Source organism: Tenrec ecaudatus, chromosome 10, assembly GCF_050624435.1.
Source record: "Tenrec ecaudatus isolate mTenEca1 chromosome 10, mTenEca1.hap1, whole genome shotgun sequence".
Taxonomy (NCBI): Eukaryota; Metazoa; Chordata; class Mammalia; order Afrosoricida; family Tenrecidae; genus Tenrec; species Tenrec ecaudatus.
In genome coordinates this window covers 106,666,932-106,807,778 of record NC_134539.1, presented here as the reverse complement: position 1 = coordinate 106,807,778, position 140,847 = coordinate 106,666,932, and the positions used below count along the sequence as shown (strand labels likewise).

Below are 140,847 nucleotides of genomic sequence, written 5' to 3'. Positions count from 1 at the left end.
CCGTCAGTCCCTCCCCGGCGGCGCGGGTGGGGGGGGGGGCGCGCGGACGCCGCTCGGCGCCTTTAAGGGAGCGGGAGGCAGCGGCAGCGGCGGCTGCGGCGGCCGAGGCGCGCGGGGCGGGGGCGCGGGCGCGGCGCGGAGTCCGCTCGGGGCCGGAGGCGGCGCGGCGGCCGGGCCGGGCCCGGAGCCGGAGCAGCGCGGGCAGCGCCGCCGGACCCGCCGCCCGGACATGGCCAAGGCGGGCCGTGCAGGTGAGGGCGGGCGCCGGGAGGGCAGGGCCGGCGGCCGGGGGAGGGACCCGCGCTTCGCCCGCGGGGCCACCGGCCCAGGTGAGCCCCTCGCGCAGGTGGGCGGAGGTTCCAGGGGGGCGGCCGGGGGACCGCGGCGCGGCCAGATCCCTGAGGGCGAAGAGAGGGCTCTGCGCGCCCCGCGTCCTTTCCGCACCCCCGTCACCTCGTGGGACGCTGCGTCCCCCTCGCCATTGCCCCGCGGGGAAAGGCCAGGTCTGCGGCTCCCTGGTCCACTCCCCTGGTTGGGGAGCTCTCCTCGCCCTCGGAGGCCCTGGGCAGACCCGGGCGCGGGGACCGAACGGGATGTCCCGCGGCCGCTGCTCCACCCCCACGCCCCCAACAGAAGCCAGGACGCGCCCCCTTATCCTGGGCTCGCTCTATTCAGGACGCGACCTCCCTCCCCCAGCCCCCACGCCCAGCTCAGTCAGGAGACCCAGATTTCTTCTTGGGAAGGAGGGGTGCCTGGCGCCGCGCCGCACGCACGGGTTAGTGGACCGTCCCCTCCCTCCCCCACCGAGACCCGGGAGGCAGAGCCTCAGGTGGGGCCGGATCCCAAGGTGGGGCCTCTTCTGGGCTCCTGGGCGCTCCCAGGGGGTGGAGCCCGCGGTTTGAGGGAGTGGGTGTTTAGTCATTCCTTCGTTCATTCATCCAGCCGGTGGTTTCATTCAACAATACCTGCTCAGTGTCAGGCCCTGAGCTAGGCGCGGGGGAGGGGGGGGGAACCTAGAGGTGGGTCAGCCCTAGCCCTAGGGGGCCCTGTCAGGCTAGCAAGGGTGCCATGGTGCCTGGAAAGGATGGGTGGAGGGAAGCAGTGTCCCCAGGGCCGTGGGTACAGCGGAGGCAGCAAGGGCTCTCAGCAGTGCTGGCGCGTGCGGATCTACCACACACGGATACCCAACTTGTGATGCTGGCAGGTTTGATTATATCTCCTGCAGGCGTCAACTCCATCCCTCCACACCCTGTGCACACACTCAGCATGAAGACCACTAGGCTGCTTGCAAAGCCACGCTCTGTGACCCTGGGCTGGGACCCTCTGTCTGTCCCCACACTGGGGTGTAGGATTTAGGAGCCTGAGAACACACTCCCACTCCATCCCAAGCTCTGTGTGTGTGTGTGTGTGAGAAAGAGAGAGAGAGAGAGAAATCTAAACACCTCGTTCTCACTTCCCTCCCTTTCTACCTCCTGAGATGACACCGCTGTGGCTGTGAAAGGCTCTTTGCTGTCCACTCCTGTGTCCTCAGTGGTGCTGGGTCCCTGCCGCCCCTACAGCTCCTGAAGGGCACAGGGCGGGGTGTGTGTCCCTGCCCACTGCCTTGATGTGTGTGTGTGTGTGTGTGTGTGTGCGCACGCACGTGAATGTGCATTCCGCCTGCATGCACATCTCTCCTTCTAAGACACCAACATCATAATAGTGTCGAACAATTGCCGTTTCTACTACGTACCTGGAAATGTGACTGCAGAAGCCTCCTGAGGAGGCGCACACGTTACCTTCCCCATATGTAAGCTTGTTGGAAGATGCCGGTACATCGAGAGTGCTCACTCCAGAGTGGGCAGAGCCTGGATGCAGGGCGAGGTTCAACTTGGGCCCTACAGCTATTTTCTCACTCATGTTTGGAGTCCCCAGGTGGGCGTTTCTCCCAAAAGTTGAGGATTCGCTCCTACCCAGAGGCGCCCAGGCAAACAGGCTTGGTGATGTCCATGACAGCCTGTGGAGGGCATCTCCTCCGCACGCCAGGGGTTGGCATCAGCTCCCGGGCAAGCAACAACCTTGATGACAGCGAGCCCTGATGAGTCACCCCTTCCTGAGTGGGGTTGTCCGTCCCAGCATCTCTGTCTTAGCCTGGGGTCCTTCTAGCTGCAGGCTGAACGTCCGTGGGAATGTGTAGACCAGACGACGCGTGGAAACAAGCAGCTCTGCTCCAAAGGCCAGTGCCTCCCTCTGGCTGCGCTGACATTTTGGCCTGTCTGCTGCAATTCCACCCTTGGCATTGCCCCTCAGGGCAATACACAGCCCCTTCCTCCAAGGAGCCAACTGCCCACCCTCAGCAGCCATCGAAAGGGGCTTTGGGGGACTTACCCGTGGGCTAGATTTGGGCTGCTTTGCATGTTGCAAATGCCCCATTCCTTCCTTTCGACTCCTCAGCGTAGGAGATTGAAACAGGGCACAGGAACGTGTGTCTGGGGGATCACTCAGCCCATGCTGGCAAAGTCTGCTGAGAAGAGGCTGGTGATCTTCAGATGGAAGAGAACCTGTGGGAATCAGACCCCAGGGGACAGAGAAACTGAAACCCCAGGAGGGGAGTGGGTACAGAGAGGATGGGCACACTGGTGGGCAGAAATGGTCAGGCCTCGGCTTTGGGGGTGACCCAAGAGTAAGAAGAAGTTGACAGTCAGCAGTGGAGGATGTGGGGACCCAATGTGAATTAGGACTCTGCTCTGTGGGGCACCCCTTCTGAGAACTGGTCAAGAGACTAACCGGTCAGGGGACCAGACAGCAATATGGGTTCCAAGTACAGACAGGACTTCTGAGCTGGCATATTGGGGTCTAGTCGGTGGAGCTCCCTAGAATTGTGCTGCATACCGGCTGAACAAACCAGCCATAGCAGTCGCTGAGGCAGACAGGAGGAGGCCGTCAGCGAACTTGCACGTTGCCCAGAGAATCCAGGTCCAAGAGCAAATGTAATGTCATTGGGTTCCAGAAAAGCATAAATAGCTGCAAGTGGATCCCCAGTGGGCTCTGACCAGCCCTCAGTCCCTGGGGAGATTTCAGTCCCGAAGACCGGAATGACTTGGGGGAGGGGCCAAAGGAGGGGTGCCCATGGTTTTGTTCTGTGGGGAGTTCTTAGTCTGGGGGACCAAAGAAGAAGGAATCAGGCCTTGGGGGTGAAATGAAAGATGAAGGAGGGGTTCAGAAACTTGATTTAACCCTGGTGGCGTAGTGGTTACACATTGGTCTTAGATCTGCAAGGTCAGCAGTTTGAAACCACCAGGTGCTCTTTCGAAAACAAGGATGGGGCTTTCTACTCTCGTAAAGAGTTATAGTCTCAGGAACCCACAGGGACGGTTTACCCTGTCCGAGAGGGCGAAGAGGAGTCGGCATCCACTCGGTGGTACCGAGGGGTTTTATTGTTGCGAAGAATTTAAGCAGAGGTTCTCAGGGGCACCCTAACTTGCACTTGATTGGTCTGCTAAGCTAAAGGCTGACCGCTCCACCCTCTCCAGTGGCGCACTTCCAAAGGAAGGCCTAGCAACCTGCTCCGATAAAGAGGACGCCAAACCGAACCAGAATGAAACCCAAATGGAAACCCAATGGAGCCAGTGTGACTCAGCGTGGACTTGACCTCATGGCAGTGGGTGTGTTTGGGGGCAGCTTGTATTTCTTTAGATCTACAGTAGAGAACTGGCTATGGCCCCACGTGCTGTGTGGCTTGACCAGTGAACAGGGAAGGCTAGCCTTCTCTAGGAGATGGTCCTAGAAAACTAACAGGGTTTGGAGAGAACCTGGGCCAGGGACAGGCTCATGGGGCCAGGGACAGACTCATGGGGCCAGGGACAGGCTCATGGGGCCAGGGACAGGCTCATGGGGCCAGGGACAGGCTCATGGGGCCAGGGACAGGCTCATGGGTGGGTAGCAATGGCTTGAACAAAGGCTGGGAGATGGCCGTGGGACAGGTGTGTAGGAGGGTGGGGAGGGTGGGGAGGGTGGAGAGTAGATTGATCTCTCTCCTGGGGGAGAGAACTAGCAAGAACTCCCAAGACTGGAAGGCTCTGATCCAATCTGGGTGTTTTGACCCATTCCTCTGGCTACTTGCTAGGTCCTGCAATGGTGGCAAGAGGCCAGCCTGGCTGAGCTGCCTCAGGAAGGGTTTGTTCTGGTTCCTGCCAGCCACACTCCCTGCCTCTCCCTTCCTCCTTGCCTCCCTGGGGCCCGCCCTCTGCAGCCCCAGCAGGTTGGCAGGGTGTCTGCCAGCCCCAGGGAAGTGCCAGGAGGAGGCCCCAGGTCCCCAGGCTTGGGGCAAGAAGAGCATGCCACTAGCCAAGAGGGTTTGGAACTGCTCAGGCTGGGGCAAGAAGGTGTCCATAGAGACTGGATGGGGGCCACAGGGTTGGGCTCCGCCTTTGAGGCAAGAGGAACCAATTTCTTCTGCTCGCAGCTGTGGCCTCTGCTCCTAGGGGAGGAGCTGATGGCTGGAGTGCATTACACCCAGACAGACACCATAGGCAGTCAAATTCTGTGTCAGAGCTGGAGGGATGCTTTGGGATGCGTCCATTCAAGTCCCTGGCTAACGGGACAGAGCAAACACATTTTGTTTGCTCAAGGTCACACATTCTGTTTGCTCAAGGTGCGAGCCCCGGGGCCCTAGTGGCAGAGTGGGTTATGCATGGGGCTATTAACCAAGAGGTTGGCAGTTCAAAGCCATCAGGCACACCGGGAGAGAAAGATGAGGCTTTCTACTCCAGTCAATAGTTACAGTCTTGGAACCCCCTGGGGTCACTTCTACCCTGTCACGCTTCTCAACAATGATGAGTCGGAATGGATTCGCTGGTGATGGGTTTGGTTTTTGAGGAAGTCCAGGCTCTGTGAGATGAGACCTCCCGGCACAAAATGGTCAGGGGACCAGCCAGTTCAGGGGAGAGAGAGAGAGGTTTAGGCCCCATTACATTGTCCAGTGAAAGGTGTCCCTTGGAGTTGGGCAGTATACAGTGTGGGCAACCCCCGTCAGGCCCTGTGTCATCTGTGACAGACAGGACCTGGGCCATCAGTGTCAACATCTGGACGCTGCTTTGCTGAGGGGCCCCTGGAGGTGGTGGTCTGTCTCCTCATCCCAAAGTTAGACTTTCTGGTCTTCCACCTATGACCCCCTTGGGTCTCTCTCTCTGAGGAGTGAGCATTTGGAAGCTTGGGAAAGGGGCTGAAAAAAAAACTCCCAAAGACCCCAAATTCACTGCCATTGAGTCCATTCAGACTCAGAGCGATCCTATGGGACAGGGTGAAGCTGCTGCTGTGGGTTCCGAGACTGTAACGCTTCACAGGAGTAGAAAGCCTCATCTTTTCCCCTGGGAGCAGCTGGTGGTTTAAGACTGCCGATCTTGCAGTTAGCAGCTCCACTCGTAACCACTCTGCCACCAGGGCTCCTTGGGAGGGACCAGCTCCGGGGTTCTCAGCACGTTGCCCAGGAGCCTGGGGCTTTTAGATACAGCTTAGACCTCCCAGACCTCGGGTAGCAGGATCACTGAGCTAGGTGTGTCTTGGGAAGGACATTCAGGTTCTACAAGGAGAATGCCTAATCACCTACTTAGGTTCCCAAAGGGAAGGCTAGAGCCCCGTCACACTAGTGTCCAGCCACAAGACTATCCTAAATCTGTGCTTCCAGGAAGCTCCCTGGAGGTCTCTGCCATTAGGGGAAGGCTGGAGTGTAGGCCAGTCTGACATACCTAGTGGAGGTACCTGTGGTTACCTGCCCACAGCAGAAGCCTGGCAGGTCCCAGCAAACCACATATTGGGAGCCTTTGTTGTCTCCCAGCTTGGCCTGTGGTGTCCTGGCATGAGCTGGGGACAGTGCAGCTCAAGCAGAGTTGCCCATCTGAAGCATGTGACCAGAGCCCCCGCTTGCCCACCACAGGATCGGTCACTTGGCCTCAGTTTAGGACACATAACAGGAGGACATGGCTAGAACCCACTTGCCAGGACCACCGCATCTGGGTCAGATTGGCTGGATCTGAAGATGTGGCTGGAGGAGGCTTGAAGATCTTCTATTCCAGCCTGTTAATTATGCAGGTTGGGAAATTGAGGCTAGAAAGGCAAAGGGACATTCCTGGGTCCTTCTCTACCGTCCCTTGTCATTTCCTATTTCCAGAAGCCCATGAAGTGATTGGGAGTGGACACTTCCTGGTAGGGCCCAACTGCCTCCCAGGAATTCTCTGGGTTTCCAGGCTTGGGAGACAGAAGGACAGGGTCAGAGTTTAGCATCCTGGGAGTTTTGGCTTATTATGAACCATCTGGCTCTTTAACACACACACACACACATACACACACACAGAATTTATACAGTAGTGTTCAAAATTCTTTCCTACTTGATCGTTCGATAGTATCTCTTTGAGGTACTGTTATTTTCATTTTATGGCTGAGAGGTGAGGCCCATAAAGTTATCGTATGCCTGGCTTTCTCTCCTTAAAGTTAGGGTACAGAAAGTTCAAGGCAGAGCTGAAATGGGAGATTGGAGTCCTCCTACTCTTGGTTTCAGCATTCCTATGATCTCCGGGCCTCTCAGCAGACTTGTCTTGGAAAGCAGAGTTCCACACTAGGCTCTGTTCTATGCGGTTACCCTGGGCAACCTACCCACCGTCTCTGGGCCTCAGTGTCCTCATGTGTGAAAGGGGAGGGGGAGAGTGGAGAGGTCAGACTCACTGCCATCAAATCAATCCTGGCTCATTGCAGCCCTAAGGACAGGGGGCGAACTGTCCCCGTGGGTTTCGGAAACCAACAAACTCTTTATGGGAGTAGAAAGCCTCATCTTTCTCCCAATGAGTGGCTGGTGAATTGGAACTGTTGAACTTGAGATTAGTAGTCCCAGGGCTACCCAACCCAACCCAACCTAACCCAACCCAAACCCACTGCCATGGAGTTGAAGCTGACTCATGGCGACCCTATAGGACTAGAAAGATTTGCCTCTGTGAGTTTGAGACTGTACCTCTTTGCGGGAGTTAAGAGAAGTGGTTGACAGTTTTTGAACTGGTGACCTTGTGATTCGCAGCCCAATGCATAACCACCATGCCACCAGCGCTCCATGTAGGGCTTCCAAGTAGCACTAAGTTCCCCTCCAGTAGGGACTGTGTTCTTGGCTCTTTTTCAGCTTTACTGCAATGGGGAGGAGGGGTGGTCTCACCTCCTCACACCAGCCTTTACATACTCATCTTCCCAGAAGGATGGGGATGGTGGGGAGCTGAGGACCCAGATCTGGAGAGGACTCCTGGGGGTCCTGAGCCCCTGCCTGTCACTCGTTCTGCACCAGGCGTCCCAAGGAAAAGTGTTGTTGAGAGGACCTGGGCACCCTGGCTCCCAGCCTGGCCCCCAGGGGAAAGGGCTGGTGGTGGGGTGGGGGAGGAGAGAACAAATAACAAACGAGTTTGGAAATCAAATGAGATCTGAACTGCCCACCCACTCCCTCAAATCTCTCTGTACACCCTCTTTTTAAATCTTTGTTTTCTAAAGAGAAAGAAAATGCTAATCTGCACCCCCTTTCTGCAAACGCATGGGAGCCTCTGTGAGTCACTCCGGAGGTAAATGCCACCTCCAGGGCCCCGTGTCTGCCTGCGGAGGCCTGCGCAGCTGTGTGGCCACCGCCTTCCCCTTCTGGGGGTACGTGTATGTGTTTGTGTATGAAGGGTGGGCCAGCCCGAGGGTCCATGTCCAGACACGGCCCAGGCTGTCCTGAAGGCTGCCACGGGGGCTGCCCCTGGTTGAAGCCAGCCCCCTAGTGGCTGTGGTTAGGGGGCAGTGTGTAACATGCTGGGGCTTGGCCAGCGTGGGCACAGTGCATGCGGGGTGAATTCGGGGCTCAGCATGTGGCTGGAACTCTGGGCAAGTCTTGGTAGGGGTGCCAAGAAGCCAGTGTGCAGGGCCGTGCAGGCTGGGGCTTCATCCCTGTTCTCAGTAGACCCTGAGTTCTTGGCTTACCAACTATGATCTCCAGGCATTTCCACAAAGCTCTCCTTTAGGGCCAGGGGCTGGTGACCTGGGAGCAGAAGGCACCTGTGGGCCCCCACTGGCCTTGGCTTTCTTCTTGGAGGGTTAGGCAAGTGTGGACAAAGCCGGGCAGGCGAGGCCAGCGAAGAGGTGCCCCCCTCCAGGCGCTGGCCTCTGCCGGCGGGGAAGTAGCAGTCTGCTAGCTCGGGGATGCCAAGCAAGGTTGAAGGCAAAAATAGCACCGCTCTGGGCTCTGGCTGGGAGGGGCTGGATTCTGGTGGATCCGTGAGGCCTCTGCTCTCCGTAGGCCGCCTCTGCCGACACTGTTTGCTCGGCTGGGGTGTTTGCTGAGCGCGTCATGTCCTATACTCCTGAGCACCCAGGGAAGTGCCTAGATGTGTGCCACTTGGGCCCGCGAGCTTCAGGGCTGGCAGGGTGGACGGTCGGCTCTTGGGCCAGGGGTCTGTTTCCCTGAGCATCTGCCAGCGCATGGCCCCTCATCACATATGCACCTTTGGCCTTCGCTGGAGGCTGCCTGCTGGCCTGCTCAGTGCCTTCCTCGGTCAGCCCTCCACCCCCCTCTATTCCCTACCCCCCCCCCACGAGGCCAGTCCCAGCTGAGCTGTCTGGAGTCATCCCTGGTGGTAAAAAGAGCTATTTCCAGCCTTCGAATTACTGCCCAATGGGGAGGGGGGGTGTTTATCCCCCGCCGCCCTGTTGTTTTTCTCTTGTTCCATGTAATCCAGAACAGCCAGGGGGGCATGATCCAGGCCTGTCTCTGGTATCCTGGCTGGCCATTCCTGGCTCCTGCACTAAGCCAGCGCCTGGGGCAGAGGCAGCCTTGGGCTCCGCCCTGGCTCTGTTGCCATCCTGGAGTGGCAGGTGGTAGCGTTCAGACCCCTGCCTCCTGTCCCCGCCACTGCTGGCTGTGACCTCCAGTGCCTTCCATCGCCCTCATGGGTGGACATGCTGGTCTCCCAAGGAGGGGCCCCAGCATCATCCTAGGCGTGTGGGGGGGAGGGAGGGTGGAATCTGTAGTGTCAGTCTGAGCTCCCCACACCCCAGTCTGGTGTTTGACTTCCAGAGTCTCTCTTCTCTGATTCCTGCAGTGGGGGTCCTGGGATGACCAGAGGTGGCCTTGACATCCTGTGGGTACGACCCCACTGCCCTCCCCCAGCCCCTGCTGTCCTCCTGGATGCCTGCAGGGTTGTGTGAACTTCCTTGTAGGGAGGGAAAAAAACCCTGCATCCTCCCGTATGGAGTGGGAGTCTGGTGGGACAGAGGGGGCACATCTGGCCCTTGGGAGAATTATTCCAAATAACGCAGAACTGTGGGGCGGCTAATTGGCAGAGCACATGAAAGTACAATAGATAGCCACGGCTTTTCATCACAAATTACCTCCTCAATCAGGTAATTAACGGGTATTGAAATGGCGTATTTATGAGCGAGCAGCAGGTCTTTAAAAAGCACATCTACTCCCAAAGCAACCGGCTTGACCAACTGTGTCCTACTTGGGGACCCAGACTCTAGTCTCAGTCCCCTGGAAGCCAGGCAGGGTGGCGATAGGCCTGTTGGTTTTCTCATCTGGGAACAGGACCCATCAGCCCTCTTGGCTCACCTAACGGGGCTGTGGTGAAGATGGACAGTGTGAAGGCCGAGCCAGTCCCTGCAATGGTGTGGCATCCTGGTTACAGTCTGAGGTGTTTGCATTGTTCACTACGACCCCTTGATTTCCTGAGTACCCTCGTGGTCAAGGTCAAGGTCAGGCCATTGCTTGGTCTGTTGCAGAAGGTGGGGTGTGGCCCAGGGCTGGGCCAAGGCTTACTTTGGGCTCGGTTTGAGGCCTGAATGGCTTGGCTTCGGGTCTGGGTTGTGGATGAGGTCCAGGTGTGGACCGTGGCTGGTCTTGGACCGGAGATGTCCTCAGGATCATTTGGAGCTTGATGCTTCCGTTTCCATCTTTGAGTGCCGCTCCATGGTCTAATGGACCTACCTGGCTGCCTCTAGAAGCTCAACTCCACCCCAGATCCACAGATGGGTCCCCCAACAGACAGGCCATTCCAGGCTCCCAGCAAGTCCCCTGAAACAGCCCAGCACACTACCTCATCCGTGGCGCAAACAGCAGTTTGGGAGATAGTTAGGACAGGTTTCCATAGCAACCAACCCCCAACCAGCACCGGTTTCCTTCAGTGATGTCTTTTGCTAGAAGCAGCTTCTCCTGGCCTCTCAGCCCGCCCTGAATCACCCTACAGACCCCCCAAGGCTGAGTGTGTGCCGGGTAGGGTGCATTTGTTGGGTGTTCAGAGGGGCCCTCCGAGGTCTACTGAGCTGTGTCACACCAAGCACAAGAGCTTGTGCAGTGCCCAGGCTTGAGCTGGGCGAAGGAGTCCTGAGAGGAATCTGACTGGGTCTGGCCAGGCCATCTGCTGTCCAGCTGCGGAGGCAGGCCTGGCCCCAGTCCACGAAGAGAAGGCCTGATGGATGCAGAGCCGGGCTTTGTGGAGTTTCAGGAGAGATGGGGCCGGCCCAGACCAGCGGCAGGGGCCAAGGAAGGCTTCCAGCTGGTTCAGAAAGCATGACTGGGGATTGTGGGAGGGCTGGGTATGGAGGACTTGCAGGAGCAAGGGACTGTGGGACCTGTCTCCCAGAGTGGTGGTGGTAGTGGTGGTGGGGCAGCTGGTCAGGCCACCAGTAGCTCAGAGTTTGGTGGGAACAAGACAGCTCTGGAGAGAGGACCACCACTCCGGTCTTGCAGGGGGAGGAGCGGGTCTCTGTTCTGTCCTCTGGTCGCCCATTCTGGGGCCTGAGGAGGAAAATGAAGAGCAGGGTCCTCTCTGTCACCGACACAAAGCCCCCAGGAAGGATGACTGATTTATTTCTGTGAACAGCCCCGAGTGCTGAGTGCCAGGCACGCGACGCTGGGGCCTTCTCAGATGTTCATTCACAGGGATGAATTCGCATCACGGGCGGTTGTCTGGGAACTCAGTGGGCCCCCGCCTTCACAGAGCAGGAGACGGAGGCTCACAGTGCCTTAGAGACCTTTCTGGAGATGGCTGATTAGCAAGTGGCCACCCAGGTTTCTTTAAACCCAACTTCTGTGAGGGAGGAGGGAGGCTTCACTGGGGAGGGAGCCAGACCTGTCGAGTTACCCTGCCCGGCTGGGGCACCCAGGATCTCCTTACTGCACACCCTCTGCCGGACCCTCTTCCTGGGAGCCCAGGCCTGAGCGGAGGGGCGGTGAAGTGGGACCTGCAACCTGGGTGTGAGCGAGGCTATGTCTGCATGGGGGGTCCTGTCCCAGCGTTCATGGGGCCTCCCCACCCTTGGGAAGATCAGTGGCCTGATGATTTCACATGAAGGGTCAGAAGTGATGCTGGACTGTGTGTGTGTGTGTGTGTGTGTGTGTGAGAGAGAGAGAGAGAGAGAGAGAGAGAGAGAGAGACAGAGAGACAGAGAGACAGAGAGACAGAGAAATGGATAAAGGGATGATGTAGTTGATTTCTTTTCTCTCTTGCTGTTTCCATCCCCTCCTGCTCTCCCTCTCCGCTTCTCTCCCCTTCCCTCCCCCCACTCCGCTGTCACATCTCTTGCATTACCAAGCCCTGGTTACAGATAGCGCCCTAAGGCAGGGCTGGACCCAGAAGCTGTGGCCACACTTAGAGGGACTTGTTACCTTCTGGTGTCTGGGAGTTACATGTGACCGATGAACCCCCACGGGGCCATGCCAGCCCATCACCCCCATGCCCCCCCACTCCCCAGGAGAAGGAGGGACGTGCTGGAAGTCCTTTGCCGGCATTAGCCCTTGTCCCCCTTGCTTCCCCTTCTGCCCCTCTCCCAGCCTCAGCCCCTTGCTCAGCTTTCCTCCCCAAGGAAAGCCCTTTAGCTGGAAGGTGGCTGTGCTCTGGGAGGCACAGGACACACCTGGGTGGATCACACCTGCCAGGCCAGGTTAGAACCCAGATTCCTAGTGGGCTTGAGCTTGGGCTGCCTGTAGCTGCTCCTCTGTCACTGCCGTGCTCAGGGCTCTGTGGGCATTGCCAGGCTGTGCCCAGGGCAGGGACAGTTCCAGTTCAGCCCTGTCCCCACACCTTCTTCCCAGGCACCATCTGGCCCAAGGTCTGGCCCAGGAGAGCGGCCAGTCGCTGTGCTCCTGTTTTGATGGGGCCAGGGCTTCCCTCCTGCGGCTCTCACTCAGCCTCAGGGGCTTCCCGAATTTAGGGCAGGAAGGGGGGTCCTTCACAGTGGGGATTTTCACTCTCTGAAGACAGGGTCTGCCCTGAGGTCCTGTCTGTCTGTCTGTACCCGTGACCCTGGGAGTCAGGGCTGAGGTGGGGGAGGTAGGCAGGTGGAACCCCTGACCCCAGCCAGGACTCCTTGGCTGCACCCATCTGGGGAGACCACAGTGGGTCTCTGACCACCGGTCTACAGGGGGCATCATGGCCAGTAGAGAGTAGACTTGGAAGCTGGCAGCCTCCCCGGGAGATGGGCATCCCTGTGGGAAGCTCAGTTCTCTCTGATTGCAGAAGGAGGCCTGGCAATCCTGTTTTTCCTTTAGTCCAGACAGTGGGTTTTTCAGAATGGAAGCATGAGGTGGGGATAGAAGGAAGGAGGCCAGGCCCTGGGGCCAGAGGGACTATGAGACTTAGGGAGGGGGACTGGACAGCTGCTTTGAAGCCCCTAGGTGAGCAAGAGGTGACCAGAGCTCAGCCTCAGGTCCTGACCCTGCAGGGGACACAGGGCCACCATTTCCTGAGGGCAAGCGCTAGGCCAGATGCTTGGCCAGTAATCTTACTTCAGTGGGCTGGTGGTGAGCCTAGGCTCAATGGTGCCCATTTGTGTCGGGCGGGGGCAGAGCAAGGCTCAGCTCATAGACGAGGGTGGGGCAGCCTTGAGTGCCCAAACCTCTGGGCTGAAATGTCACCCAAGGCTGGGAGCTGGTTTATGGGTGGGTGGGGGGAGTCTCTGAGCTCTGCACACAGGCGATGGTGCTGGGCTGCTAGCCAAAGGGTGGGCATCCATCCAGGGGCCTAGGAGGAAAGGCCTGGCGACCTATATTCACAAATCAGCCATGGACAGTCTGTGTAGCAGAGCTCTATGGTGACACACACACATCCCTACATGCCCCCCCACCCCAAACCAGAGAAACCTACTGACACACACACATACACAGCACATACCTAACACCCCACATGGACACACACCACACAGCTCACTCTTCCCGTGGGCACATACAACCTGCAACCACACATGCACCTACAGCACACATGCACCATAACCCCCCGCCCCCCACGGCACTCACCACACACCATACACTCTTCATCCTCTTATGCCCATCTGCACATTCACACACACACCTCTCCCAACCCACCCTTCTCATGGGCACATGCACCTCATAACTCCACATTTGATGCAGACACACACCATGGACTCACACCAGCAAACCACCCCCCACACACTATTCACTACACCCACATCCACACCCCACACCTCCTACATTTACCCACAGCACACCCAGCTCTCCCCTCCCATGGTCACTCTCCCCACAGGCCCCCACCCCCAACACATGTGCACACACACCATACCAATCAAGCACTCAACAGACACATACACACACTCACAGTCCCATCTACATGCACACCCACTTAAGAGGTTCTCTTCTCTCCATCTTTACAGAAAGGGCCTTCCCTCAAAGGCTGACCTCTCCGGACACTCTCTGCCCCTGGACCCTTTCTCTGTTTCAAGTGTAACCTTTGACTTAAGAGGGCATATGGTAGGGGAGGGGCCTGGGGTGGGAAGAGAGATGAGGGAGCATCCCCCACCATGGTGACTGCTGCCCCACCCTTCTTGCCCTCCCCCCACCCCCCTTCTGTCTGCACCACTCTGAGCCCTGCTGCCATATATGGATATATGCCCCGCCTCTTCTCCCCATTCCCCCCGCCCCCCGCCCCGGCCTACCCCCGCGCCCCCCCCCCCCCATGCATCTTCCCAGAAGTTGTCCTGGGCAGCTCTGGTCTGAGGAGACAGAAGGCTTTGCCAGGCATTTAAACAAATGTCTAGTGTACCTTTAGGAAGCAGCGCAGCATCCATCTGAAAGCACGTGTGTGTGTGTGTGTGTGTGTGTGTGTGTAAGCAGTCAACAAGTCCAATATGCATTTGAAAAGAAATCCACGTCTCTGCTTTGACAATAGGCAGAAAGCCACAACATGAGGTGAAGGAGCCTTCTGAAAGGAGAGCCAGTCTCGCTTTCCAAGCCCTTTGATGACAGGCAGCTGATAGCCCTGGACCTTCTCCCTGTCTCTGTGCTGCCCACGTGGCCAGACCTGTCTACTCGGTGCACTTGTACCACAAGACACTCTTCAGGAAGGCGGACCTGGCGGGGGTGATGGGGAGAGGCTTCCTTCTCTTTGTAGCCGTGTTGAAGTTTTTCTTGCTAAATCCTTTTGGTGTCTGGTGGTCTCTGAATTCTCTGCCCCATGGCCTCAGGCTGGGAGAACATTCTACCCCTAAACAGAGCTAAAACTCCACAGTCTGACTCTGGTTATGCCCCGCCCCTCCCACCCCCAATAATGATCACCTGTCACAGACGTTAGCAGAGTGTGGCAGGAACCTGGGACTACGGTAGCCTGAATCTTGTAGACATGGTGGGGGGATGGTGAGTGAGGGACAAATTCTAGCTGAATCTTAGAACTTATTTATTTATTTATTTACTTACTTTGGATTGCTGGGTGGTGCAAATGTTGAAACAATCGGGGACTACCCTAGGGTGCCTTGGAAGAAAGGCCTGGCGATCCACTTCCCAACTATCAGCCACTGAAGACCCTGTGGAGTGCAGTTCTGGGGTGCAGCACATAGGGGCGCCAGGAGTCCGAACTGGTGTGCTCTGGCATCACTTGTCCAGCACACACCATTTGCAAGTGGAAGCGGACAGAGCTGCCCATGCCTTTGCTCGTAGGTACAGTGTGCACTGTGAACGCATGATCCCCAAACACCAGCTCACTGCCCTCGACTCCATTCTGACTTTGAGCAAGCCTATAGGACAGGGTAGAACTGCTCCACACAGCTTTCTGAAAGGAACTCTTTATGAGAGTAGAACACCTGATCTTTCTCCCAGGGAGCATTGGGCGGGTTTGAACTGCTGACCAACACGTCGCCTACTACATCACCAGAAGAAACCTCCATGGAACCCTCACTGTGCAAACTCAGGAGCCAGATGGACTCAGATCCATCTTCAGACGAAACGCCCGCTCCCCCAAACCCAGGCCCCCAAAGGATGAGACTGTCTGGGCTTTTCTTGCTTCTTCCTTCCCCAAATCTTGCTCCACTTCTGGTGCCACTAACATCTAGTGGGTGACGGTTTAATGTCTTTAGTATCTGTTGATCGAGGAAACACAAAGCTAATGTAAATTCAGGAAGCATTGTGTATATGTATATACATATATTTCTCTATATCTATCTATCTATCTATCTATCTATCTATCTTTCTATCGATCTATCTTATTCCTATACAAGCAGATCATACTTTTAATCAAGGGAGTCGCTGCATGCATTTTATTTATACCTAAGTACTTATTTCCTTTGGGGGCAAAGTGTAAACCAAAACAAAGCAAGAATTCACTGCCATGGAGTTGCTTCCAGTCCATGGAGACCCTACAGGACAGGGTAGAACTGCCCCTGTGGGCTTCCGAGGCTGTAACTCTTTTTTTTTTTTTTTAACAGCCTTACATCATTTATTGTTAAACTTGAGTAGGAAGCAAAAAACCAAGGAATAAACCAGATTATTTGCCAATAGAAGTTCAAGTCATCAGATGGGGACAAAATTTGAGCCTGGGAAAATGTGGCCATGCGTGCCACCCTTCAGGGGGCTCCTTACAGCCCCAGATTGGTTCTTCTCCAATGTCTTCTCTTCCAGTTGTACCTGATCTTATTACCAGTTTTCATTCGAATCCATTGGGGAATGGGCCGATTCTGCTTCTGTTTCTTGGCCAGCAATCTCTTGATCCTAAAAGTCTTATGAGACGACACGGTGAAGTCGGAGCACCACCACACTCAGGGTGGCAGAGAAACAGAGAGAGGGAGGAGAGGACCGAGGCTGTAACTCTTTACAGGAGCACAAAGCCTCATCTTTCTCCCTCAGAGAGGCTAGTGGTTTAGAACTGCTGCACTTGTGGATCACAGCCCAACGTGTAACTATTACACCAGCAGGGCTCCCTCGTGGAGCAGCGGGGGTGTTGCTATAAATGGTAGTTGTCTCTGGGTGGCCTCTAGCCTTTGGTTCATTTAAGGCAGTGGTTCTCAGCCTGTGGGTCACGATCCCTTTGGGGATTGAACGACCCTTTCACAGGGATTGCCCGATTCATCACAGTAGCAAAATGACAGTGATGAAATAGCAACAAAAATCATTTTATGTTTGGGGGGGGGGTGTCACCACCACCTGCGGAACTGTGTATGAAAGGGTCACGGCATTAGACAGGTTGAGAACCACTGGTTTAAATACAGGTAGATACACTTTGGAAAAAGAGACCTGGCAGTGTGCATCTGAAAACTCACTCATAAAAAACCCAACTCCCTGTCATGGAGTTGTAGCCGACTCAGAGGGACCCTATACAGCACAGTTCTGACACACATACGGTCACCATGAGGCAGGATCTACTTGACAGGAACATTGTTTTTTTAAATACTTGTATTGGCATATAATTCACGTATCGTATAATTTAGCCATTTAACCACAGGGAGAAGAGTGGTGTCAACATCACCGCTGTCGATTCCAGGATCTTTCTCTTCTCATCCTCATTGTTGCTAGCTCCCCACTGCACCCCAACCTCCCCTGCCATGCCCCCAGGGAAGCATTGATCCAGTAGCTGTCTGTCTAGATCCCTTCTTTTGGGTGTCTTATGCAGAAATGTAACCAAAACACAGCCAGACAAAACCCCGACCACACTTGATTCTGTTGGCCATTGCCCAGGGGGGCATTTCCTCGGATCCAATTCTGTGCCCATGGTCTTGGGGAATGGCAAGACCCTTTGCCCCTTGACCTCACATCCCATTTCCTTGCTATACTTGCTCGTTAGAGTTTTGTTCTGTGTCTGGGTGGACGTGGTAGAGTTTCTGCTTTGTACGAAGACAGCCTCGCCGCCTGAAAATAAAGACACCCCGTAGGCCTTCTCTTTTTCTTGCCTTATTGCACTAGCACATTGGAAAGACGGGGGCATATCAATGTCAGAAATAGTTGGGAACCGTCTGCATTCTCAGGACCCTTGGCAGTAAACCCCGGGGTCCATCGGCTGGAAGTGACTGAATCAGCTTGACCAGGCTGCCCACACTGGGGGCGGGGGGTGCAGATCGGAGCCTCAGGGGTTCCCATGGGAGGTGGGGGGCAGGCCCCAGACTTGCACCTAGGGGTGAGCTCTCCTGTGACTGCCCATCCTGGAGCAGGAGCTGGGCTTGTGTTTGGGGGCTGTTGGGCAGGGCAGGAGCACAGAGAACAAGGCTGGGCTGGGCCGACTTCTTTCTTCCTTCAGGTGGTGTTTCTGCGCTGGGAACTTGGCTCCAGAGGGGAGGAAGGTCCACATGCCATGGGGTGTGGCCGTGGTGAGCCATTGTTGCAGCAGGTTCCCCCAGGGGTGCAGCCTAGGCTTGTACTGGGTGTGGCTGGGAGAGTGTCCGCCCTTCGCTTGTTTATTGAGACCTACTTTTATTATTTTTAAAAGATCACTTTATTGGGGGCTCTTACAACTCTTATAACAATCCATACATCAATTGTATCAAACATATTTGTATAGCTACTGCCATCATTCTTTTCTAGACATTTACTTTCTATTAAGCCCTTGGTATCAGCTCCTTTTTTTCCCCTCCCCACTTCTGGTGACCCCTTGATAAATGATAAATTATTGTTTTCATATCTCACACTGACCATTATCTCCCTCCCCCCATAGTTTCTGTTGCTCTTCCCCCTGGAGGGGGTGTGTCTGGCTATGTGTCGATCATTGCAATCGGTAGCCCCCTTTATCTCCTCCTCTCCCCACCTTCCCCCTACCCTTCTGGTATCACCAGAACAGGAGCCCTGGTGGTGTAGTGGGCCATGAGCTAGGCTGCTGCCCTGTGAGAGAAAGATGAGGCTTTTCACCACCATAAAGATTCACAGCCTCAGACCCCCAAAGGGGTCAATCTGTTGCAATGTACTCGGTGATGGGGAGGGATTGTTAAGATTTATATGATTTTAATGTGTTGGGGAAGGAGCCCTGGCGGCGCTGTTGGCTGAATGTTGGGCTGTGAACCACAAAGTTAGTGGTTCAAATCCCTCAGATGTCCTGTAGGAGAAAGGTGAGGCTGCCTGATCCGGTAAAGATTGGCAAAGTGTCTGAAAGCCTATTTGAGTTGTCACAAGTTGAACTCTGTCTTTTGGTTATTTTATTATGAATGTGCTAGGGGACTGGTAGTTCAGTCAGTGGACTCCTCACTGTCCACACAGGACACTTGGTGGCATAGTGGGTAGGCATTGGGCTGCTAACCACAGGCCCAAAGTTCAAACCCACCAGCTGCTCCTCAGGAGAAAGATGGAGCTTTCTCAGAAGCCCCCCAGGGCTTCCAACTTGTGGGTGGCTAGGAGTCAGCTCAAGGGCAGTGTTTGGTTTAGGACACACCACACGCACAGGCAAAAGCCGCCTGTCCCTGGAGGCTTGTGTGATGCAATGACATGTGCAGACAAAGACCTGGTGGGGGTCCACGTCTGGAAAATCCCAGAATCCCCTGTGGATCACCATTGCTCGATTCCATTCCCGTTGGGCACAGGGTCCTCATGAGTGGGGGCTGGCTTGGCAGCAGGTAACCACCGTAACTGTGGGCTAGACGAGAATCCCAGGGGGTCCCCAGCAGTCAGGTGCTTGCCTCCAAACTGAGGAAAGTTTGGCACCTCTGAAGAAACGCCTGGCAACCTGCTACTGAAAAATCCCCCCGCCCCAGTTCTACTCTGACGCATGGGGGTCACTGCGGGGTGCAGCTAATTCAGTGGCAACTGCTTTTCTGTTCCCGACCAGCTGTGACAGCACCACTGAGCCTTGGTGGGCCCTAGGGGAAGTCTCATTGAACAGATGGGGAAAGCGAGGCAGGGCCTTGCTGGCACAATAGCCCAGGTTTCCTGGTGTCCAGCCCAGGCCTCTCGGGGGACAGGCCATGCACGTCTTGTAGCCAAGTCAACACTTTTGGCCTGGTGACTTGTGTCTCAGAAAGTGAGCCTTTTGGGCTGGGGACAGGGGACCCCAGGAATGTCATGCTCTGCTCCCTGGGGGAGTTCCTGAATTTTATAGAAACTGTCTTAGATATCGGTCAGTGTCAGACATGGAAAAATAATTATAAGTTATCAAGGGTTCATGCGGGAGGGAGGAAAATAAAGTTAGGAGCTGATACCAAGGGCTCAAGTAGAAAGAAAATGTCTTGAAAATGATGATGGCAACAAATGTACAAATGTGCTTGACACAATGGATACTATGGATTATGGTAAGTGCTGCATGAGCGGTCAATAAAATGATTTTTAAAATGTCAGAAGGGAGACCAAATGATAAAACACTTTTTTTCAAACTTTTCTCTGTTTATTATAATATTGTCTAGTTGTGATGATTTTTGTTTTCTTTTTTAAAAATCATTTTATTGGGGGAATAAAACATTTTAATCTAAAAAAAGAAAAGAAAACTGTCTTTGAATCGAGGGAGACCTGGAGGCGCAGTGGTTATGTGTTGGGCTGAGATCCACAAGGTCAGCAGTTCGAAACTACCAGCTGCTCCCTGGAAGAAAGATGAGGCTTTCTATTTCCATAAAGAGTTATAGCCTTGGAAACCCACAGGGGTGGTTCTAGCCCATCCTATGGCGTTGCCATGAGTTGGAATGACCTGGGAGTTTTATAAACTAGGATGTAATCGGTTGTAATAGCTACATTATTTTAGAGACAACTACCCACCCCCCCCCGAAGAAGATTAGGCCATGCCGCCTAAACCCAGCTTTGTCATCATGTAAGATGCACCCCAAGTTTCCGGACGTGGAAGTGTGATGGAAAGAATCGCTGCCCACACGTGTGAGGGAGGAAGAACCTGCTGTTCCCGGCACCTGAGAGAACCTGTAACCTGGTTCTCTCAGTCCTGAAACAGCAGGACTCACCTGTGGTGGCGGAAGCTCAGTGTCACCTTGGCAAACTCCCTTCACTTCTACCTCCAGCCCCGGCTTTAGTACACACACGATGGGCACGCCAGCTCCTACCCCCAAAACCGTGGAGCTGGATGGGGGGGGGGAGCGAGGGTGACAGACTAGGAAGAAAGGCCTGGTGATCTCTTTCCTAAAACGATCCAGTGAAAAACTAAGGACCCTGAAAGAAGATGGTTCGATATAGAACTAGAAGGTGAGCCCCCACACGGGCAGGACACGGACTGACCCTTAGTCCAAGGTGGCCTGGGCTCACCCTCCTAAGGGTGGGACCTGGTCTCAGGCTTGGCTGACAGGTGTGTTTCCTCTGGCAGGTGTTCCTTCTCCGGGTGGCGGTGCCCCCTGGCACCTGCGCAATGTGCTCAGTGACTCCGTGGACAGCTCGGATGATGAATTCTTTGATGCTCGAGGTGAGTGAAGCCCGTTTTGACACGACTTCCCCAGAAACCCCAAAGGGCTCATATTGCTCCCTTCCTAAGGGGCCGTCTTTGCAGCCTCACACTGCACACGTGCCCGCCAGGGTAAGGACTCAGCACGTGTGCATGCCTTCACTCTCAGAGTATTTTCTGAACCGCCATGGGGGCCGGGCCTGGGCCAGCTGCTGGAGATACTCCTGTGACCCAGGCAGGCGGGCTCACGGCCCTCATCCAGCTGACTGACTCTGTCCCTCGGGGGCACTGGAGCAATCCTGGCGGGGGAGGCCACAAAAGCAGATACCTACACTTTATCAGGGGTCACAGGCTGTTTTACAAAAGGCTTTCACTGCCAGGGGGGCACCGAGTAATTTTTTTATTTTTGAAAAGGAGGCAGCAGGCCCAAATCAGTTAGGGACCCTCGTGGGAGAAGCCAGGATTCAACTGTCACCCAGAGGCAGTGCCATCACCGAGCGGCCTTGTATGTGCCAGAGCAGAGCGTTGCTGATGTTCCGAGAGGATGATTGTGGGCACCTCGTTTAGTTTGGGAGCCCCCGTGGCGGAGAGGCGTATGCCTTGGGCTGCTTCCCGAAAGGTCAGTGGTTCAGACTCACCAGCGGCTCCGCAGGGCGAAAGAGGAGGCATTTTGCTCCTGGAAAGACGGAAACCGACAGCCTTGGGAACCCACAGGGGTAGCTCTACTCCATCCTGCCAGGTCGCTGTGAGATGGAATCGGCTAGATGGCAGTGAGAATTGAATGGATTCAGTTGGGGGATGGAGTCTGTTCACACCTCCGGAGAACTGAGGTAGAGGTGTTGGCTAGGTGAAGTGCAGAAGAGAGAACCTTCTAGACAGGGGAACCACCACCTGTCTGTCAGTTTCCCCGACTGTGGTGTGTGTGTGTGTTGCTACGATGCTAGAGACTATGATATTTTTAATATCAGTGGGGCATCAGTGATGGTCAAGTCTCAGTGAGGTTTCTAGATTAAGACAGACTAGGAAGAAAGGTTTGGTGATCTCCTTCGAAAAGTGAGCCAGGGGGAACCCTAAGGATCTGGAAGGTGAACCCCACCCCCACTCCCACCCTGTATTGGAAAACACTCCACATTGGCAGTGGCCACTGCAGTGGCCGTTGGGATGATGCAGGACAGGGCAGTGCTTAACGCAGCATGGAGCTGCCATGAACGACGGAAGCCTCTGACATCACCACGCTGGAGGCAGAAGGACCGGGGGACGGTGCGGGCATGGCAGGGAGGCCCAGGGGTCAGAAAGGAGGAAGCTAAGAGGCAACAGAGCTGGTGGCATTGTGGGTTAGGAGGTGGGCCTTTCACCTCAAGGCCCACCTGTTTGAAACCACCCGCTGCCCCTCGGGAGGCAGGCGGGGCTTTCTACTCCCGTGGAAAGGTACAGCCGCAGAAGCTCACAAGGGCTTCCCTGTCCTGCGGGGGTCACATGGAGTCAGAGCAGACTCAAGGGCAGTGACGGTCTTGTAAGAGACAGGAGGTGTGAGATGAGGCTGCTTGGCGGGTTGGTGAACCAATCGTTTGTCTCCAGAGATTGGTGGGGAGTTCAGCCCGAGCACAGGCTCAGGATGCGATCATGTGGGGCCTCACCGGCTAGGTGTCCAGCCCTGGGCTCAGCTGGGCTGTGTGGGAGTGGGTGAGAGGCACTAATAATGGCCGTCCCTATCTGCACCCCAAACCCCACTGCCCAGTCTACTTGGCCCCACTCTGGGAATCCATGATGCACATTGTGAGGGTGTAGGTTCGCTCCTGAGATGGGGCCAGCTTTGAAACGCCTGCCCAACTGGGTCTGGAAAGAGAACCAGGCTGCGTGTTGCAGGGGGGTGGGGGCGGGGGGGGGGGCAATCTCAGCCAGGCACAATGCCGGGGAGATGACTTTCGCTAGCAGCAACGCAACGTGCTGTGTGACCTGAGGCAGAACTTTCCCCTTCTCTGGGCCTCACTTCCCCAGTCAGCTCTGTACCTTCCAAAGTGTCACTGTCCGTGGGGACGGTTTCCAGGGATGTCTGGCTGGCAGGTGGGAAGCTGCCCGATGAAGCCTCCTTGCCTTTCTTGGCTCTGGGCAGAGGGCAGCCACCACCACCACCCATGCCAGCCCTGAACCAGCCCCATCAGGCCCAGCTCTCTCCTCCCATTGGCATTGGATGCTGTGCTTCTCCATAGCAACGAGCCCACAGTGTGACAGGAAGACCTTCAATATTTTGATGCTCCGGAGATTTTTTATTTAAAGTATGTTTGCATTTCACTGGGTGACGTGTTGTGGGAGGCCTGTAGGGGGCAGGCAGGTCAGCTGGGCCCCTCTAGTTCTGCTTGCCCCGCCTCCCAGCACTCTGACACTCCCCGCTCCCCCTTCAGGAGACCCCGTCACTCTTCTCCGTGACTAGTGGTCCCATCTTCTTTTCTCTCCTCCCCCTTCTCATCGCCTCCTTCTTGCTTTCCCTCCTCCACCCCAAGGTCTCGGGCTCCCCCTTTTCCTGCCTTTCACCTCTCTGCACTCCATGCAGAGCCTTCTGTACCTCTATTCTCCTCCCCCATCTCTGCTCTCTCACGTCTGCCCCCCACCATATCTGTTCTCCTCCCCTCCATCCTGCTCCCCATCTCTGTTCCCCCATCTCTGCTCCCAGGTATCTACTGCCCTCCATCTCTGCTCCCCAATCTCTGCTCTCCCCCTCCATCTCTGCTCCCCAGTATCTACTCTCCTCCACCTTTGTTCCCCCATCTCTGTTCTCCCCCCTCCATCTCTGCTCCCCAGTCTGTGTTTCCCCATCTCTGCTCCCCTCTCTTCTCTCCCCATATCTGTACTCCTCCCCTCCATCTCTGCTCCCCAATCTCTGTTCTCCCATCTCTGCTCTCCCATCTTTGCTCTCCTCCATATCTGCTTCTCCATATCGTCTCTCCTCCCCCTCCATCTCTGCTCCCCAGTATCTGCTCTCCTCCATCTCTGTTCTCCCCATTCATCTCTGCTCCCCTGTTTCCCCATCTCTGCTCCCCAATCTCTGCTCTCCCCCTCCATCTTTGCTCCCAAATCTCTGCTCTCCCCCTTCATCTCTGCTCCCCCATATCTTCTCTCCTCTCCTCCATCTCTGCTCCCCTCCACCTCTGCTGTCTCCCTGCTCTTCTCCTCCAACCCTCCATCTTTGCTCTCTCTTCTGCATCTCTGCTCTCTCTTTCCCTACTTCTCTTCTCCAGAACACACTCATTTCCAGGACCCCTCCTCTACCAGGCTGCTGGAGACCCTCTCTAGTTCTGATTGGCCAGCTCCCAGCCCACCTGAACCAAGAGCTCTGTGTGTTTCCTTGAAGTAAGGCTGTAAGAGATGATGCACTTCACTACTTACTCCTAGAAACCTGGTTTAGGTCAAATCTAGCCAGCTCTGTCTATGCACAGGCCAGTCTGTCTCGACCCAGGGCATGTCTGGGATGGGGGCCTCTCTGTAGGCTGCTCTCTGGACCAGCCTGAGTCCTGGCCCTGGTTCTGAGTGGGAGCATCTTGTAGCCCCTCACAGTGCCAGCTCCCGCTGTCCTGAAGCCAGTTCTACTGACCTTGCAGCCAGTGCAGAACCCACCGTGCCAGCAGGGCGCGAGTGTCTACTCCCCGGTACCCTTGTGTCAAGCTGATCATGGCTGACGGTGCCTCCATGTGTGTTGGAGTGACTGTGCTTCATAGGATTTCAGTGGCTGGTTTTCCCTGGAGTAGACTACCAGGCCTTTCTTCCCAAGTGCCTTTGAGTGGCTGTGAGCCTCCAGTCTCTCGATAAGCCGATGAACGTGCTAGCCGTCCAAATCATCCAGGAACTTTGAATGCCAGCAGTGCCTTGGTCGTGCTGTTAAAAACAGTGCAGTCCACCAACCACGCAGCCCACAAAATGCAACAGACGGGAATGTGAGAAATGACCGGGGGCGGGGGGGGGGGAACTACCCCTCCCCTGGAGGTGACCTTTTTGCGGAGAACTGGGTAACAAAGAATGAGCGACCTGCACGTCTGGGGGAAGCGTGCTCCAGGCAGAGGGAACAGCAGGTGCCAAGTCCTTCCAGCGGGGAAGTTTGGTAAGCAAGGGGATGCGGAGAGGCTGCGGTGTGGCATGCCTGGGGACCTTGCCCACCAGCAGGGAAAGGGATGGCAGACATGACCAGAAGACAGCCCATGTCTTTCTGATGTGACTTCCGCCAGGCTCTGGGATGATCCTGGTAGCCCTCACCCACGGGAGACCGGAGGCTCAGAGCACAGAAGGTCACGCGCAGTTCTGGGCATACAGAATGGAGACTTGCCTGGGCGCTGAGTGGAAGAGCTTCTCTGATAGCAGTGGATGATGGGTAAAGATCACTGGGTGGCAGGGGATCTGGCCAGCACCCCTGGGTGAGCCCAAGGAGAAGTGTGACCTGCTAGGGCACCCATATCCCATAGGGGTCCTGGTAATGCGGTGCTAAATTCTGGAGAAAGCATGGGGCCCTAGTGTTTGTTACACGTTGGGTCTTAATTGGCATGGTTGGCAGTTTGAAACCAGGCACCTTGAGGCCCACTGTGTAACCACTGAGCCACAGGGCCCCATGCTTTCACTGCCAGGACTCGGCAGTTAGCACATTCGGCGACCAATCGAGAGACTGGATGCTTAAGATCACCCAATGGCACTTTGGGAGAAAGGCCTGGCCATCTACCCCAGGGATAACTTTTGAATCTCCATTCCTAAAAGGGACAAGGAGGCCTACTTCCATCAAGCTAACGCCGACCCATAGTGACCCTACTGGACAAAGGAGAACAGCCCCGGGTTTCCAGGGCTGTAAATCGCTCTCTCTTTTTAAAATCATTTTATCAGGGGCTCTTACAGCTCTTATCACAATCCATCCATCCATCCATCCATCCATCCATCCATCCATTGAGTCAAACACATTTGTACATATGTTGCCATCATCATTTCCAAAACATTTTCTTTCTACTTGAGCCCTTGATATAAGCTCCTCTTTTCCCCCTTTCTCTCCCACTTCCTACCCTCATTAACCCTTGATAAATTATAAATGATTTTTGTTTTCATATTTTACACCGTCTGCTGTCTCTCTTCCCCCATGTTTCTGTTGTTCGTCCCCCTTGGGGAAGGTTATATATATATATATATATATATATATATATATATATATATATATATATATATATATATCCATCCTTGCGATCGGTTTCCCCTTTCTCCCCGTTCTAGCCCCACCTTCCCCCTACCTTCAAGGTATCCTTACTCCCATTACTGTTCCTGAGGGATTTATCTGTTCTATAATTCCCTGTGTTGAGAGAGCTCTTATGGGTACCAGTGTACATGCTCTGATCTGGCCAGATTTGTAAGGTAGGATTGGGGTCATGATAGTGGGGGGAGGAAGCATTAAAAGACTAGAGGGGCGTTGTGTGTTTCATTGATGCTATGCTGCACCCAGGCGGGTTCGTCCCTTCCTTTTGACCCCTCTTGTGAGGGGATGTCCATTTGTCTACAGATGGACTTTGGGTCTCCACTACAACTCACCCCCCCTATTGTTTGTATCAATATGATTGTTTTGGGTCTTCTGATGCTGGATACCTGCTCCCTTTGACACCTCGTGATCACACAGGCTGGTGCCAAGGCTGCCAATCCTGATGGGGGCAGAGTCTCATCTTTCTCCCATGGACTTGGGGCTGGTGGTTTCAAACTGCAGCCCAATGTGTAAGCCACTAAGCCACCAAGGCACCTTTTCGGAAGTCCCAGGGTGGTTAACTACACTTTATCCTAGATTATAGTTTATAGCGCCAACATTTTAAAAATTATTTTTGGTCAGTTTTCCAGCTTTATTTTTAAAATCATTTTATTGGGGACTCGTACAACTCTTAACACAATCCGTACATCCATCCATTGTATCAAGCACATTTGTACGTTTATTGCCCTCATCATTCTCAAAACAATTTCTTTCTACTTGAGCCCTTGGTATCAGCTCCTCATTTTCCCCTCCTTCCCCGCTGCCCCCTCCCTCATGAACCCTTGATAATTTATAAATTATTATTATTTTGTCATATCTTACACTGTCCGATGTCTCTCTTTACCCACTTTTCTGTTGTCTGGCCCCCAGGGAGGGATTATAGGTAGATCATTGTGATCGGTTCCCCCTTTCTACCCCACCTTCCCTCCACCCTCCCGGTAACACCATCATCACCACTGGTCCTGAAAAGATCATCTGTTCTGGATTCCCTGTGTTTCCAGTTCCTCTCTGTACCAGTGTACATCCTCTGGTCTAGCCAGATTTGTAAGGTAGAATTGGGATCATGATAGTGGGGAGGTGGGGAGGGAGGAAGCATTTAGGAACTAGAGGAAAGTTGTATGTTTCATTGTTGGTACTCTGCACCCTGGCTGGCTCGTTTCCTCCCCAGGACCCTTCTGTAAGGGGATGTCCAGTTGCCTACAGATGGGCTTTTGGTCTCTACTCCGCACTCCCCCTCATTCACAATGATGTGATATTTTTGTTCTTTGGTGCCTGAGTAGAAATATTTTTAATGGCAAGGGGGTTGCTGAGTAATTTTTTTTTTTTCTGAAAAGGGAGCAGTAGGCCAAATACATTTGGGAACCTATGTTAGGTCAGGTTGTCTAGAGAAACAAATTCAGTGACACACATAAATGTATAAGAAAGAGCTTTATATCAAGGATTGATATATCAAGAAGGCATCCCAGCCCAGGCCGACTCACATTCCTAAGTCCGATACTAGTCCGTAAGTCCCTCCTCAGACTCACCTGCCTGTGATGCAGGATGATCAGCTGGGAGACAGGAAGATCACAGGCCAGGGGTGCAGAGTTGTGTGGACCCAGTTGGTGGAAACAAGGGAGGGTGCCAGCGGCTATCAGTGTCAGTGGCAGAGTCTCAGCAGGCAGGAAGGCAATGTAGCCGAGCGAGGAGGAGCTTCCCCATGTCCTTGGTTCTAAGAGGGCCCCCGATCGACAAGGTTAGATTCCGTTCCTACACTTCACTTTCATACATGTTCACGTTGACATGAGATCATCTAACCACAGAGCCTACGGGCTAGAGTAGCTCAGGTGAGTTTACTGGAGTCTGCTTGGGTATTTCCAGCACGGGTCAGTCAATGATGTGTTTCTATAGCAAAACTCTTTTTTTTTTTTCATTTAGAAAATATCACCTACCTCCTTAAGCTTAGTCTTCTAGTCAGATGCCACAACGACTGAAATTAGAGGAGTCCTGAAGGCCACAAACATCTAGGCACAAATTAAAGACCCTTTCTGTAGACTTGACGTAGTGCCCTGAGCTGCCTAACCACGAGGTTTGAACCCGCCAGTCCCGCCGAATGAGAAAGATGAGGTTGTCTGCTCCTCACACTATTCTAAGCCTTGGGAACCTAGTGGCACAGTTCTCTGTCCTGTATGGTCGCTGTGCACTGGAACCGACCTGAGGGCAGTGAGTTTGGCACCTGACTTGGGCAGAATTCTGCTTGGTAGAATTCTTGCCTTCTGAGCTGGACGCCGAGTATGCCTTCCATGCACAGCCACCATCCATCTGTTGCTCTCATGACAGACAGGTTTCAAAGGAGCTTTCAGACTGAGATAGATTAGGAAGAAAGGCCTGGCTACCTCCTCCCAGTGGTCAAGCCAGTGGAAATCTCATGGCTCACAGTGGTCTCATCTGCAGCCAGCCAAGCAAGGGGAAGACCCAAGACCAGGCAGTGTTTTGTTCTGTTGTGCATGAGTCTGTGGAATAGCCACCCCCATGAACTTACCTGCTAGACCCTGGTCTTCGTGGGGGCCTGCTGGAACTAGTAGGCAGGAGATCTGTATCCGGGCCCCAGCTTCTCCCATGGGCTGTGTGACACTGGGCCAGCCAGGCAATTACAAAACAAGGGTGTTGGGTTTTACCTCTACCGTTCTTCTCAGCTCCGCTGGTTCCACGAGGTCCCCCAAAATGGCCTTGTGAAAGCCCCATTGGTTCCAGAGCCCAGTCCCAGCCCCTCACTTTAGGAGGGAATACTTGTTTGCTTTGGACTCCCTCTACACTCTTCCCCTCCTCCCCCGCCCACTCCCCCCCAGTCCAGCATCTTAACAGAAACACCCTACGGATGTGCACAAGAAAGCCAGGCCCTGAGAGTTGTAAGAAGAATCCCTTGGTGCCGGGGTCCTGGGGGTGGGGGTGGGTGGGAGCAGGGTTTGTTCTCAGGGCTAATCAGACCCCTGGTGGTTTGCCTGGGAGCCCAGCAGGGCCCCCGCTTGGCCAGGGGCAGAGATTCTGGCGGCCTCCCACAGAAAGCCTCTGTCTTGCTGCCTTTTGCCTTGTTTTCTGTGCCCCCTGTTCCCTGGCTCACTTGGTGCCCAGCCTTGGTGGTGTAGTGGTGGCATGTTGGGCTGCTAACTGCAAGGTCAGCAGTTCACAATCACCAGCCACTTTCAGGGAGAGAAATGACGCTTTCTGCTCCCATAAAGAGTTTCAGTTTTGGAAACCCCCAGGGGCAGTTCTACCCTACCCTATAGGGTCTCTGTGAGTCGAGATTGACTGGATGACAGGGAGCTGAGAGCACGGACTGATGCCTCCTCCGCTCACTATCTTCCCCCTCTTCCACCCGCCCCCCCACTCCTTCCCTGCCATCCTGAGGTACCCAGTAGGAGGCCAGGGCCTTAGGAGCTGGACTTCCCTGCAGAGACTCAGCTTGTTGCTCTGAGCTACTGGTTTCCCATAGCAACCAGGAGAGGGAAACAGGGCAGGGACAAGTAATCCCATTTAGGGACAAGAGCGCCAGGACACAGAGGGTCATCTCCCAGGTTGTCTCCTTCCGGATCCAGGCTTTGCTGTAATCCTCCAGCCTCCTGGGTGGGTTCAAACCCCAAGGGGAATGTGAGGAGCAGATGGTCCAGAGAGCCAGGGCCCCGATGGGCTGTTACCTGCTCTCCTGCATCCACCAGACCAGAACACCAAACTAGCTGCCATTGAGTCAATTGACTGCTAATGATTCAATAAGACAGGGTAGAGCTGCCCCTGTGTGTCCCCGAGACTAAAACTCTTTATGGGAGTAGAAAGCTTTCTCTTTCTCCTAAGGAACGGCTGATGGGTTAGAACTGCTGACCTTGCAGTTAGTAGCCCAACTCATAAGCACTATGCCAACAGCAGGGATGGGCTGGAAGGATACAGGGGTGGGAAGATGGCGTGTTTCGGCAAAGGAGCCCTCTGGCAACCAATCACTGCCCCGTGGGGGGAGGGGAAACAGAGAGGACAAGGCGAGGGCGCTAGCCCCAAAGGCTTCCTCCGGACAGGAGGTTGAGTGAGGACGATGTGAGGAAGAGGTGGTGAAAATAGCAGTCCTGGATCCCAGAGACCCCAAGGCCATGTAGGTTTCTAGAAAGATCTACCTTGGTCTCTGGAAAGATCTACATGTAGGTATCTGGAAAGATCTACCTTGTTCTCTAGAAAGATTTATCTTGTAGGCCTGCTGCAAGCATGATAGATGGTTCCAGGCAGGCCACCTGGACAAGGGGACCAAGCCCTGGGCTTCCTGTCAGTTCAGGACAGAGAGGCTTTGTACCTCAGGATCCTGTAGGTCCTGCTGAGACAAGGGATCCAGGGAAGGGAGCAACGTTGTCCCTGATGAGCCCTGGAGGGGGTTGGCAGAGAAAGCTAGACCTTGGTGGTGGTCAGGGCTGTGTCTGTGGTCAGAGCCACAGTGATCCTGACTCTGGGTGACTGCGGCTGAGGATGGGGGTGCTCAGGGGGCAGGGGGGTGATGCCAAAAGGATGTCCTCACTGGTCATTGCTGGGGGGATGAGAATCAGCATGCAGGGAAGAGTCCCCGAGAGAAGCGGGGAAAAATTAATAACCAGGACATTCATCCTTTGAGACCTCCCGGGCTCCTGGTGCGCCTCACGTGCCCCAACCGGGGGAAGCAGAGCAGAGAAGCAGAGACTCTCTGAGAGAGGAGCTGTTCCCCCACTCCTGTGTGCGTGTGTGAGTGCCTGTGTGTGTGTGTGTGTGTGTGTTCCCACTGCACTCAGGGGACAAGCTCATTGTTGCCCGAGTGGGAGAGCTGAAGGCTGTCTTTGGAGAGCAGGGAGAGGGAGAGGGAGAGGGCGAGGAGCCATTCATGGAGAGACAAGGCACCCATACAAAGTATGAGATGCAGAGAAGGTGAAAAGGAGCAGGGGTGCTCAGTCAGGATGGGGGAGAAAGACACACACATACACACACACACATACACACACACACACACACAGAACCGGAGACACAGAGACCAAGAGGGAAGCTCAGAGAGAGCAAAGTAAAACAGATCCATGGGCTGGACGAGAGAGACCCTCCTAAGGGGCCAGAACCTAGAGAGAGAGAGAGAGACCTGGGGAGCGAGCAGAGATGGAGAAAGGGAGTGGTTAGAGAGGAGAGAGCAGGTACTGGGGGAGAGAGCAGGGGAACAGGAAGGAGACCTGTCCTGGGAGACACACAGACTGATGGATGGACAGAGGGATGGGGCAGGGAGCCATTGAGAGAGAGAAGGCCCTAGGGAGATCAGATCTGTGAAGAGGACAGGGCAGAGGGAGCCGGAACACCACGGACTGCCTTGCTTTTCCGGGGCTGGCTGGTTTTCCACCATCGACAGAGCGTGGTCCAGTTTTCTCTCCACCTGACACAGGTTCTGGCTTCTGCCGGTGTCACCACGTATGTAAGAGGAAGACAGACAAACGACCAAGAGAGGAGGACGGGGGAAGGGTGACCACATCATCAGGCAGAGAGAGAAAGAGATTAGGGCCCCCTAGAAGTATGGTGCTCAGAGCTGCCCAGCCCTGGGGGTCAGCTTTTCAAGGTCCTGATGACCTCTTGTACCTCTCTGGGATGGGACAGATTATACTGTCAACAAAACAGAAGGCCACCTGCTGCTGCCCCTGGGCATTCTTCTGCTGTGTTGGAGGGCTTTGCTGTTACTGCCTGTTTCAAGGTTATCTTAGACCAGTCCTGTGGGTGTGCCTCTAGTGTCAATTGGTCCAGTACTCCTGGCTGGCTTTTGTTTTGTCTTTTAGGAATTTGAGTTTTGTTCTGTATTTTTCTCGTATTTCGTCCGGGGGCTTCAGTTGTGCTGCTGGTCAGAATGGTTGATGGTGGTAGCCGGGCACCCTGTTGGTCTTCTGGTTCATGGACTATGAGTTGTACGGACCAGTTTGCTGCTCTGAGCTTTTGATGCCCCTCATTCTCTTTTGCTATGAACGAGTCAAGAGCAGTGTTTGTACCTTAGAGGGCTGTTCGCTAGAACTTAAGGCGCGACTCCTTAAACCAGGATGTCGAACATTATCTTTGAGAGCTAGCTTATGCTCACGGCCTCAGTTGTCTCCAAGACGATGGGCCCCAGTCTTTTACCTCCATAAGCCAATCCTGTGAGTCGGTCGGAAGCCTCCATAACCCTGTCTTCTGTGTTTTTTTTAATATACATGGATCTGTATGTAGAACACGCCAATGTGTATACCATATATGCACGTGCCAACAGAGAACACCTATTGAGCAATTGTCTTTTTGTGACTGGCTTATGTCACTCAGCACGATGTCTTCCAGATGCGTTTGTTCATGTTATAAGATGGTTCACAGGCTCCTCCCTATGCTTGATAGGTCTGCAGTAGTCCATTGTATGTAGGTATGTGCCCCAATTTATTTATCCATTCCTCCGCTGATGGGGCTTAAGTTGCTATTGTGAGTAGTGCTGCAAGGAACGTGGGTGTGCGTATGGGTGGGGTACCAGCCCCACAATCGAATGGGTCCAAGGGGCGGTTGTGTAATCGAGGGGTAAGTTTAAAGAGACATCAGACAAGATCAAGCTGACGAGTGCTCACCTTCGCAGTCATGACCTCAGGGCCAGGTCCTTGCAGAGAGAGAGAATATATTTCCGACCAAGGCCTATATCCACTTGGGGGAGTGTGTGCAAGCCCCCCTAAGTACAGGTTACCACATAGGTAACAAAGTGGGCTGTCCTTTAACCCTAAAGGTCCCTGATACATTGGAAGAGTAACCTCCCACCAGTGCCATGGGCAGGTAAGCGGAGTGGCTGTCCACAGAGCCTAGAGAGCGATAGCAGGTTACCTTAGATAAAGCTTCCGGCTCCATAGCAGTCGGCCGTGTCCTTGTGAGAGGTAACTCTAAGGTAGCACCATGATGGGAGGATGTAGTGGGGAGCAATATTAATTCTGAGAATGTGATTGGGACTCACCTCCACCTCACAAGGGTGAAGGCCTGCCTCCACCGCAGAAACCCAGCCTGCCAGGCTTCTTACTGTAGGAGACTAAAGGGTGCATCCGTGTCCACTCTTCCCGTTCTCTGCCCCCCACACATACACATCCCTGTGTTCTCAGTGATCATAGGTCTTGTAGATTTGTAAGGTTTCTCTAGCGGGTCACACCTCGGTTCTTGGCTTCACGGGAGAAAGAATTCACGCTGAAGCCCGTTCTGTAACCCCAGTGGGTTGCTGTGAAGGACGGGAGGCGTTCCAGGTTTTACAGTCTCAAAGGGGTATACACGATTTCAGGGCAGTGTGCCGAGCCGCGGGTTCACAACTGGACAAGAGAAACCTCGTGGAGCAGCGCACCCACACGTGCGGGACCGCGGGGAGGGAGAAGCTGTGGCACAGCGGGGACCAGAGAGCAAGAGGGGCGAGAGAGTGGGGCATGAGAGAGAGCGAAGGGGTGAGAGAGGCTGTGGTCCCAATAGGCTCACACAGGGGAGGGACACCTCACCCTCAGACCTGCCACTGACCAGGAACAGGGGGAAAGAGAGCAGGCTTCCTACAGCCAGGCTATTTCAGATCTCTGGCTGGGGAGGCGTGTTTGCTGGTATTGGTTGACCCCATTGGCTGGCTTGAGCCCACCTGGGTGATATCATGAGCCTGGGCCTAGTTTGGACCATCCGGGTGTACCTGGCTGGGGGTCTCTTCCTAGGTGTCTGATTCCTTCTCAACCTCCTTTATGGGCTCCGGGACAATCCCCTGTCCCTATTCTGGCGGCAGCTTCTCTTTGATTTCATCAGGGCACACACTCTTCCCTAAGAGGCTCTAGGATGGGAGAAGGAGAGAGAAAGCCAGGGGGTCCCTGAGGTCCAGCCCCCTTTTAGGACCAGAGACAGCGCCAACTGTTGGTGGATGGTGGGTGTGTGGGACCCAGAGCCCTGTGTCCAGTGTGGTTCGGAAAGATGACTCCCACGGATTCCCCCCCGGAGTCATCACTGAGCGCAGACAGGAGAGGACCAGGGTGGGCATGGGTGGAGGGGAGGAGCCTTTCAGAGAGCTCCAGCCTCTCTGGTTCCTCCTGAGCAGTGCCTGCTCACCTGAGCCCTCATCCGCCCGAATCCCGATGGAACCTCGACTTTTCCTGTGAACAAGAAGCCCTCAGCTGTGCCCGCTGTCTGTGGGCACGTCCTCTGCACGGCAGTCTGGGCCCCGTGACCCGATGCCATCCTCAACAGCTCCAGGAGCTGGACCTTGGGAGTCCCATTTTGCTGGTAAAAACCCAAGCCTCAGAATACTCAAATCGTGTCCTCAGAGGAACAGGATTGCTAACGGGCAACATGCGGCTCTTTCTTCCCAAACACACTGTCTTTCAAAGAAGCACTGCTCCCCAGGCCAGGAATGGAGGCTCCCGTGGCTTCTCAGCCCCTCTGGGAACTGCTCCTTTGTTGGTTTCTTTTGTTGAAACCCCTTGGCACCCAACAGCAGCACCTTGAAGGTCTCCGAATGTCTCCGTCCTGTCTGCAGCCACAGGCTCGGCAGGCAAGTCTTTGTCTTGGTTTGGACCCTTCGAGTAGGGGTCTCATATGACGTTTGTCCTTTTGGAAAGGGCACATATCACTCGGCATAGTGTTCTCCAGGTCCATCCATGTCATGAGGCGCTTCGTGGTTTTATCGTTTTTTTTTAACGATGCACTAAATTCCAGTGTGTGTGTGTGTGTGTGTGTGTGTGTGTGTCTGTGTGTGTGTGTGTGTGTGTGTGTGTGTGTAAAAGCTTCTTTACCCATTCTTTTACTGTTGGGCATTTGGGCTGTTTCCAACCTCTTGCTATTGGGAATCGTGCAGTGATGAACACGGGAGTTGGGTTAGTCTGAGTAGACTAGACAAACACATTTGTTGATATTCTTATAAGCGTAAGAGAGAACTTTATATCAAAGAGCAATTGCCTATTAAGAAAACACCCCAGGCCAGTCCAGATCAAGTCCATAAGTCTGATATTAACCCATATGTCCGATACCAGTCTATAAACTCCTCTTTAGACTCACCCAACACATGCAATAATGAATGCAGGAAGATCACAGGCCACTGGGTAGAAAGTCTTGTGGATCCAGTGGCGGTAGAAGCATCTCAGCACTGGCATAGGTCTCCACGTGGCTACTCCAGCTCCAAAACTCTGGCTGCCATGTGGCTTGTCAGCAGGAAGATATAACAGAGAGAATGTGTGTCTTGCCTTCAGGGAGGAAGACAGGAATTCCCAGAATCCTCAGGAGAAGGCCATGCCCACACAGAGGGATGATTGTCTATGACGTGATTGACAGGCTAGATTCTACCCCTTTGCTCAAGTTGACAGGTGATTATGTAACTGCCACAGGAGTGCATATGCCTGTTTGTGTCATAGCTCTAATGTCTTTAGGGCATTGTGTCAGTCTGGTTACATTAGAGAAACAAATCCATAGAAACTCATGTATAAGAGAGAGTCTTATATAAAGGGTAAGTGCACATCAAGAAAACATCCCAACCCAGTGCTGCCCAAACCCACAAGTCCAACATTAACCCATATGTCCAACACCAATTCACAAAGTCCTCCTCCATCTCACAAAACAGACACAATGATGCTGACTACAGGAGGAAAGCTGAGTCAGTGAATGTGTAAACATCTGAGCACTGGCAGGGATTTCCACACGGATGCTCCAGCACCCAGGGCTACATCGGGGTAGGTCCATGTGACTTCTCCTCAGGGATGTCTTGCAGGAAGTGAGCCTTGCCAGCTAAAGCAGAGAACTGGCTAAGGCAGCTGCACCCTGGTCCGACCATCACAAAGCAAGATACCTGAGAACTCAAGACGCAAGGCTCACTGAGCCATTTATCCCTCCACCCTTCAAATAACCCCACCTGTGTTTATTGGCCAGGTTGGCCCAATGCACTAACTCCCCAGGCATGTACCAGCGGAAGGATTGCTGGATGGTGGGGAACATCTATTCTCAGGTGTTTGAGGTAGCGCCATATTGCTTTCCACAGTGATTGTACAGCTACAGCTGCAGACACTTTAATCGTTGAAATTGGCTCAACTCAAGAGGGGTCGATAAACACTCGCTCTGACACATTTCTTTTTTTTGTTTGTTTCATTATTTTCAATTTCATTTTTTTCAGTTTCATTAATTTTTCCTCTTATTTTTCTTAATCCCTTTCCATTTCTTTTTTAAAAACGTTTTATTAGGGGCTCCTACAACTCTTATCACAGTCCATACATATACATACATCAATTGTATAAAGCACATCCATACATTCCCCGCCCCAATCATTCTCAAAGCATTTGCTCTCCACTTAAGCCCTTTGCATCAGGTCCTCTTTTTTCCCCCCCTCCCTCCCCGCTCCCCCCTCCCTCATGTGCCCTTTGTGATTTATACATCGTTATTTTGTCATATCTTGCTCTATCCGGAGTCTCCCTTCCCCCCCTTCTCTGCTGTCCCTCTCCCAGGGAGGAGGTCACATGTGGATCCCTGTAATCAGTTCCCCCTTTCCAACCCACTCACCCTCCACTCTCCCAGCATCGCCCCTCACACCCTTGGTCCTGAAGGTATCATTCACCCTGGATTCCCTGTGCCTCCAGCCCTCATATGTACCAGTGTACAACCTCTGCCCTATCCAGCCCTGCAAGGTAGAATTCGGATCATGGTAGTTGGGGGGAGGAAGCATCCGGGATCTGGGGGAAAGCTGTGCTCTTCGTTGGTACTACCTTGCACCCTGACTGACCCATCTCCTCTCCTAAATCCCTCTATGAGGGGATCTCCAGTGGCCGACACTTGGGCCTTGGGTCTCCACTCTGCACTTCCCCCTTCATTCAATGTGGTATATATATATATATATATATATATATATATATATATATATATATATATATATATACATACACACACATATTCTTTTTTTTTTTTGCATGATGCCTTATACCTGGTCCCTTTGGCACCTCGTGATCACACTGGCTGGTGTGCTTCTTCCATGTGGGCTTTTTTACTTCTGAGCTAGATGGCCGCTTGTTTATCTTCAAGCCTTTAAGACCCCAGACACTATCTCTTTTGATAGCCGGGCACATCAGCTTTCTTCGCCACATTTACTTATGCACCCATTTGTCTTCAGCGATCCTATCATGGAGGTGTGTAGCCAATGATATGATGATTTTTTTGTTCTTTGATGCCTGATAACTGATCCCTTTGGGATCACTCGCTCACTCAGGCTGGTGTGTTCTTCCATGTGGGCTTTGTTGCTTCTGAGCTAGATGGCCGCTTGTTTATCTTCAAGCCTTTAAGACCCCAGTCACTATCTCTTTTGATAGCCGGGCACCATCAGCTTTCTTCACCACATTTACTTGTTCACCCACTTTGGCTTCAGCAGTTGTGTCGGGAGAGTGAGCATCATAGAGTACCAATTTAATAAACAAAAGTATTCATGCATTGAGGGAGTGCTTGAGTAGAGGCCCAAGGTCCTTCCGCCACCTTAATATTAAACCTATAAATGTAGACAATTAGATCTATTTCCCCATCCTCATATATATGTTTGCATGTACACGTCTTTGTCTAGACCTCCATAAATGCCCCTTGACTCCCAGCTCCTTCCTCCCTCTCCCTTGACTTTCCTCCTGCCCCACCACCATGCTCCATCCCCACCTGGGCTACAGCTATACCTCTTCTCTACGCAACCTTACCCTTGATCGTTCCCCATCAGGCCTGTCACTCCCCCCTCACTACCATTTTGGGTCCCATGTTGTTCCCTTGTCCCTGTGTTTATTAACACCACTTCATTACCCTCCTTCCCCTTCCCCCTCCCGGATCTGTCTGTCCCCCTGGAACTGTCTGTCCTATTGTTTTTCCTCCAGATAGTTCATCCAGCCTGTCCTATTCAGACAGACCTGTGGAGACACTAACATGCACGAAAGCAAGACAGAGGAAAACAAAGCAACAGTATACAACCTGACAACAAAACAACAACAACAAACCACTGACAAAGAACAAAACAAAACACTTCACAAAAGAAAAGCTTGTAATTAGTTCAGGGATCGTTTGCTGGCCCTTAGGAGCGTTTTCCAGTCCAGTCTGTTGAGGCACCACGCCCTGGCCCCAAAGTCCACTTTCAGCATTCCCTGGGGACCTTGCCACTCCATTCCCTTGCTGTTCCACTGCACTCCCCCAGTGCTTTGCCTCGGTGTGGTGGGATCAGGTCAGGTGCAATTCCCACACTATCTGACACATTTCCGATTTTCCCACAGAGGACATGGCGGAAGGCAAGAATGCCCTCCTCATTGGGATGAGCCAGTGGAATTCCAATGACCTAGTGGAGCAGATTGAGACCATGGGCAAGCTGGAGGAGCATCAAGGTGAGTGTCTTCCCTTGGTTGAGCTTGGTGTGGACATGCATGCGTCTGAGGGTACAATGAAATGCTGGCCTTTTGAGCCTGGGACTTGCCTGTCAATGAGGAGTCACTGGTCTGGGAGCATCCCCTCTTAGTATCTATGAGTTCTGTGACTTGAGGGAAGGTTTATCGGGACTCCTGTGGGGTCATCCATAGGAAAAGAATCTCACGATGTTTTAAAAAAGAGCAAAGAGCTTCCCTTGTGCATACAAGAAGGTCCGCAGTCGCAGGGGCATTCAAGGAGCAGTGGTGGTCCAGCTGTACCATTTTTTGCCTTCCATGTGGGAAGCCTGCATTCAATTCTTGACCAGTGGCACCTCATGCGGAGCCACTGCTTACCTGGCTGGAGGCTTGAGTGCTGTTACAATGCCGAAGAGGCTGTCATGGAGCTCCTGAACGAAGATGGGCTAGGAAGAAAGGCCGAAAACCAATGACTGAAAAATCCTATGCATCACAGTGGTCTGATTCCTAACCCACCGAGGGAAGGACGAAACAGCAGACAGCGCTTTGTGCCTTTGTGCATGGGGTCCCTGAGTCAGGGGCTACTTGACAGCAGCTAACAGCAGCAGCAGCAGCAGTGCAGGGAGTTGGGGAAATGCGGCCTGGATACAAGCTTGTGGGACTGGATAAGGTGGAGTGGCAACTGGAGGAGCCTTTGAGAAGGGGCAGGAGCTGAGGTCTGGGGGAAAGGGGCAGCCGAGCGGATGTCTACATCCACTGGCTGTTGAGGAAGGAATATGTGGCTGGGCATTAATCCAGCTTTCTTTCTTTCTTCAGGCTATTTTTTATAGTGGTGTCAAAAGTATACACAACCAAGCATTCTCCAAGGCCACAACTTCTATACGTATAATTGGGTGCCGTTGATTAGATTCTATGGTGCACGACCATTATTGATATCCTTTTCCAAATGATTTCTGCCACTAGTAGTATAAACTCAGTGTCCCCTAAGCATTGGTCAAGTTTGGTTTCTTCTTTCTCATCTTAGTAGTTTTCTTGATATAATATTCTCATACACTTCCATAGCTAAATCGCCTTTAAAAAGAGTTGCATATACATCATCACCTGCATTTGTTCCCCCACCTGCATTTGTTGTGTGCTCCCCAAATCTTCTCACCCTCCTCCCCACACACCTCACCAATAAACCAGCCCATCAGTTATTGTCTCTATGCATGCACCCCTCCTGTGCTTCACAGACTGGGAAACCCAACAGAAAACTTACCCAAACCAAAACTGCACGAAGATAATACTAACAATATAAACATAAAAATAAAGAGTAAGAAAGAAGAGACCATCAACAATATTTAAAAGGCCAGAGAAGAAATTTCTCTCATGGAACAAGTGAGAAATACCTGAGCCTAGAGCAAATTCAGGTTGGGTCAAGAGGGAGGTCAACTGACCAAGTAGCATATTCTACCATGGTCCGATCCACCATAATCAAGATGACAATGGTCTCTGTCTGATCGTAGGGCTGTTTGAGTCCCTTGCCTGTGGCCAGAGGGGACCTGCCAGCGGCTTCATCTGGCTAGATGCTCTGCAGATGGGTTTAAGGTTCCCACTGTCCTCCGTAGTCCTCTACAGGGTGGGTGTTCACGCTTTAAGCTCTGACACTTCTCTTTCATCATTTTGTAATACAGCTTTCTTACGGAGGGGAGTTTTTGAGCCGGATCTTGGTCAGTAGATAAAGCAGGTTCTTCTTGATGAATGTATGCATCTGTCCATCTGACCATCACAGGAGGCACCCATGGTGATTCCCTGAACCCCAGCCTTGTAATGTGGGACATGGTGTCCTTCAGCATCTCAGGGACATGAGGCTTAAGCTCAGTGCTGTTAGGGCGGACGCAGAGGCAGGGCTTTTAGAAGGAGGTGGGAGGAGGGACAACATGGTCCTGGGGCCAGTCTCTGAAAGGCAGGCATAGGATGTGTCTTAGATGATGTGCAGGGAAACTGAGGCTTAGAGAGGGGCTGTACTGGATTACATTCACTTTTGAGCGAGGAGCAGAGCCAGGGTTGGGCCCCACTGTGCCTGGTCTCCTGAGGCCAGTATTTGTGTACTATCCCTCCCTCTTCCTGATTCCTTCATCTCTTTGGCTCCTTCCTCTCCTGGCCTCAGTCATGTCTGAAGCAGAGTGGGTAATCCGGAAAGTGTGTGTGTGTGTGTGTGTGTGTGTGTGTGTGTGTGTGTGTGTGTGTGTGTGTGCGCGCGCGCTTAAATTGGCCTGGCCCAACTCAAGAGAATGACCATACGGGTGGTCTTGATGGCAGGAGACCCTGAGGGGTGCCAATGATTACGTGCTTGACTATCAGCCGAAAGGTTGGTAGTTCTAACCCACCCTTGGCAGGAAGGCCTGGGGATTGGCTTGTGAGAGTGAAAAACCCATCAGTGCTGTGGGGTAGTAGCCGCCCTTAGAGGGCAGAGCAGCAGAGCGCCCCGGGGTTCCGAGGCTGGGTCTCTTCACAGAGACTGGTTGTCTCAGCTTTCTCCCATAGAATGGCTGGTGGGTTTGAGCTAGGGAACAATAGCCTCCACTGGCCCGCCACCCCCCCCCCCTCCCCTGGGAGCAGCTGTGTGGGAATCATCATGAAAGCAGCTGTTTCTGGGGTTCGTTTTGGTCTTGGTCATGGCTGCCCCTCCTCTACTCTCCAGGCTCTGCCCTCCTCCCAGTGCCCAGACGCCCATCTGGGGAATGTGGGCAGGTCTGCAGTAATGTTGGGGTTGACATCAGGCTATGATTTCTCGCCTCCCGAATCCCAAATGCAGAGTGCTGTCTCCTGCCCTCTCTCTTCGTCAAGCCAGTGGAGTGAGGCCAAGCTAGGACACTTAGTCTTTAAGGACAGGCCTCTGGCCACCCCAGCATCCACCGGGAGGGCCGGGCTCTGAGTCCAGGGACTGTCTCCCAGTCCGCAGTCACACGTGGAAAGACAGACCTTTGCTGCTCTTTCTTCCTCGTGAGTCACCTCAGAAGGGCCCAGGATGGGTCATGGCATTGTGGGCTTGTCCCAGAACTATGCTTGGCATATAGAGACAACACCAAACCAGTAATCAACACCCATCTGGCCACCCCCCCACTCCTCCCCCACTTGTCTGCCCAAGAACGCATGAGTCAGCCCCTGCATGAGCTAAGTGCAGGGAGAGTCGGAGTGAGCTGGGACGGGTGGGAGCTGGCACAGGAGGGCGGGAACGAAGGAAGCAGGGTGAGGCCAGTCGTAGAACGAGCATCTGTGGTCCTGGAGCCAGAGACAGAGAGGTCGGGGTCTGAACCTTGTCGCTGTCCCTGTGGGCGTGTTGTGGCTCAGGACCCACATGCTGTCTCTCTGAGCCTCAGTTTCTTCATCTGAAGACCGGAGCTGGTAAAAGGCTGTCAGGATTACAGGAGGTCATGTTTGCAAATTGCCTACACGACAGGTAGCTCCCACAACAGGTATTAGAGTGACGGTGGGGGTGGGGGCAGGGCAGCCGTGGTTCAGCAGCAGAATTCCTGGCATCCCTCTAGGAGACGTGGGTTCAGTTCCTGGCCAGCACGCCCTGTGTGCAACCATGCCCGTGTGTCAGTGGAGGCTTGGGTGTTGCTAAGATGCAGATGGAACTTCCAGACTGATGGGTTAGGAAGAAAGACCTCGTCATCCGTGTCGGAAAACCAGGCAAGGAAAAGCCCTTGAGGAAAGAGCGGGCGTCCGTGGTTGTCAACTGCCATCCAGTTGGTTCCGACTCATAGCACCCACGTGTGCAGCGGTCCTGCACCCTCCTGCACTGGTGCTCATGCGCCAGCCCGTTGCGGCAGCCACGGTGCCAGTCCATCTCGTGAGGGTCGTCTCCTCTTCTGCTGCCCCTCTACTTTGTCAAGCACGATGTTCTTCTCCAGGGATTGGCCTCTCCTGACCCCATGTCCCAAGAAGGTGAGACAAAGCTCACCATCTTGCTTCTCTGGAGCATTCTGGCTGTACTTCTTCCAAGACAGATTTGTTTCTTATTCCGTCAGTCCCATAGTGTATCCAAGACCCCAATTCCAGTGCATCCATCTTCCTCTGTGTTCCTTATTCACTGCCCAACTTTCACATGCAGATGAAGCCATCGCCCATGGACAGTGGTTGGGGATGGGAAATTTGGCAGTGATCACGTGGCTCTGTTCATGTAAAGAAGGCCGCTGACCGATGCGCCTGAGAAATGTTGAATTGGAAGGTGGGGTGCTGTGCATATATCTATCTGCAGCCGCTCGCAGCACTGGTGCCGGCTGGTTCGGGCAGCACTTGGCCCCATGGCTCATGGGGCTGACTCAGTGGCGGCCCACGCCAACATCCTCACCATCTTCGGCTTGAATGGGGAGGGTGAGACTGAGAAACCGCACAGGGGGGAGAGAGGAGAGGGCAGGGCCAGTGGGGAGCAGGGGACGAGGAAACCAGTTTCATGTCTAGCTCCTTCTGAGCTCCCCAACCACCCCACCCCCCGCCCCCGGCTGTGGGTTACTAAGGTGAATCGCTACGACACAGCAGAACACGCAAGCTCCCTTCACTCATTTCAACGACCCGCCAGGGAGCCATCACTGGGGACAAGCCCCGTGCTGGCTATGGGAAGATAAAGACGAGAAGGAGGAATTTGTCACGCTAGGAAGTGACAGCAGCAGAGCCAAGGTGACAGATCATAGCCACGGGCTACTACGCTGCGAGACAGGAGACAGGCTGTGAACGGGGCCTGAGGACTGAGGCTCCGGGGAACAGAATGCTTTCTGGAAAAGGCTGCCATCCTTTGGGAGGAGACAGAGCTTACCCTCCTGTCACCTTCCCAGGACCTGTCCTTCAATGGAGGGCTTGCCCCAGAGACCCTCCCCCCTTTCATGGTCCACACCCTAGTCAATCACTTCCTCTGTGGGGGCTTCAGCTGAAACGCACGCAAATCTGTCTCCATGAAACTTCTCTCCTGCCAGCACATCATTCCTGGGTTCCTAGCGTGTGTTTGGATAGCTTCCTACTCCTTGTTACCCGACATCCCAAAGACTCCGCAGATGCCCCAGTGTTCCAGTGGAGCTGACCTGGCCCTAAGCCTTATTGTGCTTTATTTCCCACTTTTCTTTCTTTCTTTCTAAAATCTCTTTAACCATTTATAGCATGTGTCGCAGCGGCTCATTCAGACTGCTCCACCAGCTCCAGTTCTTCGGGTGGGAACGTTGGGCATGCGTGTGTGTCTGATACCCTGTAGTTCCCTGACTTTGAGTCTGTCCTTTATTGTGAGCTCGTCTTGGCTTCCTCTCCTCCTTGGGGTTCTGGGGGAGTCCTGTGTGCCCCGTTGTTGTTCTTCGGTGCTGGCGAGTTGGTTCTGACTAATAGTTACCCAATGCACACCAGAATAAAACATGACCCAGTCCTCGGCCAGCCTGGCAATCGGCGCCCATTCTTGCCGCCACGGTGTCAATCCGTCTTATTAAGAATCTTCCTATTTTTTCCCCTTTTGGGTTTGTTTTTGCTGACTTTCTACTTTAGCATGCATGGTGTCCTGTCGCACAGACTGGCCCCTCCTGAGGACATGTCAGAGTCCATGAGAGGGCAGCCTCACCACCCTTGCTTCCACGGAGCCGGCTGGTCGTCCATGGCATAGTCAGTGTTCTCTGCCAACCCGGTCGCTGAAAGGCATCCATTCTTTGGTCTTTCTCATTCCCGATCCAGCTTTCAACGCATAGGAGGTGGTGGAAAATACCATGACTTGGGTCAGGGGCACTGTGGTCCTCGAAGCAGCCTCTTTGCTTTTTAACCCTTCAAAGAGGTCTCTTGGAGTAGACGTGTCCGATGCAATGTGCGCCCCCGCCCTGGGTCGTGAAGACGTCCTCATACACGGTGCTCTGGCGCCTGTTTCTGCTGAGCCCGAGTGTTTCACGGACTCAGAAAAACGTGCATGCTAAACGAGCAGCTTAAAACTGGCGATCCCACGCGGGTCCTGCACATCTGCACCCCGTACCCGTATGCCACGCCTTGCCTGCCAGTTTGCTGAGCCACGATGGCTTGTGTGTTGCCGTGATGCTGGAAGTGGGGTCACTCGTGCTGCACAGGCTTTAGAGGAGCTTCCGTACTAAGACTAGGAAGAAGGGCCTGGTGTCTACTTAAAAAAAAATTGACCAGTGAGGACCTTGTGGACAGCACTGGGGTGTTCTCTGGTATCTTGCCTGGACACGAGTCCCTCTGAAGGAGGGCACCCTACATGCAGCTGGGGAAGAGCTGCGTCCTCACAGCAGGGTCGGTCTGAGTGAGTGGCGTCGAGCGGGAGGGACCTCCGCTTGCCGATGGGGCAGCACTCAAAAGGAGACGGAACACTGCAGACATGCATCAATAATCCGGTTTGGGAATGCATGAAGCCCGAATCCAGGATAATTGGCTGTTGTGACAAATGAAATGGAGCATGGAGATTCATATCTGGGTATGAGTGAGCCGAGCCGGACTGGTAGTAAGCGGTTTGTGTCAGACCATCTGATCGTCTAGTATGGCAAAAACGACCTTTCCTGCATTCTTTTGTTCATCTGTGTTGGGGTTATCTCAGATGTGTTATGTCATTGGGGGTCCCTCTCCTCAATTTTTGTTATATGCTTCTCAGGATATGAAACCCAGGATGGATGAACCTGTAGGGACAGCAAGTGGAATAAGTGTGTCTGGGGGGCTCGGGGTGGGGGACAGAGTAAAAGGGAGTTGATGTCAAGGAGTTCACGAAGGAAACGGGTGTTTTGAAACTGTGCTAGCAGTTGTACAAGACTGCTCGATGTGACTGAACTATGCAATGATATGCCATCCGTATCAGCTCACAATAGAATGATGTTGAAGGAAAAATAAAAAGACATTTCAAGATGTATCCTGAAAACAGTGTTGTCAGTGATCGGATAATATCCATGCACTTACAGGGAAGACCAGTGAACCCAACTATGATTCAAGTTCATGCTCCAGCCATTCATGCCAAAGATGAAGAAGCTGGAGATATTTACCCACCTCTGCAGTCTGAAATGGATCGAACATGCAGTCAAGATGTACTGATAATTATTGGTGATTGGAATGTGAAAATTGGAAACAAAGAAGAACCGGTAGTTAGAAAATATGGCCCTGGTGATAGAAATGACACGGAAGAACAATGACATATTCATTAGAAATACCGTATATACTCGAGTATAAGCCGACCTGACTATCAGCCGAGGCACCTAATTTTACCACAAAAACGGTGTTAAAAATGGGCTGAAAAACTCTGCTTATACACGAGTGCATATGGTACCATTTTCAGCAACATAAATGGTGATTGTGCACACACAGACCTCGCCAGACAGGCTATCCAATAGTCAAATAGACTAACTACATCTCTGAAAAGGGATGATGGAGAAGTTAGATATGATTAATCAGCACATTTGATCAAGAACCAGGGATACTGAAGGGAGAAGTCCAAGCTTCACGGAGGCCTCTGGGAAATGAGGGAATGCCAACTGAGATCTTTCAATGCATGGATGCAATCCTGGACGTGCTCATTCATCTCTGCCAAAGAATTGGAAGACAGCTACCTGCCTGCCTGATTGGAAGAAGATCCATATTTGTGCCTAGTCTAAAGGAAGTTAACCCTACAGAATGTGGAGCAGTATTATTAATATCACACAAAAGTATAAATTTGCTGGAGTTAAAACAAGGACAACATCAAAATGCTTGCGGCGGTGCACTGAAAGGGAACTGCCAGACTCCAGCTGGAGACGAAGAGGATGTGGAAGGAGGGATGGCGGTCTTGCTGATGTCAGATGGATCGGGCTGAAAGCAGAGAGCGCCCGACAGGTGTGCTTGCATTCCGTCGACGATGCCCAGGCTCTCCGTCGTGTGGCTCATCACGATGGCCGTTCGTATTGTGAAGAAGGAGCATTCCCAGGGTTTCATGTGCTTATCAGGTTCAGAGAGCAGGGTTGTCTCACCTGGACATCACAGGTTGTATCTGAGTATGCTTTTTAAAGTTATGCCTGCTTTCTTACTCCCCTCTTTCCTGTTCTTATTTTGCCTCCTCCTCCTCTTCCTCCACCTCCTACCCTCTTCCTTTCTCTATCCGGCTCTTAATAGATTCTGCCAAAGTTGGCTATTTTAGGCTTTGCAAAGAACCAGCCCTTCGTTTTCCTGATCAGCTCTAAGGTTAACACTTTCATTTGCATACATTATGTTCCTTTGATTTTGGTCTCGTTTTTCCTTATTCCTTTATGAGTTTCTTTAGTCTTCTCCTGATTCTAGAGAGACATCTTTGGAATCTTTCACGAGACGTTCGATACGCGTTTTGAAATACGTGTTAAGTCTGTGTATGCTGTGAGCATACGGCATTCCAGCCTATCTACCGATCATCTTCTATCTACCTTCCTGCCTCTGGTGGTGAGGTGCCATCAAATCGATCCTGAACCACGGCGACCCTGTGCACAATAGAAGGAAACCCTGCCCAGTCCTGTGCCATCCTCACAATGGTCTCCGTGCTCACAGCCCATCATTGCAGCCACGGTGCCAGTCCATTTCCTCGAGGGCCTTCCTCTTGCTCACTGCCCCTCTATTTTCCAGGGACTGGCCTGTCCGACAGCATGTCCAAAGTACTTAAGAGGAAGTCTGGCGTCCGTGCCTCTCAGGAGCACTCTGACCATACTTCTTCCAAGACAGACTTGTTTTGTGTGTGGGTGGCAGTCCGTGGTCCTTTCAATATTCTTGGCCAGCACCACAATGCAAATGCACGGATTCTTCCTCGGTCTTCCTTATGCCATGTCCAAGTTTCACGGGCATATGAGACGACCCAAAAATACATATCAAAAAGAGTTCCCCTCCGGAGGGAGAAGAGAGGAGCTGATTCCAAGAACTCAAGTAGAAGGAAATCATTTAGAAAATGATGATGGCAACATATGTACAAATATCCTTGACACAATTGATGTATGGATTGTGATTAGAGCTGTAAGAGCCCCCAATAAAATGACTTATTTTTTTAAGTCCCTTTCCTCTTTTTTTTCTGCTGCTTGTTGACATAAAACTTCTCATACACCCTTTTTATACATTTCTAAAAACTTACCCTTTGCTCATATCTTCAGATGGCATTTCCTCTCAGGATCCAGTTATATCATTATCTGCCTTCTATTGCTGGATAAGGGAGCCCTGGTGGTAGAGTGGTTTTGGTGTTGGGCTGCTAACTGCAAGGTCAGCAGTTCGAAACCACCAGCCTCTCAGGAGAAAGATTGGGGCTTCCTTCTTACAGTCTCCGCAACTCACAGGGGCAGTTCCGCCCTGTCCACGGGCTCCCTGTGAGTCGCATCCACTTGATGGTGGTGCGTTTTGGAGTGACGTTGGCTGTGCTCGGTTCCCCTTGTGTTTGGAGTCACAGTGTGTCTGGCCGAGGCTGTCCACGGTGCTGGTAAGTTTGCCTCTCCTATGTCTTCACGTGTTTCCTTCTCACTGCTCCCTCTTCCCAAACCTTCTAGTCGACAGTTGCTGGGACTTTTATGCCTGTTTCAATGTATCCTTCCTTCCTATTCAGAGTATCTAAGAGTATCTCCCTTGCCTCTGACCCACGCTTACTCAGTTCCTTTGCTACAGTTGTCTCTATTCTGCCTGTCAGCCCTCCTAGGGAGGCTTTAGCTTTTTACAATTTATTTTTATTATAGCAACAACTGCTTTATTGTCATGTTCTCAAATTGGCTCTTTTTCATAACAACCTGTTATTGATTCATGAGTATCTTGGGATCTGTGTCTCATAAACCTGTTTTTTGCTGTTCGGTCAAGGCCGGGGTTTTCCAGTGAGCTAGAGATTGGCAACAAAGGGACTACATGGACGCACTTCTGGATGGATTAATTAGTCAAGCATCCGTAGTGAGGTGATTACATTGGGCAGGAGTGATCTTGATTCCAATTACTTAAGGAAGCATGTAGCTGCCATCAACACTGCCCAAATATAGGCACTGTTCTCAAATCCTTTTTTTTAAGTTGAGATATATTTCATCGGTCATAAAATTCACCCTTTAAAAGCGTACAACTGGGTGGTTCTCAGTATATTCACAACATTGCTACCATCACCACACTCTAATGGCAGAACATTTTTATCACCCCCAAAAGTAGTCTTCTATCTATGAATAGCTGCTCCCCATTACCCCCTCTCCTAATCAAATGGCAACCATTAATCTGCTTTCTGAGTGTGGACTTACCCATTCTGGAAAGTTCATAGACATTTACCTATTCTATAAATTTTCACCATCACCACCATCTAATAGCAGGGCATTTTTTTCACCCCCACCCAAAAAAATAATCCTGTCCCTGTTAATAGCTTCTCCCTACTACCCACTTTTGCAATCCTTTGAAAACCAGTCATCTGTTTCCTGACTGTCTGGATCTGTACTTACTCTGGAAATTTCATATAAATGTAACCATACAATATTTGTCCTTTGTGTCTGGCTCCTTTCATGTGGCATGATGTGTTCAAAGCTCATCCATGTTGAAACATGCATTAGAGCTGTACATGCCTTTGTGTCACCGAACACTATGCCATGTGTGGAGAGCTGATGTGTGTATCCGTTCATCAGTTGATAGCCATTTGGGCTATTTCCATTCTGAATAATGTTGCTTTCAGTTACTATCGCAAAGAGAATTCTTTTCTTTTTAAGAAATCATTTTAATGGGGCCTTGTACAGCTCTTATCACAATCCATCCATCCATCCATTGTGCCGAGCACATTTGTACATTTGTTGCCATCATCATTCTCAAAACATTTGCTTTCTACTTGAGCCCTTGGTATCAGCTCCTCATTTTTCCCTCCCTCCCCATTCCCCTCTCCCTCATGAACCCTTGGTAATTTATAAGTTATTATTATTTTGTCATATCTTACACTGTCCGATGTCTCCCTTCACCTACTTTTCTGTTGTCCATCCCCCAGAGAGGAGAATTATTTTCTTAATGTCATCTTTGGACTGCCAATTGTTAGTGTGTGAGAGTACAGTTGATCTGTGTCGCTTGGTCTTGTATCCTGCAGCCTTGTTGAGCTTGTTTCTCAGCGCAGCATCACGTGGAGGACTTAGTAAAAGGCCCGTGTTCAGGGTTCTCCTTACACACGAGCATGTCATCTGTACAGAGAGAGTTTGACCGCCTTCTCTCCCCTCTTTTCTTCCTTTTTTCTTGCCTATTTGCTGTAGCTAAGACAGCTAGTGTGCATGGAACACAGATGGCGAGAGGGGACATCCTCGCCTTGTCCCTGGGCTTCAGGGGAAATGTCCCCACCTTTTCTCTTTACCTTGGATGCGATTAGACTGGGCTGACACTTACCAGCCCAGCGCACTACAACCGAAACACCCCCAGTTCTGTGCCATCCTCACAAAGTTTCCTTGTTTAAATTAATCCCCCCCCCAAACTATTTTATTAGGAGCTAATTCAGACATCATACTCTTGCGTAGTTCTGTCACATCCAGCGTGGTTGGACCATTGCTACCACAATCCGTTTCAAAACGGCTTCTTCCTTCTTGAACACCTTGATATCAGCTCCCCTCTCTCCCTCCTTCCACCTCTCCCACTGGACCCCCCATGGACCCTTATTCCAGCTGTGGTCTCTCTGGGTTCATCCATCCTGGGTTTCATACACTGGGAAACAGACAAGCGCATAAAGAAGATGCAAGAGGGCTACCCACCATGACGCAATACATCAGAGATAAAGCCCAGTGTGAAGGAAAGCATGGGAACGACGGAAAGCCAGATCAGGCCCCAGGTGAATCAGAGGGGAGATCAAGCGACAAGGTTTGAACTGGACAAGCCAGGTTGATCCTTTTCATCTGCTGGAGTCGTCTCTGCAACACGCCCTGCCTTGGAACCAGCGGATTCCCAGCACTCACTGATGGGTAAAGGGAACTCACCAGAGGCTCACTCCCTGAGTAGATCCCACAAATGTATTGGGGGCACAAGCTTTCCTTTTGGGGCCCGTTGTTGCTGTCTGTGTCAGTCCATCTGATTGAGGGTCTTTCGGCTGACCTACTTGGCCAAGCTTGATGTCCTTCTCCAGAGGCCTTGGCTGTCCTAACGCCACAGCACTTGAGACAAAGTCCCATCTTCACTTCTCAGGATTATTCTGAGCATCCTTCCAAGACAGATTTGTTCATTCTGTCCATCCAATGGTTTATTCAAGACCGCAATTCAAATGCATCCTTTCTGCTTCGGGCTTCCTTATTTACAGTGGAGCTTTTGCATGCATGGGAGATGATTGAAAATTCCATCGGGTGGTAGTTACAGAATTTCATGTCAGCTTGTTAAATAGACTATAGGGGTGGAGTCTAGCCTGATTGATGCCTCCTTTTGGGCGTGGCCTTCTCATGAGGATTCAGGGAGTTTTTCTTTCTTCCTCCCTGGAGGCGGGACACCCACTCTCTCTGCTACACATTCCTGTTGACAAGCCACATGGAGCCATGCTGATGCAGCCAGAGACCTGGTGTTGCTTCTACCACCACTGGATCCACAAGACTTTCCACCCACCGGCCTGTGGTCTTCCTGCACCTGGTATCATTGCATGTGTTGCGGGGTCTGAAGAGGGAATTGTAGACTGTTATCGGACATATGGGCTAATATGGGACTTGATCTGGACTAGGCTGAGATGTCTTATTGATGTATAATTACTTCTTGATATAAAGTCCTCTCTCACACATATATGAATGTCAATGAATTTGTTTCTCTAGTCAACCCGGACTAACACACATGGCTTGAGTCAGCCGGCACACCTTAGTCTTCAAAGTCGCATTTTCATGTTTGGACACGTTAAAGAGGTCTTCTGTAGCACATTTTCTCCCTGCAGAACATCACTGGATTTCTTGCTTGCTGCTCCCCTGGGTGTGGACTGTGGATCCAAGCAAAAGGACATCCTTGCCAACACCAATCTTTCTTTCATTTGCCGTGATGTTGCTGATGGGTCCAGTTGTGAGGGGCATTCATACTGCAGGCTGTGTTCGATTTTCATCAACAACGACGGTCCTCGTGGCTTTGGTTACGGGTTATTATTAGGCAGAGTTTGGATTCTTCTCTTTCTAACTTGTTGAGGGTTTTTATGGCAAAAGGGTGTGGGATTTTGTCAAAGGTTTTTCCGCATCTATTGAGACAGTTGGGTCACTTTCCCTTATTATTTTCTGAATCTAGGGCATTCCATTCACTGGTTTCACGTGTTTCTGCACTAAATCTCACGTGGCCCTGGAGTAATCTTGTCCTCTGGGAAATCTGTCAGTTGCAGAATTGCCATACTATTGGCGGGCCTGTTTATAATCAGGCCTCCTAGTTTGGGAACATACTTGGTGCCACCAAGGCCACGTCCTCATTCAGAAGAAGGTACCAGCCACCAATGACACGCCCTTGCTCTGTCCCTTACTTGCCCGAGAGTCTGTCCCCCCCCCTCCTTTGTGCGGGTGTATATCGATCTGTGGTTCTCAGTGTCCCCTGCACCCTCAGCATTGGCATCACCTGGGACCATCTTCCTCCTGGCGCAGCTCCACTGCAGAGCTCTGGACTCAGGAAGGCGGGGGCAGGTGTTTTGTTTTTTTAAGACCAAACCCTTCAGTGATGTGCTGCAGGATGGATGTTGAGAACCATTCAGGATGCTGACACGGGTTGATCCAGAAAGTCACAGACACCCCACCCCACCCCCGCCTTCTCTTTTTTTTTTTTTGACTTTTTTATTTTTTATTAAAAAACATTTTATTAGGGGCTCATACAACTCTTATCACAATCCATACATATACATACATCATAAAACACATCTGTACATTCTTTGCCCTAATCATTTTCTTTTCTTTTTTTTTAATTTTAACAATTTATTAGGGGCTCATACAATTCTTATCACAGTTCATACATATACATACATCAATTGTATAAAGCACATCCATACATTCCCTGCCCCAATCATTCTCAAAGCATTTGCTCTCCACTTAAGCCCCTTGCATCAGGTCCTCTTTTTTATTTCCCCTCCCTCCCCTTTCCCCCCTCCCTCATGTGCCCTTGGTAATTTATACCTCGTTATTTTGTCATATCTTGCCCTATCCGGAGTCTCCCTTCCCCCCTTCTCTGCTGTCCCTCTCCCAGGGAAGAGGTCACATGTGGATCCTTGTAATCAGTTCCCCCCTTCCAACCCACTCACCCTCCACTCTCCCAGCATCGCCCCTCACACCCTTGGTCCTGAAGGTATCATCTACCCTGGATTCCCTGTACCTCCAGCCCTCATATGTACCAGTGTACAGCCTCTGCCCTATCCAGTCCTGCAAGGTAGAATTCGGATCATGGTAGTTGAGGGGAGGAAGCATCCAGGATCTGGGGGAAAGCTGTGTTCTTCATCTGTACTACCTCGCACCCTAATTAACCCATCTCCTCTCCTAAACGCCTCTATGAGGGGATCTCCATTGGCCGACACTTGGGCCTTGGGTCTCCACTCTGCACTTCCCCCTTCATTTAATATGGTATATATATACATATACACATATATACACACACTTATATCGTTGTTTTTTTTGCATGATGCCTTATACCTGGTCCCTTGGCACCTCGTGATCGCACTGGCCGGTGTGCTTCTTCCATGTGGGCTTTTTTGCTTCTGAGCTAGATGGCCGCTTGTTCACCTTCAAGCCTTTAAGACCGCAGACACTATCTCTTTTGATAGCCGGGCACCATCAGCTTTCTTCACCACATTTGCTTATGCACCCATTTGTCTTCAGCGATCCTATCATGGAGGTGTGCAGTCAATGATATGATTTTTTGTTCTTTGATGCCTGGTAACTGATCCCTTTGGGACCACTCGATCACACAGGCTGGTGTGTTCTTCCATGTGGACTTTGTTGCTTCTGAGCTAGATGGCCGCTTGTTTATCTTCAAGCCTTTAAGACCCCAGTCACTATCTCTTTTGATAGCCGGGCACCATCAGCTTTCTTCACCACATTTACTTGTTCACCCACTTTGGCTCCAGCCGTTGTGTCGGGAGAGTGAGCATCATAGAGTTCCAATTTAATAAAAGAAGGTATTCATGCATTGAGGGAGTGTTTGAGTAGAGGCCCAAGGTCCTTCCGCCACCTTAATACTTGACCTATAAATATAGACACATAGATCTATTTCCCCATCTTCCTATATATATTTGCATGTACATGTCTTTGTCTAGACCTCCATGAATGCCCTTTGACTCCTAGCTCTTTCCTCCATCTCCCTTGACTTTCCTCCTGCCCTACTACCATGCTTCATTGCCACCTGGGCTAGAGTATACCTCTTCTCTAAGCAACCTTACCCTTGATGAGTTTGAGTCTTTGTCTCACATGGTCGGGTTCCTCGCTAATGTTTTAACCACACAGGGGGCTTCAAAAAGTGTGTGTAAAAAACAGGATGAAAAGACAGCGGCATTCCCCCACGAACTTACAGAATGCCCCTCTTACGGGGCTATGTCCCTGCCTCTGCTCTGTGTTTGCTGGCTTGTCTCTAGGGGATGTGACTCGCCTGTTCACTGCTCCACCCACCCTACTCCTGCCCTTGTCAGTAGCTCTGTTTATTGCGCTTGAGTATTTCAAGTTTCCAGAATTTTCCAACTATCATTCTCCCCCTCCCTCTCATCTGGAGGCAGATACCCCATTGGGGGGGAGGAAAGCCAAAGCACTTGACTTCTCTTCTATGGAAACCCAGACGGTGGCCAAAGCTGCCTCCCGTTCCCGTGTATCCCATCCAGGAGCCTCCCGCTCCTTCCAAGCTGCCCTGCCTTCTGCCACGGAGCTCTCTGTGCAGGTGTGACGTCTTGATCTCTTCCTCCCAGGGCTGATTTCATGGCTCCACTTTTAGAAGGATCTTGGATTTGGATCAATGCTTCGCTGCCTTTATCTTGAAGAAGAAAAAATTGAAGGGGGAAAAAGAAAGCATTTCATCTCAAAATGATCCTTTTGGAGCACATCAGTCAGCTTGTGCCCCCATCACCCTTTTTCCAACATCGTTCACAGAGACTCAATGCTTTCCACCCAGTGGCTCCTCCCCATCTAGAGTGCTTGACTGCAGAAGGGATCTTGTAGTTTCAGCATCCCTGGGCCCGGTCCTTTGTGTAGCCCATGACAGCTCTGCCTCCCGCCCTTTGTGGATGCCTCCTGAGTGCTGGTCTGCTAAGGATACCCCAAAACCCCAAAGCCAACTCACTGCCCTCGGGTCCATGGTGACTCTATTAGGGCAGAGCAGAACTGCCCCTTGAGGTCAGCAGCCCAACACGTAGCCAGGACGCCACCTCGGGCTCCTCCTTTAAAAAAAAAAAACATTTTATTGGGGGCTCTTATACGCTTATTGCAATCCACACATCCATCCATTGTGTCAAGCACATTTGTACATTTGTTGCCATCATCATTCTCAAAACATTTGTTTTCTACTTGAGCCCTTGGTATCAGCTCCTCATTTATTCTCCCTCACTCCCTGTTCTCCCCTCCCTCATGAACCCTTGATGATTTATTAGTTATTATTATTTCATCATGTCTTACACTGTCGGATGTCTCCCTTCACCCACTTTTCTACTGTCCATGCCCCAGGGAGGAGGTTATGTGTAGATCTTTGTAATCGGTTCCCCCTTTCCACCTCACCCTCTCTCCACCCTCCCGGTATTGCCACTCTCACCACTGGTCCTGAAGGGAGATCATCTGTCCTGGATTCCCTGTGTTTCCAGTTCCTATCTGTACCAGTGTACATCTTCTAGTCTAGCCAGATTTGTAAGGTAGAATTGGGATCATGATAGTCGGGGATGAGGGGTGGTTGGCGAGGAAGCATTTAGAAACTAGAGGAACTGTTGTATGTTTCATCATCATTGCTACATTTTACCCTGACTGGCTCGTCTCCTCCCCAAGACCCTTCTATAAGAGGATGTCCAGTTGCCCATAGATGGGTCTTGGGTCCCAAATCTGCTCTCCCCTCATTCACAATGATTTGATTTTTTGTTCTTTGATGCCTGATACCTGAACCCTTCGACACCTTGTGATCACAAGGCTCCTTCTTTCACTGTGCCATCAAGATGCATTTCTGGAAGACAAGTGACACGCCATTGTATCAGGACATGGGGCAGGCGGCAAAGGCTAGTCTGTGCAGTTACTTTGCCATCTGTCTGCCCGCCTGGAGTGGCTGTGGCACACGCACCGCAAGGACACATCTTTAAGGAACAGGGATTCGTTGGACACCATTAAGACCTGTGCTCATGGTCTCACTTCTATGGATAACGTGTCTTTGTCTTGTCTGTGTCCCATTTAAGACTTAATAAATGTTCTCTAAAAACAAAGATAAAAGCTGGCAAAGACCGAGGGAGCTGGTGAAGAACTGGGGTGGCAGGGGATGAGCCCAGCTCGCCGGCATTTACCCTAAAGCCAAGATGAGAGGGTAAGGGGCGAGGCAGGGGAGCTGGGCTACTGGGGATGGGACAGCCAGCATGAGTGTAAAAAAGCATTGCCCCATTGTGAAGAATGTAACCAGTGTCACTGGCGTTTGGCATAGACCGAACAGGGACCCACCGCCCTCGAGTCTGTAAAGGAACGGTTCAGGAGCAAACACTCTCATCTTTCCCCCCTGGAGCAGTGGGGCAGGCAGTGCAGCCCCCAGGGATCCCAGACATTATATGTAGAAATTGTTAAATTTGAGTCTAAAAGTTTTAACATTCACCCCTAACACAATAAAATATTATTTTAAATGGTGGGGTTTTTTTGGAGGGGAGCCCTGAAAAATAGAAGTCTCCATTTTCTCCTGCTCTGTTTATACTTCAGAAATGATTAGGTTGAGGACGCACCTGTTCTGATAGGGCCTCCTTATCATAGCAGAGAAGGCCCGTCTTCTAAGCAGGATTATCTCCTTAGGGAGAGGGGTTAGCACTCCAACACGTATTTTTTGGGGGTAGGGGTGCATAACTGCTACTCCACCAGGGCTTCGGTGGCCTACAGAAGAAAGTCGACGTCCCCACTGCCCATAGTTTGGTTCCAAGCTTCCCATCACAGTTGTAAGGGTCCAGGGTCGGGGGTTCTCCATGATCACAGAGCTCACACAGCCCTGGAATTGTCACTACATGAGAAGACACAAGAGGACAGCCAGAGCGTCACCAGATCGGTGTTCCCAAGGTTATCTCTCAGTCTGCTCCCGAAGACCCTCTCCCTGTCTCCACTCTCCTGTTGTGGTCCAGGGGCTGGGCCGCGTGGAGGCTGCATGGCTTCTTCCTGCCCTGGCCCCTGGTCTCATCCATAACCCCCAAACCAAACTCACTGCCATCAAGTTGACTCTGGATCCTGGCCCCATGGGACAGGGTAGAACTGGTCCTGAGGGGTTCTGAGACCATCAGTCTTGATGGGAGCAGACAGCTTCATCTTTCTCCCAAAGATCCACTTGGTAAGTTTGAACCGCTGACCTTGTCTACATCACCACCAGTGCATGCGGTGCCCTTCCTCCAGGAAGCTCCTCTGATGCCCACCTCTGACAAAGCCCCCAACGCTCTGCCCCCACCTGCAGCCCTGATCATCCTGCGTTGGGGGTGGAGATGCTTCTTTTCCATTCTAAGCACCAGGCCCAGAGGGGCCCTTCAGGCTTGGAAGTCCTCTCTCACCCTCTTAGGCCTTCAGCACACAGCCTCTGATACTTGCTGGGACACTGGTCAAGGCTGGGACAGGCTATGACTCAGAGCCGGATGCAGAAACGACCAGCGCCCAGACGGGCCATGGGGTGGCGCTTTGCCCTAGTTCAGTGAGCTGATTGCTTTGAGCAGAGGGGGAATGGAATACAGAAGGGTCCGAGAGGAAGTGTGGAGTGACCTGAGGCATCAGGGGAGGGCACTTGACTTTTCTGGACAGACCACAGTGGAGGGTACAGTCAGCAGGGAATGCCAGGTGCAAGTACATGGAAAGAGGTGTGAATAAGAAGGGAGATTTGGGCATTGGGCATGGGGCTGGGGTGTGAGATGTTAAGTTGGAGTGTGAAGTGTTGGGTTGGGGTGTGAGGTGTTGGGTTGGGCATGAGTTATTGGGTTGGGGTGTGAGGTATTGGGGTATGAGGTATTGAGTTGGGAGTGAATTATTGGGTTGGGGTATGAGGTATTGGGTTGGGTGTGAGGTGTTGGGGTGTGAGGTGTTGGGCTGGGGTGTGAGTTTTTGGGTTTGAGTGTGAGGTGTTGGGTGGGGTATGAAGTATTGGGTTGGGTGTGAGGTGTTGGGTTGGGGTGTGAGGTGTTGGGTGGGGTATGAGGTATTTGGTTGGGTGTGAGGTGTGGGGGTGTGAGGTGTTGGGTTGGGGTGTGAGGTGTTGGGTTGGGTGTGAGGTGTTGGGTTGGGTGTGAGGTGTTGGGGTATGAGGGGTTGGGCTGGGGGGTGAGGTGTTGGGTTGGGGTGTGAGGTGTTAGAGTGTGAGGTGTTGAGCTGGGGTGTGAGTTGTTGGGTTTGATTGTGAGGTGTTGGGTGGGGTGTGAGGTGTTGGGTTGGGGTGTGAAGTGTTGGGGTGTGAGGTAATGGGTTGGGGTATGAGGTGTTGGGGCATGAGGTGTTGAGTATTGGGTATTGAGCTGGGTGTGAGATGTTGGGCTGGGGTGTGAGGTGTTGGGTTAGAGTGTGAGGTGTTGGATGTGGTGTGAGGTGTTGGGTTGGGATGTGAAGTGTTGGGGTGTGAGGTGTTGGGTTGGGTTGGGTGTGAAATTGGAGTGGGGTGTGAGGTGTTAGCCCTGAAGTGTTGGGATGTGTTGGCAACAAGGAGTTTGCATGGGGGGGGGTGGGGGCAGGGGGTATTGGAGAAGAGGCAGGGGAAGAAGACAGGTCGAGGTAAATACCAGGTTGAGGAGTCGGGGCCTCTGGGAAGCATCTATGGGGACATAGACAGAGGCGTGAACACAGGGGGCTGTGTGTTAGTCTGGGTAGACTAGAGAAACAAATTCATAGACACACATGTGTATTACCAAGAGTACATTAAGAACACACCCCAGCCCATCCTGAAAAAGTCCATAAGTCCTATATTAGCCATCATGTCTGATACCAATCTTTAAAGTCCTCTTCAGACTCATGAAACACATGCAATGATGCTGAATGCAGGAAGATCACAGGCCAGTGGGTGGGAAGTCTTGAGGATCCAGTGGCGGTGGAAGCCTCTCAGCGCTGGCAGGAATCTCCACATAGTTCCTCCAGCTCAGACCACTGGCTGCCATCAGCCTCTTCATGTGGCTTGTCAACTAGGATGACTCACAGGGACTGAGCAGAGCGAGAGTGTCTCCTGCCTCCAAGGAGGAAGACAGGAGTTCCCAGAATCCTCAGGAGAAGGCCATGCCCACACAGAGGCCTCATTGGTTATGACCTGATTGACAGACTAGACACCACCTTCACTCTGAATCATCTTAAATTGACAAACAATGCTGTTACGACCACAGGTTGCCCTGGGTGTGGTGCGAGGTAATGAGGATGAGGTCGTCCTGTGCTCAGCGCTGGCTCAGGAGGGTTTGGACATATCAGTGCTTGTGGGTGGGCAGAAGCGCTAGAACTGTCCTCTTAGCCATGAGTCACAAGTGAGTTGCAGGATGGGCCAGAGCCTGGCTTGGGCTCCTGAGGCCAGCCAGAAGAGGGCCCAGGGGCTACCGGGGTGTCCAGTTGCTCCCAGTCCTCTTCGCCAGGGGGTCTGCCAAGACACTTCCTGGCCTATCAGGAAGGGGGCTCTTTGGTCCTTCTTCACCAAGGCCCCAACCTGAACCTAACCAAACCAAACCGAACCAAACCGAACTGAACCAAACTCGCTGCCATTACTTTTATGCTAAGTGATAGCGACCCTATAGGGCAGGGTAGAACTGCTGTTGTTGCTGTGAGTTTCTGAAAACTGTGAGCGTTTAGTGGGGAAGAAAGCCCCATCTTTCTCTCGTGGAGCGGCTGGTGGTTTCAAACTGCTGACCTTGCGGATCACAGTCCAACGTGTAATTACTACACCACCAGAGTTCCTCCACCAAGGCCCAGTGGAGCCGATTTTCCTCCTCAGCGGTCTCAGCTGCCCCCTTAGAGACGAGCGTGAGGGCTAAGCGCTGACCCCGAGACTAAAAGGGAGCAGGTTGAGCACGCAGTGCCATGGAAGAAAGCCCGCATGACCTGCTTCCATCAGACATAGGCGTGTGCGGTGATGTTCTGTGACACATGGGGCCACACGGAGTCGACATGGACAGATGGGCTACAGGTTCTGTAGAGGACCGACCAGAAACACCACTGCTCTGGGGGCTGGGAACTCCCAGTGTGGGGGACAAGTTTACACGAAGAAGACCAAGCTCACTGCCATTGAGTGGATTCTGACTCACAGCGACCCTATGGGACAGGGTAGAATGGCACCTGTGGTTTCTGAGACAGTTACCTCTTTGTGGAAGCAGAAAGCCTCATCTTTCTTCCTCAGAGTGGCTGGTGGCTTCGAACTGCTGACCTTGTGATGAGCAGCCCAAATGTACCCACTACAGCACCAGGGCTTCAGACAGGGGATTGGGAAGAAGAGACACTCTGTAAGACCACTCAGGTGACTTGGGGTGGGGGTGTCCTTGGAGGAATGAGGTGGTGGTGCAGACCCCCAGCGCTGGGTGCCTGTGGGAGCAGCTGGATTCATGGGGAGAGGCTTCCTGGGGGGCCATGACGGCATGCCTTCCAGGTTCCCTGTCCAAAACGGAGTCGCCCGACCTGTTTGCAGGAAGCTTCCACCAGCTTCTGTACTAGAGAAAGTTCCAGATGAGAAGAGGCTATCAGAGGGCCTGGGGGGCCTGGGAAGCTCCAGGCCAAGTGGGGTCTCATTTAGGCATTGATGGAGGCAGCTGCCCCTTTAGTTAATGGCCCTCATCGGGGGAGCCTGCTAATCAGAAAGCTGGTGCTCACAGCAGACGCTGCTGTGCAGGAAGACGGGGCCGCAGGCTGCCGGCTGTCTTGGGCCCACACTTACCTTGTTACACACACAGTGGTCCCTCCCGTGTGTGCCCCGGGGGGTGGGGGATTGGGTGCCTGCAGGAAACAGTCCAGGGCTCATTCGGGGTGCTTCCCCCCAACCTCTTCTCCACTTCCCCTGCTTCCCAATCTCAGCCTGAGCTAGGTTTTGATCTCCCAGCCCCCAGCTTGTCGGCACTCCCCCCTTGACCTCAGTGGCTCTCCGTTTAGGAAGGACCCTCACTTCTTGTCAAGGCAACGGATGGCACAGAAGCAGTGGCTCTTACCTCAGAGCCTCAGTTTCCCCAGCTGCTAAGAGGCCCAGGGGTGTAAGGGCTCAGGGGTCTCACCAGTGGACGAGGCCCAGCAGCAGCCTCCCCACAGACACAGCCATGCCCGTGCTCACAGGCAGCTCTGCAGAGACCCCAGGACCTGGCTCCCACCTGCAGCCCTGGCAGGCGCCCTAGGATACACCCGGTGTTTCGGATTACATCCTGCCCCCCTCCAAAATATACCTTGGACTCTCAACCTCCACATCTATGGAAGGAGCTCTGGGGTGCAGCCTGTTAAGAAGCATTGCTCATATGAAGGTGGGAAGTTCGAATCCTGCAGGTGCGCCTGGGAGAAAGAGGAGGCTGTCTTTCCCATGAGAGAGTCACAGCCACAGGAACCCCAAGGAGCCATTTAACTGCCTTGTTGGGTGGCTCTGAGTGGGCCCCGGCTCCACGGTAGTGGTTTGGCATGTTCCTTACCCCTGGCAGCCGTCTCATTTGGAAATCAGGGTTTCCCTGTGTGTAGAAGAGGCCAGACCGGTGTAGGGAGTCCCTCTTGAGATATACAAAGAGCAGGTTAGGCACAGAGATGTGGGTACAAAGGGGGGCGGCTACCATGTGGTGATTGCCAGGAAACCACTCCCCACCCCCCAGCTGCAGCAAAGGCAGCTTTGTCCTCCTTATCCCCTGCCCCTGCAGGCAGACAAGGCCCCACCCCTGCAACAGGCCCCCTGAATTCGGACTCCTGGCCTCCTGGCCTGGAAAATCCACGGTCTGCGCTTTCATACCACCCACATGGGCATTCCTGTTACCATCTGGAAAAGATGACGCCCCCTGAACCTCAGTCCTGCAATGCCCTTCGGTTCCTGGGGTCTTCCCTGCTCTCCTTCCTGGTCACCCAGAGCTACCCAGGAGCTTGTTGGTCTCACTTCCCACACTATGCGCCCTGAGGTCCTGCCCAGGTTCAAAGCCCACATGCTTCCTAGGAGGGAGGCCCTGCAGGCCCGAGCATCTCCTAGTTATGAATGGCAAGTCCCTCAGATCCCCTGTAGAGGGGGAGCTGGCACCTGGCAGGAGAATATAGGGACGGTGAGTCAGGCCTGGCCCCTCCGTCTCTGGACTCATCTCCTTCCCCAAGGAAGCTCCGGCCAGGACAGTGGTGGAGAAGCCTCTCTGAGAAATGCCAGAGGCGCTTGTGGTGTGGGAGGGTCATGTGACCAGAGCAGCTTTCTTGTGGATTCCTGTGCTCCAAAGGGCCCCCGCTCAGGGTTTAGTGCTTGAGTTTGGAATAATCCTCTCTTTGGATCTGCATTTTGTAAGTGCAGTCCAAGATGATGTAGCACACTCCCAGGGGCTTGGAGCTTCAGCTCACAGCCGTCCTGATGTCCCCACCTTCCTGCTTCCCAGGACTAGTTTCTGGCACCTGCTCCCACCCTCCCACTTGTCCTCTGTGTCCCCAGATCCTGCCCACCTTCCTCCTGCCCTTCCACACTGTTGGCTTCTACCCCAGATGGGGGAGATCTGGGTCTGGCAGGGAACCCCCACCGTGGGCCATTCTGCCCTGGGCTAGTGGATGAGAGACTCTTTGGGAAGAAGCATCTCAGCTTCCCCCATCTGGGCATCCGCTGCTTTCAGAGATGGGGGTGTTGCAATGACTCAGGGGCCGCCTGTCTACCCTGGTAGCTTAGTGCTTATGCGTTGGGCTGCTCACGGCAAGGTTCCCAGTTTGAAACCACCAACCACTCCTTGGGAGAAAACCAGGCTTTCTATTCCTGTGAAGAGTTACAGGAGAGACCAGTCCCTGGAGAAAGACATCGCGTTTGGTAGAGCGGAGGGGCAGCGAGGAGAGGAAGATCCTCAAGGAGATGGATTGACATGATGGCTGCAGCAATGGGTCTAGGCATAGGGTGGTGCAGAACCGGGCAGTTTTTTCTTCTCTTGTGCACGGGGTCGCTATGGGTGGGAACCAACTCAGTGGCACCTCATCGCAGCAACAGAGTTACTGTCCTGGAAACCCACTGGGGCAGCTCTACCCTGTCCTAAGAGTTGCCATGCACCAGCATTGGGTTTTTGAGTTTGTCTCCCCTGGTGGGGGCATGAAAAGGGAATAAACTTTCTCTGAGGCTGGCCCTGTGCTGGCCCTTTGGGACCCAGAGCTGACCCTTGAAGCTCTTGAAGCGGGGTCCTCATGGAAGAGATGGCCGGTGCTCCGTAGGGAAAGACACATGTGTGGAAAAAGCACCAGAGAGACACATATGACAGGTAAATCAGGTGTTCTCTTAATGACAGGTCACGAGGAATCTCCTTTCTTACCTGAGACTCCGGGTGTTTCCACGTGTTCAATGAAGAGCTGCTGTTATTGTAGTAATTACAGAGGGAACGTGGTTTTCAAGCAATGAAAGAAACCATTTCAATAGCCCCACAATGCATAGGATGGAGCCCTATATTTGGGTAGCAGTGGGGGAGGACTCGAGGATTCAATTATTCATTCAACAGATACAGACTGAGAAGTGCTGTTGATTAAGGCCTGGGGTGCACACCAAGGGACAATGAGGAAATCCCTGCCTTTGTGATGGAGGGGGCAAATGCTAATGAAGCAGGCCCCTGGACCGTTGTGATGGATGGACTCTAGGGGACCAGGGAAGGCAATCGCAGGCATGGACTCTCAGGTTGGGAAGAAGGAGGCGCCTTCCATGGAGGAAGCAGAGCGGGCCCAGATGTTCACCTAGGACAGGGTGCATGTGGGGCACCTAGGAAGCATCTGGAGATGTCTGGGGGGGGCAGGGGGTTCAGGGTTTCAGAGCTGTGGGAACAGGGCTGAACTGGAGACAGGCTACAATCTCCACCGTTAGCCATTTGAAGCCGTTTGGGAGAGACGGAGCTTTATCCTCCCATAAGCAGGGACAGGTTCTAAAAACCACAGGGGGCAGTGGTACCCTGTCCTGGGGGGTCCCTGCGAGTTGGCATTGACTCGGTGGCCGTGAGCACACGGGCACACTGACCCTCAGAGGAGGGAGTAAGGGCCACAGCTGGGGAGCGGTTGTTCTGAGGGTGGAAGAAGCAGCCTCGGAGAAGGCAGAGGTGAGAAGGCCAGAGATGGTCCCATCTGTTACCCCATAAAGGGCAGCAGAAGCATGGCAGGGCAGCAAGCGGGCAAAATACCCATCCTGTCTCCAGCCCAGAGACGCAGGGTCTGGTCCACAGTCAGTGAAGCAGGAACTCTGGCCCTCCATAGTCACCCTAAAGGCAGGCTGTCTGAAAGCCGAGGAGCTCGGGACTGCTCTGGAACATGGGGGTGTTGGCCTGGGCAGAAGGAACCTGGGTCTGGGTTTGGCCACAGCGACACGGACGCCTGTGCTCACAGTCCTCTTCTTCCCTGCAGGTGAAGGAGCGGCGCCCTGCACCTCCAGCCTCCTCCAGGAGAAGCAGCGTGAGTTAAGCCTGACCCACTGGGCGCCTGTCTTCCCGTCCCTTCTGGGGGGATCCCAGCCCCTCGAACTTGGAACCCCTCTTTCGCCCCTTGGGAACCCAGAAGGATTGCAGCTCCTCAGGCAGGATCAGAGAGTCTGGGGGCCACTCACCTGGTCTCAGCCCACTTTCTGCCCCATGATCGAAATAACCACCTGGGGATCGTAGCTGTGGTGTCAGCGCCAGAGTGCGGGGGTGGGTGGGAGGGTGGGATAGGACCTGGGACAGGTGAAGCGGGAAGGCGAGCCCAGCATGGAGGGGAGGGGTGAGTGCCCAGGAAGAGTTCCATTTGCATGTCATTTGCATACGGACCAGGAGAAGGATGGGATGGACAAGCCCTCAGTAACTTCTAGACACTGTCTTTTGGGTGACACACATCTAGGAACCCTGGCGGTGGTGACCACCATGGTCAGAAGCTTCTCATTCCTGCCAGGCTGTGCGTGATGGGATGAGGAACCCAGGGCATGGCTGCTGAGTCCGGGGGCTGCCCAAGTCCTTACCATCCTGTAGGCTTTTCCAGGTCCCCCTCTGCCTAGGTCTTCTCAGAAGATGAGTACAGACCTAGGTGCAAGGACTTGGCCAGGACCCATCCACTGACTGACATAGGGACCTCAGGCTGTCCTCTCGGAGGTTCTGGGTGGCCTTGGGGAGACTGTGATGGGGTCAAATGCCTTTTTGGCTGGTGGTATGGAGCGTCATGTCAGGTGGAGCTTAGAGGGGGAGTCCCTGTGTATGTTTGGGGGTGTGGTGCCTGGAACTCCCCTGACTGTGCCTTGTCTACTTGCCATCTTCCCAGACTCAAGCCTGAGGCCTTGCCCCAAGCTCTTCCATCCCTCAGCTTCTGTCTCATGGGGCTGTACCATTTGCCTTGCCTAACTTCCCATGGCCCAAGAGCCATCCCTGGGGGGGAGCACCTGCCTCTTAAGGAGCCTTCTCGAGATTTCCAACACTCCCCTAAGTGCTGGTAGGCATGACTGTCCCTGTCACCTCTCCCACCACCAAGGCTCGCCTGGATGTGTACCAGGTAAGGACAGAGCAGGATTGGAGCTGGGCTGGAGGACAGAACTACTGTCCTCAGGAAGGTGTGCCCTCCCTACCATCGAGATGATCCCTATAGGACAGTGGTTTTCCCCTGTGGGTTTCCAAGACAGTGTAGTTCTTTATGGGAGTAGAAAGCCGAGTCTTTCTCTCTTGGAGGAGATGGTGCTTTTGAACTGCCGACCTTGTGGATTGAGGCCCAACTTGGAGCCACGGCACCACTAGAAAACCCCAAGCAGGCTGCTGTGCTCAGTCACATGGCCTTGCTATGTGCCGGAGTCACTGGATGGCAACTGACAATAGTAGATGCCCAGGGGTGTCCTGGAGCTATAACGAGATAGTGCAGATGCCAGAGCCCACATTTCCCAAGTGGCAGTGGTGGTGGTATCGGGCACTGCTGAGTAGACTCCATCTCAAAGGAACCCTACCCCGTGCGACTGAGCATTCTGGGCTGTGACCTTGAAGGGTGAGGATGGATTGTCAGGTCTTTCTCAGTGGGTGGACTTGAACTATGAAACTGTCGGTGAGCCGTTCTGGCTGAAGGGCTCCGTCCTGAGTGTCAGTCCAACCTTGTTCACAACGGCATCACTGTGATGTGTCATTTTTGCACCAAGGTGAGTGTACTCAGTGGAAAAGATGGCGTTTTATTCCACACTGACGCCCTGGTGGCGTAGCAGTTATGTGTTGGGCTGCTAACAGCAAGGTCAGCAGTTCGAAGCCACCAGTCACTCCATGGGGGGAAAATGAGGCTTTCTACTCCCATAAAGAGTTTCAATCTCAGAAACTGATAGGGCAGTTTTACCCTGACCTATAGGGTCACCGTGAATTGGAACCGACTCAATGGCAGTGAGCTTGGTGTGGGTTTTGGATGTCCCGTCTACCATTTTGGGGGCACTAAAATACGTTTTGTTTTATGACAATGATAGCCAATGAGGGTTGGTGTGCTTGCTTTGAACCCACATGAACCAATGTAGTTGATGTCCTTACTGCCAGAAGCATGAATGACAGTGCCTGACGGTGATGGTGCAGACAGTTCACATGCTCAGCGGCTGACCCAAAGGTTGGTGGTTTGAGCCCCTTCCCCGCTAGAGGTGCCTCAGCAGAAGGGCCTGATGACTTACTTCTGAAAAAACAGGCACTGAAAATCCCACAGAGCTCAGTTCTACCTGGACCTACACAACGTCACCATGAGTCCGAGCCACTGACTTAATGGCACCTGGCTGGCCCAGTGAGCACCCATGTGGATTCACCTCTGACCTCCGCCTGGCTTTTGCAAGCGAGTCGTGAGGCGCTATTTGAGTCAGGACATCCAGAGACCACGCTGGGACAGCTGGGTGCTGGCAGTACACAGGCCTGGCTTCGACCCTGTTGACTTGCTGGGACACTTAAGTAGACAAACGACCTCATGCCTCTCTGAATTCGCTTTGCTCTGCTGTGTCAACTTCCTGGGGGGTCCGAGGGTCACAGCGGTAACACACGTAGTGCCCAGATCTGCACCTGGCCCGGAAGCAGTGGCTGATGGTTTTCCTTTGTTGTTGGCAGTCTGGGTGAGTGTTGGCAGCATGCAGCACCTGGTGGTAGGTGTGAGCGTTGAATCTTGTCATCTCGGGGAGCTTGGCCTTTGGGTGCACTGCTGGTTCCATGGTGGCCTTGGTTACCATGGTCACAGAATTTATCCCCCCCACCAAAGTTCCCAGGGTGGGGCTGAGCTGGCCTGGGAGCACAGGGAGGGGGCCAGTGTAGGCAGGTGTGAGGTGGCAGGCCTTTCTGCATGGAGATCCTCCCTCCTGGGTTATTGCCGGTCCATCCGTCCTACAGCCTCATCTCGTGCTCGCACAGACAAAAAACACTTTCTGGGCAGACAACTGGGTAGCCTGCCACCTCCTGCTTGTGCTTGTGACTTGGATGCAGCTGGGAGGGCACCTGCTCCCTCTCCTGCACCTTGCAGAGCAAACTCAGACCCTGAATAGCATCAGCTCTGCCTCCAGCAGAGCCCCCACAGTTACCCACTTCCCTGTAAATACCTGTCCCCAGCTAGCTGAAGCCAGGATCTCACTCCGCTGGCCCCTTGCAGTCACCCCCACCCCACCCAGTCCCTCCCCCTTCCACGCTTTCTCCAGGAGGCACATCCTGTGCAGAGAGCCCCTCGCTCACCCTGTGTGACTGTGGAGCCCCATGAGGACACCTCTTCCCAGACACCTGCGGCTGCCCCACCCTCTTTATCCTCTTCCCCATCGCACTGCAGCAGCTCCCAGAACAGGAGGCTTTCCAGGCTGGGCTCTCCCCTGACCGTCAGAGCCCCCTGGAAGGAGGAAGGGCTGTAGGCATCCTACCCAGTTCACAGCGAGAAAGTGACGGCTCAGGAGGAGGAAATGACCTTTCCAAGGAAGGCCTCAAGCCCAGCTTTCCGAGCTCCTCCAGCACCAGACCTCGGTGTTCCTGGGGTTCCTTCTGTCCTGAAGTCTCTCCCCCTGAAAAACTGCCCCCCCCAGTACCTGGGGAGGTGTTGTTCTCCCTTGCATCACACAGACCCCTCTTCAAGACACACACACACACACACACACACACACACACACACACACACGGTCATTGAATTGATGACAACCCACAGCGACATTATAGGACATGGTAGAATTGCCCCTGTGGGTTTTCGAGACTGTAACTTTATGGGAGTAGAAAACCCCATATTTTAAATTACACTCCACCCCCAAAACCTTGGGGTCCAAGATCAGCGCAGGACAGAAAGTGTTTGTAAATTGGAGGGGATTTTCCTCCTCCCTACCCCATCGAAGGGGAAGATTATGTGAGCGGGGATACCACTTGTGACCCACCGAGAGCTGACCCAGCCTATGGAGAATACCAGAGGGACCTGACATGTGGGACCCAAACTCATGCTGGCTGTCAGTGTCTCAACCAGGCCAGGGTCATGTTTTAGAGTGGGGGGGGGGTGGTAGCAGGCAGCTGCCCCGCATGTGTGTGTGTGGAGGAGTCTGCCTATGACCCTGCCTGCTCACTAGGGTGGGGCCTCAGGGAGACCCTGAAATAGCACAATGGCTTGCTTGCACATGGAGAAAACTATCCTCTTGTCCTCCAACCAAGACCTGATACTGCTCCCAGACACTCTTCATCTTCCAGGTAGACTGAACACCCACACCCTGCCCCCCATCACCAGCCACCAGCTGCACCCCGAGTTATCCCCGCTGAGTCCTGACTCCCACCTAGGACAGCCTCTCGACCCTGCTCTGGGCTGAGAGCTCAGGTTGGGGGCTCAGAAGGAATCCTGATCTCATCAGCCGTCCATCAAAGGAGTCCACGCGATTCTCCCAAAGGGACAGCGTGAAACGATATGGGGGGCTTGGTAGGTCCCTTTTCCAACATGGGGCTGTTGACCTTCGGTCCTGCTGCCCAGGGCCCCTGACCAGAAGTGGAAGCTCCAAAAGCCCAGGACAGCCATCCAGGGGGCTCCCCTCCTGGGTACCCATAGCCTCCCGCTCTCCCTGGAGAAGCCCACCCCAAGGATGCCCAGGGCTGGCCTCCCGGCTCCTCTGCCTGGTAACTGGCGTCTTTTCCTGGGCTGTGTGGGCAGCTTGCTGAGCACAGCTGCAGACAGGCTATATTTAGCCTCTTTAATGAGCTCAGGGTGGCAGACGCCTGCCTGGGGAGCACTTTCTGTGTGTGTGCGCGCGCGCACTTGCTGATGCTTGGCATGGCCCTTTCTTGGGTTGCCCGTGCGGATGCATGGTGCGTGTGCCTGCGCCTTCGGTGCGTGTGTCTGCGTTAGTGTGCCCACCGTGCACGGCTGCATCTCATTAAGCTCTGCATACCAGCGTGGCCAATGGACGTATGCAAATCTCTCCGTGCCGTGTCGGCGCGGGCGCGGCTGAGGCTACGTACAGCATCTGCCAGCGCAAACCAAGAACAAACCATTCATTCATCTGCTTGTTCCACACTCGGTTCGTGAGCACCTTTTACATGACAGCGCCCTGAGAGACTCAGGGTTTACAAATGGAGCCCAAGCAGACCCCGCCCAGATGGAGGAGGGAAGGGGGTCATCAGATGGGTCCTGACCAGCCCAGGAAACAGAGCTCACGGGGCTTTAGGACAGGGCTTTGGGGCAGAGAGGAAAGAGCAGAGAGCAGCAGAAGGAAGCAGCAGTGGCGCTTCTGTAGGAACTATCTGGGCCCAGAGGAAGAATGGCCCAGGTGGAGGGGAAAGGTGTGTGCCAGGGCCCTGGGGTGGAAGGGAGAGAGGGGCTATTTGAGAACAATAGCAGAGGTCCAGGGGCTGAACGCAGGGAGGGAGGGACAGTAGGAGGAGATGAGGCTGGAGAGGTGGGGGAAAGGGAGGGGCGGGGCCACGTGGTCGCTGTGGGAAGCCAGCGAAGTGGGTGGCGTGGACAGCTATGATGAGATGTCACAGACAGCTTGGGGTTCAGCAGGAAAAGGAAGTGAGTCATGGGGCTTTCACTGCAGGCGTTTTGGGGTCCAAGGAGAGCTGGTGGCAAAAGCCAAATTAAACCAAACTCACTGCTATGCAGTGGATGAGAACTCACAGTGACCCCTGGATCGGGTAGAACTCCCGCAGTAGGTTTCCAAGACTGTAACTTCTTTTTTAAAAAAAATTTTAATCATATGATGGGAGGTCTTACAGATATCATAACATTCCAGAGTTTAATCACTTCAAGCGGTATTGTACAATTGCGACCACAGTTTCAAATCACCTTCTTTCTTTTTCAGCTCCTTGATATGAACTCCCTTTATCCTCTCCCTCCCCACCCTACCCCCAGGAACCCTGATTTTTAATTTTTATTTTCCCTATAATAGTTTTTTTTCCCTTTGTCATATCTTACACAATCCAATATATTCATTCACATAAAATTCTGTTGTTCGATCCCATCGAGTGGGGTTAGAGAGTCATCTATGCTATCAACTCCCCTCCCCCTCCTCCCCCCCCAACTGCTCCTCGGGAGAGAGATGGGCTTTTTACCAACTTACAGTCTCTGAAACTCACAGGGGCTGATCTACCCTGCCCTATAGGGTCTCCATGAGTCAGAATCGACTCAATGGCAGCAAGTTTGAGGCTTTAAAATATCTATTTATATTAGGGTCACTATGAGTTGGAAACAAATAGTTGCAAGGACAGTGAGTTTTGAGGGTTTAAGGAAACCATACCCAGAGGTAGAGTGGGCTTCTCACCATTGAAGATAGCTGTGTGGGCAGGCTGTGGGCCCCACCTATGGTGACCTGGCAGGGAAGGGGTGTCCCTTTTCTGGACTCTCCTGTTGATGCTTTCACTGGCCACACCCAACCAGAAGTGAGGGTCAAGGGATCCCCTGTCTTCAGGGCCCAGAGAGAGTCTGGAGGAGCAGATGGAGAAAATGAGCACAGCCCACTGCCTCCTGGGTGGTGAGGGTCTTGCTCGCTCTGCCAGCCGGCTACATTTTTGACTCACAGCATCTGTTGTGATGGAGAGAGATTCCCCCACTCGGAGTGAGGACTTCACTCTTCCTCAGCCTCCTGCCGCTGTCTCAGAGCCCACAAACAGCTTCTCCAGCACCCTGGTGGGGGGATTGTGTGTGTGTGTGTGCATGCATGTACGCACCTGTGGGGGTCATGTGCAGGCACAGGCACAGTTACAGGGCACTCTTTGCCCACCTGATGAGCACGGGGGCCACAACCAACGCGGGTGCCCCTGTGTCTTACTTTGCAGCCCTTGGTGTGGGCTCTAGAGCCCATGTGGCACACTTGTCTTCCACCCTCCCAGAGAGGCCAGCTACCTGCCTAGCCATCTCTCCTCCATCCGGACGTGGGCTGGGGAACTCGCTATTCTGAGCTCCAGGCATCTTCTCATGGACAGGAGAGTATATTTGGAGACAAAAGCTGGGAAATGTCCACCAACCCTCCCAAAGGTAAAGATGCCAGAGGAGGGAGGATGTAACCACTTCAAAACCAACAATTCACTGCCACAGAGCTGTGGGTTACACCGTGCGCTGCTGAATGTAAAGTTAGCAGTTCAAAACCACTTGCCGCTCCACAGAGGAACAATGAGGCCTTCTACTGTGAAGATTGATGGACAGGCTCAGGGGCAGTTCTACTCTGTCCTGTAGGCACCAATGAGATGAGGTAATCATGAATATCTTTAAAAAAAAATCACCTTCTGCACGTGTTTACAAAAATCCTCATCTTTAATCACTCTTTTGGGTGCATGTCATGTCCGCGGCCTAAAATCTAAAAGGAGCAAGAGGTGAGCAGGAGGTCTCTCTTTCCTCTCCCATCCCCAGATCACCCAATCCCTCTCCCAGGAAGCAAGACTAATTACCATTCCATTAGATAACATCCCAGAGAGATTTTCTCTATCTATCCATAAAGAGACAGATGGGTGGATCCAAATATATGGAGCATAGATGCATATAGACCTATAAACATATGGATCCAAATATATGGAGAAGATCCATAAATATTCATGTAAAGGTTCATCTTTCTAACCACATAGCTAATCTCTCTGTCTATACACACATACCCACACTGAGGTAGTTAGTTTATTGTGCCAACCTGGCTGATAAACACAGGTGGGGTTATTTGAAGGGCAGAAGAATAAATGGCTCAGCGAGCCTTGCCTTTCTAGTTCTAGGGTCTCCTGCTTTCTGATAGTCAGACGAGGGTGAAGCTCTCTTAGTCAGTTCCCTGCTTCAACTGATTAGGCTTACTTCCTGCAAGACATCCCTGAGGAGACGTCATATGGAACTACCCCGATGCAGCCCTGGGTGCTGGAGCAGCCACGTGGAGACCCCTGCCAGCGCTGAGATGCTTACACGTTCACTGACTCAGCTTTCCTCCTGCAGTCGGCATCATTGCATCTGTTTTGTGAGATGGAGGAGGACTTTGTGGATTGGTGTTGGACATATGGGTTAATGTTGGACTTGTGGGCTTGGGTAGCACTGGGGTGGGATGTTTTCTTGATGCGCATTTAACCTTTATATAAACTCTCTCTTGTACATATGAGTTGGTGTGGATTTGTTTCTCTAATGCACCCAGACTAGCACGCAGGCAAATGGAAGCTTCTGGTGGATTTCATTGAGTTGCTTTTCCAAGATGAGAACACAGCCAATGGCCTTCTTGGCACCTGCGTTTCAAGGTGCGCCACTCTCCATAGAGGATGTGCCTACCCTATTTCACAGTAGCGTTACTTGAGCGCTCCCCCGCTGATGGGGATTTAGGCTGCTTCCTGTCTTTTGCTCTCACTAGGAAAACCACTGTGGCAATGGTTAGCATGGTCCACATGCTATTCTGCATGTGGAACTGGGCTCGCTGGGCCCAGGGGTGTGTGACTTTCATGCATGGCTGGTGCTGGGTCTCTCGCTCACTATTGATGAATGGAGAGGGCCTGTTTCCCTGCATCTGGGCCAGCACAGTGCATCCTAGACTTTTGGATCATTGCCAGTGTGGCTTTGGACTGTGTGGACTATAACAACAGATGGCCTTGAGAAGAATGGTGTGTTTGGTCCGGTTAACTAGAGAAACAAATCCAGAGACATTCATATATGTGTAAGAGAGAGCTTGATATCGAGAGTGGTTGTATATTAAGAAAATATCCCAGCCCAGTCCAGATCAAGTCTGTAAGCCCGATATTAGTCCATAACTCTGACACTAGTCCATAAATCCCTCTTCAGACCCACGCAGCACATGCAGTGATGCAAAATGCAGGAAGATCACAGCCCCGTGAGTACAAAGTCTTGTGGATCCAGTGGTGGTGGAAGCATCGCTAGGGCTCTCGCAGGTCTCAGCATGGCTCCACGCGGCTTGTCAACAAGAAGGTGAAGCAGAGAGAGAGTGTGGCCCACCTCGCAAGAGAAAGAAAGGAAGTTCCCAGAATCCTCGTGAGATGGCCACGCCTACAAGGAAGCATCATCAAGCAGTGACCTGATTGATAAGCTAGACTCCACCCCTGGACTTATTTATGAAGTTGACACGAAATTATGTAACTACCACAAATGGGAATTCCAGATCACTTAATTGTGCTCACACAGAACCTGTATATGGATTAAGAGGCGGTTGTGTGAACAGAACAAGGAAACACTATATGGTTTTAAATCGAGAAATGTTGTGTGTCAGGCCTATGTCCTCTCATGGATTTTATCCAATCTGAATGCTGAGAAAATCAACAGAGAAGCTGGAGTCTGTGAAGAAGAATGTGACCTCTGTATTGGAGGGGGGCTTATTGACCTGCGATAGGCAAATGACACAACCTTGCTTGCTGAAAGGGAGGAGGACTTGAAGTACTTGCTGATGGAAATCAAGGATCGTAGCCTTCCGCGTGGATGACAACTCAATGTAAAGAAAACCCAAATCCCACAACTGCACCTGAGGTCCATTATGATCAACAGAGAAGGGATTGAAGCTGTCTGGGATTTCATCTTGCTTGGATCCACAGTCAGTGCTCACGGAAGCAGCAGTCAAAAGAAGACAGGCTGTATTGAATTGGATAAACCTGCTGTACAAGAGCTCTTTAAAGTGCTGAAAAGCAACCGTGTTACTTTGAGGCCTAAGGTGCACCTGACCCAAGCCAGGGTATTTTCAAAGCCTGACAAGCATGTGAAAGTTGGACAGTGAACACGGAAGACCAAGGGAGAGGATGGATGCGATTGAGTTAGGGTGCTGCTGAGGAATATGGAAAGTGCCACGGACTTCCAGAAGAACGGACCAATCTGGCTGGAGTGAAGTACAGCCAGAATGCTTGTGTTCGTCTGGTGGACTAGAGAAACAAATTCATAGACACACTCATATGTGTATAAGAAAGAACTTTATACACAAGAGTAATTGACTATTGAGAAAACATCCCAGCCCAGTCCAGATCAAGTCCATAAGTCTGATATTAGCCCATATGTCTGATACCAATCTATAAATTCTTCTTCAGACTCACACAACACATGCAATGACGTCAAATGCAGGAAGATCACAGGCCAGTGGGTGGGAAGCATCTCAGCGCTGGCAGGGGTCTCCACCTGGGTCCACCAGCTGCAGGGTTGTAGCGTTGCTCCATGTGGCTTTTCAACAGCAATGTCTCACAGGGAGGGAGTTGTGCCCCACCTCCAGTGAGCTGTTTATCTCCATTGTGCCTCCACATGAGGTCATCAAGGTGCGACCTGGTTGACAGGCCTTCCTCAAGTTGACATTAAGTGGCTGCCACAATGCTCCTTGGAAGCCAGGATGGTGAGATTTTGTCTCACATGTGTTGGACATGTTGTCCACAGAGACCAGCTCCTTGGTGAAAATCGAGGGGCATTGAAAAAGGAGATGAATTGATACAGAGGCTGCGACAAGGGGCTCAAACCTGAGGACAGTTGTGAGGACGGCACAGGGCCGGGCAGCACTCTGTTCTCTTGTACACAGGCCCACAGTGAGTCGGAACCGACTCGATGGTACCAAACAGCAACAAGCAGGGAAGAGACAGTGTTTTAAGGTGGTTTTCCTCGAGAATTTCTCTTATTCAGGCCCCTGAGGTGAGCCTGTCCGCTCCCACAAGGAGCGATGGTCTCAGAAACCCACAGGGGCAGTCAACTCTGTCCTGTAGGGTTGCCAGGCATCAGAATCCACTCGATGGCAGTGAGTTTGGCTTGTGAGCAAGGCTGGGCCTCTTCTCATGTATTTAAGAGGCCCCCTCACTTCCCTTTTTGGATCCCATGTGCGGTTTGCAGGGATCACTGCCGGCAGCGGGTGGAACACAGTGCCGCCGCACTCCTGTGCGTGTGTGCTGGCTGCCAGGGACCTGTAGGACAAGTGGGCCTGGTGGGACTGAAGGAAGCCTTGCAGGGCAGGACCCAGAGGACCAAGAAAAGTGCGGACTGGACTTCACCCTCCTGCTCCAGGGAGAAGCCTGTCCACTCCTCTTGCCAAGGATCGGGTGTGGAGGCACTGGATTTAGTGAGGAGACAGCCCTCTCTTTCCCCCGGGCTGTGAGATGATGCTGTTTAGGACGGTGGTTCTCAACCGTCCTCATTCCGCGACCCGTTGATACATGTGTGTATCATGTGTCATGACCCTCCAACCATAAAATTATTTTTGTTGCTGTTTAACCACTGTAATTTTGATACCATTAGGAATCAGGCAACCCCTGTGAAAGGGTCATTTGACCCCCCCCCCAAAAGGGGTCACAACCCACAGGTTGAGAACCGCTGATTTCAGAGGATGAAAAAAGCCCTGGCCTGATGTCTTGCATTGAGATCACCATCTGTGATAGCTAGGTTTATCATGCCAACGAGGTCAATGTGGGATTAATCACGTTGTAGTGTGACTGGAGGACAGAGAGATAAATGGCTCTGCAAGGCCCGTGCCCTTGCTTCCTGGTGATCAGACCAGTGTGTTGGTGCTTTAGCTACTTCTCTGCCTTAACCTGTGTGCTGCATTATCTGTGGGACAAGCCAACCTGTGGATCCTGACGCTATTGCTTGAGGCTCCTTGGAGACCTGCTTCCCCACGCTGCTGGTGTGTACATTGCTTGAACTTGAGGCTGGTGGATCCTGTCACCTTGCTTGATCCCATCGGGGCCTTCTTTGCTAAGCTTCCAAGCTACTGGCTATTGCTGACCTACTGTTGCTTGCTACCTGCGAGCAAACTCTGCCTGCCTTGCCTGAGGGAAGACTCTGCTGTCTGCTTCCTTGACCTTGGACCCTGGACCCGGCAGCCCATGTGAGCCCATGTGTCCTGGTTTTGTTCCTGTAGAGAACCCTGCCTAACTCACCTTTTGCTTACATCCTCAGAGAAGTCGCTTGATACCCTGTTTTCCCATCTGCTAAATGGAGGCCAGGGCCCTGCTTCTCAGGACTGACAAAGAGAGGACTTGAGGCATAGTGTGAGGACTAGAAACTCAAGTCAGAGTATAGGGGAGCTTGTCTCAAACATTTCTGGAACCTTTGGAGCCCTGGTGTCTGTGTCATATATGCGTTGGGCTGCTAACTGCAGGGTCACTGGATCGAAACTCCAAGACACTCTGTGTGTCTGTGGGGAAACAGGGCTTTCTGCTAGAAAGAGTTACCATTTTGTAAACTCACAAGGGCAGTTTTACGCTGTCCTGTAGGGTCACCATGAGTCGGCATCGACTTGGTGGCAATGAGTTTGTAAGTTTGGGGTCTGAAACCTTTCCTCAGCTAATTCAAGATGACAACACCTCTAGATCTGAGGAGGGGCTCCCCTAGGGGAGGGACCCCTGGGGGCTGCCCCTTGTTCATGCACCTCGTGGGGCTAAACTGATGAAAGCTGCCTTCTTGGGCCAGATGTATCCGACTGAGGTGGCTGGACTCTGGTTCTGGGAGGGTTAAGGAGCTATGGAAGGGACCTCAGCCTCTGGATGCCCCAACTGTGGACGGCTGTTTTCTCCCCAGCATCCCTGCTAAGTGGCCGTTACATAACTTGCTTGTATAACCCTAGCGAGGGTGAGCTCCCTCCTTCGGGCCAGCATGAGCCATTTTTAAGCTGTTGTAAACATGTCTTCAGTCCATTGGAATGGGCTCTTAAGCAACTGCCCACCCCCGGACACCCTGGCGTCTGTCCTCTGCTCCCTGGCGCCGAGCGCTGCTGGGCATGGTTCTGCAGGCAGCAACTGGATGCCCCTTTGAACCTGCTCTTCTTTAGCCCAGGCCGCCACCCCCACCCCCCTACCCCCACCCCTGCTTCCTCAGCCACCTTCCCCAGCCATCTCACGGGGTCATGAAGGTCCAAACATGTTCTCAAGGTGGTCTGAGCTGCACAGGGCAGGGCAGGGGTGTCCACATTTCATTCTGAAGCATGAGTCCTTGTTCAGGCAGCCTGTGAGTTGCCTTAAGTTATTTATAATCTTGGCTCTTGTGACCGGGCAGGTCATGTGATGTGGGTCTTCATCATGTGGCCTTACACCGACCAGATGACTGGGTGCTGATCCTGGTGGCTTGCTGCATCCTTGACGGCAGGTACGGTGTCTGGCTCGTCGTGGCATCTTCAGTCCTGGCACAAGGCAGGGCAATGATCCGTGAGTGGGAATCGACAAGAGAGGTCCTGTTTTACTGAAAAATCCAAATGTAGGATCTGAATTCATTCACGACATTTTTTAGATCTCTTCTTCCCTTCTACAAGCATTTCTTCCTCTTTTATATCCCCACACTTAGCCTAGTCACTCAGCCCTGAGGACAAAACAAAAGAAACAACAACAAAATCACCAAACTGACATCAAGTTGAGTCTGACCCTAGAGGACAGTCGGTAGAACTGTCCCTGTGCGTTTCCAAGACTGCAACGCTTTACGGAAGTAGAAAGCCTCATCATTCTCCTGTGGAGGCGGCTGGTGGTTTTGAACCGCTGACCCTGAGGTTCTCAACCCAACATGCAACCACTATGCCATTGGGGCTAGGGCAGGACCGTGATTTATCTGAAGGATCTGCATCTAGTCAAGCGGTGGGTTGTGTCTGTTTTAAAAGTATTGTAAGTGGGAGAAATGCTTGGGCTGCCTCTTGTACTGCCTTGGTTGGATAGCATCCCCCACAAAATCTTGTCTGCTTGGACCCTCCAAATGTGACCTTATTTGGAAATCGGATCTCTGCAGCTATAACTGGTTAAGGTAAGTCCATGCTGGGTTAGAGTGTCCCCAACCCAGTGACTGATGGCCTCCTATGAAGAGAGAGGTGCACAGAGAGATAGAGGGGGGAAAGCCATGACAGACGGAGGCAGAGAGCGAAGTGAGACAGCCACAAGCCAAGGTCTGCCTTGGTAGGAAGAGACCAGGTAGGATTCTACCTTAGAACCTTCAGAGGGGTCATGGCCTTGATTCCAGGCTTCTGGTGTCCACAATTCTAAGAGAATAAATTTAGAAACTGAAAGCTCTGCTACCAAGTCGGTTCTGACTCTGAGTGATGCTATAGGGCAGGGTAGAACCGTCCCTGGGTTTCCTAGGCTGTAAGTCTTTATGAGCGTAGTAAGCCTCCTTTTTTTCCCCGTGGAGAATTTGGTGGTTTTGAACTGCTGACCTTGTCTCCCACCTGGAGGATAGACCACCTTATTTCAACCCACCCTGTGGGCGCTCCTTTGTGCCGGCGGCCCCAGGAAACAACACAGGGACCCGCTGAGGCACCAGTGTGCTTGCTGAAGTGGAGGGGCCGTGAAGAAGAGGAAGACCCTCAATGGCATGGGAAGACGCAGTGCCTGCCACAATGGGCTCAAACACCACAGCCATCGTCAGGATGGGGCAGGACCGGGCCGTGTTTCATTCTGTGGGGCAGAACTGCCCCAGATGCCCCTGCTGACCACCCACTTCGAGGGCTCTCTTTAGGAATAGCTGGTCTTGAGCGTTCAATCATGAACAGGGCGGAGGTTTCCAGAGCAGAGCATCCGTAGAGAGATGGGAATCAGAACAACCTGCCGGGACTCACCACCCTGAGAAAGTGGCTGTTTGAGTGCTGGCGTGTGTCCTCTGGTACCCACTCTCAGGCTCAGGTGGTAGATTTGGGTGGTCGACGAGGTTACAGGTTGGGCTGCTAACTGCCAGGTCGGGAGTTCAAAGCCACCAGCCGCTGTGTGGGAGAATGATGGGAATTTCTACTCCCATGAAGAGGAGCAGTCTCTGAAACCCACAAGGCCCGTTCTGCAGGTCATTGTGGGTCTGCGTCTACTCGATGGCAGGGGGTTGGGTTTTGAGGGGGCTGGCGGCCTGGAGTCTGGCTAGTGCACAAGAGGAACCAGGTGCTGTCCAGTGGGGTTTGGAGGAGCCCTCAGGGACCATGGAGGTGGATGGGGGTAAAGAAGTGGGGTTCTGGGCTCCCCAACCTGTTCATGCCAGAGTCCAGCCACATCCATCCATCAGGCAGAGTAGAGCCTAGGGACAGCTTCCTTGGATAGCAGGTATCAAGTGCAGTGACGCTGTCAGCTCCACTCTCCTGACTCATCCTGCTCAGGCCCATCCTGCTGTGGACTGTGAGTCCCCTTCAGGCCTCTGGAAACCTACGAGTCACACCTCCACGTGGCCCCCGCCTGCCAGGCCAAGGCAGAGCCCCGCAGCTCAGCATGGACTCTTCCTGCTCTGACTTCCAAGCCCGCCATGGGTGCTGGCCCCTAGGTAGTTTGCCATCCAGTCCACACCTCTCTCCTTCTAGGTGCCCTGGGCACCTGGCATTCCTTTGGGTTTCCTGGCCTGTGTTAGTCTGGGTACTTTAAAGAAACAAATCCACAGAAATTCATATGTGTAAGAGAAAGTTTTGTATAAAAGGTGAGTGCACATCAAGAAAACATCCCCACCCGGTGCTGCTCAAGCTCACAAGTCCAACATTAACCCATATGTCCAACACCAATCCACAAAGTCCTCCTCCATCTTACAAAACACACACTATGATGCCGACTGCAGGAGGAAAGCTGAGTCAGTGAATGTGTAAGCAATTCAGTGATGGCAGGGGTCTCCACACGGCTGCTCCAGTACCCAGGTAGGTCCATGTGACTTCTCCTCAGGGATGTCTTGGAGGAAGTGAGCCTTGCCAGCTGAAGCAGGGAACTGGCTAAGGCAGATGCACCCTGGTCCAACCATCAGAAAGCAAAAGACCCGAGAACTCGAAAGGCGAGGCTCACTGAGCCAGTTATCCTTATGCCCTTCAATTAACCCCACCTGTGTTTATCGGCCAGGTTGGCACAGTACACTTTACCTGTATCACTGGCCCATGACCCAACAAGTCACTGAAGTGGAGTTAGCCAGGTCTGCTCCATGGGCCACTGCCAGAGCTCCGGGAGCGTCCTTTTCAAAGCTTTCTTGAAGCACCTGCTTCTGAACTACACCAGGACTTGCCTGGGAAATGTACACCATGCTCTGCTGCTGGGCCCGAGCGCTTTGGAGAACCCGGTGACATCTGCTTCCTGCAGTATCTTGGTGCCTCTTCCTCCTCTTCTGTCCCTCGAGGCATCTCAACAGTCCTGCCCACCTGCAGTCCCTGTCCTGTGCCCAGAGACACATTCTGCTGCGTAGGGAGTTGTAAACTCCCCCAGGACAGCGGTCTCCTGGTCTCCGGCTCGGTCTCAGACTGCCAAGCTTTCCCTGGTCAAGAATGTTTTATGGGGTTAAGGAGAAGGGATGGGCTCCATTCCAGGGGTCTTTGAAAGGCCCGTTTCTTCCTATGTCTGTGTCATTCTCCCTGTAGGCTTACCTGGGAGCTGGGTGGCCGTGGGGTGGGGTTGTGGCGACGGCATTGTCTGAGCTCTTTGCTTACAGCTGAGACTTTGATCCTTCTAGGCGTGTCGCTCTGCCCTCCACAGAGTCAGCCCGCTGGTCGCTGTGTGCGTACAGAGTTGAGCTGCGCCCCAGAGTTCTCAGAGCTGCGGCCTTGGGGAGGAGGATCACCAGGCCTTTCTTCCTAGGTGCCTCTGGGAGGATTCGAACCCTCAGCCAGTGGTTGGTAGTCAATTGCTTACCCGTTCAGGCCACCCAGGGACGTCTCATTTCAGAGCAAGTAGTAGAAACATTGGGTTCGTCCCCCAACACCTTGCTGGTCTGTGGCCTGCGGCACCCCACACCGGCTCATAGCGCGCCGCTACTTCTGTAAATACTTCTCAGGACATGCCGTCTGGTCTCAGGTGGGGACCTTAGCCCTGCGTGGGGGGGGGGGGTGGGCGACTGATGGAGGTGGGTGGGAGTGCGGAGGGGCCGGCGGGATGGAAGGTGAGACAGAGGGGACAGCTCTCACAGGGGCACTGCCAGCTCCTTCTCCTGCAGAGTTCAGCAGCTGGTGGCAAGAGGCAGAGACAGTCCGAGTCTTCAGCCAAAGCTGGGGTAATGCTCTGCTTAGGGTGCTGAGCACAGGGCGGAACTTAGCTTTTTATCTCAAGAGCAGCGAGGCGCATCGGTAATCAGAAGGACGGGTCACCATGGGTCCATGCTTCCCAAGGCTGTGATTAAGCAAGAATAGCCTCTGCTCTTCAGCCAGCAGGAGGAGCCTTGGTGAGCTGCATGGGCCCTGGTCCCCCACGCTGGGGCTGGTGGGGGTCCCGGAGCAGACCCTGCAGGGAGCTGGCCTGCCTTAAAGCTTCCCAGAACACTGGCCCCAAACAGCTGGGGCCAAGCAAACAAAAGTGAACAGGAAGTGGGATGGGCAGTGTTCCCCACCACTAGGGGGTAGGTGGGGGTGGGGGTGGGCTGTCAGCAGCTCTTATCTCCTAAGCCACCAAGTCAGGCTGTTATAGAGTCCCCATGGCCAGCTCCCCTGGGGACCGCCAGGAACTGTGTTTCACCCAGGATGCTGCTTCCCTGAACTCGATCTCCTCTGGGTGTCTAGCGCCGGAATTACCCTGCAGTCTTTGCCTGCAATAAGCTTGCACGTGTGTTTTGGCCCTGGAAGGTGCTAAGTTCCAGCCCTGCTCTCCAGGGACTCTGATAAAGGACTCTAGGTAATCTGATAAGGGAAATTGATGAGTAAGCCCACAGCAGTCAGCCAGGCCCAGCTCAGCATCTTTGCCTGGGTAGATTTGAGAAGGCTTCCCCGAGGCGGTAAAAAGGAGCAGGGTTTTGAAGGATCCACAGGAGTTTGCTAGCCCATTAGCAAAGGAGGGACGGGTTTTCTGGTAGAGCGACCAGCATCGTCAGCAAATACATGGAGAAGTTCAGGAGCTATGGAATGCCTGGCTCTTAGCAGAGCTCTGTGCGCACAGTACAGGTAGCGCAGCCTCTTGATGCCCTTCTTGCTGGGCCCAGAGCTTCCGTGAAACCTGGCAGCCTGACTTCCTAGGAGCTTACTCTAATTCTGTTAGAGAACTCTCCAGGGCTCAGAATCTCAAGGGCAGGCTGGGTCTCTCCAACAAAAACATCCCCAAACTCACTGACTCGACTCACAGCAACCTCATAGGACAGGGTCGAACTTCCCTGGTGACTTTCCACGACTGTTACTCTTTATGGGAGTAGAATGCCCAATTTGTCTCTCGCAGAGTGACTGGTAGCTTTTGAACTGTTGACCTGGCAGTTAGTAGCCCAAGGCATAACCACCTAGCCACCAGGGCTCCTCTGCCAGGGCCCAACATCTCTGGGTTTTGTGTATTGAAAGGAAGGGAGACTCTATCCTCAAACAGCGTAGGCAGCAAGACTCTTCCTCTCTGCCAGGGACGGGGTGAGGGGATGCTGAGGACAGCTGGCCAGTCTCCAGCCTGTGGCTCTCAGCCCCACGGAGCCGGGAACTGTCTCAGCGACATTTGTGCCCGGGATGCAGCACCTGGCTACGGATTCAATGCCCAGAGGCTTGTGCTGGGCCCCGAGGGAGCAGAGTGTGGGTGGTTGGGAATGGGGGTGCTTCTGGGTCTGTGCCATTAGTGAGGGAGCAGTCACCCCGCCCCCAACCTGGTAGAGGGCATGGTGCCCAGGAGATGGCAGGACCCTTGTGTCTTCCCTGAGACTTATTTATAGCTCGCTATGGTAATTTGTGGCAATCACAGTTTTTCATCCTGTAATCAGACTGCAAGCAGGCACCCAGCCCATCGAGCCCAGGGAGTCTGCCAGGGCCCAGGGAGGGACTTGGCAGCAAGGTAGCCAAGTGTGGAGGCGGTGATGGCCCCATCAGCCTCTGCTCCCAACTTATCTGCAATGCCCCTAGCCCTGTGCCCCACCCCGTGAACCCTCCTCCTCCTCCACCATCTCCTCCACCATCATCACCTCCACCTCCACCATCTCCACCTCCACCACAGCTACAGTAGCAGGTGCCACAGGCAGTTCATCCAGAGCTCCCACTCCTACCTGTTCCCCTCAGGGTCTCCCCAAAAGCCCCTGGGAGGGAGGGGTTCTCCAGGGATGTGCCTTCTAGAAGGTCCCTGGTGGGGGCTGAGGGAGGGTGACACAGGAAGGGCCCACCCTTGTCTGCAACCGGCTGTTATGAAAGGAGTGGCCTTTCTCTTGTGGTTGGGGTGAAAGTTCAGAGAGCGCACTGATTTTCTGTAGTTCATGCATCCCTTGTGTTGTGCCACCCACGGTGTGACAGCGCTCTTCCCGCTTCTTCCTGGGGTTCCCATCTCCCCCTGCCCTTCTCTCTTCTTCCTTCCCGCCTTCTGAGCTTTCCCAAACTCCACTCCCTGCCAGCTCCCGCTCATGGAGTCCGTTCTGCAGCAAGGACAGGTGTGCTGGCCCTGTGGGCTTCCAAGGCAGTGAATCTTTCTGGGAACAGAAAGCCTCCGTTTCCCTCTCCCTGGGAGGGGCTGGTGCTTTTGAACTGCCGACCCTGCAGTTAGCATCCCACGTCCTAACCCAGGAGGGCCCCCAGGCTCCTTTTTAATCTTTAGGAGAGCCGACAGCAGGCAGCCCCATCTTTCTCCCCACGAGGAGGGACTGGCAGGTTCAGGTCTGGACTTGAAAGGCAGCTAAGAGATCAAGTCTCTGAGGCTCCTTCGGTCTTCATTAGACCCGTAAGCTTGGTGCTTTTTTTGTTTTTTAAGGGAATTTGAGTTTTGTTCCACATTTCTCTCCCACTGTAATCCAGGGCCTTCGCCTGTGGGCCTTTTCAGAGAGGTCAACCGTGGTCAGCGGGCACCATCTAGCTCTCCCGGTCTCCGGGTTGTGGAGGCTGAGATTCCTGTGGCCCATTAGTCCTTTGGACTATTGTTTTTTTCTTCTTCTTCTTTTTAAAGTTACTTGTCATTAAAGAATCAAAGTCCACTTCAGTTTCACTTTTCCTTCTTTCAAAGTCACCTGAGGGTAAGGAATCCGGAGGATTGTTAAGGCCGTGACCCTTCTCTCACTCGTTAAAGAGTTTTAACTTTTATTTATGTATTTAGGTTTCTAAAGATAATTATACTCTATGTGGTGCACAGCCAAGCTCAGCAAATCAATTCAGCAATAATATCCTATTAATCCCCAGCTAAATGTGGTTCTTTCCCCATTCCCCTTCTGTCACCAACCCTCTCCCCTCCCTCCATAGTTTCCTGTCCCTCTCCTTCCTTTGCCTTTGCTCCTGCCTGCCCCCCTTGTAGTCTTCAAAGTTGTAACCTTTGGTTTGAAAACACACTTTCCTCTTTCTTTATCATAATGATGCCATTAGATAGTTGTCATTATAAGACTGACTCACTTTGCTAAGCATAAGGTCCTCTAGTTTTAGTCCTGGAGTTTTATTTGTTACAGTGTTTATTTGTTACAGCTTTATTTGTTACAGTATTTGTTTAGTCCTGCAGTTTTATTTGTTACTTGTGGTGGCACCTGCTACTGTAGCTTGTTTCTTATTGACGCATCATCTTCCGTTGTATGACTATACTAGAGTTTGTTGATCTGTGCCCCTATAATCGGAGATTTTGATCGCGGCTCTTTTTGCCATGATGGAAATTGTTGCAATGAATCCAGGTGTGCATAGGCCTGTTCTTGTTGTGGTCTTTGTTTCTTGGGGGAAGATGCCCAGTAGCAAGAGTGCAGGACCACAAGGTGATTGTCTGCATTTGTTTAAGGGCGGGCCACACTGATTTCCCCAGTGGTTATGCAATTCCACAGCCTCACCAGCAATGCCCGAGCATTCCAGTATCTCTGCATCCCTCCAGCATTCTTTGTCTTCTGTCTTCCAGAATGATTTTTGCTGGAAGTGTTGGTGTGAGGTAGTATCTCATTGTTGCTTTAATTTGTATTCCTCTGATTGCTAATGACTCGAAAATGTCTTCATATGGTTGATGGCCACCTGGATGTCTCAAGCAAGCCATGGTTGATTTGTGCTTTTCTTATTTAAGGTTGTTCTTTTCTAAAGAACTTTTAGATTAGCCGCTTATCTGATATATTATTATGCAGTATTTTTCCCCAATCCGTAGTTTCATCAAAAACCTTTTGATGAAGTTTTTTTTAAAAATGTGCATCAATGTCATATTTTACAAGGCCCCGTCCTTTATTTTGTCTTTTATAGCATATATGTGATTCATTGTGTTCCCTAGTGTATTTAGGCTTTGTACGACAGCCCCTAAATTTGATCCTTTTTTTCATGGATGGTCTTTATGGTTCTAGGGTTTATAGCTAGGTCTTTAATCCATCTTGACTTTGCTTTTGTACACGGTGTGAGGTATCGGTTCCGTTTCATTCTTTCGCAGGTGGAGATCCAATTTTTATGTAAAAGACTCTCTCGTCCCTCACTTAATGTGTTTTAAACCTTTATTTAAAAAACCATGTGTCTGTAGGTACTTGGGGAGAAAGGTGGGGCTTTCTACCCCTGTGCAGCGTTACAGTCTCAGAAACTCACAGGGGCAGCGCCACCCTGTCCTAAAGGGTCACTGTGGGTCGGCATGGACTTGGTGACATTGAGTTTGGTGGTTTTTTTGGTAGGTCCTTGGCTGTATTTCTGTGTTCTCAATTGTAATGCCTGATCTTCCTACCTCTTGCTCTACCAATACCAAGCTGTGTTTACTAGCATGGCTACATGATAGGTTTTAAAGGCTGGCGGTGAAAGGGCTCCTACTTTTTGGTCATTTCATAGCGTTTTGTTTCTATGGGGCTGCTTTTCTTTCCATATGAAGTTGGTGATTCCCTTTCCCCTTTCTTTGAAGAGCTGTGCTGGGGTTTGGATCAGGCTTGCATTACATTTGTCAAGGGTTTTTGGTAACACTGACATGTTCACTCCATCTAGTCGACCTATCCAAGATCTTGGGGCCCTGTTGCATTTGTGTAAGGTCTTTTTTTGGGGGGGGGGTGTTCTTGTAGGAGTGTTTTGTAGTTTTCTTGTGTAAGATTTATTCCTAGATATTTTACCTTTAGGGCAGTTATTGTAAATGATACTGTGCTTTTAATTTCCTTTTGGCGTCATCCTCTGTAATATACAAGAATCCAACAAATTTCTGTATGTTGCTCTTATAGCCTCCTACGCTGCCAAATTTTTCAATTAATCCCAGCAGTTTTTTTAATTGAATGTTTGTCATTTTTTTCTATACCGGATTATGTAATCTGTCAATGGGGTCTCGTTTAATCTGTGCCAGTGTGCCTGTCTCTGATGTCTTTCTGGTGTCAGATAGCTCTGGCTAAGATTCCCAGGACTGTCTACTCAATAAGAGTGGTGGTAAAGAGCAGCCCTGTCTGGTTCCTGTAAGGAGGGGAATTTTTCCCCAATTTCTTTCCATCAAGTGAGATTCTGGCTGTTGGTTTTGCATACGTGACCTTAATCAGGCTGAGCAATTTCCTTTCTACTAATTTTTTATTGGGTGTTTTTATCAAGAATAGCTGGTGAATTCCATCAGATGCTTTTTCTGCATCCACTGTTATCATCATAGCTTCTTATCCCTTATGTTGTTTATATAGTGAATTACATGGATTATTTTTCTAGTATTCAATAATCCTTGCATATCTGGTAGTAATCCCACTCATTATGATTTAAAATTCTTGTTGCATTCTACCACCTAGAATTTTATTAAAGGTACTGGTGTCTCCCTTCATCACTTTGCCCAGATTATGTATCAGGGTTATCCCTGCTTCGTACGGACTCATTGTTTCTTTACATCTTTGATTTTCTTCACTTTTCCCTCCCCTGGATGAAGAGAGACCAGTAGTTACATCTTAGATGGCTACTCACAAGCTTGTAAGACCTGTGTTAGTCTGGCCAGACTAGAGAAACAAATTCATAGACACTCAGATGTGTATAAAAAAGAGCTTTCTTTATATACAAGAGCAATTGAATATTGATAAAACATCCCAGGCCAGTCCATAAGTCTGATATTAGCCCATATGTCTGATACCAGTCTATAAATTCCTCTTCAGACTCACACAACACATTCAATGACACCAAATACAGGAAGATCACAAGCCAGTGGGCAGAAAGTCTTGTGGATCCAGTGGTGGTGGGAGCATCTCAGTGCTAGCGTGGGTCTCCACATGGCTCCTCCAGCTCCAGGGCTCTGGCTGCATCAGTGTAGCTCCATGTGGCTTGCCAGCAGGAAGAGGAAGCAGAGAGAGTGTGTCCTGCCACCAGGGAGGAAGACAGGAGTTCCCAGGATCCTCAGGAGAAGGCTGTGCCAACACAGAGACCTCATTGGTTGACAGGAGATTATGTAAATCCACAAGTTGACAGGAGATTATGTAACTGCCCCTTTGCAAGTTGACAGGAGATTATGTAACTGCCACAAGACCCCAGTCGCTACTCACTAAAATAGACTATCGAACATTGTCTATGTGGACTGTTACACCAACTGACCTTAGTGTTCCACGAAACTTATGGCCCTGAGCCACCAGGCCCCAGGACTCATTTCCTCAAGGTATTTGGCTCTATGGCTAAGACACTTTCAGGAGCCCTGATAGGTTGGGCCTCTCACCGCAAGGTCAGCAGTTCAAAGCCACAGCTATTGCACAGGAGAAAGACCCAGAGTGGCAGTCTTGGAAACCCACCAGGGCAGTTCTACACTGTCCTATAGGACTGCTGTGAGGCAGCATCCATGTGCTGACAGTGAGCGGCTTTTTATTTTTTAGAAGGAGTTTGCATAACTTTGTCCCAGTATGCTCCACTATGTTCATGGCTATATTGTCAGTTTAGGAAACTATATTTATAGGGTCCTAGCCTCCTTCCCACCTGTGCGCTATTCATTCATAGGCTGTTGTTACTGTTACGGCCGGCGTGTGTACTTAAGAGTATGCGCCTCTGTTGCCTCGAACTCTTGTGCTCTTCTCAGTGCCTCTCTCTGTCCTGACCACCTTGTGTCTACCTCCCCCTCATTGAAGAAGCCTCCGTGGTTTAGTGGGTTACACCTTGAGTTGCTAACCCCCCAACCGGTGGTTGGAACCCAGCAAGTGTTCTGAGTGAGAAAGGGGAGGCTTTCTATTCCCGTGAAGATTTACAGCCTTGGAAACCTACTCTGTCCTATAGGGCCACTATGTATCAGCTCAACGGAATCAACTCCATGGAAGTGAGTTTGCCCCACGCACCCCGTTGTATATGATCCCTCTCTTCGCCTGTCACCCTCGGATGCTGCTTTCTTTCCTTTTCTCACCCCGGGGCCCTCAAGGATGGTTTCCTCCTGTAAGTCAACCTTTGCTGGAGCTTTTGCAACCCGTGCCTCCTCTGTCTTTCTGTGATCGACCAGGGTCACTCAGCACGGTGTCTTCTCCACCAGGAGGCGCGCTCCAGATTCTTCTTCCTTCTTGAATACTGTCAAGTCTTGTGTGTGTGTGTGTGTGTGTGTACATGCACCATAGTTCTCTTAGCCGCCCGTATGTCAGCAGGCACTTGACTTGTGCCCACTTTCTTGGCTGACGTGAGTCGTGCTGCCACGGACATGGGTGTCCGGGCATCTGCAGGACAGGCTGCCTAGTGAGTGAGTGAGTTCCCTGCCCCCGAGGGCAACCAAATGGCTCCCCGCCTAGCTGCGTGGGTCAGTCACACAGAGAACACAGGTGGCTGGCATCCCCGAGAGGAGGGTGCTGATGGAAGGGTCTGCCTCCACCTGGAAGTCCCGTGTCCTGATCTGGCAGCATACGGATTCTAGGTCAGGAGTTGATGGTCTTTTCTGGAAAGGGCCGGGCAGTCAGCACGTCCCCCTGTACCAGCTGTCAAACCTCTGCGACAACGACGCGACTGTCCAGCTAGCATGAGCCGCCACGGACAAGGTGTAAGTGGACAAGCTGACTGTGTTCCCAGGGCAGGGGGTGGGCCAGACGGTTAGCCATCTAAGAGGCAACTACTGGTCTCTCCTCATCCAGAGGAGGAAGAAGTGAAGAAAATCAAAGATGTAAAGAAACAATGAGTCCGCACGAAGCAGGGATAACCCTGATACGTAAGCCGGGCAGAGTGATGAAGGGAGACACCAGGACTTTCAACAAAATTTTAAGCGACAGAGTGCAGCGAAACGTTTTTGAAAATCATAATGGAGTTAATAACATACAGGCAAGGATTATTGAATATTAGAAAAACAATATAATTCACTATATAAACAACATAAGGGATGAGAACCGTGTGATGATAACCTTGGATGTAGAAAAGGCATCTGATGGAATTCACCAGCCATTCTTGATAAAAATATTCAATAAAAAAAAGTAGAAGGGAAATTTCTCAACATAGTTAAGGGTAGGCCTGGGTGCCCATAGGTAAGGGCTTCCTGGAGGAGGCGGCCCCTGAGCCCAAGAAGCTGCAAGAAGCAGGAGAGGGTTTCTGACCATGGCTACCTTCACCCAGAGCTCATGGGGTGGCCCTAAATGCTGCCCTTCCCTCTCTAAGGTGCCCCCCTAAAATCCTGGTCCCCCTGCTCTTCCTGGTCCAGTGCATTCTCTGGCAGCTTCAAAGAGATCATTGGGAACATATCTGGCCCAGCTCTTGTGGTTGTTCACCAAGGGAAGCCTGGTGAGAGTCTCCTCACTGCGGGTGGTAGTAAAAAGCAGACTGCACCATCCCGGGACACCCCTGCTGGCCTCCGTCCGGAACCCGGCCGGCCTTTTCTGTAGGCGGAGGGAGCTACCAGAGTGGTGACTCTGGAGGCTGGGGAAGTCAGCCTCGGCACTTTCGGTCCACCTGTCAGTCCAGGGCTCGCTGCCCAGTCTACCAAGCATGGGGCCAGCAGGGCTCTGGGGAACTCCTGCCCCATTCCTTCCCATCCCCATGGGGTGGGGGCAGACAGCTGATGTCTTCCTGTCCCCTCACAGGAGAGCTGTACCGTGTGTCCCTGAGACGGCAGAGGTTCCCAGCCCAGGGGAGCATTGAGAGCCACGAGGACAGTGAGGTAGGCTGGCTCCCCGGGGTCACCTCAGGATGGTCGGGGGATCCCTGGGCTGGCAGAGAGGTGGCTGAGTTCTCCCCAGCTCCTCTCTTGACTTGCTCGGTCACCTGTCCTCCTCTGCGCCTCAGTCTCCCACAGGAGCCCCTTCCAGCCCCTCCGTCGAAGGGCTCACCCACCTGGCAGCCTGTGTCCCCTCTACAAAGGCACCTGTGGCAGCTGACCACTGTCTCCCCACTTGTGTGTGCCCCTCCCCACTCCTTGCCACTGTCCCTTCTCTCTCTGATGGCTGTCCCTCTCAGGAAGGCTGTGCTCCGCGCTCCTGCAAGACCCACGTCCTCCTGCTGGTGCTGCACGGGGGCAGCATCTTGGACACGGGCTCGGGGGACCCGTCCTGCAAGGCGGCCGACATCCACACCTTCAGCTCTGTGCTGGAGAAGATCACCCGCGCCCACTTCCCTGCTGCACTGGGCCACATCCTCGTCAAGTTCGTCCCCTGCCCTGCCATCTGCTCTGAGGCTTTCTCGCTCATCTCCAAGTGAGTCCACTGTTGGGAGAGGGGGCGCTTAGGTAGAGGGGCGGCCTCTGCGGTGTGTGCCTGCCGAGACCTCTGTGGGCTGCCAGGTCCAGGATGAGTATGGATATCACGGGGAGGCACGACCACTCAAAGGGAAGAACAATTCTCTCTCTCTCTCTCTCTCTCACACACACACACACACACACATACACACATACACACACAAGACATTGAGACAAGACAATTCTCTCTCTCTCACACACACAGGACATTGAGAGAAGACAATTCTCTCTCTCTCTCTCTCTCTCCCTTTCTCTCTCTCTCTCTCTGTCTTTCTCTCTCTCTCTCTCACACACACACACACACACACACACACACACACACACACAGGTCATTGAGACAAGACAATTCTCTCTCTCTCTCACACACAGGACATTGAGAGAAGACAATTCTCTCTCTCTCTCTCTCTCTCTTTCACACACATACACACACACACACACACACATACACACACACACAGGTCATTGAGACAAGACAATTCTCTCCCTCCCTCTCTCTCTCTCTCACACACACAGGACATTGAGAGAAGACAATTCTCTCTCTCTCTCTCTCTCTCCCTTTCTCTCTCTTTCTTTCTCTCTCTCTCTCTCACACACACACACACACACACACACAGGTCATTGAGACAAGACAATTCTCTCTCTCTCTCTCTCACACACCGGACATTGAGAGAAGACAATTCTTTCTGTCTCTCCCTTTCTCTCTCTTTCTCTCTCTCTCTCTCTCTCTCTCTCTCTCTCTCTCTCTCTCTCTCTCTCTCTCTCTCTCTCTCTCTTACACACACACACACACACACACACACACACACACACACACACACCCCACACACACACCCCAGGATATTGAGAGAAGACAATTCCCTCTCTCTCTCTCACACACACACACAGGACATTGAGAGAAGACAATTCACATACACGACATTGAGCAAAGACAACACACACCACTACCACCACCACCACCACCCAGCTCCTCCTCCTCCTCCTACTGCTGCTGGCTCCTCTGGCCCAGCCTTGCTGGCGCTGGCCCACGTGGGCTCAGGCCCACTTCTCCCTGGCTCAGTGGACCCCTGGTTTAGTCAACTCACATAGGGAAACCGAAGCAGTGAGCGGATCAGCACCTCCCTGCCTCACCCAGCGAGTGGAGCCAGGATTCGAACTCCGGCAGTGTGCATGCTGTCTAGGAGCGCCAGGAGGGCTTCCTGGAGGAAGTGACTTGAGGGTGCTTTAGGAGGAGCAGTGCCTGGTGAAGTCTATGGGCTCCAAGGCAGCCTGGGATTGAACCCTGGCTGTGTGACCTTGAGGGAGTTGTTTGCTCCACCCCCCATGGTCTGAAACGGGGCAGTGCTGGCTAAGGGTTATGAGCAAGGATCTGGCCTTGGTGTGAAGTGCTTGGTGCAGCGCAGCAGGGTGGGCGCTCTGATGGGCAGTGCGTGTTGGGAGGCGTGGAGGACGCTCCTCCTCCGCTGGAGGAGCGGGACTGGGTGGGAGTTGCACACTGCCGGGCAGGGAGGCCATGGGGAAGGACCCAGCCTGGCCTGTTCCTGCCTCGCTGTGGGTGGTGGCTGTCAGGGGCCCCTCCAGGCTCTGGGGCCCTTGAAGACTGACCATTTCCACCTGCCCCGGTACAGTGGAATTGCCGGTGCCTCGGGGCGCCCCCACGTGGTGTCAGAGGTGAACTGCGCTCCATCCAGTTTCTGCGGCTGGTTTTCTGCAAGTCGGTTGCCCAGCCTTCCTTCCCAATCACCGCAGCGCAGACTTGATCTGCCTACTCTGTCCAGTTAGTAGCTGATCACTTCAACCACCCATGTCCCTCGGGGATCTGCTCATATGTGCAAATCTCCACCCACCCTCCAAGGGCCCGAGTGCCGGCAGGGTCCAACATCTGTCCACCAGAGGGTGAAGGAAATGGCTGTGACTAGAAGCTGGGAACGCTCTGCATTTAGGGGTGACAGGTGGCAGTGGGCGCCCCCACCCGATGCTCCCCCCACTATCTCATCTCAGGACCTTGAGGCTGCTTCGGGGACAAGCCCCTGCCATCTGAGTGTGGGCAGGGTAGAGTGGGCCCCAGCATGGTGAGGGGTGGGGGTATACCTGTGAAAATGGGAGTCGGGGCTTATGAGTGACTCGGGGGGAAGGGGTGGTGGGCTCCACTGAGGAGGGACAGACGGCCACCCAGAGATCTTATCCTGTGTGAGGGTCTGGGTGTAGCCCAGCAGCCCCCAGTCCTTCTCTGGACTTCCCTCTCCCTGCCTTCTCCAGGAGGGGTTATCTCCTGCCCTGGGGCCAACCACATAGCCCTGTCTCAGATGTTTCTAGGGGACTTGGCAGCTCCCCATCAGAGCAGGGCAAGGGGACCGAAGTGAGCTGGGGAGCCTCTGAGCAGGGGCAGGGGAGCCTGGGAATCTGCATCTCAGATGACAGCTCACGACCTCTGCCAGGCAGGCGTTGCTGATGGCAGCTCCCTCTTTGGATTAATTAGTCAGAGAGTTAATTGTGCTCCATCTCAGGGTGGGGGCCATACTCCAGGCCCCAGGCCCTCTGACCTCCAGGCTGGGTCCCCCAGCCCGGGCCCCAGTCTCCATGAAGATGAATGGCCTTGACCACTTGAGAGGACCGTGGGACCGGAGCTTACCGCTCCCCCCAGGCAGCTCCTGCCAGGACAATTAATCACCCCGTAATCACTGCTGGGAAGGAGTGCTTTCGCAGCTAATTAAAACTTTGCCTCTCTGCAGAGAGGCCTGTTCCCTTTCATTTGTATTCTTTGACGATGACAGTGACTGGTGGGGCGTCCTTGCACGCTGTCAAGACTTGACCACCTGTGGGGGGGTGCCTAGAGCCCTGTCCCCCACAGTGCCACTTCCTGTTGAGGGGCCAGGGAGTTCGGCTGTGGTCACTGCCATCTGGAACTCTCCCTGATACCACAGTAGGGGCTCAGGCTGCTCCAGAGGCTGAAGCTTATCTCAGGTGGGAGGGACATCCTGACAGGAGGGCGGGCAGGGAGGAGGGCCAGCAGGGGCTGGGCAATCCTTAGACACAATAATGGGCCCAGTACTACTCCTCAGTAGCTGTAGTGGGCAGGCTTGAGGGCAGGTTTTCAAAGGACTGGTTTTTTGGAGGTAGACAGCCTATTCTCTGAGGTGCTTTGGGGAAAATGCAAACTACCAGATCAGAGCTGAAGGCTTTCATCCTTTCAACCACCTGGGGACTCTCTCCCCTGGGGAGCATAGGAGAGTCCCAGGGCACTTCCTGGCTTTGTGTACTCTGGGCTGGGCCCAGGGATGGACCTGGCGGGGGTGGTGGTGGGGGACATCATCACCCTTCACCTGTGCTTCCTCTTCTCTGGCTCTGGCGTGGCCTTCCCAAGCAGAGGACCCAGACCTGTGCTCCTGTCTGACCATCCTCAGCCCCAGTCCAAGCCCCACCCACCTGCCTGATCCTGCTGGGCTTACCTTGGATCCTTGTCCACAGCCTGAGTCCCTACACCCACGACGAGGGCGGCCCCAGCAACAGCCAGGACCACGCGCCTCTGGCTGCCCTGCCCCTGCTGGCCATCTCCTCCCCGCAGTACCAGGACGCGGTGGTCACGGTCATTGAGCGTGCCAACCAGGTCTATGGAGAGTTCCTCAAGTCCCCAGACGGAATTGGTTTCAGCGGGCAGGTAGGACAGCCTGGACCCCTGCTGAGAGATGGGTAGGAAGGGTTGGCAGGGCTGGGAGGGTCGGACCCAGGCCACTCTAGAGCAGACTTTAACTTTATTTTAAAGGCAAAAACCACTACTATTGCGTTGATTCCAATTCATAGCAAGCCTGTCAGATAGGGTACAATGGCCTCTCTGGGTTTCTAAGACTATAACTCTTTATGGGGTGTGTGTGTGTGTGTGTGTGTGTGTGTGTGTGTATGTAAGAAAGCTCCCTCTTTCGAGGAGCGGCTGGTGTTTTCAAACTGCTGACCTTGAGGTTAGCAGCCCAGAGCCTTACCATGATGCCAGCTGATGGGGAAACAGGCTGGCCAGGCTTAAGTCAGATCCATCACCTCCTCAGGCTGGACCCTGTCCCCCAGGCTGAGCATACCCCCCCCCCCCCGTGGGCTCTCTCAGCAGCATCCAGGGCTAGGCTATTGCTACAGAGGCGGGAGACCCCTGCCTGGCGGAGGGGAGGGTTCAAAGTGGCCAGTTCTAGCTCAAGCTGTGCCTCCCGCCTAGGTGTGTCTTATCGGGGACTGTGTGGGTGGCCTGCTGGCCTTCGATGCTATCTACTACAGTGCAGGGCCCTCAGGTGACAGCCCCGCCAGCAGCAGCCGGAAGGGGAGCATCAGCAGCACGCAGGTGAGGAGCCCAGGTGGTGGGCCTGGGGCCGGCCAGCATCCTGCTGGGGAAGGAAGCAGGGGCTCTCCTGGGCTTTGCCCTTGCATTTCTGCCATGATGTCTACCCCCCCACATGGGGACCAAGTCACGTATAGAGAGCATGCCTCTGCAGCGCTTCCTGCACCACCACCTTGATGGAAGCAGACTGCCAGGCCTTTCTTCCGCAGCACTGCTGGGGTGGGAGTGGGGGTTCGGACCGCCAGCTCTTAAGTGAGCTGATCGCAATCTGCTCACACCACCCTGGGGTGCAGAAGGTAGCCTTGGACCTCAGACCCCACCGTTAATCGCCCTGGGGTTTCACACTCCTTTTGGACAAGGTCCCAGGGGAAAAGGGTTGGGGGTGGGTGCTCTTTGCATCTGGATGAGGGAGGAGGCAGGGCCTGGAGTCTCACCCCCTTACTCCCCAAGGACACCCCCATCCTGGCGGAGGAGGACTGCAGCCTGACCAGCAGCAAGCGGCTCAGTAAGAGCAACATCGACATCTCCAGCGGTCTGGAGGACCAGGAGCCCAAGAGGCCGTTGCCACGGAAACAGAGCGACTCCTCCACCTATGACTGCGAGGCTATCACCCAGCATCACGCCTTCCTGTCAAGGTAATGTCCTCCTGCCGCCCTCTGCCTGCCTTCCAGCCCAGGGCAGAGAGGACCAGGGGCACAGAATCACTTGGGACCAGTCATCCATCTCAGGTTCCTCCTTCATGGGCATCATATACAAGTGGCCACGGCCACCACGGGCCCCACACTGGCCCTTCCTACACTGAGGCCCGGGCCCCTGCTCTTGGTCATTGCCCCACTCAGGCTTGCAGAAGGACTGGGGACGGGACGAGCCGAGCTCTCGCCCTCTGAGCTTCAGTTTGGCCTTGTGGAAAATGGGCAAAAAATCGCAGGAGGTTTAAAGAATCTGATGAAAATAATTGCTGTGTGGGTGTAATGGTTATGTGTTGGGCTGCTAACTTCAAGGTCTGCTGTTCGAAACCACCAGCTGCTCCTTGGGAGAAAGACGGGACTTTCTACTCCCTTGTGCACCAACCAACAGGGGCAGTTTTTCCTTGTCCCTCAGAGGCACTAGAAGTTGAAATCGACTGGTGGTGGGGTGTGTGTGTGTGGAGTGGGCCATTGGTGAGCTCCCCAGGGGGCATCTTCCCCTGGTTTCTCAGATGAGGAAATCCAGGCCCAAGAGAGTAAAGTGCTTTCCCAGGATCACACGTCAGCCACAGAGAATGAACAGTTGCCACATGGGCGTCCCCGTGTGGCACAGAGCAGAACCGCACTCCACAGGGTTATTTCGGATGGAAGTGCATGTAGCCTGGCCTCTGGGTGGACTCTAGCTGCAGCCTTCACAGCTTGCACCATCCGGGTCGGAATACCGATCTCCAGGCTCCAGGCTCGTCTCTCCGCATGGCCCTTCCTACGCAACACTGTTCCCCGCTGGCTGGCAGGCTCCTCCCCTCCCCTGCACCAACTTGAGCTTCCCCAGAGAGACACAGCAATGCAAGGATCCCAATGGGAAGGTGCTCCTCCCTCCTCCTTCCCTCTCTCCTTAACTCTATCCCCTCCCTCCCGTCCTTGTCCATTCTTATCCCACAATTAATAACACCAGGGCTTTGCAGTGGCCCCTAGCAAGCCTACCGGACAGGGGAGACCTGCCCCTGTGGGTGTCTGAGACGGGAACTCTGTCCCAGAGTCGGAAGCCTCATCTTGCTCCCACAGAGTGGCTGGTGGTTTCGAACTGCTGCCTTTGCCCACTATGCCGCCAGGTCTCCTTTTATCCCCCAGAGGGGCCCGCTTGCTCATTCTTTGGAGTAGTTCCAGTTAGTGCTTTGCCCACATACTTTCAAACACACATAGAAACATATAAACAGCACTCCGAAACCCTGCTGGGGTGACCGTTTCCTCGCCAAACTCCAAACTCTTATTTTTTTAAACTTAAGTTTTACCCATGTTATTGGGAGCTCTTACAGATATCATAACATTCCACAGTTCAGTCGCATCAAGCAGTACAATTGTGGTACACTTGCTACTACAATCAGTTAAAAATTTTTCTTTCTTCCTGAACTCTTTGATTTCAGCTCCCCTTTATCCCTTCCCTGCCCCACCCAACTCCCCCGGAAATCCCGGGAGCCCTGGTTATTATTGTCTCCCTATAATAATTTTTTAGCTAAAAGTTCTTGATGGATACTCTGAAATGAGGGGCCGTGGTGGTTTCATGGCAGAATTCTCGCCTTCCACCTGCGAGTCCCAGTTCAATTCCCGGCCAGGGCACCTCAGGCGAGGCTGCCCACCTGGCTGCCAGTGGAGGTCTGCGGGTCTGTGCTGCTGCCCGGGTTGAGCAGAGCTTCCAGACCTAGTGGATTGGAAGAAAGGCCTGGCGGTCTCTGCTGAAAACGAACCTCAAAAACCCCATGGAGCGCAGTGGTCCAGGCTGCAGCTGATTGCGCGGAGCATCCCATTAGGCGGCATTTTGTTCTATTGGGCAGGGCGTGGGGGTGCCACATGATTGGGGGAGCAATGAGACAGCAGCTTATAACTACCACAACCGATGTTCTGTTAATTAAGGATCGGATGGCCATTAATTTAATCAGCCTCAGTAATGGGGCGCGTGGCCTTCTGCATTCCTTCATCATTAGAAAGAGCACACGTGCCTTGTCAGAGACTCCTCTGTACAGTTCTCCCACCTCACCATTGTCCCGATGTTACAGCCCACGGTTTCAGCCTCGGGAGGAGCTTAATCCTTTTCAATGCCCTCCCCCACCCCTACTTTACCGAGCATGATGTCCTTCTCCACGCACTCTTTCCTGACAACATGTCCAAAGCATGAGACCAAGCCTGCCCATCCTCCTTTCACAAGAGCACCTGCCTGTGCTTCTTCCAAGACGAGTCTGTTGGTTCTCTGGGCGGCCTGTGGCACCTACAATGTCCTCCACCAGAACCAGGATCCACAGGCGTCAATGGCTCCTCTCCCTTAGACCCTGCCCTGCTTTCACATGCAGATGAGGCGGTGGGGCGTACCAACTCTTGTCTGTATTAAGCTTCTTTCATGGAAGCAGATTCCTGCAGGAGGGATTACTGGGTCACCTGCTCTACATATTTAAATCTCTCACTGTTGTGTGAGCCTTCTAAGAAAGCCACTGCTTTCAAGTCAGGCCGGCACTTCTCATTCCTGCTCAAAGGATCCTGTGGGAAAGGGCCAGAGGCCCTGGAAGCTGCTGGTCCAGCACAGCCAGCTTCACCTGGCGGTCCGGACAGATGGAGGCTGCTTTGGCAGTTAAGTAGCTGGCTTGTGTTTAAGGGGCCGCGCTGTACGAGAAATCTGCATCTTCCTACAGCAAGGTCCCCTCCTGGCTGCTCCGATCACGAGAGCAAGAGGGGGTGGGGTGACGGGGTCCCACTTTCCGGCCTCTCAGATGCTCAGTGTCAGAACCAGCCCACTCTCTTGAACCTCAAAACTCCAGCCTCTTAGCCAATTTAAGAGTTCCTTTCTTTGGTGACTCAGTGGTAGGCTTCTTGCCTTCCACGTGGGAGTCTGGGGTTCAATTCCCAGCAGGTGCACCCTAAGTGCAGCCTCCACCTGTCTGCCGGTGGAGGCCTTCATGTGATGCTGCTGCTGGACAGGTCTCAGCAGAGCTTCTAGACTAAGATGGATGAGGAAGAAAGGCCTGGTGATCTACTGCTCAAAATCTGCTCGGAAAACCCCAGGATCCTAGGGGGCACCTGGTGGTGGGGATGACGCAGGAGCGGAGAGTGTTTTGTCCTGTTGTGTGTGTGTGAGCCCCGTGGTGGGGGCTGACGCTGTAGCAGGCTGACAACAACCATGTCAACGATTCATATAGGATGCGGCTCCACGGGCGCTCGCAGGCAGGTTTAGGAGGGGCCTGGTACTCTGTGGGTGCCACTGAGAACCAGCACGGATTCTTTTGGGGGGGTGGCCACTGGGGATGGGAATGATTGGAGCCCCATGGGCACCTTGGGTTTGCCTCTTCCGCTCTTGCTCCTCTGCAGGCTGGAGCAGGGGGCGGGGGGCAAGATGTTGGCACCTGTGCCAGCAGGTTGAGGGAGGAAGCTTACATCGAAGGCCCTCATGCTGCTAGCAGAGCTGGTATTTCCAGATGGGCTGCTCGCTGGCCGCGCTGGGCTTCTCTGAGGCTTCACTGCGTGGGAATTGGAAGTGTGACCGTGTGTTGGGGTCAGAAGCTTAAGTACAGGGTGGTCCTGACCCCCAGGTGTGTGTCCACCAAGGTGGTAGCAAACTGCCAGAGGGCTAAGTCCTGTCTGTAGCCCGTGCTTAGGAAGAAAGTCTTATGTGAATACCCAACCAGACCCACTGCCTTTGAGTCAGATCTGGCACCTAGCAACCCTCCCTACAGGTTCTGAGATGGTCAATCTTTATGGAAGTAGATAGCCTCCTTCTTCTCCTTAGGAGCTGCTGGTGGCTTTGAACCGCCAACCTTTGGTTAGCCGCCCAATGCCTAGGCACCACCAGAGAGATCTAGTGATCTGTGTCTGTCAGAGATTCAAAAGCCCCACCCGAACTTGAGTCGGTTCTGACTCACGGTGACCTTACAGGACAGGGTAGGACTGCCCCCATGGGTTTCTGAGACCGTAACTGATTACAGGAGTAGAAAGTCTCGATTTTCTCCCTCGGGGTGGCTGGTGGCTTCGAACTGTTCACTCTGTAGTTAACAGCCCAATGCACAACCTGTTACACAACCAGGGTTTCCATGGTAATCACAGCTCAAAAAAACCCTACACAGCATGTCTGCTCCCATCCCTTGGGGTGGCTATGAGTTGAAATCAGCCCAGGGACCCCTTGAGTGGCACAAATGGTGAAGCACTTGACTCCTGATGGGAAGGCAGAGGGCGTTAACTTGGAGGCTGGTTGACTCAGCAGCACAGAGGGGCGCTGGGGGTTGGGAGAGGCTCACCGGTTTGGTTTTGGGGTGGATGGCTGTTTTCACGCTGCGAGGGCCGAGTCCAGAGGGTGAACGGCATGATGCTCACCTCTTTGTGGAAACAGCTGGCGCGCCCTGCCGTGTGCAGGTTTGGCCGGAGCTTCCTGGCTGATGCACAGGTGGTCAACAGCACTGCTGAAGGCATCGGGCATGCAGGCTCGGGTTCCCAGCCCGTTCCCAGAGACAGGGATTTGGGGATGGGCACCCCAAAGTCCAACCCAGCGAGCACCCCGCTCCCCTCCTCCCTCCGCAGCATCCACGCCAGTGTGCTGAAGGACGAGGCTCAGCTCCCCGGCTCTGGGGTCCAGCTCCCCGAAGTCAGCCTGGGCCGCTTTGACTTCGATGTGTCCGACTTCTTCCTCTTCGGCTCACCCCTGGGCCTGGTCCTGGCCATGCGGAGGACAGTGCTGCCTGGGCTGGATGGTGGGTGTGCCCCGAGGTACCCGGGGTCACTAGACCAACAGTTCAGGGCCCCCAAACTAGGGGAGTGGGGGGCGAGGTGGTGGCATGCCTGGTGGGGAGTCAAGGAGTTAGGATAGATGGAGAGACAGGGGAAAAGAGGAGAAGAGTTGGGGGTGCAGGGAGAGAGAGGGAGGGAGAGGAGGGACAAGGGGCAGTTCTCCTTGGTGGCACAGAGGTGAGGTGACCCCTGAGGGACTTCACTGCCCGTCCCAGGCCCCGGGCCAATTTGTGACTGCATTCTCAGGTTGCCATGTCCAGTGGGAAGAAAAGCCACCTAAATCCACTCATCCTGCATCCCACCCGTCTCTTCACCCCCGACACCCCGTCCATGTATCTTGGTGTCTTTGCTCCTGCCAAAGCTGCAGGCTCAAATGCCTCCTCCCAGCCCCCTGCGATGTGCAAGGCAGCTTAGCCATGACTCTGGGGGCTGCACCCACATCCGCACTCGGATGGTTTCCTAGCTTGCCTCTTTAAACAAAGCTTCCCGGCAACCCACAACGTGGAGTGGATAAAACGGATGCTGCTGTTTCGGTCAACAGTGACACAGGGGAAGGAGACAGCATCCGTCATACACCCTCCTCCCCTCCCCAGTCTTGGCCCTACTGCTGCCCTCTTGGCTGTTAAGGGGCCTTGGGGCTTCCTGGACCAGGGGAGCAATGCTGCTCAGAGCCCTGGGCTGGAAGGACAGCTGTCGGAGGAGCCAGCCTAGAGGCCTCAGTGGAGCCTCCTAGTGGCAGTCTAGAGAAGTGTTCCGCCGGCACGGGCTGACCACAGCCTCCCGCTCCTGACCAGGACAGAAGCTCTGTGAGGGCCCAACCAAGAGACCCCGGGCCCAGGTTCTCCTAGACTGGGTAGCCGTTACAAGAAAGCGGGAAAAATTGGTTGACCTTTGACCAATTGGAGACAGTGGAGGTGGGTGGAAGAGAGCCGCACTGGGCAAAGGCAACAGACCTGCTTGGGGTTGTGGCAGATGGTCAGAGCAGGTACTGTGGCAAGCAGGCTGGCCCTGCGTGCCAAATTGAACAGAATGGCTTTGAGCGTGCTGGTGGCAGCAGGGAGCCATGGGAAGTTCTTGAGCAGAGGAGTGGACTGCTCATTGCTGGCGTTCCTGGATACCTGCTAGGGCCCCCAAGGAGCAGGTCCTCTGCATCCTCTCCACAGGTTTCCAGGTGCGCCCCGCCTGCAGCCAGGTCTACAGCTTCTTCCACTGCGCAGACCCCTCTGCCTCGCGTCTGGAGCCGCTCCTAGAACCCACGTTCCACCTGGTGCCACCTGTCAGCGTGCCCCGCTACCAGAGGTTCCCGCTGGGGGACGGGCAGACCCTCCTCCTCGGTAGGCCTGCTGGGGTACGGGGCGAGTGTCCTGGGAAGAAGACCGGGCTTGAGCAGGTTCTGTGTGCTCCTGAGGGGTGGGGCCCACCTGTGCTGAGCCCTGTGTCGGCCCCTGGGGGCTGTGTCCCCCACACGTGTCCAGGCAGCATGCCGTACAAACCATCAGCCCCATGGGGAATCCAGGGGTGTGTGCTGATCCTACTCCTGTGTCCAGCCTGAGTGGTCAGGGTTCAGGGCAGGGAGAGGTGGCCTGGAGGGGGGAGAAGCACTTGGACAAGTGCAGAGCACTGGATGATGGGTTCAGGGAGGGAACAGCGGCAGCAAGGGCTGGTGAGCTTAGGAAGGGCCAGCAGGTGCAGTGGGCTGAGCCAGGCATAGACTGGGCAGCCGGGGGCCTGTAAACCAGTCCCTGTGTCACAAGCCCAGGTGGGTAGGTTTCCCCTGAACAAGGGGCTTGCCCTCCTCCCAGGAAGGCCCTCCTCCCAGGGACACCCCTCCCCCACCCCAGCTCTCCCTATTCAGCCCAGGCTTGGCTGGCAGTCCTCTGTGGCTGTGGGAGAAGTGCCATGGAAGAGGCCCCACCCCTGGGGTCCCAGCCACATGCTTTTGGGCTCCAGCTCCCAGGGTGCCTCAATTGAGGGGTGGGGACAATGATGGGGACCCCGACTCGGGCTGACAGAACACAGTGTAGGAGACGTGAATCAGCAGGTTCCTTTGGGTGGCAGAGGCATGGGAGGTGACGGGAGCGGGCCCCCTGTTGGGTGTGGTGAGCAAGCAGGACCAGCCTGGCTCCCCTGAGTGGCCAGCATTCCGCCTGCTCAGGAAGCCCTGGGCTCTGACCTTGAAATCCCCCTTGCAGCTGATGCCCTGCACACCCACAGCTCCCTCTTCCTGGAGGGGAGCTCCCAGGACAGCCCACCTCTTCCGGATGCCCCTGCCTCACCCCACCAGGCCCCGCGGTCCCTGCAGCTGGGGCGCAGGCTGAGTGAGGGCAGTTCCCACAGCAGCGAGAGCTCGGGGTCCTCGGACAGCCTGGCAGCCATGGGTGCCTCCCGCAGTGAGTGAGGCTCTTGGGGACCCTTGGGGGGGTGCTGCTGAGGCAGACCTGCAGGTCAGGGGGTGGCCTGGAGGACATCCGGGCAGCATTCCTGCCTTTAGGGACATTGGGTCTGTAGCTGGAGCCTTGGTGTCCAGCAGAATCCCCACTCTGGCCCCAGGCTGACCTCTGATCTTAGAGAGAAGCCTGGCCTCTGACCCCAAATGAGCTCTCATCTCCGAGCCCTGAACTTTGACCCTGGTCCTAGAGTGAGCTTTGACCCCAAACAGAGCCCTGACCTCTGACATCCCATTCAGATGCAGACTGAGCCCTGGCACCAGCTGAACTTTCAGCTGTCTCTTGGGCCCGGAATTGCTGTTCCCATGGGTCCCACCTTACCCTGGGGGACCTCAGTATGGAATGCCCACCTTTGCTGGGTGTGTGGGTGGCGCACTAGTGGGTAGTGAGACCCTGGAACCTATACCCTGAGTGGCATGTCCCTCACGGTCTGTGTCCTGGGCTTCCACACTGCCTGTCGAGCCCAGGGTCTGGTCCGATCGCTGTCTTCACCTGCCTCTCAAACCCACAGTCACAGCCAAATGGTGGGGCACCAAGCGGATCGACTACGTCCTGTACTGCCCCGATGTCCTCACCGCCTTCCCCACGGTGGCCCTGCCCCACCTCTTCCACGCCAGCTACTGGGAGTCCACGGACGTGGTGGCCTTCATCCTGAGACAGGTACAGACGCCCGCCTTGGGATTCCGTGTCCAGAGCAGGGGTGGACCTGGCCAGGCGGGCAGTGACGCGAAGACTGCGTGCTTTATAAGAACATACATGGACTGCTGGTGGCCAATGGCGTGTTCCCTCCGGAACATGCAATAGAAATCACGTCGGAGGCGGGACCCACGCTGCGACACAGAGAGGGCAGCCCTGCGCTCCCTCGGGCTCTGTGGTTCCATCAACAGAAAGACCCAGAGGTCAGGGTGGACGGGGAGCCAGATGAGGGACTGCTTCCAAGGCAAGGGATAGGGGTGGGGCTCAGCTGATTGGTCTGCTGTTGTCTATTCTGACTCACGGCGCCCACAGGTGTTACGGAGTGACACTGCTGCACGGTAGCAGATCACCAGGCCTTGTCTAGCATGGTGGTGCTGCCGTGTGCGGTTTGGGTCACTAGCTGAGCGCAGACCCTTTGTGCTATTCTGGGAGCTTACTATGGGCCTAGGAGAGTTGGTCATTTTGTTTTAGATGTGTGACGTCTCACCATAGTTGGATGCCACAGGGAAGGGTCCAGCAGGGAGGGACTAGGGGGTGATGCTTGAGATTGGGGGAGGAGAGCAATATCTTGACCAGGTCAGACAACTGGCTGAGTCTCCTCCAGAGCTCCGAGTCTCCCCCTGGACTCTGGGTCTCCCCCTGGGCTCTGAGTCTCCCCCCTGGGCTCTGAGTTTCTCCCTGAGCTCTGGGTCTCCCCCTGGGTTTCCGCAGGAGCCACCAGGTAGGCCAGTCCCTGGCACAGCAGAGAGGAAGAGATGGGACATGGGTAGGAAGTTGCCTGGCTTGGGCATAGAACACAGAGGTGTGCCCAGGATACAGTGTGGGTCTGAGCAGGGCTGTTTGGGGGCCATGGCTCTGGAGCCCCAGACTGGAGTAAGAGAGGCCCAGAGGAGGTCATAAGCTGACCATCCCTAGTCCCCTGAGAGGGTTGACCAGCTCCTGTGGGTCCCTCTCCAGGTGATGCGCTATGAGAGTGTGAACGTCCAGGAGAGCACCGGCCTGGACCCCGCGGCCCTGAGCCCCACCAACCCCCGGGAGAAGTGGCTTCGCAAGAGAACCCAGGTCAAACTGCGGGTATGTGTGGCTGGGGGTGGTGGTGTGGTGGTGGGGGTAGTGGAGTGGTAGGGCTGCAGAGAGCCAGGGGAGGTTTGGAGAATAGGAGTTGGAGTAGGCAGGGAGCATTGGCCCCTGCTGAGCCGGAAAGAAGCGCCAGCAGTGGTGAGTGACAGGCAGGCAGCAGGGCTGCAAGGGGAACTCGGACCAGGCTTTGACATCCCCCTCCCCACCCCCTGAGCTCAGGATTCAGACCTGCCCCTGAGAGTTTCAGCAGAGCTCTGCTTTAAGGAGATGGAGGGCCTGTCACGGGGTCTGGTGCTTTGTTTTATTCTGGGTGAAATACACAAGCGTATTCACCGACTGATGACAGGACTCTGTCCCAATGATCAGTTGTAAGTTGGGCTTAATGTAAGTTACTCTCTTCCCCTTAGTCATCACGATCATTTCTTTTCATGATCAGTCTCTCTAGAAATCTGAACTGGATTTCTCTTTGGAGTTGGAAACATTACATGTAAACTTACCCAAACCCAAGCCAACTGCTATCTAGTCAGTCCCACAGCAACTCTGTTGGACAGGGTAGAAATACTTCCAAGGGTTTCCAAGACTGTGAAGCAGCGCTTCTCAATCTGTGGGTTGTGACCCCTTTGGGGGGTCAAACGACCCTTTCACAGAGGTCGCCCGACTCATAACAGTAGCTAAATTACAGTTATGAAGTCGCAATGAAAATAATGCTATGGTTGGGGAGGGGTCACCACCACATGAGGAACTGTATGAAAGGATCACGGCAGAAGGAAGGTTGAGAACTACTGTAAAGCTTTACAGGTGCAGACAGCCTTGTCTCCCTTCCTTGCACAGAGCACCTGGTTGGTTGAACACGCCGACACTGGGTGGACAGTCCAGTACTTAACCAACGCTGCCTCCAGGGCTCCTGAGATGACCTCATAGATGTATTGTGATGAGTTGTTGTTAGACGCTGTCCAGTTTGTGCTCACTCATAGTAATACCTGCACCACAGACGCCAACCCTGCCCAGTCCTGGGCCACCGTTCACGATTGCTCTTCTGTCGAGCCCATTGGTTCAATCCCTGTGTCCGTCCATCGCAGCCTAGGTCTTCCTCTGTTTGCTACCCCTTTATTTTATCAAGCATGACAGCCTTCTCTAGGGACTGGTCTCTCCTGACAACATGTCCAAAGGGAGTCTCTCCATCTCATCCTTACTCTAATGTCGACATTAAAACGATATACATAATTTTAAAAAAAGATGGTTCATCGTAAGTCAAATATGAGAAGACTTCAAAGAGCATGTGGGAAAATTCCGTGGCCAATGCTGCCTGTCCCTAACAAAACCTTTGCCATTTGAACCGCTGCCGTGTGCACAGTTCAGTCAATTCAAGGACATTGATTTCATCTGCCATGGGTGCAACCATCCCCGCTTAACTCCCTGCTATTGAGTTGATGGCGTCTCACAGCGGCCTCACTGGAACACACTAGACCTGCCTTAGTGGGTTTCCGAGGCTCTAGCTCTTTAGAGGAATGAAAGCCTTCACCTTTCTTCTGTGGAGCCACTGGTGGTTTTGAACTGCTGACCTCATAGTTAGCACCCCAATATGTAACCCACTATGCCACCAGGGCCCCTGTGTTAGTCTGGGTGGACCAGAGAAAGAAATTCATACACTCATGTGTATAAGAAAGAGCTTTATATAAAAGAGCAATTGTACATAGAGAAAACATCCAGACTCATCCAGATCAAGTCCATAAGTCTGATCTTAGCCCATATATCTGATACAAGCCTATAAATTCCTCTTCAGACTCATGCAACACATGCAGTGACACTGAACGCAGGAAACTCGCAGGCCAGGGGGTGGAAAGTCTTGTGGATCCAGTGGCAGTGGAAGCATGTCAGCACTAGCGTGGGTCTCCAGTGGTCCCTCCAGCTTCAGGGCTCCTGCTCCATGTGACTTGTCAACAGGAATGTCTCACAGAGAGAGTGTTTCCCACCTCCAGGGAGGAAGACAGGAGTTCCCAGAATTGTCAGAAGGCCACACCCACACTGGAGGACTCATTGGCTATGATATGATTGGCAGGCTAGACTCACCCCTTCCCTCAAATGAACAGATTATGTAACTTCCACAGCCCCCTCCGGTCCACTACTCATGTTCAAATCCAGGGACTTGATCAGGAAGAGATTGGCAGAGTTGGATTGAGACATCACATGGCCAGGATTAAGTGACTTGGGTCTGGAAGGCTGGGCAAGGTGTGGTGGGCAGCCGAGGCCATCAGGGGCCTTCAGGCGGTGGAATGAATCGAGACAAGGCGGTGAAGATGTTCGGGGCTACGGAGATGGGTACAGATTAAATGCTTGTTCCAAAAAGTCTCCCAGAATGGGATGGGCACTGGCTACGTCCTGATAAGGACCTCCCGATGCCCTTCCTTTAGGTTCACACCTGAGACACTTCCCACTGCACGCCATGGAGGTTGGGGGTGAGCTGTGATGTGAGTGTCCTGAGCGGACGCAGGAGTCCCCAGTCTAGGACTGGGGCGATGACAGGTTGGGAGGGCTGGCTGTGACCTCAGGGGCCGTGGGAAAGAAGCAGAAGCAGAGAAGGGGCACTTACAGAAGCCCCCATGAAGACAACATGAGGGGTTCCACGCTCTATGCCTCTCACGGACTCTAGCGGAAGCTAGTAGGAAACATGCCCGTGCACATGCCTCTGGCAGGTCCGTAGGACAATCCAGCATAGAAAGCACGGCCGAGACCCCGGCTGAGCCAGGTCTAACTCCCCTCCAGAACGTCACCGCTAACCACCGCGCCAATGACGTCATCGCCGCCGAAGACAGCCCCCAGGTCCTGGTGGGGCGCTTCATGTACGGACCCCTCGACATGGTCGCTCTGACTGGAGAGAAGGTACTCTAGGCTGGGGTCTCCCTCCTCAGTGGGCCCCACCTGATACTCAGATGGATGGGTGGCTGCAGGAGGGTCGGGTGGGGGTGCCCAGAGCTGGGGGCCACCTCCTGCCCGGCCAGCTCACTGGGTAAGGCTGGCTGGAGTCCCGCCCTAGTGTTGGGGGCGGAGCACAAACCATTAAGTCTTCAGGTTTGAAGTTGGGGTTCCCCCGGAGGCACTTGGTGATCTCTTTCTGAGAAACCAGCCCTGGAAAGCCCTAGGGACCACATTTGTACTCCTACGTGCGTGGGGCCACCATGAGCTGGCATTCATCCCATGGCCCTGGTGAACTGGGGGCTGGCGCAGTGCTCAGGAGAGGGAGGGTCAGGGTGGCAGGAAGAGGGTAGGGGAGGCTTCCCAGTGCTCCTACCTTACAGGAGACAAGGAGACCAGTACAGGGTCTCCAACAGGGGGCTTGAGGGATGGGGAGGATGAGGAGGGTGAAAGGCAAGGGTAAGTAAAGGGCCAAAGTTAGGGTTCCCCTTGGGCAGAAGCCTGACGCCAGGTCAGAGATCAATCCTACAAGACCCCAGTGGCAGCCTGCAGCCTCCTGGCACAGGCCCTGTGCTAGTCTTCCGTCCCAGGCTTCAGCAAGCCCCTGCCCCTCTGTGGCCTGCAGGTGGACATCCTGGTGATGGCCGAGCCGTCATCGGGCCGCTGGGTGCACCTGGATACGGAGATCACCAACAGCAGTGGCCGCATCACGTACAGCATACCCCGACCCCGGCGCCTAGGGGTCGGTGTCTACCCAGTGAAAATGGTGGTCAGGTGAGCCCTGGGAGGTGGTCTCGTAGTGGTGTGGTGGGCTCTCCTGCCAGGCAGGCCTGCCCAGACCCTGTCTGCATGGAGTGAGGCCCCCCACTGTGGCACCAGGATCCTCTGGGCTCCTGGCCCAAGGCAGAACTCAGGCTCTCACTGCACTGACCTCGAGGCTCAGGCTAGCCAGTGGCCCTGACTGCATGTTGATACAGGCAGGTACCTTTCAGGGGTGACCAGACCTGTGCGATGAGCTACCTCACGGTGCTGCCCCGAGGCATGGAGTGCGTGGTGTTCAGCATCGATGGGTCCTTTGCGGCCAGTGTGTCCATCATGGGAAGTGACCCTAAGGTTCGGCCAGGTGCTGTGGACGTTGTCCGGTATGTGTGCATTTCCCCTGGTGGGAGGCAGTGTGGTGGGGGGGCAGACTGGGAATATTCTTTTGGCTTCCTCTAGGGGATCCCTGGGGGCCCAAAGGGTACGAATTGGGCAGCTAATTGCAAAGTCATTAGTTTGAAACCACCAGCCACTCCAAGGAGGGAAGTCAGAGCGCCCAACTTCCCTAAAGAGCGACAGTCTCAGAAACTCACGGGGCAGCCCTACCCTGTCCTCCAGGGCTTCTGTGAGCCAGCAGGACTCAATGGCAGGGAGCTTGATGGTTTGTGTTTGTTTTAAGGTTTCCTCTAGAATCCCACTAGGAATTCTTTTGAACTTCTGGGCTGGGAGCTGGGACATCCTGGTTCCATTTCCAGTGGTAATTTACTGAGGGTCCTCAGGAAGACCCCCCCCCTTTTCTGGACTTCATGTCCTTCATTTGCTCATCCATCCATTCATCCATCCATCCATCCATCCATCCATCCATCCATCCATCCATCCATCCATCTACCCACCCTAATCCTGTCTGAGCATCCCCTCTGTGCAGCCCCAATCAGGATAGAATCAATGTGTGCTGGCTTTCTTTTGCTGTCGGACAAGCTGTTCCAAACATAGTGGTTGAAGACAGTACTTTGTTATTCTGTCTTGTGGTTCTGTGGGGGACAGGGGGAGGGTGTGAGGGGAGGTGTCTGTCTTAGTTATCTAACACGATTATAGAAATACTACAGATAGTGGTTATAAAAACAGAAATGTACTTGTCCACAGACCGGGAGTTAGAATCCCCCAATCAGGCTGCCGGCTCTAAGGGAAGGGCTCCTCTCTCTCTGCTGGCTCCAGAGGAAGATCCTTGTCCCTCCTGAGCTTCTGTCCCGGGCCACCTTCATGTGGCTTGGCACCTCTCTGTCCCCATCTCTGTGTGCTTGCTTGCTTGTGTAATCTCTCTTTTGTCTCAAAAGAGATTGACACAAGATCTAATTGACAGGAATCTTGCCTCAGTAACATAGCAAAGGCCGTTCACTTGCCAATAGGATCGGAACCATAAGTAGAGTCGAAGCTTTACAGCGCATTCTGTGCGGGGGAGACAGTTCCGTGCAGTGCAAGCAAGGGCCTCGGAAAGCTCCACTGCCCTTCCCAGCCTGCACCCTTCTTGGCTTGTCACAGCTAAATTCTCTTTGTCTTCTGTATCTGGTAATCTTTACATGTATTGCTTTTGTAAAAGGAAATGTGTGTATGTGTATATATATATATGTGTGTGTATATATGTATACATATCATTTCATTAAAAAAATCATTTCCATCCTTCAGGGGTGATCTCAAGTCCCACCTCTCCCTGGAAGCCCACCCTGCTCTCTGCAGTCACCATTAGCTGCTCTCTGCCCTGGCTCCTGACCCTCCATTCGCTCTGTGTGTTAGCCAGCCTCCCATAAGGCCCCACCAACACCCTGGGTTGACGTGGCTCCGCGTCCTTTCCACTGGTTACCGGTAGATGCCTGGGAAGGTCCCCGGCTGGGTCATAAGAAGCCGAGAGCTTCCCGCTGACAGGGGGTTATGGGGAAGGGACCCGGAACAGAGGGCTGGAGTGGGGAGGGTGTTTGTGGGCAGGCTGGACCAGGGGTGCGTATGTGAGGGGCCCCCTCGCCATCCCCAGCGCTCCCAGGAACAACCTCTCCCGAGGTGAGGCAGGTGTGGGGCCTCATGGCTGGCAGGGCCCAGGCTGAGCCCACAATGCCGTCGTCTCAGCCACTGGCAGGACCTGGGCTACATGATCCTGTACATCACCGGGCGGCCGGACATGCAGAAGCAGCGCGTGGTGTCGTGGCTGTCCCAGCACAACTTCCCCCAGGGCATGATCTTCTTCTCCGACGGACTGGTGCACGACCCGCTGCGGCAGAAGGCCATCTTCCTCCGCAACCTTGTGCGCGAGGTGAGGGCAGGTCGGGTCGGGGCTTGGCCACACCCCCACAAGGCGGGGTCTCCTCCGCAGCCACTAGGAAAAAGGATCTCCCATCCTGAGAGCCTAAAGCCTTTCCTGCTCTTTCCCTTCCCGCTCAGCCCCTGTGGGCTTTCATAAGTTTCTCCTGTAACTACAGGTTGCACAGGGGTCTCATGCTGTTCTTTGAATGGCCCTGGGTGGCATCCCTGGATACCCATGGTTAACCTTCTGAGCTGCCCACCAAAAGGTTCACAGGGTTTTAGTCCACCCAGAGGTGCTTCGGAAGAAAGGCCTGGCGATCTGCATCTAAGAAAACCCTATGGATTACAGTTTATGCCCTGACACGCACAGGTTGCTATGGTTTGTTAGTTGGTGGTCAGGTAGGTGTTTTTGCCCTTCTTGACAGGTGATCCTCTTGAAGTGCAATATTCCAAAAGCTCAACATTAGACATGCCCTCTTTTCCTTCTGACTCTTAGAGCCTAATTGGTACTGTCTACATCTGGTTACTTCTTCAGCAAACACTTACATGTACCTAAAGAGTAGTTCTGTACCTAAGGAGTCCTGGTGGCCCGGTTGGTTCAGCGCTGGGCTGGTAACCTCAAGGTTGGCCGTTCTACTCCACCAGCTGCTCTGAGGGATAAAGACAAGGCTGCCTGCTTTGTAGAGGTTTATAGCTTTGGAAACCCTAGAGAGCTCGTCGACGGTGCCCTATAGGCTAGCTCTGAATTGGAAGTGACACGGTGGCAGTGGGACACGGTGGCAGTGGGTTTGGCTCTGTTGGATTGTGTGCCTGGAGGGCAGTGCTGGCTCCCCAGGTGGAACTCACAGCTTCCATGCAGGAGACCCAGGTTCGACTCCTGCCAGCGTACTTCCTGTACTGTCTCCACCCCGCTGTTGGGGGAGGCTTGCAGAAGCGCTGTATTGCCGAACCTGTTTCAATGGAACATTGGGCTCAGAGAGATTGGCAATAGAACCCCCAGGCTCAGGAAGAAAAGCCCAGTGAACCACTTCCAGGAACCAGCCAATGAAAACCCTGTGGGCAACCATGGCCGAGCCACGGCTTATGGAGGGCATGGCTCAGTCCCGCAGCATTTCCTGAGATTACCTCTGATTTGCCGACAGCTAACAACCAAAGGAGCCCTGGGGTCATACGGGGTTACCAGTTAGGTTGCTAACCATGAGGCCAGCAGTTTGAAGCCACCAGCCGCTCCGAGGGAGACTGACGAAGCTTTCTGCTCCCACAAAGGATTGATAGCCCCAGAAACCCACAGGGCAGGTCTTCTCTGTCCATAGTGTCACTAAGAATCAGAATGGCCTCGATGACATTGAGTTTAAAAACAAAACAAAACAAACCTCTCCCAACATTGTGTTTCCTACCCTGTGTGTGTGGCTAGACACAGGCTGCAGGGCATGCTCTCCAGAGCTGATCGCTTCAGACGGGATCTCCTTGGACCTGGGTGCTCCTTCGCCCAGCAGCAGCAGCAGCACCACTTGGGAGCCTGTTGGAATGCAAAGTCTCTGGTCCCAGCCCCAGCTTCTCAAGTTCACTGCCAATTGAACTCACAGCAGCCCTGTAGGACAGAGCAGGAGTGCCCCCATGGATTTCCGAGACTATGTGACTCTTTCTGAGGATTATGATGTTTTCTGAGAGGAGAAAGCTTCATCTTTCTCCCGCGAGTGGCTGGTGGTTTTGAAATGCTGATTTTGTGGATAGTAAGCACTAGGCCACCAGGGCTCAACTTACTCACTCCGGGACTCTGAGCAGGAGGTCCAACAAGTTGTTTTAATGAGTCTTCCAGGGGATTCAGATGTGCACAGAATTTGGGGGGCCACTGGACTAGAGCAGAGCTTGACACACCATCTGGTCTGTGAGGCACAGCCAGCCCCACACCTGTTTTCCCACGGCCTGCCAGCTAAGGCTGCCTTTTACGCTTTTAAAAGGCAATAGGGGTGGGGGTGTCAAAAGAATGATGGCATTTCATGACATGTGACAATGGCTTGAATCCAAATGGCAGTGTCCATAAATAACGCTTCATTGGGGCAAAGCCAGGCTTCTTTGTGTGTGCCTCATCTGTGGCTGCTTCTGCTGCAGTGAATCGCCGAGAAGCCGCAGGGAACACGGGCCTAGGATGCTCGCCCTCTGGCCCATTCCTGCACAGGACGTTTGCCACCCTTCCCCTAGAAGAAGACCAGGTCAACTAACACGTTGCTCGTGCGCCCCTTTTACACCCCACCGGAGAAAGCTCTTAGCTTTGCGTTGGTGGCCTAGTGGGTTACAGGCTGGGCTGCTAACTGCAAAGTTAGCAGTTTGAAACTACAAGCCGCCTCATAGAGATTTACCATCTTGGAAACCCACAGGGGCTGCTCTGTCCTGTCCTGTATCTAGAATGGCCATGACTCGGAATCGGCTTGATGGCAGTGAGTGAGTGAGGTCAGGGACAGCTTCTTAAGAGCAAACCAGACTCACTGCCGTTGGTCGAGTAGGTGCTGACTCCTAGAGACTGCCCCCTCCCCACTTTGGGTTTCTGAAGCTGTAACGATTTTGAGGCTGTAACAGTTTCGAAGGTCCCTTGTAGCACCGATGGTTGAAGCTTGATGGCTCCCCTAAAGGGTGGTAGTTTGAATGTACCCATCAGCGTCATGGAAGAAGCATCTTTCAGCCAAGAAAGCCCCATGGGGCAGGTCTACCCTGTAAGACTGTGAATCAGAATCTACTTAATTAACGATGACAACGACTATGACAAGAAGGATGACTGAGTGAGTGAATGGATGAGCTGGGCCCGGGGAGAAGGGAGGGGAGAAATTCTGCTGTTAGCCAGTCCAGGCTGCTTTGGCCATGGGGCATGAGACACACCAGGTCTAGTATGTGGCCCAGGGGAGCCCCAGCATCAAGGGCAAAGGTGAGGACCAAGAAGAGGCTGTCAGGCCCCTAGAGCAGGAAGAGGGGCTAGCAGGAGGAGGAGGGTTCAAGTCTGGGGAGGAAACTCGGGAGAGAGACACCATCCAGATACCAGGGCGTGGGACGGAGAGCCTGGGCCCTGCTTCCGGTGGACGAAAGCTGGTTAGAATGAGGCGAGGGGCTGGGGACTGAGGAAAGCCACAGGGAGCCCGTTCTGGGGTTTAACATAAAAGGAAAAGCCACCTGGGTGAGCTAAGAACTCAGGAGACATCTCTTTGGCAGGGGTGGGGGGTGTCAGAAAGAACATGTCAGACAAGGGCTGTGTGGCTCTGTGAGTCCTTCCAACTGCTCTCAATGGCTGGAGTGTAGAAATACGAAGGTGAAGGATGGACAAACAGCAGCGGGGACATTTGGTCAAAAAGGAGTGAGGGAGGGTGGCCGGGTGGTGGTGGGGAGGATGGGACTGGGGAATCTAGGATGGAAACCAGAGAATGCAGTGTGACTGGAAGGGGTGGGGGAGGGTGGGGAGCTCAGGCAGGGGGAGGGAGAGGACACAGAAGTGGGGGGCTGGTGTCGGGAAGTGAGAAGTTGGGGAGGACCGGGATCATCTGAGTGGTTGTTGGTACCATGTAGGATGATGGCGGGATATGGAGGTAGAAAAGACGACCAGGACCCAAAAGCCAAAGAAAATGGCAGGCCTTCAGGAGGGCAGAGTTGGGCAGAGAGGTGGTGAGCGAGCAAGAGGAGCGGTCAGAGTGGGAACGTGAAGGCTCAGGGTTCAGAGAGGGCAGCGTGCGTCCCACCCTGGCAGGGACAGCCACTGATGCAAAAGAGCTCATGGAGCCCAAAGACAAAGGGTGGGGGGTGTCCCCAAGGCCAGTGAGTTGTCCTGGGGCAGGAGGAAGGGCTGCTAGGATTAGGACATGCAGCCTCCAGTGAATGTGGGGGCAGGAAGATGAGGAGCACCGGAGGGAGGAGGGGCAGCACCTCAGTGGGGCTCACCCTGGATCTGACTGCAGAGCGAGGAGGCTCTCAGTGGTTCTCAGGACTCGGATGGACTTCGGGGAGGACCCCAGACCAGTGGCTGCCGGAGGGTGAGCCCCGTCTGGTGGAAGGATGTAAATGGTTCAAGGTCAGGCCAGACAGACTGGACTGCAACCCTGGCCCTGGGACACAGGTCTCTTGGCCAGGTCCTCTATAACCTCTGGGATCAGGCTGCCCTAGGTGAGCCCAGGGCGTGGCAGTGGCCCAATGGTCACAGGCAGACCAGGTGTGGGGCAGGGCAGAGAGGGAGCTTCATGGGAGCTATATCTGGAAGCTACATGGACCTGCCACTGCCAGTCACATGGTGCAGACAAAGGGTCCCCAGGCAGGGTCCTGAGGTTGGTAGGAAGCAAGCTGGAGGGGTCCCCTTGCCATGAGCTGCCTGCCTTCCAGTGCTTCATCAAGATCAGCGCTGCCTACGGCTCTACCAAGGACATCTCCGTCTACAGCGTGCTGGGCCTGCCTCCCTCCCAGATCTTCATCATCGGCCGGCCTACCAAGAAGTATCAAAGCCAGTGCCAGGTGGGTGGAGGCTGGGCTGGGGGCGAGTGCTAGAGGGTGGCGGTGGGGGCAGTCAGAGGTTCATTTGTTTGCTTATTTAGGCAAATCAGATTTTGTTCTTTCCTTTGCTTGCTCCTCCAGTCATTCCCTACCGGGCCCCTCCCATGAGGTAGAGGAGGCTTCCCAGGGTAACTTCCACCAGCCAGTGGGGGGTGGGGGACAGGAAGAGCCATGGGTGATGACAGTACAATGCATGGCAGGGGCCACAGAGAACTGTGGGACACAGGATGGAACTGCTAACCTGGGCTAGGGGCAAGGGCGGCTCTCTCTCTCTCTCTCTCTCTCTCTCTCCATTGGATGGAGTTAGATTCAAGGTTTGGAGGAGGACTTGTGGATGAGGCAGGTGTATTCTGGGAACTTCAGTGACCCAACTTGGTGGAGGGTGATGTAGGAGGGAGCAGAGAGTGGGGGTGCTGGGGTGTGGTCAGGCGTGCCTTTTGATATTGCTGATCAGCCCTCTCAGTAGTTGGAGTGAGTCCTGGAGAGGATTGTGATCAAGTTTGCCATCCAAGATCTCTCTGGCTGCAGGTGGAAAGTGGCCCTGAAGGACGAAGGGAGCCAGGATGGCACCCCAGTTTCTCGCTAGGGTGACAGGGTCATGGTGATTGGGGAGTAGGTTAAGAGGAAGTTGAGTGTGAGGTGCCTGAGAGGGAGTGGCTAGTGGATGGTCAGCCTGATGGTCAGGGGCTCAGTTGTTGCTTTGTGGTAAGGTGCCTTCAAGTTGGTTCCGACTCACAGCGACCCTCTGTACAGCCAAACGGAACCCTGCCCGGTCCTGTGCCAGCCTCACGATTGTTCTTACGTTTGAGCCCATTGTTGAATCATTGGCCTTCATCTCCTCTGGTCTTCCTCTTTCTCACTGCCGTTCTACTTCACTAAGCACAATATTCTTCTCCAGGGATGAGGCTCTCCTGACAACATGTCCAAAGTACCTGAGAGGGAGTCTCACCACCCTCACCTCTAAGGACCAACCTGGCTGTCCTTCTTCCGAGCCAGCTGTGCTGGTTCGTTTGGTAGTCGATGGTACCTTCAGATTCCTTCACAGCACCGTCATTCCAGTGGCAGAGCTTATTCTCGTATCTTCCCCGTTCAGTGTCCAACTTTCACAAGCATATGAGGCGATTGGAAATAGCATGGCTTGGGTCAGGCACCCTTGAATTTTTCTAAGTGATAACCTTGCTCTTCCACGTTTTAGAGAGAATGTGCGCAGCAGATCCACCCACTGTAATGCATCCTTCTGCTCTCTCGACTGTTGTTTTTCGGTGAGCGTTGATAGTGGATCCAAGCAAGATGAGATCCTCAACAGAGCCAATCTTTCCTCCGTTTATCATTACTGTTACCTGTGGGTCCGGTTGTTAAGATTTGGGTTTCCTTTACGCTGAGCTGTAATTTATACTGCAGGCGGCAGTCCTTGATCATCAGCAAGTGCTTCAAGTCCTCCTCACTTTCAGCAAGCAAGGTCGTGCCATCTGCCTATTGCAGGTTGCTGATGTCATTTTCTTCTTCATTTAATCCAGCTGTTCTGATTATTTATGATTTAAGTATGGTGAAAGGATAAAGAGGCCTGGCACACACCTTTCTTGATCTTAAAACATGCAGTATTCCCTTGCTCTGTTCCAACACCTGCGCTGGATCCAGGTACAGGTGCTGAAGGAGTAGTTACCTGTTTTGGAATTCCCATTCTTCCCGATGCTATCTATAGTCTGTCATGATTCACAAAGGCTTTCGAATAGTTAATACAACACAAGCAAGCATCATTCTGGCACCCCCTGATCTGAGCTAAGATCTACCCGATGTCAGCAACGATATCCTTTGTCCCACATTTTCTTCGGAATCTGGCTTGACTTTCTGGCGGCTCCCTATCAAGGTACTGCCGCAACTGTTGTCGAATGACCTTCGGCAAAATTTTACTTGCATGTGATATTATTGATATTGTTAGACGATTTCTGCGGGATCACCTTTCTTTGGAACGGGCACAAAATGGATCTCTTTCAGCGAGTAGGTCAGATAGCTGTCTTCCAATATTCTTGGTATAGACGAATGAGTGCTTCCAGCGCATCATGAGCGCGTCGACACGTTGCAGTTGGCATTCCATCAACTGGTTTTTGGCTAATGCCTTGAGGGCAGCTTGGACTTCTTCCTTCAGAACCATTGGTTATTGATCATGTGCTACCTCTGAAATGGCTGAAGGCCTATTACTGTGTATTCTTGCCTCCTTCTTTTGACTTTTCCTGCATGGCTCAATACTTTGCCCACAGAATCTTTTAATATTGCCTCTCGAGGCTTGGATTTTGTATTCAGCAATTTCAGCTTGATAGATGCTGAGCGTGCCCTTTCTTTTGGGTTTTCTAACTCTCGTAGGTCTTTGCACATTTCGTGAGAATACCTTTCTTTGTCCTCTTGAATGGCTTTTTGAAAATTTCTGTTCAGCACTTCCCTTCATCGTATCTCCGTTGGTTTTAGGTTGGAGACTCAGAGACTCCTTTCTCTCCTGTCTAGTTAATGGCCGTTGGCTTTCTTGACGTGTGATGTTCTTGATATCATCCGCTGGCTCATCAGGGCTTCCGTCCTTAATGTCCAATGGGCCAAAGCTATTCTTGAGGTGTTCTCAAAATTCAGGTGGAATATACTCACGATCATCTTGGGCTCTCATGGACTTGTTTTAATTTTCTTCAACTTCAACCTGAACTTTATAGAGGAAGAAACCAGTCACAGAGCGGTTATGTGGCTTTCCCACATAACCTGGGTGACTCTAGAACTGAGACTTCAACCCTGCTCCACTGGAAGACAAGAAGGTGTGGTCATTGGCTTGGGGCCAAGGGCTGGCGACCATCAAGCTTGTGTCACATGCTCATGGCTTTAGTTACAGGGAATGATTCGCAGCCTTAATGAGAAACTTCCTTCGGAGAGTCAAGGTTATAAGGCGCTGGCTGTGGTCAGACTCCGGCAAGGTGAAGTGTGAGGCTGGAGTTTCTGAGTTCGCGTGGATGACACAAGCCTGCTGGGGCATGGGGTGTGTCAGTTCTCCAAAGACTTCAGCTGCCCAGGTGTGGGCCTGGAGAGAGAGGCTGGGTGGGCCCAAGGTGGGTGCTTTGTCGAGCTAGTTGAGAGGTGGGTATGAAGGGAGCTTCCAAGAGAGTGGGCTGAAGTGTTGCCATGTGGGTACCAGCTGGGTCAGCAGGGAGGTGAAGGCAGATGAGGGAGGTACCAGAGGACATCAGAGCCTGTGTGTGTGTGTGTGTGTGTGTGTGTGTGTGTGTGAAGCTCAGTGAGGGTGGACAGTGAGTGTGGGAGGGAGGCAGCTGGTCAGAGAGTGGGCATCGCATTTGAAGCTCTCCCGGGTGGGGAGGTGCTGGCTGAGGACAGTAGCTGAAGTGCAGTGGAGTGAGCGTCCCCATGGAGACGTCGGAAGGAGAGGAGCTTGGCTGGCGTGTTTGTGCTGTTATTATGGGAAAGTGCGCACAAAGGTGGGTGTCAGGTGTTTGGACAGGCGTGCAACTTCAGGGTTTGCCATAGGCGCTACTTTCCGGGTTTAGTTAGGTGCTGGGCAGTTCAAAATCGCTCTGCAGGAGAAAGATGAGGCTTTCTACTCCCGTAGAGTTGACATTCAAAAACAAAACAAAACAAAAAACCAAACACCCCCCACCCCCAAACGGTAACCATCTCAGAAACCCACAGTTTTACTCTTGGCAGTTTTGCTCTGCCCTATAAGGTCGCTATGAGCCAGAATCGATTCGAAGCCAGAGCGTCCGGGTTCCAGCCTAGGAAACCCACTGTAGTTCTATTCTGTCTCATAGGGCCGCTAGGAGTCGGAATCGACTCGCCAGCATTGAGTTTGGATTGACAATTTGGATACTTGTGTCTGGTTACGACTCCTGGGTACGGGCACAGGGGGAGCCTGGGCAGTAACTAGGAGGCTGTTGGGGGTGTGGGGGGTGGGGAGGAAGGTCAGGAGCATGGGGGTCTGGAGCTGTTGGGTGGTCCTGCTCCGCCTGCCAGCCTGACCTCTGTCCCCTCTGCAGTTCCTGAGCGAGGGCTACGCGGCGCACCTGGCTGCGCTGGAGGCCAGCCACCGCTCGCGCCCCAAGAAGAACAACTCGCGCATGGTCCTGCGCAAGGGCAGCTTCGGGCTCCACGCGCAGCCGGAGTTCCTGCGCAAACGCAACCACCTGCGCAGGACCATGTCCGTGCAGCAGCCGGACCCGCCCGCCGCCAACCCCAAGCCCGAGCGCGCGCAGAGCCAGCCCGAGTCGGACAAGGACCACGAGCGGCCCTTGCCGGCGCTCAGCTGGGCGCGCGGGCCCCCCAAGTTCGAGTCGGTGCCCTGAAGGGCGGGCTGTGCTCAGAGCAGGGGGGCCACCAGGCTGCCTGCAGGGACGGGAGGGGGCTGCCTTCTCCCCGACACAGGCGTTTTCCTGCTTCTTCCCTCCCGTGTCTGTCCAGCAGTGTCCGACCAGAGAGGGGACCCTGCCCGGCTTTAGGGGGCTCCCTGGGCCATGAGGGGGAGGGGATGGAAGAGACCCAGAGGTCTCCGTGCAGTTGCTGCTGTCTCCCCTATGCCTGCGACCTCAGGCCAAAGTTGGGGCTGAGGTTTGTGTCCTGGGGTGGGGGGGACCCGGGCCTGACCGAGCTGGAGCATTTTGGGGAAAGTCGACCAGCTTGCGAGCCCCCCAGGCTGGGCCAGCAGCGCGGTCCGCCTACCCGGAGAGGCCCAGACCCCGAGACAGCAGCCTGCTGTAGTCTCTCAGCTGTCTCAAGTCAGGGGCGAATGGCTTTGTGCTTGCCACCCCGCCCCGTGTGACATTCCGGGTCACCATCGTGGGCCTGTCTCTCCCGTGAAAATGGCCACTTTCTAGGCATGAGAGGACATCCCCTGGGTTCATCCTCGTGTCCCTCCTTGGCCGTCAGGGTGTGGGGTGGGTCTGGTGCTGACAGTCTGTCCTCCTGCAGCTGTCCATTGTCCCCCTTCTTTCCTGGCTCCTGTCACCATCGCCTGTGGGCCCTCGAGGCCAGGCCTCCCTTTGCCTGGAGCCCATCGGTCAGTCTGCAGTCATGGGTCTAAGGGCCAGCAGGGCAGGCTGTGTGTGTGTGTGACTGCTGCCCTGCCTCTCTGGGCCCTGCCCTCCGCCTGTTCTTGGAGGTTCGCCCCCAGCTGACACAGATGCTGCAGTGAGACACCCGGTCTTACATCTGCCCCGGAGGCTTTTCAGGTCCATGGGCGGGTTCAATGATCACCCTTTCCACACGTCCTGAGAGGGGCTGTGGGTGGGCCAGGGGAGAGGAGCTGAGTTCTCTCCTGCTAGGACACCCCTCTGGGAGGGTCCCTACTTCTAGGACAGCCTCAGGGGGTCGCAAGTGCATCCCCAAAGGGTAGTGATCCGGCTCTCCCTGTTCTCCAAGCTCAGCCTAACTTCTCCCTCCCGATCCTGGTAGGCTTCTGGGAACTCATGTGACTTGGGCACAAACTGTTGTCTTCTCTCCCTGTCACTCTGACCCTCAGCTTGGTTTGTGCCCATGACTTCCTCCTGGGTGGTCCCAAGGTGGGAAGGACCCCCCGAGTCTCTGGTGGGGTGTTGTCTTCTGCACCTCGCCCTAGCTCCTGGCTCAGGCTTGCACCCGCAGTGGGTGTAGCCTTTAAGCCCCGTGGCTGTCACTGAGGCTGATCCCAGCTATTCCAGCCTGGGCGCCATGCCAGGGCTGGGCACCCCGCACCCCCAGGTCTGGATTCACAGCAGGCACTTGTGCCCACCCTGTGTTGCTTCTGCTCCATGTCTACCTCATGCAGCTCCCTGTAGCCTACTTCCCACGTGCAGGCTGCTGCCGGTGGGGCGGGGGGCACCTGGGTGCCCCTGCAGGGGCTGGTGCGCTCTGGGCTCCCAGTGCCCACCCTGCTCTCACCACTCAAAATACTTCTTTAGTCTGCCAGCACCCGCCCCGTTGGCCCAGCCTCATCCCCAGCTCTGTTGTTTCAGTGTAGCCCTGCATCTAAACCCGGAGTGACTGGAGAGCCTGAGGGGTGGGGTGTGTGTATCAGCCTCTTCCTCCCACCCTGGTCCTGTCTGAGTATTGCATAGCAGTCAGCCCCACCCCCCCTAACATCCCATCCTTTTGGCTCTCCACAAAGCACTAGCCCATAGGGCAGGGCTCTCTCTACCCTCCTCACACCTGCCTTCCAAAGTAGCCTGCAGATGTACTCTGATTCCCTGAACTCCCACCAAGCAGAAGCTGATGATGTATTTAATATTCTCAAATGATAACATCACCGGTGTGAGATAGCCCCCCTCCCCCCAGTTGAGGAGCAAGAGGGACTTCAGGCACAGGTCCAGGCTGGGAGCTGGGATATAGGACACAGTGGGGCGGTCTAGAGGCACCCTCCCCTGCACTGGGATGTAAGACGCCTCACCCCTGAGCTGCTGCTGGTGTACAGTGGGGTCTTGCAGACACGGCGCCCCATTGGTGTCCGTGAATGTGTGTATTTGCGTTTCTGTACAGTAAAGAGACTCAGACCACTTCTGTTCCTTCTGCTTTCGTGACAACTATTAACCAATATGCACTTTCTATCACTAGTGGTTTGTTCAACTTTGTCACAGTGTAAGTGGGAGAGGAAACACAGAACCCAGTCGTCCTGTTGTTCTCCAGACGGGAGGCTTGGCCCTCCCCCGAGTAGTTCTGTGAACCCCCATCTGACTGTCTTTAGAGAATCCCTGGGCTCTGCCTGCGCCTGCTCCCAGCAACTGGGACACTGCTCTCCCGCCTGACCAAAGCTTCCTGTGTCCCCGTGGTGGCATGTTCGTCCTTCCTGATTCGGCGGGGTGCCTTGACCCCAGGACTGCCTGCTCTCCCTGCCCCTTTCACCGTGCGCCCTGTTGGGGACTCAGGGTGTACCCTTAGCCAGGGCCTGCCCTTCCAGCATCATTGCTTCTGTTGGAATGATCTTGACTTCTCCCATAGGCTCTGCCAAATATTGGGGAGAGGGGGAACGGGGAAGTAGACCTCTTTACATGTATTTGGATGACTCACTCCCAACTCCCTCCCCAGTGTGGGCACGGGCCCCCAGAAAGCAGACATCTCTGAGCCTTGGTCATCCAGAGATTTGGAGCCCTGGTGATACCATGCGTACATGCTCTGCAAACTCAAAGGCTGGTGGTGTGAACCCATTCCGCGGTGAAAGACCTGCCACTCGCTCTCCTAATGCATCCAGCCTAGCAACCCTTTGGGGCAGCGCTGCAGTCCATGGGCCAGCTGAGTCGGGAATGGACCCGCCGGCCACAATCCAGAGATTACAGGGGGCGGGCTTTTGAAAGGCGGGCCACTACTTAGTGGTTCTTTCTTAGTTTTACCACTTGGGGCCCAGGCCTGGGCTGGGTCTGGGAAGTGTCTTATAGATCTAACAAGGGACACCAGTCTTTTTAAGTGATGCCCAGGCCCCAGGCAGGTAGCAGTCAGTTGGAGACGGTGCCCAGTTGGCATCTATGCTCTCCCCCCAAGACAGGTTACTGGCCTGCCTGGGAGGGGCAGCCCTGGCTGTGCAGCCAGCTGGCTGGGCTTCTGTGGCTGCCCCCCAGCCCCCCGCCTTAACCAACCAACTTTCCCCGCTGAACCCGGGGGATTTGGGGTGCCTAGTACTTTGGAAACCTGTTCTCTCCGGCTCAGCTAAAAGAAACATCTTTCTTCCTTTTCTCTGGGATTGGGGCAACTTTCTTAAAATGAGAGTTCAGGTTCCGTCCAAGCAGTGAGGCCTCACCTGGGCTCTGCTCTCTTTTTGGGGGGAAACAAGAGTTCAGGTGGTGCCTAGGAAGAAAGGCCTGGCGACTCGAGTCTCTGAATACGAGGGGCCAGGAGGCCTGCCGCGCAGCAGGTCTACCGTGTCCTGAGCGTACAGCAGCGGCAGCAACTGGATTTCTTGGTTTTGCTAAGAAATCAACTGTGTTTCTGACGAACATGAAATTGTGCCCTTTTCCCCTCTGGGGTGACAGAGGGCAGGTGACACTGGGAGGGGCAGGAGAGACAAGGTTGGCTGGCTCACGGGGACCCCCGCCCTGAGTCCCCCCCTGTCCTTTCCCCCCTTTGTTTACTTGGTGGTAGCAGCCAGTCTGACCGTGCTTGTGGCCCGGCTGTTCCTCCGTGTGTTGCTCCCAGTATTGTCCGTGGTGGGGTATGACTGTGGTGTAGCAGGCTCGACTCCCTGGGCTGCCTTGTACCCACTCCGTGGGGAAAGAACATGTGAATGACCAGATTTCTGCTGAGACAAACACAGCTACAGCAAGGCACTACGTGCGGCAGAGTGACGGGATTTTTATAGCTGGTCTCGATTTCGATGTGAGCTGGTTTTTAACTCTCAAACGTTGTCATTTAAATAAAAACCTTATTTGCCTTTAACATGTCCTTGGCTTTGGATACTGCTGGAAACAAACAAACACCCTCTTTCTGGTTCTTTGTGCTACCCACCCCTCCCTGCTCGGGGGTGGGGTTGGCCGGCTGGGGATGGAGGCGGTGAGCAAACAGAGCTGGTCCTAACCCTCAATCCTCTGGCCTGGAGGGTGGTAAGTTGAAAGGCAGTTACCAGAGATGGAAAGATCGACTTTATTATTAAAAAAGGAAAGAAAAAAAGCATTATTCTCCAGGAATGCCACATGCCACGCCGGGCTCTTTCTAGTACAAGAACAAAGCAGATTTCTTCAATAATTTACAAAGGTCAGGAGTGGCCCTGGACTGTGTTGGTGCACACCCGTGTCCAGCTGGAGATCTCTGCTAACTCTTCTTCTCGGGCTTGAGTGGGGGTTAGAAGGCATGGGAGCAGGGTCCCCAGGAGCCTCAGGACTGGAAACGGGGATAACTGAGGAGACAGATGGCTTTCAGCAGACCCCGCTCTAGGTGTGTAGCCTGGAGCTCCCTGCAAACATCCAGGGCCTAGACCTCACACTGAAGATGCCACAGCCTTGAACTTCTGACTCCACAAGTGCCCTGGGGGAGAGGATGGCCATCCCCTGGGCTCCAAGGCTTCCTGAGCCACTCTCCAGCTGGGGTCATGAATGGCCCAGCTGCCACTGGAGCAGGAGAGCTGGGGGGACCTAGCAGCTAGGTCCTTGTTAGCAGGGGGTACTGATGAGTCCTGGGGGTGGCAAGGGGGGGACCAGCAGAGACATCCTGGGTCCTGAGGGTGAGGAGGTCAGATCGGGCTGGTTTCCTGTAAGACAGAGTCCCCTTTAACTCCCCATTTTGGGCTCAAGGTGGCTTACTGATTCCACATTGGTCAGCAGTTCAAAATCACCAGCCGCTCCCCAGGAGCCAGACAAGGCTTTCTTAGCAAAGCATTCGTCTCAGAAGCCCACGGGGACGGATTTACCCAGTCCTTGCTTTGAGCTGGTATAGGCTTGATGGTAGTGAATTCCCCCGCCCACCATCTGTGCTCAAGCCAGGGGAAATGGGGATGCCGTAGCCTTTTCTCCAAAACGGGAGGATTGGGAGGCGGCTCTCATTATTCGATGAGCCTATTCGTTACGCTCCATCAGCGAGGGGATTGGTGAGGTGAACTGCTTAGGCTCCAAGCCATTAGAGAGGGCTGCAAGCCTGCCCTCCGTCTCAGTCCAAGAGCTCCGTGGAGTTTCTCGGTGCAGGCTCATTTCTTCACCACGCCTCCAGATGCGCATGCACACACGCATGCTCACACGTGGGGATGCGCACCCAGAGGAGAAGGACCCTGGGGAGAGGGCATTACCTGCAGGGTGTGGTCCTCAGCCATGAAGGAGAGAAACCGTCATGTCGCCACTGGATAGAGAGAGGGGAGGGGTTGCTGTCATTAGGGAGCTCTGCGGGGAACTCCTAGCGGGGACTAGACACAGCCCCGACGTGTGAGCTGGCAGCACCCTTGTTAACAGTGAAACAGCCCTGCGTGATCCGGGCCCGGGCCCTGCTCCGAGGATGGGGACCTCCATGCCATGCTGTTGCTGTTTGAAGTACCATGGTCAGGCGGAGTCCGGGAGCCATGGGGGGTGTGGGAGAAAGGGAAGACTCTCAGGCACCCGACCAACCACATGTGTGGGCCTGGGTGCTGGGCACAGAGGTAGCCTGAGGCTCCGAGTGCTACACACATCTGTCCCAGCCCGGCTCTTTCATCCCTTCTCATGTGACAGGTGAGACAGGGCTCAGAGATAGACAGGGTTACCTGGAGGGCCTGAGTCCGAGCCGACCTCAAACAGCGTGTGGTTCAACTCCGGTCACTTTTCATTTTGGAGCCTAGGCTGTCCACGCGACTCACCTGTCCTCGGCCACAATGGCTTCATCCAAAGTGTGGGCCAGCTTCTGGAGATGCTGAAGTCCTGTCCCCACAGGTTCCAGGTCACTGTCAGACTCGCTGGCCCCAAAGGAAAAGCCATGTCAGACACTCGCTGGAAATCTGTCGCAGGAATATTTCCTCCCCGCTGTCCCAGTCCAGTGCTGGACCCTGCTGCCCCTGTTCCCAGTGAAGCAGTAGGGGCCCAGAGATGACCATCTCACCCCAGACCACCAGTGCATGAAGTGACCGGGCGCCAAGAAGAGCTGACAACATGTGAGGCCAAGGCGACGGGCAGGTGAGCTCAGCTCCTCTCCACATGGACACTAAGTCATTATATTAAAAACCCATTGCCACCGAGTTGATTCTGACCCAAAAGGATCCCATAAGATCGAGTAGAACTTCCTCACTATCATGGAGTTGATTCCAACCCATGGGCGGGATAGAACAGCCTGTAGGTGTCCGAGTCTGTAACTCACTATGGGAGTAGAAAGCCTCATTTTCCTTCCTTGGAACAGCTGGTGGTTTCAAACTGCTGACCTTGTGGTTAGCAACCCAACCTGTAACCACTAAGCCATTGGGGCTCCTGGGTCACCAGGCCAGGGCTAAATCCCTTAGATGGCATAATGCTTACTCTGAGGCTGCCAGGTGGTTGGACCAAATGTGATAAAACTAAGCTCATCGCTTCCCTTTACAGAGAGGCAAACCGAGGCTCTGCAAGATTCCTCCAGGGCCCCCAGTGGTGGGCAGCGCTGGACCAGAAGTGGGTGCCTCTGGCTCAAGGTAGTCATTGGAGGCGCTCAGAAGCCTTGAGCCCAATTAGCGTTTGGGAACCAGGGAGAGAGAAACTGTGCCTGACTCAGAGGCCACACGCCCTGTGGTGAGGGGCTATCTTACTTGCCTGGGGGAGCAGAGGGGCTCTGAGGAGGAGTAGGGGCTCCGGAAGGCAGCTGATCTTCTGGAGCGCCGGAGCGGCTGGGCCCTGGGGCCCTTCTGGGCAGAGAGGCTGCGCCGTTCCCTCTCCCAGGGTTCCAGGGCTGAGTAGGCTGGGCTGGTGCCCCACCGCTTCGGGCTCCTCTGCTGTGGGCGGCGTGGAGGAGGGCTACTGCCCTTCCGCGCCCCTCTCTGCCGCCGGGCTTTCCCGTGCGTTTCCACCAGCCACTTGGTGCCATTTTGGCAGGACTCTTGGATTCGCTGTGACAGACACAGGGAAAGGTTAGCACAAAGTCAAGGGTGGGTGACAACTACTCCAGATGCCCCTGGGTCCATCATGCAGGCTGCCTTGGGTCTCACACATGAGGGGTAGGGACAACCGAGGGACATGGCTCTGCTGCAGGGCCCCAACCCAGCGGCTCACAGGACTACAGCAGCAGGAAGACCACCTCTGCCCCAGATAGCCTCTACTCATTTCGGGGACAGGTTGACCCAGAGAAGATTTCAGCTTCTACACTCTGACATGCCATCATTTGCCTTCCTGTTTCTGGTCTCAGGCCAATCTGTCGCTCACACTGGTCCACAAGGATGGCCTCTCAAGGGTGTTCTGATCAGGACACTCAATTGCTCCAAGTCCCTCTACGGCTCTTGGTTGCCTGGAGAATGAAGCCGCTAGGCTTGGGACTGTCATTCAATGTCCTGGCCAACCAGAGCCCAAAGGTTAGAGGAAGACCCACAGTCAAGGTGGTCAATTCTGGGACCTGGCTACCCAGCACCTTGAACGTTTTGCTGCCTGGGTGTGAGGAAGACGTTTCCTGACAAGGCCTTTCCACAAAGGGTCCAGAAAGAGCCCTGCTCAAAATCTACAGAATTCCCAATCAGACAACAAGGGCCAAACCCCCCACCCATTTTCTTCCTGTTGCTCATGGTTCCCGTCCCATCTAGGTGCTAGCTCGTGGTCTCTCCAGCTTCAGCGCTGGAGACGTGCCCACCCAGAGGTCTGATGGGCAGCCCAGGGCCAACATGTATGACACCTTCTTTTGGTTAAACCATATTGTTGACAATTCAATGGTTTAAACCTATGAAAAAATGGTGCATTCATCACAATCAAACTTGGCCACATTCTTCATTCTTGTACCCGCTGTTATTAGCTCTCCATTGCCCCTCACCCTCCCGTCATAACCCTCAAACTCAGTCGACACTGACTCACAGCCACCTTACAGGGAAGAGTGGCACTGCCCCTGTGGGTTGCTGAGATGGAAACGCTTTATGGGAGTAGAAAGCCATGTCTGTCTCCCACAGAGCTGCTGGTGGTTTCGAACTGCCGACCATGTGGATCACAGCCCGATGCATCAGGAACCACTATACCACCAGGGTTCATCAGAACCTTAAGGATCTATTAATTCGTTACTATCTCTATAGACTCACCTACCCTGGATTTTATACACTGGCAGTGTCCGACACTTCCTTATCACCGATTTCATCGGAAGCCAAATCCTCAAATTTGCTGTCTGAGTCGTTGTAGCAGTGGCAGACTCCTCTCCAGGTCTAGGCCTAGGCCCCTGCTCCACCCTGTCCCCCACTCCACCCCGCCTCAAGGGTGACTCTGCTGCCTCCACTCCCTTTGCTATCAACCAGCTGTACAGCTCAGTCCCCATTGCTAATCTGACCAGATCCCTTGCCTCCCTGCTTAGATTCTCTGCATCGCTCTTGGGAGAGTCATTGAAGCACCACTAGCCCTCGTGACTCCTGGCTCGGAGCCCCATCCTGCTTGCTGGTCTTTGGTCACGCCACTGCTGCTGTTTTGCTACCTGCCCACCAGTCTGCCTCCAACTAAGGCCGATCCTCCCCCACCCCCCTCCCCCATCACACAACAGAACTAACGCTGCTGGGCCTATTCCCTGCCTTTCTTCCTAGTCTCTCTTAGCCTGGAATCTCCCCTGACACTGGTTCACATCTCAGTAATGCATGAGCCTCCACTGACAGAAGGGTCGGGGGGTCACTGGCCAGGAAATGCATGGATCCTCTCGAATGGAGGGTGAGCATTCCGGCCCCAAACCACCCCCCTCTCCTCTGGTCTCCCCAAACTAAATCCTGCCAGCTCTCTTGTCTGTGCACCTTGCTTTCTCTCAGCCCCAGGGCTGCATGCGGGCTATTTCATCTGCTTTATTTACACAGCCTTCCGTGGGGGCGGTGGGGGCTCCGTTGTACGGCTTTTGCCCTCCATAGGCAGGGGAACTTGTTCAAGCCTCAGCCGATGCACCTCACGTGCCACCACCATCGGACCGTTGGCAGAGGCTTGAGTGCGGCTCCCATGCTGCACAAGGCGTCTTTAAAGGTTGAAAAGCAAGGATGTTCCGTTGAAGTCTAAAGTGCGCCCAGCACAGGCCATGTGATGGACAGACGGACACAGTGGCTGCACCAATGGGCTCAAACTTAAACACAATGGTGAAGGTGGCCGCAGGACCAGATGTGTTTCCTGTGGTACACAGGCTCACAGTGAGTCCTAGTGAACTCGACAGCACTGAAAAACAACATGATCCTGAGTAGGTTTCAGAGGAACTCCTAGGCTAGCACAGACCAGGAAGAAAGGCCTGGAGATCCATCGGATCTATTGCCAAACAAAGCTGATCATGCGATCCCTGTGGACCACAACGGTGGGCATCAGATTGCTGTGTCAGAGTGGCAAGGTGCTCCATTGAGCTTTCTGAGGCTAACTTTTAATAAACCGGTCATCAGGCCTTTATCTAGGGGAATGCCTCTGGGTGTGCTCCCACCTCCAGCCACTGAGCACGTGAACGATTGCGAAGGAGGGGTGGGCGGGGCCGGCTCCTGAAGCCCTCCAACAATGGATGGTTAACTTCATCCCTCTTACCTGGGACACTGAGCCCAAGGCGTTCTTAGCGGAGCGAGCAGCGGCCTGCAGGCCCTGCTGCCCGAGCTCTGGGCTTTCTAGGCGTTTCCAGGAGGGGCCGGCGCCCAGGTTGAGGCTGACGGTTCTCAGGGGCAGCCGCCTTTGAAACTGCCTGCACAGCGAGCCAAGGGTGCTGCCGGAGCCCTCTGGGTGCCCAGCGTCTGGCAGCACATTCTCCTCCAGCTGCTGCCGGTCCTGGAGGGATCTGCGGCGCTTGGAGGCTCCCACGCCCTGCCACCGGGAGGCCATCTGCCTGCTAAGGCGTCTGTTCGGACCACCAGACCCTGGGGGTGGAGGGTGGGAAGGTCAGAAGGTAGGCCAGCAACGTGGTCGGCACTCACCAAGGGGTGGAGACCCGTGGATGGGGGGACTAGGGGATGGTAGGTACGGTATTGGTGCCGCCAGTGGGTGAGGGACATGTGTTGGCCGGGTGCAGGATGGAAGACGCTCTTTGGAAGCTGAATTAGTAATGCCCACAAGAGGGCAGAGACGGATCAAGAGATGGTCAGTGTGTCCTGCTGTCCCATGCTTCCCAGGCAGCTGCCCTTCCATCCCGGCCTCCGTTCTGCTCTGTACCCCGGGGGTGGGGAGAAGCCAGGGTGCGGCCAGGTCCTCGCTGAGGCTTGGACACAAACGCGCTGGCCTAGGGCGCTCCCGCCCCAGGCCAGGCACCCTCACTACACCCTGACGCCCCCCACGTCCAGGAGCGCAACCCCTCCCTGCCGTGCCTGCTGACAGACACCGCTCCCTGCCCCCAGCCGCGCGCGTGACTCGGGGACCCCAACCGCTGGAGGGTAGCGGGCACTCACCAGGCAGACAGCTGCTGACCAGCCCTCCGAGCAGCTTGGCTCTCCCACCCGGGCAGATTTGAAAGTCGGCGAGGACCCGCCCCCGGACCTCGTTCTCGCCTCTGATTGGTCTTGTCCCGGACCCCGCGGTAGTGCTGGGAATCTTGATTGGCTTCCTCCTCTCCCAGCTCTAAAGCCTGCAGTCGGATTGGTCCGGCCGTGCCCATTCATCTCTCAAGACCCCCTCCTGGGTTTGGCGCCCGCGAGTGCCCCTCTTTGCATCTGCCCCTCCCGCTCCCACCCCCACCGGCGGGACTCTTCGCTCCCGCTGGGCCCAGCCGCCCCAGGCCTGATCGGATCCCCGGGACGGTCCCCTCTTCGAGCTTGAAAAGGCTTAGGGGTTCAGGCCGATCTGACCGGACCGAGAGCGCCAGGGGGCCTGAAGCTCCGATCTGTCCGGGTCTCCCCGGACCCCCCTGCCCTCCACCACCATAAGCCATACCCCGCGCCGCCCCCTCCGCGCCGTGTCCCAGAAGCCTGGCTTCCTTCTTTGCTTTGTGTTTGTCAGAAAGACCAGGCGGGGTCAGAAGCCTGGGCGCCCGTGAGAGTTTTGTTTCAAATCCCTCTCGTGGCTCCTCTCCTCGGTCCTACAAGGGAACACCTCCTGGGACAGAGGACAGACCCAGATTCTGTAGTCCTACCTTCCATTACCCCCCTTCCCCATCCCGTCCTGCCCGTGCAGAAAATCCCGGGGAGCCAACAGGACAAACCCTATGAAGTCCTTCTCTGCGACATGGGGACCCCCGCGAGTTGGACCCCACGGGAAGGCAAGGGGCTTCGCCTTCGTTTATTTCCGCTCTCTGGCTGTCGTCAGTCTGCTGCTGCTCTGTGATGGCTATTGAGCATTCGTATGCCTGCCTCCTGAGCACCGCGCATCCTGATGGGCTGCCATCAGCGGGGTTGGCAGTTTGAAACCACCGCCGGAGAAAGAAAGCTTTCTCCTCTCATAGAGTGACACTCTCGAAAACCCACGGGGTCCATGATTTACTCTGCCCTGTGGGGTCGCCATGAGTCCGCAGTGAGCCTCCTCAGCAGAAGGTGGCCTGGCGGCATCCTGGTTACTCACTGGGCTGCTAGCCTCAAGATCAGTGGTTCGAAACCACCAGTTGCTGCTTGGCTGGAGAAAGACAAGGCTTTCTACTCCCATGAAAAGTTACAGACTCAGAAGTGTGTGTGTGTGTGTGTGTGTGTGTGTGTGGTCGTTCTACTCTGTCTTCCAGGCAAGGCTTTCTACTCCCATGAAAAGTTACAGACTCAGAAGTGTGTGTGTGTGTGTGTGTGGGGGGGGGGGGTCGTTCTACTCTGTCTTCCAGGGTCGCTGTGAGTCGGGACCGGCTCTATGCAGTGAGTTTGGCTTGGCTTTGGGCTTCATTGGCTTGTCATGGGCACCCATGTTAACTTGCCGCGTGTGAGCCCTCACCATGCGGAGTACATGGGCAGTCTCTATTCTCCCTTCATCCACAGGGCAACTCCTTGGGGTAGATGCTAGTCTTCTTCTGATTTTACAGGTGAGAAAACTGAAGCTTCGGACCTAAGATAGGATACAGGAGGAGCCCAGGTGGCACAGTGCTTAAAGGCTCAGCTGGGATAGAAATTTGACAGTTCAAACTCACCAGCCGCTCTGCAGGAGAAAGATGGGGCTGTCTGCTCCCACAGAGATGACTGCCCTGCAGGTCCACTCTGCTCTGTGCTAAGGGGTGGTGAGGGGCTCGGTGGCCATGGGGAGGCTGCACGCCTGGCTAGTAAGTGTCAGAACAGCAGATTTCAAGGCCTGGGATGTCTGACTTCACACCCTATACTCCTACCTACCTCTAATTCCCCAAGCCAAACCCAACCCACGGCCATCGAGCCAATGCCGACTCACAGGGGCCCTATAGGATAGGGTAGATCTGTTCACTTAGCCTAGTTAACGACACCAAACCCAAACCCAACCAAAGCACAAAACACAAAAACACCCCAAATAAATCAAAACAAACAAAAACACCCCTGATAAACTAAACCCAACCTGTTGCTTTTGAGCTGATTCTGACTCATGGCGACTGCCTGTGTGTCAGAGTAGAATTGTGTGCAATGGGGGTTTCATGAGTGTGATTGTTAGGGAAGCAGGCAGCCAGGTCTTTCTTCCTACGCACCACCGGCACATTCCAACCACCAAGCTTTATGATGGCAAACCATTTGTGGCCCCAGGGAGCTGCCTCAGTGGATAGATGAAGGAATGCCAGGACAGGGCCCTACCCTGCCAGAGGAGCTTCCCTTCCCAGAAGCCTGACTGGCAGGCCAGCTGTCTCCATGGCTCACTAACAGCTGTCTCCATGGAAACCAGAAAAAAGGAAGAAGCATTGTCTTCTGAAGGGGACTTTAAGCCCACTTGGCTGCACTCCGAGGGAGGGACGAAGCGGAGGCCATCTGTTCCTGTAAAGATGTAAAAGTCTTGGAAATCCAAAGGGGGAAGTCCTACTGCCTCAGCGACCTCCTGATGGGGGTCTCCTCATGGGGGTCCCCTGATGGGGTCTCTAAGCGTGAGAACCCACCTGATGACCGTAGAGTTTGGTTTTCTTGAGTTCTGCATGGCCTTCAGAAGCCAGCAGGAACCCCAGTGGCGTAGGGTTCCACGTTGGACTGCTAACCACAAGATCCACAGTTTGAAACCACCAGCTGCTCTGTAGGGAGGAAGACTAGGCTTTCTACTCCTATGAAGAGTTACAATCTTGGAAACCCACAGGGGCAGTTCGAAGGGACCTTATGAGATGGCATCAAGTTGACGGCAGGGAGTTTGGTGTGGGATTTGGAGAGGAGCTAGGAGCTGCCCAGGAGGATGTGCTGACATGATGCAGGCTCCTGGTGGAGAGAAGGAGGCTCTGAGGTTCCCGTTTCCTCTTGTAAGAAGGAAATATGCTCTGTTGCTTTCCTGAGAACCACCTCTACCTTAGCCTGCTGGGGGGTGGGATGGAAGAGGAGGAGGAGGAGGAGGAGGAGAGGAGGAGGATCCCTGTCGATCAGCAAAGCTTTCACAGGTTTTCCTGATGTCCTGCAACTGTCAGTCTGCTGGGAAGGAGGGATGCTGAACCAGTGGTTCTCAACCTGTGGGTCGAGACCCCTTTGGGGGGTCGAATGACCCTTTCACAGGGGGCACCTAAGACCACCAAAAAACACATATTTCTGATGGTCTTAGGAACCAAGACAACGCTCCTCTATCCGGCTCCAGGTGGATCCACCCACATGCAGATATGCCCACATACAAGTACCTGGCATGAAGACTGTTACCCTTGCTACACCATGCTTCAAGAGAACATTTCATTGATTTGTCATTAGAAATAAATATTTCACAATATATAATGACATATTGGTTTTGTGATGAATCACTTTGCTTTAAGGATGTTCAATTTGTAACAATGAAAATACATCCTGCCTATTAGCTAGTTACATGACAACGATTCACAACAGTAGCAAAATTACAATTATGAAGTAGCAGAGAAAATAATTTGATGGTTCGGCATCACCACCACATGAGGAACTGTATGAAAGGGTCGTGGCATTAGGAAGGTTGAGAACCACTGCTCTAAACAGATCGCTTATTGTAAATTACTGCTGGTGCACAAAGGGCTTTGACCTTGAGTTGCTGGGCACTTGCAAAGCCGGGGGTGTGGGCGGGGACAGAGAACTCCCTGGAGCTGGGGCTCAGGGCCAGCTTCTCTGGCCCTGTGGTGTGTTACTGAGGAGTTAGGCGCATGGCAGGATCAGGAGAGGAGGTTTGCATATAGGGAGATTAGCCAGGAGAGCATGGCTAAGTTCTAGGGCAGCGCAGAGAAGTGGCTCAAACAGTGAAGTCAGGGCCTTGGGGAGGAGGGGGTTCAGAGGGAGGCCAGGTCTCTGTGGGCTCCATGGAGTGGGGGAGTCTGGAATTGATCCTGAATGCCGAGGTAAGCCTTGGTTGAATTCCAAGAGATAAGTGATTGCCCAGTTTTGCCTTTTAATAAGATCTTAGTGGAGCTTCTGGGGCTGCTGGGGTTGATAGGCAGACAGGCAGGGATGGGATGTCCATTGATGCATGCCCAAGAGAGCCAAGCAGGAGAACAAAGGGCGGTGCACTGCGCATGCTCAAAGGCCTAGGTTCCCCCCCTCCCCGCCCCCACCCCTCGCAGTGGGCATGGGTGGGTGTTAAACCTGGATCGGCCCACCTGGGCCAGGTGAATTCAGTCCAGCCAATGGGGTTGATCTGGGGTCGTCCACCACGCCTCCCCCTGGAATCCTTGAAAAGGCAGGAGCGAGGGGGAGGGAAGAGGAACTGGGGAGAGAACTTGAGAAAGAACTTGAGACAGGTCCTTTTTTTTTTTTTGAGGAGAACTTGGGAGAGAGATTTTTGTGTGACACCGAGCAGTCTGCCAGGCTGCATGGTCGGGAGGAATCCTATGGGTACCGTGTAAAACCTGAAACTTCTTTTAACTCTCATTAAACTCACTTGGATCACAAGCCAGGCTTCAGCGTGAATTCTTTCTCGTGAGGAGCCAAGAACGGAGGTGTAACTCTAGCCCGGAGAGAGATCTTACAGGGTCAGCCAGGAGGGAGGCTGTGGACCTCCATTCTACCCCTTGCCTCCTCTCAGCCCCACAGCCACCCAGGGTCATCTGCCCATCCCACCCCCTCAGTATCTCAGTCATGTACAGGTGCCTTGTAGGAGCCGGGGGGGGGGGGGGTTGTGGTTATGCTCTGGAGGTTCTGAAGTTCGAAACCTCGGGAGAAAGACGGGGCTTTCTGCTCCAGTAAACAGTGACAGTCTGGAAAGCCCACAGGGGGTTGCTCTGAGTCAGCATGGACTCCGTGACTGAGAGACATGGGGGAAAGAGGCACGCAGTGAGTGGCAGTCGCCTAACCTGGTGTCAATTTAAGGATTAAGAGTGTAGGGGTGGAGTCTAGGCTGTCAATCTGGAGATAGCCAATGAGACTTCTGTGTGGGCATGGCCTCTGAGAATTTTGGGAAAATTGGTACTTCTTCCTTGGAGGCGGAAGACTCGCTCTCTCCTACTCTCTGGGAGACACTGCAGAAGACAAGCCACATGGACACAACCAGACCTCGGGGAGCTGGAGAAACCACAGAGACCCCTGCCAGCACTGAGATGTTTCCAATGACACTGGACCCAAAGTCTTTCTACCCACTGGCTTGTGATCGTCCTGCATTTGGCTTCATTGCATGTGTTTCGTGAGTCTGAAGAGGAGTTTATGGATTGGTATCCGACATATGGGCTAATTAATATCAGACTATGGGCTTCGACTAGACTGGGTTGGGATGTTTTCTTAATGTTCAATTCCTCTTGTATATAAATCTCTTTCTTAAACACATATGTGTGTTTATTAATTTGTTTCTCCAGTCTACCCAGACTAACACATGGTGACACACTGGTGCCAAGGGCGCAATTCAACCCCACAGGCTGATGGTTCAAACTCACTCCTAGCTGCTCCATGGGCGACCACTGAGGCAGCTGCATCCGTGGAAATGAAGGCAGGGACTAGCAGTGGGAGAGGAGTGGACGCACAGGTGGATTGATCGCTTCCACTGTGCATGGGTCTGTCACTCCCAGGAAGTTGCCTTGAGCCCGGAGGGTAGTGTAATGCACACTGATAAAGTGAACCGCTGTGTGACCATGGCTCCCTCCCATCTTCCATGTGTCCTCTCTCCCCTACAGGTAACCCCAGCCTGACTTTTATGACAATCCCTCTGGTTGAGTCCCCTCTGAATTCGTCTCATCTGCCATATAAGCAGTGGGCTCGAGGCTGCTGCGTGGTTGTAAAGAGGGTGGGCAGAGGAGAGGGGCTCTCTACCCGCCACCCCTCTCCCCAGCCCCCAGAGGGATGGAGGATGGAGGTTGGGCTGGTGGAGGGCTTCCTGCAGGGGGGCCTGATTGGGCTGATGAAGTCCAGGCTCAGGAGACCAGACTAGTTGGCCTAGGAGCCTCGGTAGTGTGCTGTCATGCTTTGAGCTGCTAACCTGAGGTCAGCGGTTTGAAGCTACCAGCTGTTCCTTGGAAGAAAGATGAGGTTTTCCCCTCCTTTGAGGAGTTATAACCTTGGAGCTCCACAGGGGCATTTCTCCTTGGCCCTCTAGGGCTGCTCAGAGTCAGAACTGACTTGATGGCACTGAGAATGGTTATGCCAATGCCTAAAGAGCCCAGGTGGCATAGCAGGTTACCCATCAGGCTGCTAACTGCAAGGCCAGCAGTTTGAACACACCAATTACTCCTTGGCAGAAAGGTGAGGCTTTCTGGTCCTGTAAACATTTTCAGCCTCAGAGCCCCCCGCCCCCTCTGGAGGGGGGCTGTTCCACTCTATCCAATAGCGCCGTCATGAGTCAGCATCGACTCGATGGTAGGGGTTTAGCTTGGGTTTGGATGCCAATGACGTTTTGTCAACGCTTCCAGAGATGCTGCACTCTGGGATCCCCCTCTCTGCCCCAGAGTGGGCTCACAAATTCCCAGAGAGGGAAAGGGAAGCAAACAAACAGCAAAATAACCCCAACCCCACCATCACCACGTTTGTCTGTACTGATAGAACCGAATAGAATCACCCGAGAGGGTTTCCGAGATTGTAACCTGTATGGAAGCAAACTGATACCTCTCTCACCCTGCCCCCCCGGTGGCCAGCAGCTGAGTGCTTAACCGCTGCGACACCAGGAATCCTAGGAAAGGGAGGTCTTAGTGCCATTGAGTTGACTGCAACTCCTAGTGACCCTATGGGATGGGGAAGACCCGCCCCTGTGGGTTCCTGAGACTGTAACTCTTTATGAGAGTAGAAAGTATCATCTTTCTCTGGAGGAGCAGCTGGTGGTTTAGAACTGCGGTCCAGGGTGGTAGGCGAAGTCAATGTTCACATCTCACCAATAAAGTAGAAATTCCAAACCCAAACTCACTGCCATTGAGTGGAAGCTGACTCTTCGTGACCCTATCAGACAGTAGAACTGCACCTGTTGCCTTCTGAACCTATAACTCTTTATGGGAGTAGAAAGCCTAGTCTTTCTCCCATGGAGCAGCTGGTGGTTTCAAACTGACGACCTTTCAGACTGCAGCCCAACTTGTAACGACTCTGCCACCAGGAGAGCAAAGCAGAGGGGCAGTGAAAACGAGGAAGACCATGAACAAGGTGGATCGGCACTGTGGCTACCACAACGCAGCCAAACATAATGATTGTGAGGATGTTTGGTGAGTGCTTCGCTCTATTGTACATCGGGTCTCTGTGAGTCGGAACGGACACTGTCGCCACCGCCGGGAACAGGGATCTGCGGAAGGTGGGAACGAGTCAAGGCCCAGGGTTAGTAGTGAGAGGGGAGGTCAGGCCTTTGCTCTCAGGTCTGTCTGCCTCCTAGGCCCGTGGTCGTGCCTGTCCCCTATAGCAGGGACCTGGGCCCCTTCACTGGCTGGAGGGGAATGGGTGGTTTCTGTGGGGCCCAGAATTTTCAGGACACTGGGGGAGCGGAAGCATAAGAACTCATGGTAACCACCAGGTGGCGCCAAACACCAAGTTTTCACCCTGCTGGTTACCCTGAAGGCCTTGAAGCTCTGGGTCTGGTCCTGGGGAAGGAGCCCTGGTGGCGCAGTGGTTAAGTGCTTGCTCACCCATAAACCAACACTTGAGTGGTTCGAATCCAGCAGCTGCTCTGTGGGGAAATCCTGTGGCTGTCTGGCTCCATGCTATGGGCCAGGTGGCCTCGCAGGCAATTGGTTTGTATAGGACTAAGGCTTGCACAACGGGGAGGGGATAGGATAGCTCGACTGCGCCAGCCCTGGAGGGGAGGTATGAGTGGGGCTGGGGAGGGCTCCCCCACCATCCTCTCTTGTTCTGTCTAGAACCCACCCACCCCTGGAACCTGCCCTCTCCCTCAGCCATGGTGGGCAGGCACTGGGGAGGGAGGCAGCAGGGCCCTGGCCTAGGGCCCAAAGGGACAAGAGTCTGGGACCCGGGCAGCTATGGGTCCAGGGGCAAAGGTCCCTGCCCCCCTTTCTCTCTTCTGGCGGCTCCAGATCCCTCCGGTGTGGGTTGGGCTCTCCCCCTCACTCTTTGAAGAAAGGCCCTTGACCTTCCTTCAGGGAGCAGGAGAAGAGTCCCAGCCTGAGGCTCTCCCATCCTGCAGTGCAGCCTCAGGCCAGGCTGCCCAGAATGGCCCGAGGGTCAGTTCTGGCCACCTCCGGGAGCCACCCCCCACAGTGGACACCACCCACCATACAGCTGACCTATAAGACAAATCCCCAAGGGTGTCAGCCGGCCTAAGCCTACGGGGAGATAATCCCTGCTGGATTGGACACGGTCTGCTCCCTGCGCCGTCTGCAGCCATGGATGCCACGCTGCTCCTGAACGTGGAGGGGATAAAGAAGACCATTCTGCACGGGGGCACGGGCGACCTCCCTCACCTTATCACCGGGTCCCGGGTAAGCAGGGGGCAGGCCAGGCCCCTTTAGGACCAGATGGTGGCCCCCTGCAGTCTGACCCAGCTATGCTGTGGGCACCACCAATAGCCTGTCTCCAAACACCAGCCAGGCAGGCCCTTTCTGGGGTGTGGGAGCTCCGGGTTGGTGCTCACTCACGGTCATTTCTTGCTACTTTTCAGATTAAACTTAAATGGGAAGGAGGAAGGGAGGGATCCCTGTGGTGCAGTGGATGACGCTCCGGGCCGCTCCCCACAGGGTTGGTGGTTCAAACTCACCAGCTGCTCTGCAGGAGAAAGAGGAGGCTGTCATAGAGCTTGGCATACAGTCCTGGACACCCTAAGGAGCAGTTCTACCCTGTCCTGTGGGGTCACTCTGAGTGGGGATCAACCCCTCGGCAGTGGGTTTCATTGGGTTTGGGCAGGGAAAGGGAGAGGGGCCTCTGGGAACTTTCAAGAGAAGGCAGGTGTGTGCCCCTAGTCTCTCTGGACTACTCCTCTGGACCACTGGTGTGCTCCGCGGAGGAGGTGCTGGTGCCCAGGGTTGCCGTCGGTGACAGTGGGGTCTTTCGGAGGGAGTGGGCTCCTTGTGGGCTGGGAGAGTCCAAGCCTGTGGGGAGCCGAGCCCTGAGGTCAGCCCCGGGAGCCTGCGGCGTGGGGTGGCTGCTGCCGGACCCTGGGAGGTATGGCTAGAGCAGTGTCCCCTGCTCCCGGTGCTCAGGTGACCTTTCACTTCCGAACCACGAAGTGTGACCCTGAGCGGACGGTGATTGACGACAGCAGGCTTGTGGGCCAGCCCATGCACATCGTCATCGGGAACATGTTCAAGCTGGAGGTCTGGGAGATCCTGCTGAAGTCCATGCGGCTCAGGGAGGTGGCTGAGTTCTGGTGCGACACCATCGTAAGTAGACGCTGCCCCCGCCCCCCAGCCCTGGCCCTAGGGGCTGCCCTCCAGGGCTCCCAGTGTCAGGATGAAACAACCTCTTCAAGATGAACCAGGGTTGCACTCTCCCATGAGGAGGGGATCCCCAGGAAGAGGAGCCCCTTAAAGTCACCACCGGTACTGTGGTTCAGAGGTAGAGGGCTCGCCTTTCACAAGGGAGACCCAAGTTCAACTCCTTGAGAACCCACTTCACGCGCAGCCACCATGCCTCTGTCCATGGTGGTTTGCATGCTGCTGTGACGTGGAACAGGTGTCAGCAGAACTTCCAGACTGAGAGCAGGAAGAGAGACCTGCCAATCGACTCCCCCAACTAAAAGCCAATAGAAACCTATAGGTCACAGCAGCCCCACAGGACCAGGCAGCGTTTTGTTGCCTTGTGCATGGGGTCATTGTTTGTGTGTGCGCACACCTCTACAGTGGCCAATGATGACAACAACAACAACAACAACAACAACAACAACAACAACAGCAAACATTGGACCTTGGGGATATGGGCCTCCTCTCCAACCCCACCTTATCAATCAACCTTATAGTCAAGGCTCCTGGTTCTGTGACCCAGATAGAAACAGTAGCATCCACTGACCTTTAAAGATTTTATGACGGGAGTTTTCAAACACACACCAAAGGAGACAGAGCAATATAATGACACCCCCCACCCCAACAAACACCCATTCTCCAGCTCCAAGCACCGTCAACCCAAGGTCGGTCCTACTCCATCAGCACCCCCTCTCCGATTCTCCTCCCAGCACTGTTCAATCACATGCCAGACATTATGCGGTTCCACCGGTCAGAACCTCACTGGCAACGAGCCCATTCCTACTCTGGGTGGCCCTCTAGGGCAGAGTCCGTCTGGCCCTGTGGGTTTCAGAAGCTGTCCATCTTACGGGAGCAGGCAGTGTCTTCTTCCCGCAGAGCAGATGTCTTTAACTGCTGACCTAAGCAGTCAGCGGCCCAACATGGAACGCACTCTACCGCCAGGCCTCTTCATTCCCATCTGTAGATACTCAAAACAAACTATTAAAAAATAGATAGATAACCACAACCTCATGAGTGACTCTTGACAAAACCAAGCCAATCATTCCTTCATACCATCCAACGACACCCCAACATAAACCCATCAACCCACCAAACTCAGGGCCATGAATTCCATTTCAGCTCCTAGTGAGCCTATGGGACAGAGTAGACCTGCCCCTGTGGGTTTCCTAGCTCTAGCTCCATGGGAGCAGAGAGCCTCATCTTTCTCCTGCGGAGTGACTGGTGATTTCGAACCGCTGGCCTTGCGATTGCAAGGAGCAGCCTAGGGCTCCTCTTCTAACACCTGGTCATAGTTTGCATTTCCCTGGCGGTCTCCTCACTTAGTCGTCACCCTTCACTCGTGCACACTCAGCCCATGCACAGCACTTTGCCCGCGTGTCTCTCAAGTCTCCTTGGTCTAGGGCTTCTTCTCTGGCCCGTTCTTCCTCTTGACACCGGTGGGTCGAAGAAACTACGTTATTGTCCTCAGTGTGGTCGATGTCCTCTCATTCTGGTTTCGCCAATCATTTCACATGGGGCTGTCCCATCTGTCCTCCGTTCCCCGAGGTCCTGCAAACAGGAAGGCCGGTCTAGAGGGGCTTGATAAGACTTGGGTTCTTCTCTGCAAAAAAACGTGTCATGGCTGGTGACACGTATTTTCCATTGGGGGGCATCATGTCTGCTTGCTTTCTTCGTGTGAGTTTAGGTGGGGCCAGCCCTGCCTGTCCCTTATTGAGCTCCCTCTCAACTTACACCTTGAGGCTTTAGCAGTCATTGATAGGAGAGGCCCAGACCCACGTTGCTTCAAGGCCACTGACCTTCTGATAGAGCAACTTGAGAAAGGCAGACCTGACCCTGACCTTGGCTCTGCTCTCACTCTCAATGTGAATCTGGAGACGTTCCCTGGTCTCTGCGGCACTCTGGTTCCTGCACTTAGACACAGACCAAACTGTATGAAGAGGCTCATGTGGCCATGCCATGACAGGGTGCATTTGGGGAC

General features: G+C 53.8%; 3 protein-coding genes across 3 annotated transcripts in view; 2 read left to right on the top strand and 1 right to left on the bottom strand.

The window, feature by feature from the left end:
* Nucleotides 1-19,451: 19,451 nt before the first annotated feature.
* PITPNM3 (PITPNM family member 3) lies at nucleotides 19,452-118,840 on the top strand. Its single transcript, XM_075559591.1, has 20 exons — nucleotides 19,452-19,470; nucleotides 20,481-20,576; nucleotides 38,052-38,159; nucleotides 63,707-63,754; nucleotides 89,384-89,460; nucleotides 89,757-89,992; nucleotides 93,499-93,688; nucleotides 94,232-94,354; nucleotides 94,802-94,986; nucleotides 99,595-99,764; nucleotides 100,965-101,135; nucleotides 101,994-102,191; nucleotides 102,760-102,908; nucleotides 103,902-104,018; nucleotides 106,788-106,904; nucleotides 107,563-107,711; nucleotides 107,930-108,079; nucleotides 109,815-109,998; nucleotides 114,345-114,473; nucleotides 118,535-118,840. The coding sequence occupies exons 1-20, from the start codon at nucleotides 19,452-19,454 to the stop codon at nucleotides 118,838-118,840; spliced, it is 2,922 nt and encodes a 973-aa protein (XP_075415706.1).
* A 4,615-nt stretch (nucleotides 118,841-123,455) lies between these two features.
* PIMREG (PICALM interacting mitotic regulator) lies at nucleotides 123,456-129,534 on the bottom strand. Its single transcript, XM_075561148.1, has 6 exons — nucleotides 129,442-129,534; nucleotides 128,594-128,916; nucleotides 125,687-125,979; nucleotides 124,771-124,866; nucleotides 124,231-124,280; nucleotides 123,456-123,699 (listed from the first exon to the last, which is right to left on the bottom strand). The coding sequence occupies exons 2-5, from the start codon at nucleotides 128,879-128,881 to the stop codon at nucleotides 124,247-124,249; spliced, it is 711 nt and encodes a 236-aa protein (XP_075417263.1). The 5' UTR covers nucleotides 128,882-128,916; nucleotides 129,442-129,534; the 3' UTR covers nucleotides 123,456-123,699; nucleotides 124,231-124,246.
* An 8,264-nt stretch (nucleotides 129,535-137,798) lies between these two features.
* Nucleotides 137,799-140,847, top strand: part of AIPL1 (AIP like 1 HSP90 co-chaperone) — a 14,362-nt gene continuing 11,313 nt past the window's right edge. Inside the window, exons 1-2 of the mRNA XM_075559190.1 lie at nucleotides 137,799-137,894; nucleotides 138,612-138,791. Of these exons, the coding sequence (XP_075415305.1) occupies nucleotides 137,799-137,894; nucleotides 138,612-138,791 (276 nt within the window). The remainder of the gene's footprint in view (nucleotides 137,895-138,611; nucleotides 138,792-140,847) is intronic.

What these genes read in the sequence shown, in the direction of transcription:
- PIMREG (XM_075561148.1), bottom strand. Translation starts at nt 128,881, where the DNA reads ATGGCCTCCCGGTGGCAGGGCGTGGGAGCCTCCAAGCGCCGCAGATCC. An exon ending in CCTTGGGCTCAGTGTCCCAG is followed by an intron (nt 125,980 to 128,593) that starts GTAAGAGGGATG and finishes TGTCTGTCACAG; the next exon opens with CGAATCCAAGAGTCCTGCCA. An exon ending in GCCATTGTGGCCGAGGACAG is followed by an intron (nt 124,281 to 124,770) that starts GTGAGTCGCGTG and finishes CTCTCTATCCAG; the next exon opens with TGGCGACATGACGGTTTCTC.
- PITPNM3 (XM_075559591.1), top strand. An exon ending in GGAGCATCAGCAGCACGCAG is followed by an intron (nt 94,355 to 94,801) that starts GTGAGGAGCCCA and finishes TTACTCCCCAAG; the next exon opens with GACACCCCCATCCTGGCGGA. An exon ending in GGTGCTGTGGACGTTGTCCG is followed by an intron (nt 108,080 to 109,814) that starts GTATGTGTGCAT and finishes CCGTCGTCTCAG; the next exon opens with CCACTGGCAGGACCTGGGCT.